We start from the raw sequence: 107,457 nt of genomic DNA, 5'->3' as shown, positions 1-107,457 counted from the left end.
ATGAAAGCAGAAAAAAAGGCTGAAAATAAAGGCTGGAACTTGCACCTGGTATCAGGTGACCCCTGATACAAGATTTAACTTACTAATTAAGATCTGCAGCAAACCCAGCACATTAATGTTGGGATGTTTAACAATAAGGCAACAATGTGCTGAGAAATTTTTTTGAGTGCACAGAAGTCATCAATCATCAATTCCACTATATAATCCACAGAACTTTTTATCATCTGAGATATTTGCACAGCATAAATACAATAAATGCACCTCTAAACAAAATTGATTACATGTACATATAGAAAAGTTTAAAAGTTACAGGGGATCAAAGTTGGTATGGTTTTTTTTTCTATCCCATGGGGTTTCAGCCTGTCCTACAGTGCTTGCAAAGAGCACATAAGATTTTCTTGCCCCCTCCTTCTACCCAAATCTTCCCATTGCAAGTCCCAAAATACATGACACTCTATAGTCCTAAACCCTTTAGCTCTAAAAGATGAATTCCACAGAATTTCTCTAATGCTCCTCTGGACTGACTTTATCCCTACTGCTACTTCACCACAGATTGCTTTAGCTTTCTTTTAAAAATCATATCGCATGCAAATGACAACAAGTTTTCTGTTCCTCTCTCGGTGCTCCCAAAAACTTTTTGGAGCTCTAGTTTAAAGAGATCACCTGTGTGGGCCTTGGAGTCAAAAAGGGCTGGCAGTAGGTACTAAACTTTCTCTCTTGACACAGAAAATAACCCTCTGCTGGGGCTATAATTCATTGACACTAAGAGGCTTTATGGCACGAAGTTTAACCAGTTCTTCCCACACAGCTATTCTCACCCACTGCACTCATTAATCAGAAAGCCTTTTAAATGTTATCTAGTAGCAAGAATTAAGCAGTTGTGTTTTGCACATCACGTTCCTTAGCTTGCTCTTTCATTTCCCCTTTTTCAACATTATCACATTATGTTCACCCTTCTTATTTGCTTTTCCTCTTCACAAAGCTCTTTAAACAGCTGCAAAGGGGGAGGGACCACTATGCTCACGAAAATTGCACTTTGCAGAACGCTTCTGTCAGGTCCTACTGTCTGTCTCTTTCCAGGCATTTCATACCTGCAAGATTCAGGTTTGCTTCTACATCTCTTGCCTGTGCATCTCTGCCAACAGAGCCTATTGCCAGCTGTCTAAGCTGAAGAACAGTAATCCACTTCTTACTGCCATGAGGAAAATGTACAGCCTCGTTCTCTTTGTGGTGGGCTCCTTTTGTCTGAACGGTAAGTGACCTTTTCTTTCTCCTACAGTTTCAGAACCGTCAGAGCTTTTGGGGGTAACAGGCAGGGCAGTGGAATGAGCTCATAGACAATTCGTAACCATCACCTCAGGAGGTTGCTGACTTTAAGAGGATGTATAAAATTGATTATTTTAGCGCTGTTTTGGGCTTGTTTGGTATCAGCACATGCACTACGACAAATATGGACAGACAGGTTGGATATAAAATTACATAACTGTAGGACATGACAATGATAATGACTAAATAATATCCCTTTAGATGCTCCCAGGATCATCTGTGATAGGAAAAGCAGCATATTGTACTGAAGGTGAAAAAATGAACCATGACATGATCCATAAATATGACAGATCTCATCCTTCTACCATTATTTTCTCAAGTTCCTATATTTTGCAAAGTTCATACTTCCTAATTTTTAAAATTAGAATGGAAACAGTTTAAATTAAGTTGTCATATGTAAATATATGCTACAAAAAATATAATAGTTATGCCTTTTATACATTTCCCTCAGTCTGTCAGGATTTCTTTGATATGTTTTAGCCAACAAAACAGCCTGACAGCAGCATGAAATAGTGCATTTAGCATGGGAGCTTCTTCCCATGGAGAGGCTCCTCTGAAGTGCTCCGAGAGAAACTGGCTGAAACTCAGATCCTCAGAAAAGATCCTCAGATCACACCCTTCCCAGTTTTGTCTATTCATTCCACACTTGCTTTGTTTCTTCCATGTCTGAAAGGCAACTTCTGAAAACATCTGCTTTGTGACAAAAGGAGAGTGAGGGCCCACTTTAGATTTTTAAACTATACATTTCTAAACCCTTGAGTATTTTCTTTTTTATTTGCATTAATTGCAGTGTAAAAATTACAAACCTTTAAAATACAGTAAATTCACTGCTACTTCTATTGGAACAAAAAATATTTCAAGTCAGCATGTGTTCTTCTAAGAGATTATGAAAATCTTTTTGCTTGAGAATATGTTGAGAAGTAGCAACATCATGAAGTTCTTTCAGAGAAGATAATGGGACTGCTTCATTGCTGCTTCTTACTTGTTCTTTACTAATTACAGATGGGAACTTGGTATGTCACTTATGTGTGAGAGATTAAAGGATTAAAATGGTAACACATGCTACAGTGCTACTTCTAAACAAATATTATTTCAACATTTATTATGAGAACTGAGCTCAGAGAAACACTAGAAATGTGTCTTATGTTACATTTTGAAATGTAGACAGTAACAACAGTGAACTTGCCTATATCTCTCAGCATTGCTCCTTATTCTTTTCTGTGGAAATCACTCCAATGAATTTCTAATTATGCTGGAATCAAACAGGATGTCTAGTTATTTCATTTTATGTATTTAAATTAGACTATGTAAAAAGGAAAGTCTCCACAGCAGTGGTTTAGTTTCTTTTGCTGTGAAATTGGAAGCTTCTTGGTGCAATTTTTTTAATGCTCATAGTCCCACAGAGCAAACAAACTTTCTGAGGAATGTGTACTGCATGGTATGTGGTGATTGCTCTCCCTGAAACAGAGCAGATGTGTAGCGGGTTCAGTGAAGCTAAAATCATTTCCACAGCTAAGGATTCACCCCAATGGGCTTTATTTATTAGTGCTTTCAGTACACAAAGATGCTCCACTCCCAAATTAGGACTGCTTGATCATTGTTGTTAAAATAATTTCTCTAAAAGCATCAGTCTACCATCTGCACCATCTCTGGTGATTACTGCTATTTGGAAAAAAAAGAAATAAAACCAGTTTGTGGGGAAAACTGCACTTCCATTTCTTCCAACCCTGAGAGGAAAAAGAGATGTTTCAAAGGCCTGGCTACTGACACGCAATGCACATAAAGATGAAACTGGATGCCTGGTAATTTTGTTCTCATTAATTGCCATCTGGTTTATATGTAGATTGTTAATGGAAAGTAGACTGTAAAAATTAGACAAGAAACGCTCATTTTTCGCCAGTATTTACAGAGATTGGTTTTAACAAGTTTTAAGGCAGTGCAGGGCTGACATCTAGTGGTGTATGATACAGGTGACAGCAGATCCTTTATTTCTGATTACTAAGTTACAAAGGCTGGAATTTTATAAAGGATTATCCCTAGAGAAGGAATGCCTTCACTAAGAGCAGATAATTTCTCAAAGGGATTCATTGTTGAATAAATATCTTTTATAACTAAAGCCATGGTTTGTCATTAATTCACACAAAGTTTATTAACAGTCAGTACTTGGAAATCTGAGCTGTTCTCATCAGACATGCAGACCCCACACCATGTTTGGATTTGCAGACCAGATGACTATGATTGCTAAAAGCAGGTTTCAGAGTAAAAACTAATTACAAATCCAGAATTAGCTTTCTGCAAATATTCTACAGTTCCTACTCCTTACTCCCCATTTAGCAAATACTCTCTGTGCTGGAATATCCAGACAAAGGCAGCAATGCAGTGAAAACACAGTTAACAATTCAAACAAGAACTCACATCTTTGCTAACAGTATTCAGTGACCACTGAATGAAACAAACCAACTGACAATTTATATTTGAATTACAGCCTTATGTTTACATCACATACATATGCAACAGTGGGAATGTCTAATAAAAAAAATCTACTATAAATAAACCCAACATAAAACTCCACCAAAGAACGCAATAAAAAAACTTTAACAAGGATTCTCTCTTGAACTACCACAGGATTTCTAACCTATCCTTGTAACCACAAGATTCATTCCTAGAACATGGCCCTCTTTTCTTCACAGTATCAAATTTAGCTTTTCCTTGATTGCTACACACAAGAAAACCACCCCAGAATCTGAAACTTAGCAAGATTCAGCATAGCTCTAGCTTGATAAGCTTTTGATTAGGCACCTTGCACTGAGAACAAATATCATATTAAAATATCACGTGGTATAGGGCTTTTATAATGACTTGCAGGAAGGTACAAAGCAAGTATAAATCAAAAAACAAACTGACCCAACACAGATACATTCATCCAAATTTGTTTTCCCAAATGCCTTGGAAAGTACTTGAAAAACCTATTCTGAAGAACCATGTTAGAGTTAAGTATAAATGAAGAATTTGGGCTACCAGGCCACAGTCCATGCTGGTCTTACAAGAATTAAATCAAGCCTGGTGTTTACCTCAGCCTTTCCACAAAGCTTGAGTAAAAGTTGTGCTTAGATGTGAAATCTCTGTTTGATAACCTTTCCTTTTACCTCACTCCACTCTCTCACTGGATCAGAAACAAGAAGGTCTTAGGGTATTTAGGTTCTGAATCCAGGTTGGATTCAGAAGAATTTGAAGTTTAAAGAGAGACTTGTTCAGCCTCTCAACTTGCAGCCCAGTTCACAAGGAAATGTGGCACCTTCTAGACATGCACACCAACTTTGGCTGCTTATTTGATCCCGACCTTTTGGTGTCTGCCTTTCTCCAGATTTCATGGATATGCAACAACATAAAAAAACCCCAAAACAAATTAATGTACCACAAATTCAAAATACTTGCATAGCCAGTGATTTTTGCTGTGTGAAATTGCTTTGGGAAATAATGAAGCATGTATGCTGTAAGGACACTACCCTCATTTCTGCAATGTCTAGAGGTGAATTAGGTGAGCTGAATTAGGTGACCTTTTCTATGGAAGAGGTATTCTATCCATTGTATTGGAACCTGTGTGCACTAACACAGTAATTTCATCAGCATCACAACCCAGACCTGCCCAACACAGAGCACAGGGTGTCTGGCTCAGTTCTGTCAGCAGGATGTCACCAGGACCTTGCTTATCAGTATGGTCAGGTGGTCAACAGTGGTTTGAAAGTCCACTGGGGTGACTTTAAAAAGCATACAAAGAACATGAGAACAGAATAAATGACCCTGGGGTTGTGCCAGAAGCTGCTCTGCTCCACAGGGAATGTTCAGGCTCGTTTCATAGTAACCTGTAGATACTGTATTTTGTAGTCACTGGACTCCAGCTTTGGCAAAGATTTACAGTATTTGTGCTGGTCCACAAATCAGGTTTTACTTCCACATAAAGTAAGTCTAACATACTGCCTAGGGTTTTCAAATTTTGAAACAGAAACGTCACTAGCTACTAGAGAGTCCCCAGTCATTAAAAAATCCTTTATGACTCCTAAAGCTTATTCCCTGGTATTCTTTACATAAAGCAGAGTCTTTAAATTTGTATGTGTATCTGCAACTCTGTCTCCTACAGCACTAAAGAGAGAAGTCACAGCTGGACCCCCCTCTTTGGATCACAGCATCATTCTTCCCCTGCTATCAAGAGGGTGGTTTGCTCCCAGTTTCTATTTCTGAGTGTAATCCCAAAAGTATCTACCAATTTGAGCTTCACATTTTATTACAAAAAACCCTGAAAGGGATCTGCTTTGATCTGTGCTCTGTGAAAGACAGTCAACTTCAGCAGAACAGATATCGGTGCAAGCACTGTATCCTCCTGTTCACACAAGTCTTTAGAAAATCAAAAGCTGTCATTATTTCCCAAAGATGATCTGATGCACAGATATTCTGTGAGCCCTACCTCATGTCACTTTAGTGTCCCTTCCATAATCCTGTTTTGTGATGCTTTACAGGAAGCATGGCAGCAGATGCTGAAGAAAAACTAATGAACCACCTGCTGAGTCCTGACAGGTACAATAAGTTAATTCGACCAGCTGTCAACTCCTCCCAGCTGGTATCCATAGAACTGCAGGTTTCCCTGGCACAGCTCATCAGTGTGGTAAGTTCAAATTAGGCTATGCCTTTACATTCAATACTACCTGCACAGCACTGTAATTAATAGTTATACTGGCATTGCTACATCTCTGCTCTTTTCTCATCTGTGTAACACTATTAATAGGCAGAGCCCATACACACAATTTCCTGGTTTTAGACCTCACAATGGAGCCACAATGGGGAAATCAGTCTGTGCCTAAGCTTTGAAGTCCCAGACCTTCATCCAATAGAATTCCATCTAGCTAAATTCAAAATCATTCCACTGATTTCAGTACAGCTACTGTAAGTTACCCCAGGTCAGGACCTATCCTGGACAGTGCACACCATCCACCATCAGGGGAATGCTAATCCATCTTCTACTCAAGTGCTCCAATGGCCTGAAAACAAGCTACAAAGCCACATCCAAATCACATGACATATCAGGCATATTAATAAAGAACACTGGAATGTTTTAAAGAAAAACACACATTAGTTCTGGCTGGAATAGCTTAACATGGTTAAAATAATCCTCATGAAAGCAACTCCTCATATTCAATAACAATTACTTCAGTGGGTCTAAAAGACACTTTCACCCACAAGGTTAGTATGTGTTTGACAGTTATTACAAGGTATAAACATATCTTTACTAAGAGAGGTTAGCATTAACTGCAGTGGGAATAAGAGGCAGTATATAAGTGGGAATAATTTCCTGAACTGGGCTTTCAACTCTGCTGCTCTCCCTGAGAGAGACAGAGAAGATACAGATGACTGCCTCCTGTCAGAATTTGTGTAAGGGCTTGTAACTGGGCTGCTGCAAACTTTTAGAGACATGAAGAATGCATATTCTGAAATTCAAGAAGAAAGACTCTGTTGGAATGCAAGGGGAACTGTACAAATAGCTGAGGTTTCATACATCCATGCAGACTGGATATAATATATATAGATAGTCATAGATGTAAATACATATACACTCAGGATTCAATGTCTTGAATACCACATGATTCTAGTTAAGTGCTCTCTCTCCTGGGGAGCTCCATCTGGACACAGACATGCCTCCTTACATCCTGCACTACCACCATAAGCACAGTGTCCCCTCAGACTGCAGATTCTGGGCATAAAAAGGGAGATGTCTTGTTCCAGAGGCCCTGGTGATCAACAACCTAAGCAAGGTGGATGAATGGGCAAAGACCAAGACCAGCACAGCTCAGTCCCTATCCCTCTATAGCCTCACTCTTTGAACAGAATAAAATTAGGCATCTTGTAGGCTCCAACAACCTCAAGCATCTTCAGGATCAGAGAACTAACTCATTTTCCTGCAGAAATCCTCCTGACAGATCTTCTGCAGAGAGGTTTCTCTTCTGGACTGCTGTCTAGAGACATGGTATACATGGCAAACCTTACACCAACCTCACACAACCTCATACAGGCCTCCCTGATGGCCAGCTGTCCCTTCTGTTTCAAATCAAGGGTGGAGAAGTGGGGTGGGATAGGAAACCAGCTTAGCAAGGTGGTGGTTATTGTTTCCAAATAACTGCACTCACTCCTGCCATAACTGTTTTTGTTAAAAGGCATTTGGAATTCTGCATTTATGGGGTTACTACTTATCAGTATGTGTACAAGACTGGCCATTGTACCTTAGAGAAATGTCTGTCTTGAAATGCACTAGACAAAATCATGCTTAAAAACCCACTGAATAAATCTTATTACTGCAATGAAGTGAAACATTTTAGAGGCCAGTTTTTGTCTCTGTTTTTTCCCTGCAGAATGAACGGGAGCAGATCATGACTACAAACGTGTGGCTGAACCAGGTAACAAACCCACAGAGAAATGGCTCTTGCAAAGCACAAATACAACTGCTCTCACTCCACCACATGACTGTTTTGTTAGTGCTGCTCTGGACACTCCCATCACTACTGTCCAATTCTTCTCTTAGGAGTGGATTGATTATCGGCTGGCTTGGAAGCCCTCTGACTTTGAAGGAATCAATAAGCTGAGAATACCTTCAAAGCACATCTGGCTGCCAGACATTGTGCTTTACAATAAGTAAGTAAAACTGGTGTGGTTTACACAGACAATGAACAAAATTTTAACCAAGGAACAAACACCAGAAAGGATGAAGCAGGTCTGGTAAAATTTTAAAACTGAATTTTATGTAGTAGCAAGTGTATCTGACTGGGCTACTGGGCTCAAAGATAATTTTCACCATCAGCGCTCTGATTAAAGAAATTCCAGCAGAGCTGGAAGATGTCTGCAGCATGAGCAGTTACAGCACAGGATCCAGGCCAAGGCTCACAACTGAGACAGAGTTCTATGAAAACAGACTGTATGGAAAGAATAAATTGTAGGTATAAGTGCAGTTGCAAGAAGACATCTGGAATCCTATCTATTAGACATCTTAGGGGCTGAGATACAGTTTTGTTTTCTTCTTCCCCCACTCCTCCTTCTACCACAGACCCCAGGACACACATCTGTTACAAAGTTCACACATATCATAACTCCAGGAGTTCATATTCATGTAGAAAACCCAAATTATATTCCATTTTTGTAAAGCATTGAAAAAATCCATTCTATTCTATTCCATGAATATATAATAAATCTGTCAATATTTGACCCTGTTGCTTTATAGTACTGAGAAAAATATCATACTTCAGTTCCTCTTTCAAACAAAGGAACTGACAACTTTGTTTTGTTTTGGTTTAAGTTCTAGCAAAACCTTGAAGTGGATAATAAACTTTGTTTTTAAATAATCAAAATTTATACTTCTATAATACTTTGAAAACCAACGAATTCATGAGCACACGATGATTTATGAACATATACAGATGGGAAACCCAGGAAGTTTATATATAACTGAGTTAAGTCCTTGGAATCCTACTACTGGAAACCAGATTTGATGAACACTTAAATCTAATGTATGAGTCACAAAATAATTCAGCCAGTGGATTAGGATGTACTCTCCTGCTCAAAGCTTGTTCTGGTAAATTGTGCCTCTGCCCTCTGCTTCTTTTTGCTACTGGCCAACTGATACCGTTTAATAGCTTGTAAAAATAGAAAGGAATAGTTTCAAAAGGTTTCTTAAATGCACAGGAACAAGCCTCACTGTATTGGATTTCTACATTAGTACAAAGCTTCAATTAAATTTTAGCTGAAGGACAGCCCCATGTAACTTCCTGCTGCTGGAGCACAGTTTCACAGGCATCAATCAGTTTGAGGTGCTCAGGAAAACACAAAGCTCCCCATGCCCACAGCTCTGTCTGGGGCCTGTGCAGAGGGCTCTGGGAGTGCAGCCCAGCCTCTTCCCACCACTGAGACAGGACAGTCAGCACCACAACTCACATAATCCCAGCCCAGGATTCTGCCCAGCACACGGCATGGCATGATGGCAAAGGTAACTCAGGGAGTACAGATATGTCAGAACTAAGGCACAATTCATTTTTCAAAAAATAGCCATCTCATTGGCAGTGAACTAATGACCCCTATTAGTGGCTGTAGCCACTCCCACATCTGGTTGTTTCACTGTCTGCATGAATTAGCTGCAAAGGTCTCAGCTCAGTGCCAGGCTCTCACTGCCTCACCCAGGTGAGCCCTTTCCAGAGTCAAACCTAACTGACTCAGACACATGTGCCAAGCCTTAGATATTTGTAGCATTTCCCTGCTTAGGAAAAAAAAAATCACCCTTAGCACTGAAATAACGTTTTTCCATGATGCCTTGTCAACAAACACTACCCCAGGATACTTAATGGCTTAAACAGCTCTACCTTGTTGGCCCACACTGTTGGGCAGGAGAAGATACTTCTGACTGATAATGATCTTCTCCCTAAGTTAAAGGGCCCATCAGAACATAGAAGACTCCCCTGGTGGAAATTCAGCAGTTGGAAGAGATACAAAGCCAAGATTATTTGTGGGCACTAAGAACGCTGTGGCTTGTCTGTTCTGGTTTTGTAATAAGTAAACATTAACTGGAGTGATGCAATAAATAAGCCATATAATTACATTTCCTCTGCCTACACTCTCCGTGCATTTCTAACTAATGCAGCTCATCCTTATTTCCTTGTCCAAGTCATTTAGGAGTGTTGCTCTGTGTTCTTGGCAGCAGCCACACTCCAAATTGAAGGTACCTCTGTTTCCACACAGGATGATCTCATTTTTGCTTAGCCTTCAGACATGTACGGAGCTTTAATTATTTGAGCAAACATTTACAAAACACATTGATTTCTTTGGATGAAACAGAGGTGTATATTTGGTATTGAATAATAATTTTATAAGTTTTTTTTTTCTGTAAGTAATGGACCAAAAATCAACTATCTGATTGGGAGAAATGCATACATTAATCTCCCTATCAAGTTATAGCTCCCTACAGCATAGATTTCAGAATAATAGTATTACTAAACTTTGATTCTCAGAACAACTGGGGCCAACAAGATCAAGAATGTCAGACCTTTTCTGGTTTGAACTGTTTTTCCTCCTAATATTTTACCACTTCCTCCCCTTTCTCTTTTCTCCCCTCATTAGTGCCGACGGCACGTACGAGGTCTCGCTGTACACAAATGCCATTGTACAGAACAATGGAAGCATTCGCTGGCTGCCACCAGCCATTTACAAGAGTGCCTGCAAGATTGAGGTGAAGCATTTCCCATTTGACCAACAGAACTGCACCCTCAAGTTCCGCTCCTGGACCTACGACCACACAGAAATTGATATGGTGCTTAAGACTTCCACGGCGAGCATGGATGACTTCACACCAAGCGGAGAGTGGGACATTGTAGCACTACCAGGAAGAAGGACTGTAAACCCTCTGGACCCCAATTATGTCGATGTGACATATGACTTCATTATTAAAAGGAAACCACTTTTTTATACCATCAATCTTATAATTCCCTGTGTGCTAATTACATCCTTAGCCATCCTAGTATTCTACTTGCCTTCAGACTGTGGTGAAAAAATGACTTTATGCATATCTGTGTTGCTTGCCCTGACTGTGTTCTTGCTGCTGATCTCCAAAATTGTCCCTCCAACATCTCTAGATGTTCCGCTGATTGGCAAGTATCTCATGTTTACAATGGTGCTGGTGACCTTCTCAATAGTGACCAGTGTCTGTGTGCTCAATGTCCACCACAGATCTCCAAGTACTCACACTATGCCCCCTTGGGTAAAGCTGGTTTTCCTCGAAAGGCTCCCGGCATACCTGTTCATGAAGCGCCCAGAAAATCATTCTCCACGGCAAAAGCCATGCAACTGCAAAAAGACAAAAGCAGACAATCCTTGTATGGAGCCATCTGACTTCTACAAGAACTCTACCTACTTTTTGAATACAGCTTCTGCCAAAAGATATGATATGAAACTCTCTGAGACACCCGACAATGTCAGCAGTCATCGGGATTTTAGGTTAAGAACAGGTGCGAAATTTTCTCCCGAAGTGCGAGAAGCAATTGATGGAGTCAGTTTTATAGCAGAGCACATGAAAAGCGATGACAACGACCAGAGTGTAAGTAAAAATGAGAAATCCCTGCCCTTCCAAAGTTCATCTTATGTCCTCCTCTGTACCATGCTATTCCTCAGAAAGCATATTTGAACTCTCTAGCTATTGTCAAGATTTTAGAGAGATTCTAGATATAGCTCATAAGAGGAAATAATTTATGCCACTAATGAAAAGCAATTTGATAACTGCAAATACTCTCCTTATAAATAACATGGCTATTTCTACAAAAAGAGTTTGCTGATTGCTCAGTAAGTCATGAAACACTCTTAAAAAAGCTTTGTTGTCACATTCAAGTGGTGACTGGCGCGGAAAAAAACCAATATTCAGTTCCAGGTTAGAAATAGACCATTTTTCACCATTGTGAATCAGTAAGGCTGTGATTCGATCCATGGCCAGGCCAAGCTAACCAGAAACAATATTCAATGTTCCTGCAGCTCATGCATTCATTTATCTAATTAATGCACAGAAGGAGAATTTAGCAAAATTAGTAGAAGCCCTTTGCAAACACCCTCTCTAGACTAAGATACCTGCCTGTGTATGGCAAACACCATGGGTAGGATTAAAAACCTCAACAGAGCTGACACTTCTTTCATTATTTATATACATACCAGACTCATTAGGTTAGGAGAAATTTATTTTTAAGCTGTGCTTTATTTAAGCTGTGCTGCTGCTCTATTCCCCTGCCCTACTCACAGGCCTGTAGCTAGCACAATAGAGTTGACAGAAACACTGAATAACACTTGGAAAATTCAGGTGGGTCACAGGTTTTATTTAGAAAAGCAACCACAGTTGGGAAAAATCATCCTCACACTTACCATTGCCCTCTCTCTAATCCAGACCACAGTGAGACTCCAGGTTCTCTATTCCTGTTGTGCTTCCCCTCCCTCAGCCAAACAAATTAAATAAAGTCTGGTTTCTGATCTTGCAGCCGTCCCTAAAGGAGCATGCTGCTGAGTAGTTCATGTTTTCTATTAACTGAAATTACTGTCAATATAAATAAAGAAGGTCAGCTATTAACATTAGACATGAGCTTGTAAACATTGAAACTGACTGAACAGAAGCTGACTTCATAGTGCAGGAAAAGGTTTTCTAATAGCTAAGAAATTCTTGCAAGGATGTATTGCACACTAAAGGATCTACAAAGCTTTCACTTGGTAGTAAGAACAATTTTCAAGAGCATTTTATATATTGAAAATCCACTTACTACTTTTCATAGGGGGTCCTCTGATATTACATACAATTTTTCTAGATTCATAACTTTATTCTCTGCTTCCTTGCCTCATCACAATGGTCTGATAACAACTGTTCATATACATTTATATGGTGTGATTGCAGAAGCATTCAATTCCTATTAGCAGCAGTGGGAATTAAAAGTGTGCACTGAAAGAAAAATATGTAATGGTCTAATATCAGACATGATTCAACTGACAAGGAGGATAAAGTCACTGATGTGAAGACATCCCCTGTGTAACCAGAATTAATGAGAGAGGAAAAATTATTCCAAATGAAGATTGATATATTTCCCTCAGTTGGTCACTTTAGTCTGAAGCAGAATCTAAGGCCATGACTTTCACAGACAACACATGCAGGGCAAAAAGGCATCTTAAAAAAAGCAACAGTATTAATATGCATTAAACCCCATGAATAAGATGACTGCTGATAAGAAAAGAACTCTGAAGCTAACCTTGTTTAACAGCAGTAAACACAATCTATTTTTGCCCACTCAGATTAATAGCATTTACAATCTGAAATTGAAGAAAAAAAAATTCTTAATTGGATTATAGTGTGGGTCCTTCAGGGCTGGCACCACACCAGGCAGACACACTCAGTATCTGATGCATCCATGAAAGCTAAGAAATATTTACTGTATTTTTCTCCACTGCTCAGATGTGTTGTAGGAGAAAAATCCCTTACCAAGCCCAAAGTGTTTATTCCCTGAACCTTGAGATCAGTTTCCTTTTATTTTGATAAACAAAAATTCAGCATTAGCGAGAGGAAGACCAAAAGAATATGACAAATTACTAATATTTTTAATTGGCTTTTTCTTCCAGGTCATTGAAGATTGGAAATATGTTGCCATGGTAGTGGACAGGCTGTTTCTCTGGATATTTGTCCTTGTTTGTGTCCTGGGGACTGTTGGATTATTTCTGCAACCACTTTTTCAAAACCACACTGCTGCCATAAACCCTTAGCTGTTATTTTAAATGTCAATACTTACACAGACATTTGGTCTCATTCTGCTCTCAGTTCCCCTTTGTTAACTCCACAAAGGTGCCAAGTGAGTTGCACTTACATCCCTTAGAGTAAGGAAAAAGAACATAGAACTTGATTTACTGGGATAGGAAAAAACCAAAACAAATAAAAAACTATTTTTTTTCAGTGAGTCCAGTACTTCTGGTGATATCTTGCCCTTTTTTCAATTATTTGAAGTCTGAACATTACAGTGAGGGATTTTTGCTGTACAAGATGTCATCCTGGCATCATCATCATCATATTATTATGTATTTTAAATACATTGCCTTAGGAGGGATATTTTCTTTCCTTAGAATACTGCAAGTTCCATATTACAAAGAAGGTACTGCTGTGAAATTTCTTCAGATGCATCCAAGTTATTTGTGTCTGATTTATTAAGAGCTTGCAAGTGGGTTTGATACTTACATCTCAACTGAGAAACAGAAACACTTCTGAGGTAGCCACTGAAAGGTTTCTCAGCTTGCCATCTCCGGTACCTGATGGATTAACAAAGGCCAAATTAATGTATGATAAACAAACATGTATATAATACTCTGTTTGGTGATGAAATAGAAATAAACCATAAAATTTTCCTTTATATAGATTTAGTCCTCAAATTGCCTGCAAGTTTAAACAGCTCATGTATCTGGGGCACAAGCACACTTTAATGAGTCTAAGGCTACGAGCACAGGAAAGCAATGGGAGAAGACAATGGTGAAAGGCAGCAAGAATGAGAGGACATGTGAGCACAGACAGACCTGTGTGCTCTTCTGGAGAGATTTTAATGTGGATTTAAGTACAACCCTCAATAAATCAACTAGGGAAGCACATAGAGTCTTAAAGTTTTTGGCAAAGGACAGATTGAGGCCCTGGACCCCCATCACAGGACAATCCCACCACAGTTTGTCCCAGGTAACCTACAAAAAGAAAAGTGGGCTCCTTGCACTTTTCAAGTGAAATCAATCTCAGTTTTTCCTTGGGGGGCTGTGGACATACAACAATTGCACCACCATTGGTAAGTACAACTAACACCTGGTAAACAAACTTGAAATCCACTATTACTTGTGGAGGTTCACCTGTCCCAGGGGAATTAGTTGACAGCTAAACCTGTGTTCTTCAACAAGCCACACCTGAAGACAGTTCCAGCCCTACTTGACTTCATCAAGACCAAGCTACATTTTCTACCTAGAATTGCCATTCCCAGGCAGCCTCAGATAAGTACAAAGATTTAGCTGTGTATTCACACCTTTGCAATTTCTCTGAGCAGCTGCAGGGCTGCATTCACTCCCTCCCAAGGTGGCTGAACCCCTCCTGCACCAGTGGCAACCCCCATCCCTGAGGCCTGGGAGGTTCCCTTGGAGCACTTCAGCAGGGCTGGGTGCCTGGCAGTCTGAGAAGATGGTGTCTTGGTTTGGAAAGCCAGGTGTGCTAAGGAAGGCAGGAGCCTCCCCTGAAATGGAAAATGTAAACCCCCTCCGAATTGCTATAAATTTAAATTAAGGGGCTCGTGGGCAAAATATATGGGAGCAGGAATAACAGTTCTTTACTAGGAAGAAAATAAAAAGATAAAATGAACAATGCAATAAACCAAAGCAACCCTGACAGAGTCAGAACACAACCTGACACCCTGTTGGTCAGGGTGTTGGTAGCAGTCCAATTGGAATTGTGGCTACAGCCCTCCTGCAGTGTCAGGGGTGGTTTGTTGGAGCAGGGATCCTGTAGAAGGGTGTAGTGGAAGAGGCTGCTGCTGTTCCTCTGGGAAATCCAGAGGAGAAAAGCTGTGCTGGTATTCCAGAATCTCCAGAGTATATCCAGGTAGCAATGCTTGGCTCCTCCCTCTGGACTTACACCTCCCAATGGGATACTGTAGTTCTTATCAGCCATGCAGTGTTTCACATGCAGTGAAGGGGAGGAGTGGGTGTGGAAGAGATAAGGAAAACTGCCCATTTAACAGAAGAGAACTGCCATACAGATGGTAAATAGAATACAATTTGTTTGGCAATCCAGGACAGATGGGGAGAAGGATCACAAGTGGGGTGGGTGAGGCTGTCTTCAGCCCCACGCTAGAAGGAGAAAGGGTTCACACTGTCACCCTCCCTTCCATTCCCCTTCCTCTAAGCACTGTGTCACTCACACAGACAGAGCAGGGAGGTGAGGGATAACTGTAGGACTGCCTGCCCCAGTGATGCAGGAACACCCTGGGATCACCAGATCCTCCTGGCACAGGGGGCAGCCCCCTGGCCATCTCCCCAAACATGAACTATTCTGGACACTCCCATCATGACCACTGGGTGGTGTAAAGTTTAAATGGGTCAAACGGCATTTCCCCACCTCCAATGTTTCCTTCTCTTTTTCAGACCTGGAGAGTAGAGCAGCTGCTCTGCAGGCAGCTGTAACAACAGCTGTGAGGTGAGATGGGGCATGGACAGCCCCAGGAGCGCAGGGCTGCCTTCCCCAGGCAAGGAGATGCTGCTGTATGTTAGGTTACATCCCAACCAAAGGTGCACACATGCCCCAGCTGCTGAACAGCTTTTTCTGCTTACAGAGAAAGCACCTGGGAAGCCAGAGAAGCTGCCAGCACTGTGCAGGCAGTGTAAAGGTGAAAGCCCTTTAAATATCAAACCAATGCTGAACAGGGACTCTGAAAGAGGCAATGCAGACTTAAACACTCCAAGAGCTGCTGCACACTCGCTCAGGGCAGGAGGGAGAGGGACTCACCCAGCCAAGCAGCCATGGATGCAGCAAAGCAGCTGCAACCCCCCCCCTGCAGAGCCCAGACCCCTTTCTGCTGTTTTCAGCACCAACAGCACTTTGGGCTCTGTCCCACTCTTAGCCCATTACTGTCCTACCCAGCTCCCTCTCATCCTCCCCCTCACTGCCTGAATGCATCTGAAATGAGGCCCCAGGTGCTCCCATCTCAGAACTGCCCTTATCTCTATGAGCAGTAAAGACTGATAATGCTTGGCTCTGTAACTGCAGCCTTCAGCTAAATTATCCTCAGCATGGACAAAAGTTTTAGAAAGGATTTGGCAGCTCAGTTAGCAGCTATCACAGAGTCCAGGCAGATGAAGTCCTCAGACTCGACAAACCCAGAAAAAGCTTTCAAGAGGCACATCACTGGCCCCAGGGAGATCCCTGCAGAACCAGAGCTCCTCAGCTCCTCATGCAGGAAATGGTGGGCTCTGGAGCTTTTCATACACTGTGGCCAGCTTACTCCTTTTTAACCATGAGTGAAACAATATACTCTTTCCTAGTTATGTTCTTGGGAACCACCTCTGTAGGTTTAGCATTTCCAGATCTAATTTAATCCATAGCAAACTTCAGAATGAAATATTTCACCCAAACTCCTAAAATTCTGAAAAAACTGACCTCCTAAAACTGCATTTTCCAATTGGCAAACCCTATTTTTGCCTAACTCTCGACAACACCACCTACATAATAGATAGAACTGCTCCCAGTTTAACTTGTCAAAGAATTACAGGGTTCTCTGCTTTTATTTTTTGGCAAGACTTTAAAACTAAAATACTAGAGAAAAGGAAATATCAAAAATGTCTTGCAGGCAAATATGAATATGATAATGTCCCAGTTCATTGAACAAAATAAACTTCAACATTTCCACTTTTTAGGGGTTTTAACAGAATGATTTTCTATTAAAAAAAAAAAAAGTGGACATTCAAAATGTATTTTACGCTAAAATTTTTCAATGGCACTGTGCAACCAGTCTTTACTTCCTGACAAGTGAGGAAAAATCTCTGTTTAGTTTCTCTCCATTCCCTACCATTACAAAATTCTTTAATCCTGAACCAATCTTGCCTTCCATCAGAACATGTAAAAATTCCAACGCCACCACTCACCACCTGCACTCAGATGAGTTTACTAGGGACTCTTTCTGCACCCCTGCAGCCACAGCAAACTGGGAACAACTGGGAGCATCAATACCCAAGACCAAAGGTGGGAAAATGTTCTTTTCTTCATCACCTGAACTGACTAAGATTTGATCTTAACAAATCTTAGCAAGACCCCCCTAATAGCAGCATGTTTGTTAAAGAACAAAGGCTCCATAGGTTATTGTTTCAGATCTTCCTGGTAGATCAGCTTCCCCCTACCCAGACAAATTCTTCTTCTGTGTAGTTCTGCAATGCAGTCACAGTGACATGTTCTCATCACATCTCCCTCCCCAGTCCTAAAAAAAATTCTACCACAGTTCTAGCTGATTTCACCAGGAGATACAGCATGGGATGTTAGAAACAAAATATCTGTGCCATAAAAACACCACTGAAAGTGTCAGTAACTAGGGAAATTAAGCTAAAATATCTGTATCTCTTGGCTCTTTGTATGCTCTCTATGCTCATCTGTATGCTATGGCTCTTTGCTTCCTCTGCAGATCAGTATTTCCAAATTATTCAGGTTAAACATCGACTTTTGGAGAACACCAATTATGGTCTGATCTTTGAAGCTTTCACTCATTTCTAGTTGGGATTAAAAGGAACAAACAAAATTCTCAGTTATAATGCTGCTTATAGCAAGGAGACAGAAATGTAAACCATTTAGCCTCAATGCCCTGGAAATGCAAAACCAAAAGTATCCACAAAGGGTTAAGCTAAAAGACCAAGCAGCTGAGTTCTCAGAAAAAAAAAAAGAAATAAAATCAAATGGACAGTAAAGCCTATTTCCTCCACACTAACAGAATTACAGAAATTATCATAAGAGCATGTGTCTGGGGACAAAGTGAATGATGCTCTGAGAGATAGGGCTAACAGGATAAACAAGCTCAGTGCCAAGAACTGAACCCAGTCTGGTTCCTCTTAACACAGCACCAAACAGGGTCATTGCTTATGCTTCCCTAAGGGCACACAGTGAAGCACCTATAGCTGCAGCTCTTGTCGCACAGGGCTTCCCAACGGTTCTAAAAATGGGGGTAGAATCCCATATTGTTGTCTCCCCCCTTTTGCCTTTCACACAGATGCATGCAACAGCCACTGCATGAGCCTTGCATCACCCAGACATTTCAGATAGGGAGGGCAGTGCAAAAGGTGACCTGTAAGTTAACAAGGAAGATGATGGGCACCTGGGAAATACCTCACTTTGCAAATCATGATTTTATGGAACTTCAAACAGCTCCTCCTTCTTTCTAGTGTCCTTTCCCATGAACAAATAAGGTCTTGTGGGATAAAGTTGGGATCCTGTGCTTGTATTTCTCTTTTCAAATTTCACCTTTCTAATCTACAAAATAGGAATGGTCCAAAGACAGTTATTCTCAAGGGTTTGGTCAAGTTTGACTTCCGTTCAGAGCCCCCAGATTCTTGCCAGATCCCAGCCGCTGTTTACCACTCTGGGCTCAGATCTCACCAATTGTACATGCCTTTAATTACTCTTGGGAATAGCACATCCTTTCCACATGGTCAGGCACCCAGCACATCCTCTTGCAAGATGAGACACAAGCAGGAAAAAAACGTCAACAGCCTAATTGGAAATCAGGTCCCATGATCTCAGTTCACTGCTAAATCAGGCATCCCTAATGCCAATATTCATTTCAGAACAATTCAATTACAAGATTTGTATTAATTAAACTTCCCCTAGCAGATTGGCATGATCTTCTGCTAGATAAAGATCCTGTATAGCAGCTGGCTGGAAAACTCTCCAGTGTTGTCAGATTATCAAGCTCATTTATGCACCATTTTAAGGACTCTCGCCCACTATCTGTGCCAGAAGACTGCTCTTTGCCTACAATAACATCTGTTTTTCCTGCACTTTATTTGCCATTCCCAAAGCTCTGACAGCCTGGGCAGCTTGAAAGGGGGCAGCACAGCAAAGCTAATGGGAGCTCAGTGCGCAGAGCTGTGCTCAGGGTCCTGCTGGCTGCTGCTCGCAGGCATTTCATGCATCGGGGGAGCCGAGCCCTCCCTGCTGCCTGTGCTCCTCCAGCCCTGGCAGTGCAGCTCATCCTCAACAGCCTCTGTCCACAGGCAGTCATTCACAACACCATGGAGAGCCTGAACACACTCCTTCTAACTGCTGCTGCTTGCTTTCTCTGGCAAGGTGAGTGATCCTTAATCTGTTATTCTTTGATGGTGAAGGGAGGGTTGGAAACGGGACCAGGAGATGGTCTTGGTGCAAATTATTTTTAAGAAGTGCAGAAGCGCTCTCCAACCTAAGGGGCAAATGTACAGAATTGTGGTACAGCTCTTTCTGTTACACAGCTTGTTGTTCAGTGTGGGGGGGGGGGGGGTGTTTAAGTTTATCCTTCCAAAGTAGCTAAGTAGTCGTCCTGATGAAAAATGCCAAACAGGACACATAAAGCCATTTTAACATGAAGGAAAAGCGCCTCACACATAAAGGTGTGGTTTCACATATTGCAGAGAAGACAAGAAAGTGACAACATTAAAGAGCTTTAAGTATGTGCTGCAAACAGCACATCTCTGCAGATATGGAAAGCACAAAATAGTTAAACAAAAAACCCCACATGAATGCACTGTTTCTTCTCTAGAAACAGCAGATGCTAGATTTAATTAGAGTGCTGGTACCATGTAAAAAGGCTGGCAATTTGGGATTGACTATAATAGTTGTTAAGACCTAAATTTAAAATTATTTACCTAAAAGATTGGGGGGTATTTATTCCAGGAGATCTCAATCTAAGAGATAGAAGATATCAAGAAGTAACATGGGCAAGACTGGCAGTTAAAAAGTGTTCATTTTTTAGTTAGCAAGTTGGCTTGAATGATTTCACTAATCTGAAAACAAAATTGTATTCCAAGTGAACAAGGGAAAGCACAAGGGGTTAAAATCAATCAAACAAAACCAAAAGCAAACAAAAGACCTTTTAGCTGAATAGTTTAACATGAAGGGAACCCTTGTCTTAGGGTGAGGTGAGGTCTCACAGATTCAAAAGTAACACCTGCTTTGTGTAGTCTGTCACCTGCAGATAATTCTGCCTCCCCTCTTTCTCTACTAAAAAACAACGTGTAGAAAATAAACGTGTCCTTGCAAATATTCATATTTCATATATATATATATCCATATTTCTGTTTCAAAGGAACTGTAGAATATGTTCAACAGACTTCAGTTTGTGCCTTTGTCAAATTTGCATAATGACATTAATGACAAAACACTTTTTCTAGTGTTTCAGTTGGAATTCATGAGCATGTGTTGTCCAGAAGAGAGTTTAAGAGATAGCCCTTTAAAAATAAAAGGCCACTGGCTTCTAATAGTGTCAGGATGGTTATTGCCTAGATTGATAGTAAAATTGCAGTGTAAACTACAGGTTCTCACACCTCATCCTGAAACAGGTCAAGCACCTTGTTGTTTAAGAATTTCAGTTTGCAGCTTTTTTGTTGGCCACAGGGTAGGATGAACTGAATTTATGAGTGGCAAAAGGACAATAGGAATCTATTATAAATAAAAACTACTTAGAATAATAAAGGGGTAAATAGCAGATTTCTTTGAGTGTGCTGAAAAGTCCTTGAATGTACCAGTTAATCAAATTTTAATCCTTTTAAAAATATATTTCAAGAAGCAGGCTGTTATCCTCACTGTACTCACGCAATCATGACTCAGACTAGAAAGCAAACTTCTCATTTCCTACTGCAATGCTCCTTACCCCTTACCAGAGGCCTGGTCTGTTGGGCTACACTTTCCTCACATCCCTGTGACTTTGCCAGGTCTGGGGGACTGGGACTATGAGGGGAAAGAGCTTTTGCATTCCCAATTCCTCAGTAATTCCCCGAAACTGTTTCTTTAACTCATTTGCAGACGTGTGTTAGAAAACCTGTGCCGTAGCATTACCTTTCACTGCTCTCCTCCTCGCAGTCCAAGCGAATGCTCCCATGGCACAGCGCTGCCCGCTCAGGAGGGGCTGGGGCTCTGCTGAGCACCCAGGGGTGCGGAGCAGCCAGGGCAGTACCGGGACAGCCCGGCCCCGCACAGTGCTGGCCCCGAGCTCACCCCGTGCCCTCCGCAGGCTGCGGCGGCTCCGAGGCCGAGCACCGGCTCTACGCGGCCCTGTTCGAGAGCTACAACCAGTTCGTGCGCCCCGTCAAGAACGTCTCGGACCCCGTCATCATCCAGTTCGAGGTGTCCATGTCGCAGCTGGTGAAGGTGGTGAGTACCGCCCCGCCGGGCATCGCGGCAGGGCCGGCGCTTCTCCCGACACTCCTCTCTTTTCCAGGACGAAGTCAACCAGATAATGGAAACCAACTTGTGGCTGAAGCACGTAAGTAGCGCTCAGTGACAGCCCAGAGGGCACCAGCTCACTGCCGCTCCGCCGCGGGAGTCTTCCCGGGGTCACAGGAGCCGCCCGTCCAGCGAGGCCTCCGTGTTTTCCGGCAGCACCGGGCCTGAGGGGTCGGCGCCAGGCTCGGCTCCCTCGGGGCACAGACGCATCCCGGGACAGCAGCCCTACACAGGAGGCTGGGAGAGCATCCTTAGGGAGGATCCCGGGACAGCAGCCTGGACAGGAGGCTGGGAGACCATCCTCAGGCAGGATCTCTGCACAGCAGCCCTGCACAGGAGGCTGGGAGAGTAACACTGGACAGGAGGCCGGGAGAGCATCCTTAGGCAGGATCTCTGCACAGCAGCCCTCACAGGAGGCCGGGAGAGCATCCTTAGGCAGGATCTCTGCACAGCAGCCCTCACAGGAGGCCGGGAGAGCATCCTTAGGCAGGATCCCCCCACAGCAGCACTCACAGGATGCCGGCAGAGCAGACCCGGCTGCCCCGCTCCGCGCCGCTGGCGCCGCCCGAGACCTTCCCCGGGGCACTGCTGCCCCCCAGCGGCCGCCGCCCCGCCCGGCAGGCGGGGACAGAACCGGAGCGGAGCAGCGGGGTCGGGGAGAGACGGAGAGGGAACGGACGGGAGGAGAGCAAGGCTGGTACACTTGCTGCAGTCGCTAAATACAAGATTTTTGCTCTAGAGATGCCAAATCGCTGCCTTGGCAGACAACAACGCAAAGGAAGCATCTCGGCTCGGAGGTCGCGCACAGCGCCACTTGGTGCTGGTTAGCTCCCGCAAAGTGACAACAAACGAAAAATGTGTACTTCATGTTAAAAAGGCTTTTTAAAAATGCAGTTACTCACTGTTGCAGTCAGCTTAGTAACCAACTTAGTTCCCACCTTTAGCTTGATACTCAAGTTGGTTATAATGGGATTTAATAAGCGCTAGTGACAAAGGCTGTTACCTGAGCCATACATGCTGGAGCTCTCTCTGACCCTCAACTGATGCTCACAACTTGTGCCACCGGCCTCCGGGAACTTGTTTTCACTGTCCCATAGATACCGGTTTTTTGAGATCAAAGTTATTATTACAATCCTACACTCTCTGAAAAGAAAGTATCTGATTCCTTCTTCCAGCTTGTTCCAGCTACTGGATAGGCATTCCTGGGACAGCCACATATATTTAATTCATATATGTATATAACATCTAGGTATCTAGGCCCCCCTACAATCTAAATATGAACAAACACCACACATATGGCGTTTGTTAAAGAAACATCTAAACACTGTAGTCCAAAATAAATCAACCCAAGAAGTGATATGACAGCACATGGTTCAGATCTAGTCCAATGAATTTCAGTTTCTTCACAAACCTAACATGGACTCATTTCTACCATAATTAGATCTGGAATGATTACAAGCTTCGGTGGAATCCAGCAGACTATGGAGGTGCTGAATTCATCCGAGTTCCATCTGGCCAGATCTGGAAGCCAGATATTGTTTTATATAACAAGTAAGGCTCTTGTGTATTTAACTTCTTAATTCAGGGAGAGAGGGGTGATGTTACCAGCTCTAAATCAGCAGCAAGTTCACAGAATGCACTGAAAAGCTGCTTTTCAACACACCTGTGTCCTGCATCCCCCCCATTGCTGTTCTCACCTTCATGCCAGCTCTAACCTGGAGCTGCAAGTGAGCAGGCCAAAGTGAACTTGGCTTTTTGCCTTCACAAGCCCCTGTGAGTCACAACTGTTAAAGTGAATGCAAATTCTAGCTTTTTAGCAGTCAAATTCACAATTTGACACCTTTGACAAATAAAAGCCACAGATGAAGTTTACTTTAGATGTCAATTTTTGAGACTGTAAAGAGCCAAACCATAACTAAATGGATCTGTAAGAATGCAATTCTCATGGAAATAGACTCAGCTACACAGATCCAAAACTCAGTTCTATGGATAAACAGTGATGCCACTCCTTTTCTAACTGGGGCCTTAAAACTTCAAATTACCCTTTAATTTTACTTTTTCATATACTCAACTGTATCATATAAGTTAGCAAAGTGGGACTTAAAATAACCTCTTACCCAATACACTCCTTATGCAAAGATACACCCCAACCCTAATCCCTCCTTCCATAGTTACTACCAGCACTGTCCATGGAAGAGGTGGAAATACCAGCAATATTCTTATCAGCCCTTGAGCTCTGATGTGCTTGATCAATCTAGAATAGAATAGAATGAAATAATTCAGTTGGAAGGGCCCTACAAGACTCATCTAGTCAGACTGTTATTTGCCATTTTGAATATTGATTGCACCAAGCCATGCTATTAATAAGGGAGAGTATTTGCTTTCAACTCCTCCTGGTGAGTTTATAGAGCTGTTTGTTTCAGTTTAACCACACGAATTTATGATGGTCACTGAGCCAGTCTTGCATGAGCAATTCAGCTCCAAGTAAACAAGTAACGGCTGACTTCCCCAAAAAAGATAAAAGAGTTCATGTGTATGATCTGAATGTATGAAACTACCTGGAGTAGATAATTCTAATTTTTGCTATTTTTACTTGCTTTACAGTGCAGTTGGGGATTTCCAGGTTGATGACAAGACAAAGGCCCTTTTAAGGTACACAGGTGATGTGACCTGGATACCTCCAGCTATATTTAAAAGTTCATGTAAAATAGATGTAACCTACTTCCCATTTGACTATCAGAACTGCACCATGAAGTTTGGTTCCTGGTCTTACGACAAAGCCAAAATTGACTTAGTTCTAATTGGCTCAACAATGAACCTCAAAGATTACTGGGAGAGTGGAGAATGGGCTATAATTAAAGCTCCTGGGTATAAACATGACATCAAGTACAACTGCTGCGAAGAGATATATCCAGACATCACATATTCTCTTTACATCAGGCGTTTACCTTTATTTTACACTATCAACATGATTATTCCCTGTCTGCTGATTTCTTTTCTGACTGTATTAGTTTTCTATTTGCCCTCAGACTGTGGTGAGAAGGTGACACTCTGCATATCAGTGCTTCTCTCTTTAACAGTGTTCCTTCTTGTTATCACAGAAACCATACCTTCTACTTCCCTGGTAATTCCCCTTATTGGGGAATACCTCCTTTTCACCATGATATTTGTAACTCTCTCGATTGTCATCACAGTATTTGTACTGAATGTGCACTACAGAACACCCAAGACACACACAATGCCCGTGTGGGTGAGAACCATTTTCTTGAACTTACTTCCCCGGATCATGTTCATGACAAGGCCCACCAGTGATGAAGAGAATAATCAGAAGCCAAAACCACTATTCACTTCTGAGTTTTCAAACTTAAATTGCATCAACGGCTCTGAAAGCAAATGCTGCAAAGATGGCTTTGCTTGTCAAGACATGGCCTGCAGCTGCTGTCAGTATCAGCACACCAAGTTCTCGGATTTCAGTGGCAATCTCACTAGAAGTTCAAGCTCTGAGTCTGTAGATCCTATGCTTTCATTTTCAGTTCTGTCACCAGAAATGAGAGATGCTATTGAAAGTGTGAAATACATTGCAGAAAATATGAAAATGCAGAATGAAGCAAAAGAGGTAAGAACATATTTTACTGTTACTCAAACTGCAGATACCTTTTGTCATTAGAGTGTTTGGTAAGAAAAAGATCTCAAACAGACAAAAAAGATAAAAGAAATCATTATTTTTTGCAAGTAAATTACACAAGCTGTATTACAAATATGTGCAATTTTGAACTTATATAATTGAGAAGCAGTTCTGCTGCACAGTGATCTCTTTATTGACAATATATATATTGAGTGAGGCACATTAAAGGGAACACACCAAAGCACCCATCCCATGAGAACTGAAGTTAGGATTTTTCAAGTTGTAATCTTAATAGTGGAATTTACTGACCCTATGGCCTTTAGAAAGTTACATTCTCCCTCCCACAGCTTACCATCAACAACAGAAATTTAGAGTGAATGTCCCTCACAGTGATGATGGTGCTCACTCTGTTGCTGCTGCAGAGTAAAGTGCTGTAGCTAAATGAGGAAACTGCTGCAAGACAGGGACTGGCATCTTTCATAAAGCTGCATCTTAATACAATAAAGGAGAAAAAAAAAAGAAAAGGTTTTTTTCTACCACATTCCTCAAACATACTATGAGCAGTAGCCACACCATCACAGTTTTTACAATCCCAAACTATACACTTCATTCTAACTTCACTGTGTTTACACTTAAATCAGAACTCTATTTAGGTTTAGATTTAGTTGGCACAGAAAATAAAGGGTTGCTTTGGGTTTTTAAGTTTGCCTTAACAAGTAAGTTCTAAGCTAAAAAGAACAAATTTCAAAACCAACAAATTCATTTCTTATCATTCTTGAAGAAAAACAAAACAAATTGAATTGTAATCTCAATAATAACTAAAAATTATCACCGATTACTATTAATATATAACAAATATAATACTTCATTGTCACTCTTGCTATAAAATATACTGCAAGAAAAGAAAATTAAAAAAATCAGAGTTTTTTTGAAATGTGGTTCCCTCTTTACATGAAAGGTACAGAGATGCATTTTACATCATGCATGAAAATGGTCAAATTTCAGTACAACATAACAAAGTACCAAATAATTATACACCAATTAATCTTTGGTTTTTACATACTACCTAAAGGCCAGTAGGAACAGTCTGTTTCAGGAACATTTTCTGGACAAACCTGTTCATCTAAGAAAGTAAAGCTTTACGCTTTCATTTTTGGAATAGAGAAGTTGTGTCTCCTCAAGTCCAGTGTCTTGGTGAAAACCTTTTGGATTTGAAGCAGAAGCTTTTGGCTTTGCTCCAAAGAGCATATTCAAATAAAGCTTCTTCAAGATTAATTCATTTGTCAGTGAAAATATATGTGTAAGTTGTGTATTCATAAGGATATCTACCTACAGAAAAAACTGTGCTTCTTTTATGAAATGGTATTACTGCTAATGCAACTTATTCACCTAATAAACATGCCAACTTGCTATTCTTTTTTTTCTTTTCAGATTCAGGACGATTGGAAATATGTTGCCATGGTAATTGATCGTATTTTTCTATGGGTTTTCATCCTGGTATGTATTCTAGGAACAGCAGGATTGTTTTTACAACCTCTGATGGCTGGAGATGAAATGTAAAAATTAACTAAAACATTGTGAAATCAAATAAAACTGCCAATCAACTCTGCATCCCTCTCCCAGCACCTCCTGTCTCTTCCATGTAGTAGAACAAGAATCTCTCTTGTCTTCAACTTCACTGACCAAGACAGCTTTGTTCAAAATGCAGAAAAAGGAATTTGGAACCTTTATGACAGCTAATCTAAAAGTAACACAAGCTATGTTTTACAGCTACTTCCTGCAATAACTGGAGAAGATGGAGGCAGTATGTGAAACTTTATAGGAGTGATTTAAGAAGGGGTTAATAAAGAAATGGAAAATTACATGAGTATTTGGAAAGTCACGATGAGTTTAATGCTTTGGGCTATTAGGTTTGTTTTGTAGTCTGGTCCCAAGCTTCCTCAGAGCATGCCAGGATCTTCTGGAAGGAGTTCCATGAATACCCTCACGAGGACAGAAGGGTGGGAAGCACAAGCACCAAACAGCTGGAGTGCAGGCATTGCCACCTGCTGTACAAACTGACCCACACAGCGCAAGAAAGGACTGAGGAGGGCTTTAGTACAAAAGGAGAACAAAAGGGTAAATAATAGATGGTGGTAATAAAGCAGCCATAAAGTAAACTCTGTGTATCCCTAGATTGCAATGTATGTGAAGGCTGTCAGGAAAAAAAACCTGCTCAAACCTGATGATGTTCAGAATTGTGTACAAGTAAAACACAATAAGACAGTCTGCAAGTGATGCAAAGGATCAAAAACTCAGACAGGATAGTTTAGATACAGAGGCATCCTGCTGTAGTGAAGTGTTTGATGCCAAGGTAAGGCAGGTAGACAAAAATAGTCCTGTAAAGTGTGCTAAAATTGTTGCTTAGGCATATATATCTTCTCTCTTTTTTTTTTGATCAGTAACTGCAGATTATTTAAGAGCATGAATAAAGAATGCAACAAAACACTGTCATCGGATGATATTTTGTAAAAATACAAACTGTTGTCTCTGTAGCAAACCAAAAGCTTTGTGGAAATACAGTGTATCAAGTGATGTAACATTTATGAAAATAAAGAGAATCAAACTGTTGAAAATTGTGCCTTTTTTCATTTATTGTGAGTGAGTGACAGATCTATATAAGGTAGTATTACCCACAGTTCAATACATTCAGCAATAAGTTACAGAAGTAAAAGTCCATGCTTCTGAGTACAGTAACATTCTTTTGTTTCAGACACACCTGATAAGCAGAAGACCCCAAGGATTCCAGTGTCAGCTGTGTTACCTGAATCTATCATGATCAGACTAGAAGTCCCTAAAAGAAATTCATGCATTTGTAAAGACTGTGAGCTACTATAATAAAGGGAGTGACTCCACTGGACAATGTGCTTGCTGCCCATCATGATGTAACTGGGCAGCCTGGAGACATCATTCAACAAGGGGAAAGAGATGAAATGGACAGTAAAAAAAATAAGAGACATATCTAATCTACAGTTGTACTCACTTTGCTTTCTCTACAGGTAAATTTCAATAATTCAAACCTATGGAAGACTTTAAAAAGAAATGTTGTATTTGAAGAGGAAACAAGCTATCTGAAGTATTTTTGCAACTTGCACACAGAGAAAGTCATTGATGCATTGTTTAACCTCAGTAATACTGAGAAATTAAAGCTCTTTTATTAATGAATTAAAACAGATAATCTTTGCAAATTCACCTTGAAAGTTATGATGGGAATAGAGGAAAAATGGATATCCAATATCAGATGTAATTGTGTAACTGAAGAAGAGTAATTCCCTAACTGCTATTATTAAAAAAAAAAAAAGAAAAAAAGGTCTGCCTGATGTCATTTCCCTACCTGTGAACCTTTAGATGCTACACAAAACCAAGAATGTCCTGCAGAGTAAAACATTTTGAAATAAATATTCAATTATAAATAAATTATGACATAAGTAATCACTATTATAATTAGTGCAGGGATTTTCTAAAGGAGATCTGGGAAGGAGTGTGGGAGAAATATGTATCCATTGTTCAAATTTATAATCACTATAAAAACTTAAAATTATCGAAGATACCACAGTTTACATTAAAATTTCTCACCTAAGCATGTTATTATTCATGTAGTAATTCAAGCAAATAAAAACTTCCTAAGATTTGCTCTACTCCTGTATTAGGCCTACAGGATGCAATTATATTATGAACAACACTGAAAAAACTTTAATGTAGGAAAACACCCAACTATTTTAGAGTCTTTTCCAGAAATAAAGCTATTAAGAAAGGAAGTGAGGTGGCATTGGAATCAGGGTAAAGAATGCATTTTAATGGAATAATTGAAAAATTGCAAGTTCATTTTCAATGATCTTAGGAAAAAAGAATTTCAGAAAACTCTAAGCTCTTGCTGCTTAGAGTTACATATGGTTTTTAAAGTGAAAGAACTAATCCAAGGCAGCTCTCAAGTTCAATTAAACAAATGTAAAAATCATTTATCATCTCCATTTGGTTCTACAGTATAGTAATTTATAACCCATTTCCTTCAGAAAGATGCTCCACAAATTCCTTCTGCCTGTGCTTAAAATCTTAATTCTGAGAAACATCCAGACACAGGAAATAATGAACATGTCTGCAAACTCACACACTGTATCAAATTCTTCATCAAGAGTAAAGAAATCTGAATGTTCCAGCCCCTTAGAATACTTATGCTCCTTGGGAACTCAGTTAACTGCCTAACATCAATATACACACATGCTTTAGGCATTTTAAGGCTTATTAAATGCTCATGTTGGTATCACAGAATTAACAAGCTTTAAAATTTAGCAACAAATTCCAGTGAAAATTTATAAAGGCCAAACATGGCCAAATTGCTGTTTTTAGTTGTATATTATATATACAGGAGGTTTACTTATATTTTTATTATTTTAAATTATTCTGGTGAAATTTCAGACTTCTGCAACACACTGAAGAGAACTGATGAAAATTCACCTTTGTGCACTAAATTGAAATAAGCAACTCTACTGTGTAAATGCAATTATTTAATATTCAGTATAATGATTTATATAGTAATTTAATAATTGGACTACAGTGATTATCATTAAAAAATTGAAATCCTTCTATATCACAGTAGGTGTCAATGTCTGCTTTTTTAATAAATCATACATGCCATGGCTAGAAAAGGTTCTTTTAATTGTGACCTGGCTTGGCAGTAACTCAGTAGACTGGCAATAAGCAGACTGACTTCTGTGTGTCCTGGGAATGCCATGCTTTAAATAAACCTAATTTTCTAGTTCTGGATTTATTTTTTTTTTTTTCACTCTACCAGAAACATGCCTAGAAAGAACATGCATGGAAACAGAGTTACTGCAAAACTTAGAGCCAGATCAGTAGGAGATAGCTCCAAAAATATTTTATGCATTTGTACTGCCTATATGGGTAGGGACTATTATACTTGCCCATTTATGAATAACAGGAATAAATAACACAAGTGATCCAATTATTGAAACCAGAAGAAAAGCCCACAAGAACATTCGATCAAGCACCTGAGCAATGTATTTCCAGTCTTCAACAACCTAAAACACAAGAGAGCACATAAATTGGTCAGTGTGTGCAAGAACAGGTAAAAACACAGCACCAAATCCTGCAATTCTTAATTATTTCAATATAGGCTTTTGCCAACCATGTCCCTGGGAAAACCCTCTGGAGCAATGTTTTATGATTATACTGGGAGTTAGAACTGAAGCAAGCTTCCCTCTGTGAAGATGGATAAGCTATGTAGATTTTGATGCAGAAATTGACCCTGAGAAGCACCAAACATCCTCATCTATAGAGATGAGACTGGCCTGCCATTTTCTAACATACTGCAGGATACATGGCACATGACATCATAACGTGGAATTCCCAAGCAGGAGTTGGAAGCAAAAGTTGTAACAAAACTCCCAACAACCAAAACCACCAACCCAAAACGAAAAACTAACCAGAAAACCAAAACCAAACCTCCCAAGCAGTAAATAAAAAAAAAAAAAATTAAATTGTTAGTACAGAGCAGCTGTTTTGTTACAGACAATTGCTGAAAGCTGCAAAGAATTATACACTGGGGAGAATACTCACAGGGGTTTCATGACTATTTTTTCTTTTTTGATAAAATTATTCATATCTATACACATATCTGCAAGTATTGCAGATATAATTGTGCAAGCAAATTAAAACCCTGCCAAACAATTGTGTTGGATTTGAACTGGAGCTATCCATGTTTCCCAAGCCTAATGCTTCCTAAGATGTAAGGCCATGATAGCACCAGCTGTCTAGTGTTTATTAAGAACTTTTACAATTAAAGCTTGCATTCTCTGGAGCCCAGTAATAATAAAACACTAAACCCCCAGTCAGCTGTATAATAATTTCCAAGGTTTATAGTAACAACATTACACTTGGAAAACAAAATACTTACTACTTGTCTCTCACAGTGAACCCTTAATTTACAGGAAATTATGTATTTAACAGCAAACTATTCTATTTCTGTTGTTCATACAATGCAGATGCTGCTTTAACAGTACAGCACATACATTTACTATAAATCTAGGCCACATCCCTTGTGACAATGTCTGAGTCAAGTCCTGAGAAGGCACAGCAGAGGAGGCACATTACTCCTAGTCTCCTATGGGAGAACACACTCTCAGCAACCAGAGCCTTCTGAAGACAGCAATTCCCAGACTGAAAGAACCCCAGCCTTTGCCATCAGGAACAGACAGTACACCACAGACTTCTACAAAGTTCTGTGTTAGACTGGAAATAGCATTTAAATCTCCGATGTACCGATGGTGCTAGCTTAAAGAGCATGTAAAGAAAACAGATTTCTAATGCTCTTACAGAAGTGTTGTAAACATCCATGAAGGATAATTCAGAGTGAAAATGCATTCTGACACTGAAAAAAAGCCTCTGACATCTTTTGATAAACTTAGGGACAAATAATAATGATAGAAGAGAACGCTTAGGAAGTCATTGAGTCCACGTTTCATCTGAGCACAAAATGGTCAACATATGGCTATAGCCTGTATTTAAATTAATATAAGTTAGAGCACTCAAACTGTTTTTATTTGAAATTGAAAGCTGCAAGATAAGTCTTGGCAGTATTTATTTGGAAAATATAAGGCAAATGCATTTTTCAAGACAGCCTTTTGGGTACAACATTAAAGTGGAAAAGAGCTCCTTCTGTAATCTCAGCAGTGCTGTAGGGAACAGTTACAGTACGTGCTTTTGTCACAGACAAGTGTCTCACAATGTGTAACTAATGATAAGAACTAACAGAAAACAGCAAAAGACTTTTGAAGACCCCAAGTACTGCACTGTATCAGCCAAACAGTCTCAGTATTGTACCGTATTTGCACTTTTTTTCCAATGGAAATAACTCCACAACTTTCAGCAAAGTACAAAAGCTGGAAATCTGTAGCACATCTTTAATATGCAGCTGCCCAGTAAAGCCCTTGGTTTTCTAGTTTGCACTTGTACAAAATGAGGGCAGCAGGAATGACACACCCACCTCACGGACCTCGTTCTCCTTCATCACGTGCCTCGTAATGTAACGGATGGAATCCAGAGCTGCTTCCAAGGTGTTCCTGGACGACTCTGAGCCATTCACATTGGCTGTTTCCTCCTTCTGAGCAAAGTACCTATCCACATGGCTCCTCATGCACAGCAGCTTGGGCAGCTTGTGCAGGAAGATCTTGCGAACCCAGGGCGCCATGGCGTTGTGCGTGGACGAGGAGCGGTGGTGGATGTTGATGGCAAAGACGGTGATCACAATGGACAGGGTCACAAATATCATCGTGAACACCAGATACTCTCCTATGAGAGGGATCACTTTAGAAGATGATGGAATAATTTCTTCAATAACAAGAAGAAAAACAGTCAAAGATACCAGTACTGAAGTGCAGAGTGAAATTTTTTCACCTTCATTTGAAGGAAGATAGAAGACAAGGACAGTTAGAAATGAAAGCCCGATACAAGGAATAATGAGAAACAAAGTGTAAAAAAGTGGCAAACGTCTAATTATAAATGAATATGTAACAAAAGGATACCAGCAGCATCCATCAGTCCTGTTTCCTTTGCTCCCTGTTGCAGTCACTATTTCCCATTCTCCGTTATCAAAAAAATCTCTTTTGTCAACATCATAATCTTCAAGAATTAGATCAACCTGTGAGCCATCATAGGTCCAGGAGCCAAATTTCATTGAGCAATTCTGAAGGTCAAAGGGGAAGAATGTTACATCAATAGTACAAGAACTTTTGTAGTTTGCTGGTGGAGTCCAAGCAATGGTGCCATCATATTTTACCACAGTTTTTGTAGATGTTCCCTCAAAACGTCCATCTGCACTGAAAGAAGAGATAAATTACAGCCAATTACAATGGGCTGTGGGGATGTATTTAAAGAAGAAATTATGTTTTGTTATTGTCATTTCAGCTGTCTGTCCCTTGATAGCCAAAATTTTGTATTGACTTCATAGTCAACTTTTCCCCCTCAAATCTGAAGCTAACATAGGTAAACAGCTTTGGAAGACTGAAGAATATTTTCAAGTCTTGAAAAGATCTGTGCAACTTTCTATGGTCCCAATCTTATGAAAAGATTGTAAAATCCTAATCTTTAACAGCATGACTCAGCTCTGGTGTTTCTATTAGTAAGACAGAGTAAGTACTTTTAAATTCAGCCAAACTATAATTATTGAAGAAAAAGAGTCATTAAACAGGTAAAATAATACTTGTGCCCAAACTTGAATTTACAATCACTGCTACAGCCTTTTTTCCTGACTCAACAAGTCTGGAAATGTAAAAGCACTCTATGTGCATCTGGGTTGTGCACAAAGGTTAATTCAAAAGTTCTTGTTTCTGAGATCTGTTAATTTTCAAAAGAAAAAAGTCAAAACCAATCCAACCCACCCCTTACAGTTAAATGTACCTGACTTTAATTCCATGCTGAATATGACCTACAACAGCATAAATTAGTTGCTTCCCTCCTATCACACTACACTATTCATACCCAGCACTGTGCAAGACATTTTTGTCCAATAAAGAAAAAAGTTCACACAACAAAATAGAAATAACTTTTTCAAAGGGACTAGAAATTCCATTCAGAAGTAAAGCAAAACATCTGAGCACTTAATATGGCAACAAAGTCTATTTGCATTCAGAGGCAAGTTCTTGCACTGGTTCTTTAGCCCGCTAAATGTACACATTGTGTCCATCCAATGAGCCTCCCAGAAGCAGCTTGGTCAGAGAAGTTATGAAGTAAATGCATTTTGTATGAAAAGATTCAAACCTTACTTGTCATACAGCACAATATCTGGAATCCAGATAGAATCTGATGGGACACGGATAGATGTGATTCCTGCATAGTCGTCAGGATTCCACCTCAACTTCACATCTATCCATTCCTGTGGATATGTGAGATGTAAAAATCATTATTATTGGGAAGTGGATTTCAGCAGGGTGATAGCAGATGAAAATAAATAACAGGGCAATTAACAACAATCAAAGTGAACTAAAATTTGCATCAAACAATGAAGTTGCTGAACAGGCATGTGGTTACCTCATTCAGTATTTGTTTTCTGTTATAAGAGCTGCTTGACAATGTTTCTGTACAGAACTTAAGATATGATGTTCCTTTTTCAGAGCATGCATTTATAAGTAAGAGCTATTAGAATGTAGTTTAATTGTATAAATTAAATTTGAAAAAAAGCTTGTTCTGGATGAATACCAATGACTGGAAGCTAATCAGAAGCAATTTAAACATTTTCATTATACAAAAAAAACCCCATCATGTTCCAACTCTTAAAACTGGTTCAACTTCAAGAAGACCTGTAGAAACTATTAAAGAGGACACAAAGAATCATCAGCTCACGTGGCCATCTAATATTTGCTGACTAATCTCAAAGTTTTCCTAAAAATAAAAACTTGGCCTAAAATTACAGTTACCAAAAAGAAAAAAAATGGGAAGCAAAGGGAAAAAACTCAAATAAACAAACAGAAAAGAATTAGCCCAAACAAAAAGAATTCCATAAGCTAGTAAGTATACCCAGCATCTGCAAAGATTCTTCTCAGTTAAATCAAGAATGATTTGTGAGCAGCATTAGCTGAGTAAATAGTGGCAATTAAGTTTAGTACTGGACTCTGACAATTACAAAGCTGGAGGCTTTTTCCTGCCCAAACCCAAATATTCTTAAGAGAAAAAAGTATTTCCTTCTAGCAAGCATATTTAATTTTGAAACTGGAATTTCACAGTAATGTATATCCAATAATTTCAAATATCCTACAGGAAAAAGACCTCAAAAATATTATACAGAATAATACACCAACCATACTTTTCTTGATAAAGCTTTTGTATAAAAACTTACATACTGAAGCAGCAATTCATGGTTGGTTATATATACCTTGGTATATTAAATGGTGATGCAATGCCATATCATATTACTTTTAATTTGGTGAATTTTTATTTACTTGTTATGGTTTTCTTAAGAGGTTTGTCACAATTAATCCTTTAAAGCATTTTCAGGAACATTCTATAAAGATACTATGTGAAATAAAATTTCTTGCAAGAACTAAGTTTTTTGAATATACAATTAACTAGAAAAGTTTCTCCTAAATGTTGATTTGCAGTTATGAAGCTTCAGAAATTTTCATCAATATTTACACGTACCTGTTTCAACCATACATTTGTTGTCATCAATTGATTTTTTTCATCCTGTAAAATAAAGCATATATCACAAAAAAGAATCTATCCATAGGAAATAGCTGCTTTAGTTCACAGAGGTCTGTAACTTAAAATACAAAACACACTGCTGAAAGCATTCTAATCACTAAGTATGTTTATATGAGAACATTATATATTCATCTATAGGGCATTTTTTATTACACAGATAATAATTTATGTTTAATCTATTGTGTTTAACAGGCTCAATTATTTCACATGAAATTATGTTCCTTTTAAAGTTAGTGGAAAAAAACCCAATTTATTTACTATACATACCACATCTACTAGCTGAGAGATTGCAAGGCCAAACTTGATTTTTATTGTGTCATTCAAGCGCTCCACTGGACGAACCCATCTTTGATAGTCCTCGAATAAATGCTTGAACAAGCGATCTTCACTTTTAGCAATAAAAGAAGGTTCAGATACAGCTATAATAAAAAAAAATATTAACATTGATTCAAATGAGCAGTGTACATCTGCATTCTTATGTCCAAACAGTTACAGCTTTTTTTATGCAGAGTTCAATTTCTCATCTCATCCCCTTCTCTCTAGAACCATGCTCACAGTCATGGAAGTAGAATTTTATGAAGTTATCTGGTTTTATTGGCATCCTCATACCATTACCACGCTTCTAAAATTGATGACTCAAGAACATTAAGATAATCTCAGCAGGCAAAAAGCTCTTATATAATTTACCCAATGCCATGCAGCTATGGAACTCCTCTAAAACAGAAAGCTGATCATGAGGGACTGAAGTTCTGCCAACCTACATCCACATTACACACCTGTGGTATCCTGCATAACTTCCAATCCAGTTTGAAACTTCAGTCTCTTTGATTAATGTATCTCTTCTAATGTTTGGGCACATTTACCATGTATAAATTTTGCTGCACTTGTAGAGCACTTTCCCTCACACTGTTTTGTATCTTAGATGCATATGCCAAACTATTCACCAGTTGACTCTCTACCCATTCTAATGTTACACTGACTGGGATGCACCTTTCCAGTTCTTTTTCACAGCTCTCAAGGGTTCATTCTGGGGAAGATGAACAGAGAGGGGGAAAAAAAAGGGAAGATCCGAGTCTAGCTGAATAACTTGAGTAAGAACAGCTTTCAAAGGTGTTATAAAAGACCTGAAGATGGCTGCTGCCTTGAGAAGCACAAACTACACACATCACCTTGCATGGAAGGGCCTCCAATCCTCAGGCACAAGTTAGAATGACCACCAGAAAACACTGACATGTTCTAGATAAAGATTTTTACTACTTACCAATGAAATTTAAAAGGGAACTACTGCCAAAAAAAGACCTAGCAACTGTTATAATCAGTTTAAGGGACAGCATAAACAAAAGAAAGGAGCTCACCACCATCTCTTTTAAATGCGGACTTAAAATATTATGCTATTCCATAAATCTATGGCACAACCTCTCTAGAAATCATGTGCTCACTAACAGCATCCATCTAAAAAAAGATGTATCAGAAGCAGAAAATCACCAGAGAATGACATAAACAGATTAAAACCAGAGACAGTCATCCGTACAAGGAGAGATTTAAAAGATTAACATTACTGTCTTTGGAGAGGAGGTGAATTTAGTCAACATAACAGAAGTAGATCAACTAGGAACGATACAAGCAGAAAAAACACTGGTAGTATCTAATCTTTCTCATTAAATAAGCTAAAGGAAACAAAGTATCAATTAAAGGCAGCATAAATAATGTGTGCTTGAAGTTCATTACCATCAACATTCAGTAAATCAGCAATTCATAGGTACTGAAGAGGACTAGGATGTTGGAATGGCCTGGGGTGACTGCACTGTATGCCAGGCAGTGTCACACCGGCACAGGGCAGCAGCTCTCGTTCCCACAACACTAGATAAAGCTCCCTCAGAGTTTGACCAACACTTCCATGACTTGGCATTGGTGGCAGAGGCCTGGCTGACACCACTTCAGCCATTAATTGAGCTGACCTAACCCAGTCCCACATGACTGCAGCCCAGACAAACTGAGATGGGCGGCCCAAGTTTTAAGTTCCCTTGTGTTCATTGAAGTGTGACTGATGTGCTGCAAAAGGCTCCATGTACAGATCCTTTGGTGAAAACAGCCAAAGCACTGCAGAGCTCAGCAAGGCAGGTCCCTGCCTTTGGCACTGCAGCTTGGGGCAGTCCAGTAGGAATATCATTATTTTACACACTAATCAGATTTCTCTGAAGTGCCATAGCAGCAGCAAAAGCAGAATGTAGCTTAAGAAAGAGGATCAGCACAGTGGGAGCAGCAGGACCCCGTTTTTGTCACAGACACATTTTATGAAAAATCGTTTCCTTAGGATTTTTCCTCCTGAGAAGCTGAGAGGCCTCAGGAACAAAATGTAAACAATAATTATCTGCTGCTGTGGAATGCAACAGATGCATCTGGGATTGGTTTCATGGGGTTGTTTCTAATTAACGGCCAATCACAGTGAGCTGGCTCAGACTCTGTCCCAGCCACAAGCTTTTGTTATCATTCCATTCTTTTTCTATTCTTAGCCAGCCTTCTGATGAAATCCTTTCTACTATTCTTTTAGTATAGTTGTAATATAATATATATATATAATTAATTAATAAATCAAGCCTTCTGAAACATGGAGTCAGATCCTCATCTCTTCCCTCTTCCTCAGACCCCTGTGAACATCACCACACTTTTTCCTACAACTCTTACCCCACACTAATGTGCTACTGAATGGTTCTTGCTGTGGGCCAAATCAACATTTGGGTTTTAAGACAGTTCACCCTTCTGTTTCAAAATACAAATCTTTCTGACTTGTGGGATGTGCAAAGAACTGATGGGCAACTTACACTATACCACTGAGATAGCTCAGGTGGATACAGAAAAACTCACAGGACATGAGAATTGCTGCCAAAAAGGATCCAGCAACAGAACATTGCACATGTACAAGTTATCTTGTAAATGTACAAGTGCCAAAAATATATTTAACTGGTTCAATATATCCTCATTGGCCAAGGATTTTTTCTTATTTGTAACTATAGACAGATTTGCCAAGCCCTACATTTTACAGACATCCAAAAGAATGCTTCCTGAAGACCCAACCTAATTTCTCTATTTCTATATCCCTATTTCCTGAATTATGAAAGGTTTTGTGTATATTTCAGCCTAATATTTCATAAATACTTGATTTTTATATTAGCATTAATTACATTTCCCTCCTCCAGTTACAACTCTCAACTGAATTTAAGACTGACTATGCAGCTGGATATTATCTCTCAATTAATTGACCTTGAAGCAATGCAGAGGCAAAGTTGCACTTTCACCATTTCTGTGTTCCTGTAAGACAAGCTCCTGTGCAACGACACAGCATCCTCAGGGTACATGTTGTTTCCAGATCAAGCTTCTCTTAAAACACAGCATCTCCTCTGCTCTGCTCAAAGGGGACATGTTCCTTTACTGCTTTTCTATACTTAGATTATTTTTCAAACATTTTGTACTCAGACCTATAGTATACTCACTCATCTATTACAATGACCATTATTTACTAACAATATAGTTCAATTATTTCTTTCTTTCTTTGTCTGATCACAGATGTATCCACACTTTTCAATATTTCTATTTTATTCTCTTTATTAACACGTTGGGGCAAACTGGTCTAGAAAAGACTTCTTGAACAAAGGAGAGCTCCATGAGGGGCTGGGAATGGTAAGAGTATATTAAGACTAGGCAAAAACAAAATAAGTAATCACCTCTACCTTGTACATTTTATTTAACATGGCAATTCAAACAATTTGTTACACAGACTGCATATGTCTTATATCTCTTTTCCATGGATCTATGATTTTAAGATTACAACAAGGGGCTGTGATTCTTAGTTACTCCTTGTATTAACATCAGTACAAAAATTGTGAAGAACTGGTGACAAGTGGAAAAATGTTAAGAGAGGAAAACAAGTAAAACAGTTTTAGTGGCTTAAGGCAGCAGAGTAGAAAAACAGAAAGAGGTTAAAACCTATGACTAGCAAGATTAGCAAACAAACAACTCAGAGTACAATCTCATCCTAAATCAGATGGCAAGAGATTACGGCAACACTCACCCCTGCCACCAGCTCAGTATTAAAAAATACTTAAAAGATCTGTAGCCCCTGAAGGGCAGTTCTGAGCTGGCCTGTATTTGTGTGGCTCCATTTCTATTGAGGCCAGGGAACCCCTGCAGGTTAAACCAAAGGCAGCTCTCTGCACTGGTCAGTGGCAACTCCCAATGACAACATTTTCTTTATTATTTGCACCTTAAATTCTTCTCACTGCCCCTCAGTGTAAGTCCATATTTAGCAACAAAAAAACCCAAAAAAAACCCACACCTAAATCATATATGAGATTGGATGGCCTAAATTTTAATTCTCCACAAAGGAGACAAATGTTTATGCACAAATTATTCAATTTTTTTAAACTCTGAAGTAGCTGGAGAACAAAGGCTAGGTAAAAATTCTAATGAAATGCTTGACCTTGAAAACATTGTATTTAAAAATTCAGTTCTACTATTTCCTCCATAGGTATTTAACAAACTTTTTTATCAAACTGCTTTGGAAGAACTATTTAGAAAATAGGGTGAAACATTACATGGGCCTCAGATGCACGAGTAGCATGATAAAACATGTACATGTCCATTTATCTTGATAACATTCCCAAGTCATAATTTCACATGGGCTGCTAATGGCTAACTTTTCTAATGTTGTAGATAAGAAACAAAAGATGGGTTTTACAAAAGAATAACACTCTTGTAATTTACTGTACCATTATGGGATTAAATTTCCTAGCATCTTAATATGATTTAGCAACATTATTCCTTTTATAAGAATTACCAGTGAAATACTTAGTGTTACAGGCTTGATCCCAGAGGTATTTTCATAAATCTTTGTTTTTAAATAGGGGAACACCACAGTCCATGCTTCTCCAAATAACAAGCTTTCTTTGAACTCTGTATTCCTCTGCACTTCCTTAGATAGAGAGTCTAAGAGCCAGATTGGCAGTGCAGGTGTAACACTGGTCCTTATACATTAAACAGTGCAGTTCAAAGCATTTTCTAATTTAAACAGTGTAACTCAAAGCATTTTCTAATTGACAGAATTGAGAGTTAATGATTTCAGGTTTTCTTTACATCACTATTGGGTGCAAAAGGAGGCCCATGGGGAAAGGGGAAGGATCACTTTCTAGAAGTGTAATGCTAACATGCATTTTCAGAAGTAATATATATTACTAATGCATATTTTTATTTATACACCATTACAGCAAAAAAACCCAACAAACACAACACTACTAAGGACAATAAACGCTGCAAAATATCCATACTTTGCAGTTTAACATTATATTCTTTAACTCTGGGCTATATAACACAAACTTATCCACAAATCTAACAACTAATAATTTCCTTAAAAATCTGGAAGGTGAAGGAATATACACAGTATCCCTGCCTTCAGTACTCTAGTATATTTACTGAGATGATCTCCCATCGTTACTTCATTAGGTGGAAAAGACAGGTGTAATGTATCAAATTGAAGTTTTATTTGATACTGATTCCTCTGACCCTTTGAAAAGGATCATGAGTCATACTTCCTGCATGGTCTTTAATTTTTTGGCCTACTTTTCCTTCTATGCATTAGCAATTGCCCAGAATCCAATCACAGTCAAGCGTTTAATTAACAGCAAGCATTCAGAAAGATCACAATCATCTCAACTAGGATGCCTGTAAGTCAAAGCAGCAATACTAACTTTATTCTATTTATTGAATAGAAGTCAGAAAAGCCAATGATTACATTCTGAACTTTCCAGAATTATCTTTTCCTCCCCTGTTTAAAAAATAAAGGCAAACCCTATCACCACACCTACAAGCATGGAAAAGGTGGCTTTAGAGTTACTGGGAAGATTTGTGCCTTCTCTTTTACCTAGCACATCAACCTCCAGCCAACCAGGAGCAAAATAAAACAACATATATTGAACATGAAAGTGTGAGGAATTTTGAACTGCAATACTGCTTAGTACTTACCAATATGCACAGAGGTACAAGAGCTGCTCACAGAAAGTAGGGAAGCTGTTTCTCACATTCAATTCAAATTTAAAATGTTAAAGGTACAACTTGATGGTTGTAAAGGAGAATGAAACTACTCCCTAACAGCTTAGCAACAAGGTATAACTATGGCACATATTTCTGAATACAAGTACAAGTTTGGTTAATAACTATAATAGACCATGTAGTTTGTAAACAAACCAAGAAATAGATATGAACTGACAGTCAGTCTTTAGATTAAGAGCTAATTGGACCACCAACCATTCCTTTCTGTGCTATGGATTCTAGGGCAAGTCCACACCAGGTGCCAAAGAGCTTCCTGACCTCCCTAGTGACACGGCTGGCACAGCAGTGACAGTGCCCTGCAGCAGTGACTGCAGCCTGTGCCTGCCCAGCCCACTGCCACCAGCCTGCTCCACTCAGCTCCACAGCCACAACTGGGATCCTCCTCCCTGCCCAACAGCAGGGCCACAGGAAAAGGGGCTGCACATCAGGGAAAATCCTGTCCCACTGAGGGCAGGACATTCCTGTAACACATCCAGCATTTTGTCATCTCTCTTTGTACCACTGTTAATCATTCCATCAATTCCACTGATTGCTGACACTGAGGATGGACTGTGAAGTCAGCCTCGAGGAATGCTGAAAGCAAGCAGCAAAAAGGGTGTGCAGAAGTGCAGATAGCACAAGGAGCACAAGGAAGAACAAGATGTAGAACCTGATAAGTAGAACCATTTATAAATTTAGAGGCTATGTGTCATGAAATTAAACACAAATCTGAAATGTACATTAAAAATTCCTTATGGAAATAAGAAACAGGCCAGGGCTTCTCACAGGCTGCCAGTGCAGCCCTGGGTGCTGCAGACTTTGGGCACCAGCCTTACCTTCTGCCTCAGGAGTGTTTTGCCCACTCAGCTCCATTCCAGTCTTGGATACACTGGAACACAGAATCCTACAGCTCACAGAAATCAGCTACATTGCTCAAAACCAGATGGGGAGATTTCAAAATCTATAATATCACACAAACCCTGGGTTTTACCATTCTAAAAAGTGGGAAACTATGCAAGTATTTCCTTCTACAGATCAACACAGGCACTTCTCCTCGAATCAATGCTCACATTTATCCCCTTAAGAACCTCTAAGGAAAGAGGTTCTTAAAATATTTTAAGGTTCTCAAAATATTTTAAGAGAAAAATCACAAGAAACCCATACAGGCAGAAAGGTTTGCAGCTTTCTGTTGGGTAGGGAGAAGGATTTGATCTGTTAAACTGAGTGGAAAATGCCTGGGTGCCTGAAGTGCCAGGGAAACACCATCACAGGTCTGCCTGCAGCACAGCAGGGCTAGGCTAGAGTTGTTGTTAACCTCAGCTCCATTTGGGCATTCCAGTCTCACCTGTTAACTAAAAATTCAGAGCAAGAACAAGACATACTTTGACTGTATTTTAAATTAGCAAGTATTTTCTCCTGACAATTTGGAGTTAGCCAAGACAAAATATTGGTTCACTATTAACTGAAGGAAACACCAAATTAATTTACAAGCACTCTTATAGCAAATTTAATTTTACTTTAGAAAAAACAAGTTATGAAAAGAAACTTTAGCCTCATTGTATAAAATCAGTTCTCAGTGAAGTCAAAACTGCTGGCTTGTGCCAAAAGGCAAAACCTGGCTTACCCTGACTGCAGGTAATTCCATGCAGTCATATAAATCATGTAATGTCACATAATGATTTTGTATCTTCTGTCATCATGAAGAACAGGAAAAACACTGCTTTTCCAAATTTTGGGACAAAGAATAGTCTTTTAAATCACATTCAGCAATAACAGACTGAGTATTTGTAGGCTGAATTAAAACCTAGATGTTGATACAATCAACTTTCAATAAACTATATTTACAATCACTTTTTCAATTTTCAGTTAGTATAAAAAAAGTTCAAATTTATCTTTCATTAATTTTCTGTCTGCCTTTTATTGTTGTAGTTATGTTTTCAAGACATTCTGCAAGACTCTTGGGAATGTACTTACAAATTATGTGAGTGCAACATTTTGAAACAACTGTTTCTAAATAAATCGGTGGAAGAGCGGTGATTTTGCTCCTTTAATCTCTGTATAATTCTATAAACACTCCAGCTTCACATGCTGTTTTACATCCTTCAACTCGGAAAGTTAAATCCTGATTGAATTATGAGACTGCCTCTTTTGAAGTCAAAGAAATGATGCACGACTAAACTAAAGACAGTTGTCTTATAAATTCTTCAGTTGTCTTATAAATTCTTAAGAGGGTTGTTTTCATGGGCAGACACATCCGTATGCGAAATTACAGTTATTAAAACATATTCTGCAAGTTTACCTCTGTACCAGATGCAGAGCATGCACCACAAACCTACAACTGCACCTCCCCTCACAAAGTGAGCAGATAAAAACCTGAAAGCTGCGGCAGCTGAGATCTTTAAAGCGTTATATCCATGCACATTTAGGAAGTGTATGTAATGAAATGTGAGGCATTCAGGACTGATAATGCCCCTGAAAAGCTTTAGTTTAGCAAAGACATTTCCTCCTCTCCTGTGAGGGGGCAGCCCTGGTGAGCCCGTCTGACAGCGCTCCCCGCAGGTCCCGCTCGTTCTCCCAAAGCCAGCGCAGCCCCGCGATCCTCCCTCAGCAGCCCCCACCGCACCCAGCACCAGCCTTACCTTAACCTCGGCCGGGAAAAAGTTGACGGCGCGGAGCGGAAAACGAATCTGGGGCGCGGAGAGCCCATCTCCGACAGCTTCCCCCCGCCCCGCACCATCCCGCCTCACTCCCTCCCCTCACGGAGCGCTCCCGCTGCCCGCGCTCCCACCCGGGCAGGGCAGCGGCGCCCGCAGACCCCCGGGCCACGGTACCGCCCGCTCCGTCCCCGGCGGCCCCACACACTCCAGGAGGGCTCGGAACCCCCCGCCGGCCGAGCCCACCCCTCCGCCACCTTCCTGGCTGCTCACCGGAGCGCTTTTCACCCTTCACTCCTCTTCCCAGCGGCCGACCCTCATCCCTGGGGCCGCCCCGAGCCGCCTTACCCGCGTGTGAGGCTCCGAGCTGGCCGAGCAGGGGCGCGCAGAGCCAGGTGAGGAGGAGCATGGCCGGAGGGCGGCCGCAGCACGGCCACGCTCCGCGCCCGGCCATGGCTTGGGCACAGCCCCGTTCGCTCCGAGCCCCGCGGCGGGAGCCGGGAGCCGCTGGGGCCGGGCGGCGCTGGCCCCGCCCCGCGGGGGCCGTGAGGAGGCGCGGGGGGCGGGAGCCTCGGACCGCGCGGGCCCGGCCCCACCGCCGGCCGCGCCCCGGCCTCGGGAGCCGCTCTCGGCCCCGGTGCGGCCGGAGGAGCTGCCGGCAGCACGGCGGGGAGGAGGCGGCAGCGGTGCGCGCTCAGGCTCGGTGCCCGTGCCCGTCCCGCCGCCCGGGAGCGGCTCCTGGCGGGGCCGAGCAGGTGCGCGGCGGGGCCGCTGCAGCACCAGCGCTCGGTAACCCCGGCACGGCCACCCGGGCAACGCCTGCTGCGCCTGCACTGTGCTGCTGGGAGGGTGCGAGTGTAAGTGACTTCTGCCGAGAAAAAAATCTTTTAATTTCCATTGCATTTGAAACACTCGGTAGGGGTTTTTTTCCTAAGTTTCTAAATCAGTACGATTTTTAGAAGTTTCTAATTTAGAATATTTTGGAACTTTTAATCTAAAATAGATAAACTAATGCAGGCTAAAAAGACATAGGATATTTCCACATGTTTAGGTATATTACAGATATATAACATATATAATAAATACTCTGTACAAAACACCACTTTTTTCTGTATCAGGTAAATAAATTCTGTTACAAAAGACAACTTCCAACACACACACGGTGAAATTTAATCAGTGATTTTTCCTAAATTGTCTTAATGGAAATGTATAGTGTACACATTGCCAAAAAAATAGAAGCAGCTGGCAATAACACATTTTTTACATCTAAGACAGTGTTTAGTAGTTCATAGAGAGAAAAGACGTGGAAAGAAAGGCTAAATGACTTTACTGTGTTAATCAGCTTGTACCTCAGGAAAATATCCCTTATTTAACTCAAATAATTTTAGCAACTTTATACCTTTCTAAAATGAGCACTACCCAAACAGCAATTTCATTAATAATGTTGTTGATTTTCAAAATTCTTTTATACCAGTTCTTTATTTCACAGAAAAAACACATCTGTCTGTGTAAACAGTGAATCTTTTCAATGACCAAAACAGAATACTGGAGCATTTCAATCCCTTTCTTAATTTTTAGCCTCGTGTTTTTGTGTATTATCTTTTCCTGCAGCCATATTTGGGTTGTGCATGTCTGTGCAAGACATAATGCAGGCTGCACAAGCACACACAAAAGGCTGCTTACACAGGAGTTTCTCCCAGCACACTTCTAGTGACAGGCTGTATTGATTTGAATGCTCTGCAGTAAATATGGTCATTTTATATATTAAGAATCCATTTGTATATGGCATATCTTCTACAGTCAAAGTATTCATATAAAGGATGCAGCATGCTCTTTTTTTGAAATGCTTAGTGTATATGCAGTTGTCAACTCGAGACTTTATAGTAAATGAAAAATATATTTTAGCCAAAAAACAGGGCACAAACACCCACTTTTTTTTTTTTTTTTTTTTTTTTGGTGACACTCCAGTTCTGCAGTTTTCTGAGTGCTTCAAGAATTACTGGGCAATATTTGTACTAAAATTGCAACTCTGTAGTTTTGATGGAAGCTGCTTCACTACCGCACTGCACCTGGTGTTCCTAACATGAGATTATCAGATGAAATTTGTATTTCTGAGCAGTGCAGCTGATGCATTTTAGAGCCATAATGTGTTGTTACCAATGTTGAACATAGCTGCCACTAGAACGTGCAGGACATAGGAAACTGGTTTTATTACATAACTGTGGATTTGTGTGCAGCTGGGTCCTAACTAGGCAAAACAGATGCTGTGGGATATAAAAGGATTAAACTGTCTGGGTTACATGCCTAACATTTTGCTAAATATTTTATGTAGCATCATCTGGCACATGTTAATTATGTTGTATTATTACTGTTTAGAAAACACTAGTTATAAATAAGTAGATGTTTTTTGCCTGCTGCTTTGAACTTAGAGCAGAATGTCAATAGTATCAGCAGCATGTTAAGTTTATTATTTACCATTAAATGAAAGCCTAAACAATTACATGAGTAATGCTGCCTTTCAAAGGACCCTTGTCAGCAGGAGGTGACATCTGAAGGTCCCTGCTAAAGTACACTCTGAGAATCTGCAATAAATTGGCTGATGGCAGCTTTTACTGTGCACTGAAGAGTAGTTTAACTGGAAAGCCAAATGCCAAATTAAACCCGGATAAAAATAGCCAGCTGTTCAATTCTATTTGTAAAATGAGAAATGTTCTAAAAACTTAGTGAAGCTGAATTTTCTCCAGATTAAAGCCAGTGAATGGTACTCTTAGATCCAGAGTGGGTAAACTTCAGTGGGTTTTCATATTGTAGTAGAAATAACTGCAATTGAAACTTGAAAATTAGGATCATTTTTACTGCAGAAGAACATAGCAGAAAACACTCTTTAAAGAAAATGAAAGATGCTTAAATAAGTCTTAGGATCTCCATCAGTCTAAAATGAAACAATTTCTCTCATGTATGAAGTATTTGAGTGCACCAGCTTCTTGGACTTATATGTCTTGTATACTGACTTGTGTTATCCATGGATCACAGTCCTGAGGCTTCTGAAACCACTGAACACCTTTCAATAATTATATTCACTTTCACAACACATTTTATTAAATCTTCACACACTTTATTTAAATTTTCCTAATTCTAAGGTTATGAAGAGAAAGAATAAATAATTACCTTGGAAATACATACGAAACCAGAAGCAGCTGTCAAATTTAACATCAGGAGTTTTTTGTTGTCTCTTAATTCAGGTGCTTTTGTAACTGACAAGTAAAATATTTGGATGAAGAGAGAAGCATACCTAAAGAAGGTCATATAAGAAGCAGTCTTGGAAGTTAATTTGACTTTATTTGAACAGAATACAGTCACCTAGAAAACAAGCTAACTATTTTTAAACACTGACAGATGCAAGAGACAGCACAGGTAATTATTGGAGAAGCAGTAGTTTCATTATCTCCTAAACTACTTAGAATAACAAACCACATTACAATTTCTTAGGACAATCTATTTGTGTATATTTGCATATTTGCCCTAACAAGTTCTATCATGCACTCAAGTGAGATATAAGCTAACCAGTTTTTTAAGTTTACAAACATCCTATTATGCAAACAATATTAAGTAAATACTTTTACCTAACTGGAAAAATCTGTCACCTTCCACAGCACTACATGAAGATCTTGTTTTAAAATAACATTAAATCCACAGCAATAGCTAAATATTTTAAATACTTATGTATTACACTGTAAACTCTATGTAAACACTACATACACCAAAAACAAACAAAAAAAAAACATACAAAGAACAGGAAGATCATCTTGATTAGCAAAGATACCTCAAATGTATCGCCAGAATCATTTTTCTGTTCTTACGACTTATCCCCAAACCACTCCCAGAGAAGGCACAGTTGGTGGTGATTTTTTTTAAATTTTTTTTTTTTTAACACACAAAGCCAGAATCAATACAACAGGCCAATGCAGTCAAGCACTGCTCTTATTTCTAGGAAGAACAGGAAAGAAACTTGCATTAGTGTCCAGATGGCTCAGGAAGATTCTAATAAAGAAAGATCTCCAGCATCTGCTTACTGCCCTAGGCTCAAATGCAGAAACTAATCCCAAATTAAATTTTGGTCAGGAGAACTTGGCTGTACATCTTGGACATGACTGCCAGCTAGAGTTACTTGCCTATTCCAAGGCAGTACAGAGGCTCAGCTCACAATCAGCTATTAATGGCACTCAGGAGAGATAATGGTTTTTTAAATGAAATTGGTAATTACTGTTCAAAGATTGTACTCAAGAAGTATTAGACAATACTTCTTCCACTTTGTGCAAACAAAACCTTTAAATAAATAGATCTTTTAAAACTTATTACAATGCTTCAATACATTTATTAAAGTCATTTCAACTTTTTATTATTACAGTATCTAAAAAGTTCTCCTTTACCAGGAAATGATGCCATGTTTGGCAAGAAAATGATATTGGTAATTCTTTCAACCAAAATATGCATATATGAGTTATCCCCATTTTTTTAGAAAAAATGCTTCTAAGAAAAATATTTTACTAAGTCTATATTCTAAGATACCTGATAATGCTTACACTATTACACTAAACAAACTGCCTTTTGTGAACTATATACATTGATGAACACAATCTCAGATGCACTAACACTTTCCCAGAAGACAGAAAGCATTGCTGGAATCTATCACATATTGTTGCAAGTAATCTTTGAGAAGTGAGAAAAAACTCCATTTTGGCATTGCTGCTTTTTGAGCATTTTCCAAGTACTTGTATAACCATCATCAGCGATCCAGAAATCTGCAAAAGATGCTGATATATTGCATTCATGGTATCAAAAAATAGAAAGACTGAGCACTGAATTTTTACATAAAATAGAGCTTGAGGTATTTATACAATCCTTTATAATGGAGATTAAATATTACCCATTGCATGTTGTCTGTAACTATTCAGGAACTGTTACATGAAATACCATTCCCATGTTGTTTTTTGGAAGACCTACTGTAGCACAAGGTGTAAATAAGTCAGTAGAACTTTCATAGCTATAAAATTTGTGTATTAACAAAGTGCTATCCAAGTTCAGTGCTAAAGACTGAAGCAGTTGGGCTGCACCAAGGCTTAGAGAATGAGCAAGCAGGTCCTGCAGAGAACCCACAGCCTCCCCCCTCTCTGAACAGAGGCTGCCAGAGTGAGGGCAGGACAACTACACAAGCTGCAGCACAGACATCTTGAGTCAGATTCCTTCCCTCTGTTCTCCACAGTGACTCTCACAGCAGTGAACTCAAAAATGGGTTTAGTCGGGAGGAAGGGTCATTTCTGGCCATGTTGACAAAGTACATTTTAGTGAAAAATGTCTGAGATGAATAAACCAACAAAACACTGTATGGATTCACTATTTCTTTAAATGGTCATACTAAATCCTGTATACATCAGTTATCCTTTGGGGTAAGAAAATCAAACCAACTTTACAAGATCAATACAATCCAGGGTGGGCACAAATGGGCTGGATCACTGCTGCTATGGTTTGAAATTCAGCAAGGCCTCACTTTTAAGCACTCAGGCTTTTCACTTTGCTTTTGATATCTGAATGGGTGCACAGCAATTTTCAGTAACTTTTATTTCCTTTGTTCACTCCAGATCAGTTTTTTTTTCAGAAGTAGAAGAGATTTTTGCTAATCTGACAATCATACTTTTTTGCATTCAGTAGAGGGTCAAGCTTGACAAAAATGACTGATTCCTAATTAATGCCCAATTAATTAGTGGTTAACTGGTTAGTTTTTTTGACTGGTGTGTCAGAGAAAGGAATAAATTCACTGGGGAAGTATCAGCAGCACTCAACTAAACATAAAACATCTTAATTTCCTTTCAGGATAAAATGTGAAGTAGTCAACATGGCCTAAAAATCATGCACTATTTTACTTACCTATTTGTACTTTGACAAGAGAAAGCATTTTCACATGGCCTTTGTAAAATGTCTTTCTAGTTTGTGTGAATATAACTAGTGTTGTATGATTAATTCCTTAGAAAACACATGCACTTGTGAAGGCTATGATAAACTGAACACATTTGCTACAGGGCATTTTTAAAACACTACTGCTTGCAAGACCATCAGTTTGACAGAGCCTGCTATAGAACAAAATAGGCCAAAACTAAAACTTGGCATGCCAGCACACTTTAATTCTGTATTTGTGAAATGACTTTTCAAACTTAGGAGCTCTTTTCACTACCTTTAAAGGAAAACCCACACATACACACAAAATTCTAACAATTCTAACACCATATTTGTTCTTTACCAACTAGCATACACCTTGTTTTAATGGTTTAAAGCGATTAAATTCCTCAAGATTGTGCATATCCAGGCATTACTGAGGAAATAAAGACACCCATCACTATTCTTCTTAACTTTTATTCCATAATAAAAAATAGAAGATGAAAGAAAGAGTGTTCAGGAATTAAAGCAATTATTGGTCGATGTAAGGAGCAGTAAACTAATTATCTAAATGATGACTAAGGACCTGGTTCATCAAAAGTACTTCTGGGTCCTCCATGGCATAGCTGTAAGGCTTCTACAGCACAAAAATCCAGATTATCTTTTGCTGAAGCAGGTCCTTTATTATCTAGAGAACACTTGATTTCATATTCTATTTATCCTTCTCTTTTTGTTCTTTCTCCTTCTTTTCACGTTCAGCTTTTGCTTCCTCCTCCTCATGTTGTTTTATCAATTGTTCCACCTCCTTTTGCTTCAGAACCCTTATTACTGTCTTTCCGTTCTCTCTTGTCAGTGTTGCAATTTCAACTGAAACACATGGAACAGACAGCAGCGTTTAGGCAGAGCAATCATCAGCAGGGCAAGGTTTGAGATGACAAGTGACAGAAGAGAGGGAGCCTGGCTGGAGGCAGCACCCCAGCTCCCTGCTGCAGCACAGCACAGCAGCAGGGCAGCTCCTCTCGGGGCTCTGCTCCCAGACATGCAGGCGTTCCAGTCCCCAAGCTGCAGCCTCGCCTCTGGAGCTGCCCAACAGGGCCCATCAGCCTGGACTGAGCTAGCTGAATGCCTCTTGGGCTAAGGCTGACAACTGCTGCATCTTCTGAAAACACTTTTTTGTGACAACTGACACCCCAGTGAGCCACATCTGGAATATGTGCACTCACCACTCCCTTTGTTTAAGCAGAAGGTGCCGTCCCGTGTGGAGAACGCTCACCTTTCTCAGCAGAGAGCTTGCTGACATCCATGGTCTTGTTTAGAACCTTAATGGCCAATGCCAGGGCAGTCTTTAAGGTCATTTCCCCTTCTTTGTAGTCTTGCTTCAGCATTGACACAGCTGCCTGTAAATTTCACAGAAATTAAAACTTTGGGCCATCAACCACACAGCTGGGGTGTGGGGTTTTGCCAGATAATAACACACGAGTTAACAGCAGCATTCCTACAAATACCTGTAAATCCCTCCTGCATTAATAATCAACAACTCAGCTTAATTAATACAGTACAATTTACACTTTTTAACTTGTCTTTTTGAGAAGAAAAAAACCAGAACTTACAGCACTATTATTCCCAATGCATGTGGCTTTCCACCCTCCATAATTTCCACTAGGATCACTTTGGTACAGCTGAAATCCATAATGCTTATCCCAGCCAATATAGAGCAATGAAACACCAAAAGGACGTTTTCCTGTTGAAAAGACGGCTATTAGCAACCTAAATTTAGTAACAAGATTGGTCACAAGTTACAATTATTTTCTTTGATTTCATTTTTCAATCTATTCCTGTGAACTAGGATTTAACACAGTTCTGCACTTCTGTTGCTTGAGATAAGCACGCCAGCATTTCCTTCTAAGTCATGGGGTGGAAGGCAGCAGAGGCTTATTCCATTTAATCTTAAAAGCAGTTCATTTGTGTCTTCACAAGTTGTAATTTACTATCTCAGAACTTTAAATCAAAATGTAGTATTTCAAGTATGTAGCTTAGCTGTTAAAACATTTAACTTAGCAATGTCAAAAGGCAGGTAGTTTAAAAGGTAATTCTCTCTCACTACATATATGTAAAACAATAAAACAACACAATCATCAGTTCCCATACTAAGGAACACTACTCACAGTATCATTTTCTAACATGTTGCTTGAGCCACTGATACCCCTACACACAGCCTTGTTTTTGATTCATTGTGCCATTATGCTGGATGGGCCCAAAATGTTGAAAGGTTGCCTAAACAATTCTTGGCTGGTCTTTTGATGGCATTCATTCAATGCAAGAGCACTCAAGGCATTCTATGCAATGAGCCAGCATCTCAGCCATCAACTTCCCAAGCCATAAAAAGTAGAAGCCTCAAAAGCAAAAAACAGTAACCATGACTACCCATTCTCCTCTTAAATTAGGATTTTTTTTCCTAAGTGTAACTTTTTCAGAGAATTCAGTAGAACTGTCCACAGACTTAGATCCTTCACATTATGTAAGAGAACTGTTCTTGAGACATTTAGTGACACAATGATTCATCACACTTCATTACCTCCAAACTGTGTGTAAGCCTGCTTGATATCACACAGTGCTGTTACTAGTTGTTCACAAGGAATGGGCTCTTGATACTGTAACAAATACCTAATATCAAAGAGGAAAAAAAAACAGTTTTCAAAACTTGTTTTGCTGATCATATCCTGCACAACATTTAAGAGGAAACAAGTTCCCAAGTTAAGAGTATCTGTGCTCTAGCTGTTCTATTTCAACCTATTTCTGATCTACTAAATGCATGTTCATTCTGATCTAATGCATAAAGAGAGCTGAATGTGGCAGCACAGGTGAGTAAAACCCCATTAGCTGTCAGCAGACCCACCTCTGTGCAATCAGTCTCAGCTCATTTGTTAGAACATTGGCATCTGAAGTTATTCCTGCCACGCTGCACGCCATATCCCTGCAAGAAAAGCATACAAATTAACTGAATTCCTGTCAATCTCCAACCAAGCAAACAACTCACATCTCCATACAGAGGTTCAAGCAGAGCACCTGCTGTTGGGCTTTTCTCATCAAAGCTACACAGCTGCCATACAAAATGGGCTCATCAGCTCCTGCCTTCAGGGTGCACCAAAAATATCAGTAACCATTTGCTAAGAGCAGAGGTGGACAGCCAAAGTCAGTAAATCAGTATGTTAGTTATACATACAGTTCTGAGAAGAGGGCCATGCCAAGGATGATCAAGTTCTGAGGGGTTTTACAAGAGCCATTAGGCACATCCATACAGGTGCCTCTCAGGAGGCCACCTGCCACAGCACACCTCAGAAGGAGGCACACAGATGTGACAGGCCTTCAGTGGGGGCTGCTGGCTGACATGTGCCATCTGGGTAAGTGAAACTTCATGGTCTTGGTAGGGCCCTAACAAAAATAAGCACTTCAATCCTTGATTGTGTTGTTGGATCTTAATTTAGTATCTCTTTAGCTCAATCTGATATGCTGCAAACCTTTTGCTACACAAAAAAGATTTGTGAAATTAGGAATTTTCCAAATGATGGAAGGGCTGTTCTAGGTGACTACTCCAGTGTGCTGTTACACTGCCTTGAAAATGCAGTAGTTCCTACCATTCCAGGTGCTTTCAAATCAACATGGAATGGGAGGCAGACAGGAAAGAAAACTATGTGTTCCTTTGCAGCTTTTGTCAAGGATGAAGCTCTACCTCCCTTGCAACAAAAAAGCATAATCCTTAAAACTCTTTGCTCTGACATCACAAATTTAACTTCCAAGATCTAGAATGAAAATAATAGACAGATGTTTTATCTCTGCTACAACTGTGGCAAAGAAGCCTAAGGGACATTTTACCCAGTTACCTCAGACTTTTCGATCCACCAAAGAAAAACAGATGTAGAAAAGGCGCTGAAATAGCATGGTAATTTTTGTGTGCACTCTTTATTCTGCCCTCCAATGGTATTTTGTAAAGCTGAGACTTCCCAGTTTCCTTAACTGCTACAGTACCATTACCATGTATGGTATAGTACCAACAAACAGGCTATTCCACCTAGAAAATTCTCCTGGAGATTAAAAAAACAACAAACCAGCAATACTTCTACTTTAGAAGGGGAACTACTAAAACGAACAATGACAGAATAGTCATACTTGTCTAAAACACCAAACAAAAAGATTATTAACACTTCAAATAAAGTAAGACCAGGTTATGTGCTAATCAGCACTTTGCTGTTAATTACATCACAGGACATTTAATCACCCTTTCAACTTACTCATTAAGTTTGTATATCTTCTCTGAGAAAAACACTTCATCGAGAAGCTTGTGGATGTTGCGCCGCTCTGCTGCCAGCAGGACTCCATCGTTTGCTAGAATCCCCAGGCAGGTCCCTGCATGGCCAATGGCCTCCATGGCATACTCAACCTGGTACAGGCGACCTGGGAAAGGATTGGAACTCCTGTCAGCAAAGTGACACTGAACAACTCCAACTGCACAAGGTGACTGACAGTTAGAAGAATCTGACAAGTGCTCATTGTCCCATCTACTTCTTCAGTCTCTTACCAGTCAATTATAAATTAACTGGCTGAAAGGAGAAAGGAATCAGAGAAGGAAAATAAGGTAATACTGGACATGGCCACTGGGGGAAAAAAAAGCCCTTTCTATAAAATAAAAACCCGCCTTTCTATAAAGAAAAAAATTAAAGAAGTCTGTGCTGCAGTAGAATAACCCAAGACAAATTTTCAATAAACAAAGAAAATATTTTATACTGGATTTCTTGGGTTCTTCCCATCTAAGAAGTAACAAAACATGGTTTGTACGTACTTGTTTCAGCATGTGCAAGAATAACAAGGAAAGGCGTGACTGCACCCGCAGGACATTATCCATTCTCAGGGGACAGTGACAAAATCTAACCATGCTCAAACGAGACACAAATGGTTATTTCAAAAACATGGCACGTGATACTACTCACTAATGGGACTCAGTCTCATTATTGCTTCAATCAGAATGAATTTGAAAGTGTCCACTTTGGACCCTTGCTGTCCATACAGAACTGGGTGTGGGCAAATATGATATCTGTAATTCATATTCAGAGAGAAGCATGCTACTAATAACCACCCTTTGTGCAAGTGTTTTCATAGTTTTGAGAAGACGGAACAATCAGAGTTGACTTGAAAGTGTCGGGTTAAAAAAATACCTTCCGGAGAAAATATGGTAGTTCTGGAGTCATATCTTCGAGACTGTAAAAGGAATAGCTCAGTAAGTATCCCCAGTCTCTTGTCACCAACGCCATAAAGCCCCCATATAACAGACCCAGCCATTCGGTGACCGCGGGCTGGTCACTGGTGCCCGCAGCCCGGCCCTGCAGTGTGACCGCCGCCCCCGCCCGGGCCGTGACTCGGCAGCACCCGCGGCTCAGCAAAGCTCCGGGGAAGGCGGCTCACTCACCATGGTGCCGGGGACGCGCCAGGGGCAGAGGGCAGCGCGCCGGCAGGAGAGCACAGGGCACGGGAACCGGCACCGGGCCTGCAAGAGAGCGCAGGGCACGTGAACCGGGAACCGGCACCGAACGCACCCGACACGGCCCCAGGGGGCGCTGCCGCCCGCGCCCGCACTGCACAGTCATCCTCAGCGCGGCACAAAGCGAGGGCCGCGCCGCCTCCCGCGCCGCGCAGAGACGCGTCCCGCGCCCCACCGCCCACCCGCCGCCCGTCCTCACTCACGGCGGGCCGGAGGCAGCCGCTGGGCCGGACGGGGGGCGGCGAGGCCCAGCCGGCGGGCAAGAACCGGGCGCTGCGGCCGCGCCCGAACCTTCACCGCTGCGTCGGAAATGGCCGCCGCGCCTGCGCGGTGCCGCCTGCCGGCCCGGGGCGGGGCCTGCGCCCTTTCCTACCGCCGGGGGCGGCGCTGACGCGCGCAGCCCGCAGTGTCACGTGCGCGTGCCCGGGCTCCGCCGAAGGGGGCGGGAAATGGCCCCGCCCGCCGTGCGAGGGCCGGTAACGGTCACACCGCGCCCCTGTCGCGAGGGTGGGAAAGAGCCCGGCTCCGCAAAATAAGTCACATACCCTCCCCACGCTGTGAGGGCGGTAATGGCCACAGCCCTGTGCCTGCCGTGGGAGCGGTGATGGTTTGCTCTCCCGGGGAAAGGAACCGGGGTTTTCTCTCCCAGAGTCCCGCCCTGCCCGCGGACATCCAGCTCAGACAAGCGCCGCCTTTATTGCTTTATTCAGTGCGGGGTCACCCCCGGTACCTCAGCAGCCGCGGACCTACGGGGCAGGTGCGTGGTGCGTGTACGCCTGGGCAGTCTCAAACCACTTCTTCTCCACAGCTTCCTGGCCCACCTCGAACATTGTCATTAAGTGTTTCCAGCCAGTTTTTGCCGTGATTGTGAGGTACTCCTTGTTCTCTGGGTACAGAAGAGCTGTGTGGGCAGCGATGACGAGGGACTGTGCAAACCTCCCACTCACCAGGAGAAAGAGGGCACCTCTCTCCTCAGCAGTGAGCGGCAGGATGCTCTCAAACCCTGCGAGAACGTGTCCCCCAACACTCAGAGGGTCTGGGCTCTCAATCATCATGTACATGATGGCTATTGCAACCTCAAACACGTAATATCCGTAACTCATGTCGCTGAAGTCCAGGATACCAGACACTCTGTACTGGGGATTCTCCAGGGAAGCAGAACAGGAGTCTACTAGAATGTTGTGGTCATTAAGGTCTCCATGATTGATACCTAAACACAGAAGAAATAGAAACAGTATTTAATAATTATTATAATACAGCTGAAACAGCTTTGGGAAGATGCATGTCAAACTAACACTGCTACAAAACCACACTAGTCCCCTGCAGCATCAAGTGCTGCCTGTCACACATTTACTGCTTCCCATGAAGCTCTCCTGCACTGCCAGATAACCAACAGCAGCAACTACAAAAACTGTCACATCATCATCAGTATCAATGTCATTTGAATTCCAAAATTTGGATTAAGTACTTATTTGGATCTTTATGAAAGGTAGCACTGTACTCCATATATATTTAGTAAGCTGATATAACAGCATGAAAATCATAAACTTAACTGGGAGGAAACTCATCAGAAAAATAAAGAACTGACCCTGACTGGACAGAACATTCCTCTTGGCTTACTCTGTGCTGTGTCCATGTCTAGGCTAGGGGAAAAAGATTTACTTTTTTTGCTGTTTTGGTTTTCCTTCTCTACAGAGCCAAACTCCTGCATGAAATTTCTGTGTCTCAGTTCAACATAATTACAAGGAGAATAAAATACTCACATGCTCGGAAACTGCTGAGCTTGGGTATTACTTTGCCTTTGAACTGCTTAATAACTTGCTCCACCACTGCACGGTATTTGTTCTGGCCCAAGGCATAAATGTACTGATCTAGAAGAGGAACATTTGCCAGATTCCAAATGAACCGACCTCGATGAAGACTTTTTACTGATGGATGCTGGAATTTCTTTGGATAAAGCACACAATAATACAGGCATAAGAAAAATGGCAGACTTTATGATTAAAGGGCTTGATTCAAAACCCCTATTAATTTTAACAGGTTTCTAATAAGACTCACTGAAAAGCACCATGAGTTGGACTGTTGTTTTTTATCAAGAATAACCTGAAGAATGATTAAAGCAAGCATCTTAATATCTACGTACATCTGGATGGTTTTTCCCCATGTTTTAGGTACAAAGGTTATCTAAAGTCATTTGTCACTTGAATAATGTAAAACTGCTGTTAACTGTCCTTAGGGTGACGTAAGAGCAGCAACTTTGAGCCCCTGCCAAGGCCAGAGTCCCACTCTGGCAGAGCTCAGCCTGCACAGCTGGTGCTGCAGAAAGTTGTGGGAGCAGCAGAGACACAAAACCTGCCAGCATGCTGGGAGCAGGCACACTCTGTGCTTTAACCTGGGACCTTGGGGGGACAAGCCTTGGGAACAGCTGGTGTGTGGAAAATCCTGAGCACAGCAGTTTATGGAGACACTGACCATGGCTTTATGCCCATGAAAATTTGCTTTTGTACATCCAGGCCTCACTGCTTTAAACATACAAGGTCCTTAACCCCATCTCCCTAGCAAATGGTCTGGAAAGTGATATTCAAAGAGGAAAAGCATCTCTCCCACTACACACCCCATGCTTATCTTGGACTCCTCAAATGCTTATTAAGGTGACCTCTGGGCCAGACTGCATCAGTGCATAGGGCAAATTAAAAAAAAAAAAAAAAAAACTTCCCACAAGAGTAGCTGGCTTCCTTTTAAGAAAAAAAACTACAGTAACTATGTTTGAAATTAAGGCTCTTAAAGATCACTAAATGACAGTCAAAAGTTGATGGTGTATGAACAAGTAAAGAACAGGATCAAGCCTAAACCACCTTGGTGGATGATAATCCATGTGTTAAGAGAATAAAGAGCCTTTTCTATCAGAATTTCTTTTCATTAACTACTTCCTCCTTAGCAAGAACAGTCACAGCACATTTTGAGACTAGCTTATTTAACCACATTTTAAGAGTGTGACCAGTGTGTCAGAAGGCAACAGTAAGTTATCTTTCACAATTGAAAATGCTCTTGTAATTTAAGAATGTGCTTAGTAAAACTGGCAATTCACATTTCATAACTGTCTGAAGCTGGCAGCCAGAACATGAGAAGGAAAGGTTAATGAAAGGTTAATAAGTAATGCAAGGTCTTTCATGTATCAAACTCAGTATTGGCTGATTGATCAGCTTTATTATCCTGTGTAACTACAGAGTAAAGAACTCAGTTTGCATTAAGACTGAGTGGAAGTGGTGCAAATGAGAAGTGTCACAGATCTCTGCTGGCATTGTAGGGAGGGTACCAATGTGAAACAGTCACCATGCTAATGAAGAGAAGAAAGTCAGCAAGTCAAAAAGAATTCAAAATAATAGATCAGCCAGCTAAGCACTACACAAAAATCCTTTAAAACAAGCTTGGTGTTCTGTTCTTCTAATTCGAACACCCTAGGGTTCATTCTCCTTTATTTGCCAGGTTTGAAACATTAACAGGTGAGCTCTGCATATATAAAAACAACTCCTTATCTCCCTATTTGTGGTACAAAAATGCACTGCAGGAGGATCACCAGTACTATGTCACTTGTCATGTACTTGGGGAAAGGCTTTAGCCAGCTTGGAGGCTGAGCCATGGGTCACTGACACCTGCAGTCACCAACTCGCATTTTGCAGGTCTGAAGGCAGGCAGCAAGCACGTGAGCAAATGCTGCAGAGACATGGATTGAGAGAAGTGTGAGGCTAAAGCATGAGAACTCACCTCTGAGAGCACTTTATCCACACTGGCAGCAAGCCTCCCAATCTCATACAGAATCTGAGCATTGGTAGTGATTTTTGCTACTGGTGTGCCTGGCAGGTAAGTCAGCAGTCTGACCATGTACTTCTTGCTCCCAAGTCCAGTATCTGACAAGGAGAGATGCAGTCAGTCACTCTGCTGTGTGCTGAGTAACAGTTAATGCAAGAGGCAAAAAAGGTGTACCCCAGTGTAGATGCTGTCAGATGTAGCTCATAAAAATGCAAAGATTTCATTTACCAGAATGTTGTGTAATAATGTGCAAACCTTAACACACTTAGAAAATCTATGCTGAGAAAAACTCAGCACCAAGCAGGGTTGCTCCAGTGCCTGCACACTCCCACATAAAGTTTTGCAGCAGAACAGGTCTCAGGAATCCCAAATGTTGCTCAGAAGTTACAGTGACAGTAAAAGCTAAATGCCAACACAATTTTTCTTCCAAGCACTATTTAAGCAATTTATTCTGGCTTCAGAGATGGGCTAGAACTGTATTTTACACCACTCTGAAGGCTAATAATTTCAAGCAGCATGTAGTTAATGAGGCATTTTTAACTTTTCCTGTGCATGGACACATGTCAGATAAATGTTTTCTCCAATTCCTTAAGCTGAAGTGTTTTCCTAGTTAATTATTATTCTCTCTGAGTTATTTTGCTTCTGGTATTTAACTTTGGACTGTTATGGCTAGAATCCAGGTCACCTGATGCATATCCCTGGTATTCAAACACAAGCCCAGAGTTCCCTTTAGCATACACATGGTGTGCCATATGGGAAGCTACAGTGAGCTAAGGGTGAGAGTGGGGCAGTACAGGTGCTCACAGTGGCTCACCTCCCGATTCCAGAGACATTATGTGACCATCTTTTGTCAGATAAGGAGTAGCTGAAGGGAAGCCTTGAGCACTGAGAAACATCATGGCCTGGGTCTGCACTTCAATGAGGTCAGGCTCCTGGCTGTCTTCTGAATTGGTGATTTTGAGGACATACTCATCAGCACCTTCATCTGAGACACGCACGTGGAAGTTCTGATCATCATAGCTGGGGAGTGAGCTGATCCAAGATACCTTCAATCCAAATACCCTGTCAACCAATTCAGCTGCCCCTCTCTCATCAAACGTGGGCTTGGTCAAGGTCTGGGGCTGACAGTCATTTCCAGAAGACATTGTGTCTCTAGGAAAAAAAGAAAAGCTAGATGATCTGATCTGTATTCTGACACCAGAAGCAGTAATTACTGCAACAAAATGCATTCAGCTACGGGGGAAGACTTTCCTTCATTTATTAAACAAGCAAAGAAAACCAACCCCCTGTGCCAGCTCAGGTTTCTTACATCATAGCTTATCAAATACTTAGGCTGCAACCCCTCCAAAGAAAGACTGCTAGAGATGCACTCACTCTGTTCAGAATAGCAGACATGAAGAGCTTATTAACCAAGCCTTTATTCTCATTTCTAGCAGCAGCCTAACCTGGTATTGTTGATAGGTAGGAATGACTCCCTCAGGAGCAGACTTGCTGAATCCCTGATCAGGGAGTCTTCAATTCGTGCCTGCAAAAGGCAAGAATTATTTTAGTAAATCATACCGTTAAAGCAGATTAAATCTTTCTGCTTGGTCACGGCCTCGCAAATTCCTGTGCTGAGACAGGCAGCACAAACCTCTGCAGACGCTCGCTCGTCTCTCGCCTGCCCAGCTGCAGGAATCTCAAGTCTCCCCAGACGAGCGCAACCCTTGGACTCGTTGGGAGCGGCGCCAACCTTTGCCCAGCCCGGGGAGGCCGAGGGGCTGCAGCAGCCGCCGTCAGCAGCGGGGGGCCCGGCCGGCCCCGCAGCGCCCCGTGCTCCGCGGAACGCGGGGCTGCGCCCGCTCCGGGCGGGCCCGGGGCTCCCGCGCTGCACGGGCCCGGCCGCGCCTCCCGGCGGCACCGGAGCGCCCCGCGGCGCAGGAGCGCTGCCCCAGGCCGTGGGCTTTGTTTGTCTCCGTGGCACGAGAGAGCAGGAAAGCTACGACTTCCTGTCACAAAGGCGAAACACTTAAAAAACCCTGTGTCCGCAGCGGGCAGGAGGGAAGACGTCCGCTTTATTTTTCTTTAAACCCTTTTATCATCACACCACATCAAAATCTCTGCCAAATGCTTAGACTGAAGACTACATATAAATATATATGACAAACTGGAGGCATCTTGCTCAGGATGTCCTTTAGACTGTCCCAGAGAAACTTTTTACTGGAACAATAGGTCTAGTCCTAGAAAATTTGACCCTTAATGAAAATAATGACAAACCTTAATATGGAAATATCTTCTGAAACTCCTAAAAAACAAAGGTAATCTGCTGTATTTGATGTCCTGCTATGACAGAATCAGGAACCTGAAGAAAAGGGAATTTAGGAAAGACATGCTGAAGAACACCCAACAAACCACCTCCCCCCAAAACCCAAACAACACCACCTAAAGCATCTTAAGTAAATCAGTTAAAAATCCTCTATCACAAAATTTCAGTATTGTTTTTAATACTAAGGACCCAAAATTGAAAACATTATCTTCATCAAATGCTTATTTTAATCAAATAGGGAATTTAGAAAACAGAAACTTATTTCTCCAATAAACAATTTTTTTCTCTCCAATTTCAGAACAAATGTTAATAAAAGTAATTGGCCAACCCTTCTCACTAGAAATCACAAAATTAAGGGTTTTTTTCCACAAAGAATAGAGCTCTGTAAAACATTTAGGGTTCCCTCTCCTGGTATCTGAGGCCCTGAAGCTTTAGCTCATTGGAGTAAAATCCATACAGTGGGAAAGCATTCTTGCTGTGTTTAACATAGCTGGTTACAGAAATGCATTCCTGAGCTCTGCAAACAAGATTACAATGCACTTTGCAGAGCTGTACTCCTAACTCTTGCTTCAGTTGCCAGACTAAACTGCAAAAGCAAAGGACCCATAAACTTCTGTGCTTCTCCTGCCCGCCTGGTACTCTGGGGGAGCTCACTGTGGTTGTAAGGCAAGGCAGGGTTTGAAGGTTGTACTTTGGCCTGTCTTATTTCTGAAAAAAGATAGACTTGAATAACTTAGCATCCATGAGTTGAACTCCAGTCTAATGCCTGTGCTGAAAGTGAGGGTTGAAGTAGGTTAGTGGTGGACATCCCCAAATCACTTGTGAGGATCTTATCAGAGTTGCAACCTTGGCCAACAGCTTGCTTTAATACAGAATTTCATCAAGATTCTAAATGAGACATTTTTCAGAAGGGAAAGGAAAAGTTGTCTTATACATCAAGAGATCTATTATCATTATAGTGCAAGGATTCCATATCACCAGAGTTTCATACCTCCTCAATGTCGCCCACAGGCAGCTCCTCTAAGCAGTGCCTGTTCCTGGGCCTTGCAGCAGCCATCTGACTGCAGAGCCCACCAATCCACTCTTTTATACCACTGCTCTTATTGGCTACAGGTGTGGCCTGTTAACATCAGGCCTGCTCCTAATCTTTGCTAATTAGTTCAGCTGCAACTCTTTAGGGGACAAGATTACATTCTATACCACCTTCATTTACCCATACTGTATCCCCCTACAAAAATTTATTTAAAAAGCATTTGATATAACATCCAGAGGGGTGTCCGGAGCACAGCTAAGCCAGAGAACATCCTCCTACAGCAGCTAAGCATGCTTTGTGCTTTGTGAGCCCACACTCACTCCTAACAAGTAAATGGAAGATGCATCATGATATAACACACAATATTATCCCTCTTTTATTCACCCTGCCCCTTCACATACAGTACCCTTTTAAGTGTATTTCTTACTATCTATTCAAAATAGACAGTAACATACAACAACTGTCATACAATTTTCTTTATTAAAAATAATTTACAACATTGGTAACATTGTATGCACAATTTTCATCAATTGAACTTAAGACATATCTATGCAATACTTACTGAACTTAAAACAGACTGTTCTGTTGGCTTTAAACAGCAGACAATGATTTGCAGTTGCTTAAATAGGATTAATATACATAGCTTCTTGTCCTTATACTTAGGTGTAAAATGTATAAATATCAACACTATCCCAAAGCTTTGTAGTTTGGGATGGGGAGGAAGAGGGAAGCAAGAAGAGAAAACATTTACAAAAATTTCAACAAGATTCTCCCCCCAAATCCAAATGGAGAGAGGTCTAGGTTAAATACATCTAACACACTGAGTCACTTCTCAAACAGGTACACGTCCTCCTACAGTTCAGGATACTAAAGAGAGGTCTAAGTGAAGGTTTGGTGTGTGAGCACAGCAATCCTGACTGTCCCAGGCCCTGCCAGAGGGCTCCTGCCTCTCCTGCCCACCTCTGGCCCTCAGGGTCCCAGCAGTGTGTCCAGAGTTAAATGCCCTCGTTGGCTGCTGGCCCCCTGAGCTGCACTCTGCCCAGGGGACAGGGAGCAGGGCTGCTCCCAGGGCTCACAGCAGATGGGGCATGGGCAGAGCTGTCCCACAGAGCCCCCCCACCCCACAGGGAACGGGCCCAAGGGTGGGAGCCAGCCTGCACACCTCTGAGAAGCCAGACTTGGGCTCGTGGAGAGCTGCACCTGCTGCAGCTACAACAGGAGCCTCCAGCTGGGCAGCCCCTGTGCCCAGGCACAGCTCAGAACCTCTGTCTCATGGATTACAAGACATTAGTGCAGTAGAATCAAAGCAGCTGCTAAGGTAATGAAGCCCCATTTCTCTAAAAGGAACTGACCTGCTTTACTGGTGACAACTTGCAGGTAAGTCACATGCCCTGAAATTGTACTTCACCTCATCAATCTGCCTTGACATGGCTTGGATTCCTGTCTCCTGAAACATGGAGAAAGGGCAGGGGGCTGTGTGTCCTTCAAGCATTAGTAAATAGGCATGGAGCTGCAGTTGTATTATCTGCATGAGGCACCATTATGTACCAGCACTAAATTTCCATTTTCTCCCCAGTAACATTTCCTTGAACTAAATCAAGAATATACCTTTGAGCTGGGATAAAATAGCATTACACACTGTTGTACAAGAAGTAGGATCTGCCCAGTCACTCTGGATAGAATCAATGGAAGTGTACCACAGAACAGGAACTCGTTCAGCATTCAGTTGAATAGAATATTCATTGATTTATCCCCCCTTAGGAGTGGTAGGAGTCACCGGAATGGTTCTCATCTTACCTAAAAGAAAATCACATCAAACTAGTGAAATATAAAAACAGATTAAACAGAACTTCAAACTTTAGTGAACTTTGTCTAACAAAACAGAAAAATAAGTATTAAATTTATGTCAATCAAGTCTGGCTTTTGAACTGTCAAAAATTTAATACACTGTACTGATATAATTATGCAAGAGGTTTGGGGTATTTTGGGTTGAGGTTTTTTTTTAAAGGAATGTCAAACATACTATTTAAAGATTTGAACAGTTCATCTGTTAGTTCACATATTCACTATTTCAGTATCTGGTTATAAATTAAAAGTACATGTAAATAAAGCTAATATAGTCCTCTTGAATGTTTTGATATTTAAGACAACATTTATCAACAACAAAAATCCTTAAAGCAAAATCTTGATAATTTATAGGCAAGTATTGCAGTTTTGTTCTCCAGCAGAAATTAAACTCTACACAAACTGTAAGTGGAGTTATGAAGCTTTTCAAGACAGGAGCGCAGGAAGAGCCTGCTGGAGCTGCATTCACACAGCTCAGACAGCACCAAAGCTCTGGGAAGTGGCAGCACAAGCCATGCTGCAGCTCCTCCAATATGGGCTGTGAACAGGGGCTGACAATTCCAGCCACAGCTACTGCAGTGCCATGAGAGCCAGGTTTGCTCAGTGCTGCAGGCTCCTCCTCAGGAGGGGATGCTCTGTCAGAGCTGGGAGCTGCCAGCACGGGAGAAAGCACCCAAAGGCAGCGTGCCCATCTGGCTCTTGGACATCTGACACGTGTCATGTATTAGACAGGTTGTATTTAAAGCAGAGGAATTTAAACAGCCCTAGCAAATGTTTTAAAAGGCTTTAAAGGTTAAAACATTACAAGTAGGTGCTTTCTCTGATAATATTGCAGAGAGCACAATAAAAACAGATGTCACAAATGACAAGTGCATTCCTTGAAGCAGATGTGACAAACTTCAGTTGAAGGGCATGAAGAAACAGCTTAACCTGCATGAATGAAACAACTGGGAGATTTGTTTTTAAATGCAGAAATGTTTCCCATATTTCTAAGCACACAGAATTTCACATATTTCATAGCTTGAGCAGTTTAAATCTGGATCCAGAGGAAATATAATCCCATAAAGGTAAGGAAGTCACCATCTGTGATACAGGATACCATGGGTCTCATGTGGACTGCTTTTTGTTCAGCCCACAACCTAAAGAAATTCAAAACTCGGTATCTTTTTTAAGCTCTGTTTGAGGAAAATAAAAAATCTGTTTGGCCTTTAAAATTCCATGCCATCTGCTACTCTTAAACCAACAAACAGCAGTACACAGATTTACAGGTGCAAAAAATGAGTGGAAACAACTGCAGAAAATCTTCTTACATAATAATCTTCAGCACAATCAGTTTCAATTTCACATAGTTTATTTACAAAATGGTCTGATAAAACATCCCCTCCATACTTACAGCTCTCTTGTCACAATACACATGTTGATTTTAGCAATGTTTAATAGCACCATTAGAATATTATTTAAAATCAGAAAGGATCTTGTTGCAGTTACAATGATTCACAATCTTTTACATCCATGGACGAAGTAACTTTGAGCACACTAGGACTGTTTGCAGTTCCACAGTACAGATTCCTGGGTTCACACAAGGCATTTGCTGAGTTACCAGTTATGTAGGGCACCCAGAGAGTCAGTAGCTACTATAAGAATCTTCGAGCCACAAAGTTCAGACTTCCACCATTCTTGTATAAAGTTATCTCCATATTGTTTTCAAACAAGGCAATCACGCTGAATACTTTTCCAGTGCTTGTCTTCAAAAGGAAAGCAAAAAAAAAAGAAACAAATTAACCTTTGCTTTCACTTCCCCTTGCTTATTTCTCAGTCAACATTCTAACCCCAAGTTGTGTTGAACACAAGCAAATTCAGCCCTCTGATGTGTCCCAAGCCTGCTGAGATGGAAGGCAGGCTTGTTGTGGTGCAGCTGGGAGCACGGCACAAATTGTGTTATGGGCTTGTTTACAGAGCATGGAGAGCTGAAGCCTCTCTCAAATCATCACACTTATGAGAGACAAACTCAATTCTACTCTAAGACCAAGCCCATGAGGGGCAAAATACCACTCAGAATGATCAAGAATATCAGGCTGCATACAAAGTTGTGTACAAAGAACACGTGTCTATCTACTTTGGGAAACTCCAACAGCCATGACAAACTTCAGGCAGGACTATAAGCTTACCTTCCAAGAGAATTTAGTTCTGTCTTTTCTCGCTGTGCTTTCTATCATCAGAATTAAAGTTTTTTTCTCTGCATCAGAACATTCAACAGAGAAATTTAAAACACTGCAAAGATACCTTAACATCCAACATCATTCTGGGCAACAAGTCTGGAGGGAACAATATAGAAAACTGCTCTCTGCCAGTGAGTCCCAGAGTACTTGGATTTTCCCCAGGACGAAACTGAAGTGGAGCGATGCCAATTCCAATCAGCTGACTCCTGTGAACCTTCTCGTAGCTCTCTGCTAGGACAGCTTTAACACCCTGCAAAAATACAAGCAGAGTGAAACACAGCAGGAACCTTCAAACACAGATATGTCCAACATCTCACAGTTCAAACTCAAGAGAGAGTGCTTTGCACAGAGTCCTTTAAGTACCTTGGTAACATCATTTAGTAGTTTCCCAGCTAGATGGAAGCAAACAAGCCAGAGCAGGCCCATGCAGTGTGAAATGGAGTTTGTTACAGTGACCATGCTGGGGTTAACAGGACATGAATCAGAGGCTGACTTGGAATATATTCTCAGTATTAGTGGAAATTAGCCTCCAACAATGAGATACTGAACATCCCTTTGAGGTCCAACAGAGGTAGGTCAGCATAGACAAATGCCTGATTTGTCTCAAAGTCTGGTATCCAAGACAGTAAATTACATAATGAGGAAATTCTGACCTATCCTGACTAGTGATTCTGTCCCATGAAGATTCTAACAAAGAAATCATACAATGTGTTTTTAGGTATTTCCAGAAAAAACAAAACCACCCTCAAACCCAAACAAACCAGCAGTACCAGTAGAAAAGGTCCTTTTGCAGCCCAGTCTCTTGAGCTACCCAGTCCATACTTCTTTCCTGCTAGAATGATGACAGGAATGCCTTCCTTCTGGTACAGCTCTGCTGCTTCAAACACATCTAGCTGTGGAATGATAAAATGACACATTTTGAGTGAGTGCTAAACCTGCACTCCCCATTCCAGAATAGCTGTGCTAACAAATATATTCCTACCGTTTGTCCTGATGGGAAGTGAATTGTTTTAGGAGCTGGTTTTCCTATGAACTTATTGAGAAGCTTGATATTTGCAAAGGTACCTCTTGTCATCACAGCATCATTACCTCTTCGAGCCCCATAAGAGTTGAATTCACGAGGTGTGAGTCTGAAATAAAAAGAAAATTGAAAGAAATTAAATTAACTGATTTAAAAGGATATTATGATTTTTTCTTATAATTATTGCAACATATCAAAGTCTTCAGTGGAAGATGTAAAGAACTGGACCTCCAACAAATGTAATTATCATAAATCATGATCAATGTGCAAATCACTGCTAGGTTATTCATGAGGAAAGCCACAATTTTTAATTATTTTCTACTATTTTTTATGAAGTGCTGCAAGCAGTGTGGTACTTACAGAAGAATTATTGGGAGACTGCTCTAGGAAACAACCCACTTTACTAATCCTCTTACCATTACCAGCATATTTTTTAACATTGATTAAGTATTTTGCTTTTCCACGTGCAGTCTCCCCTTGCTGCAGACAGGCCTTTCTAGAGAAGATGGCAATGCTGGTCAATTATTCAGCAGGGCTCACCCTTTGCTGGTCAGGTACTTGGCAGCAGCACTGCTCCTGGCAATGCTCCCAGCAGGGGAAATGTGATCCGTGGTGACAGAGTCCCCCAGGAACAGCAGCACGTGCGCGTTCTCAACCGCCCGTGGGGGAGCTGCTTCTTTGGCCTGGCAGGGTGGGAGGGAACAACAAAAGGAACATTAAACAGTTTCTTCCAGGAACTAGAGACATAAAACATATCTGCAGTATAGGAAGGCCCCTGGATGGACAGGCCCCACTCATTCCAGAGACACAAAAATTCAAAAGACTGAGAAATATGAGCAATAGTTAAATTTGTTAGTTCAACATTGAAGCTTTGCTGTAATAGCTATTCCTTTACTTAAATGCAATGCATATAATCTAGTGGATAGATCCACTCAACTTACAAGTTTATCAAAAAAGGAAGGACATCTAATATAAGTAGATTTTAAATCCCAGGGAAATAAAGTCGACTCTGGTGCTTCCAGTAAATTCCATCGTTTGTTTCCTTTCTACAAAAAAGAAAATTAATAAAGAAGAACAGAAGTTAGTTTATCGTATTTTTACAGTCAAAAACTAAAGACATACTGGTGATTTGATTAATTACTATTATTTAGTAAATAATTTTGTATTACATATTACAGGTTACATCACTGGGTATTACTTAGGACTTCCTTTTAAATACAAGTACCCATTTCAGTTAATTCCTCCATTACTATAACAAATAAATGGCAAACCAATCACATTCAACTGCAAGATATTACAGCTACAATGAAATGCAACATTTAAATTATGTAGAACAGACCACTCTTACCTCCATCTTCTCTTTCAATTCCTTAAACATGGATGATATCACACGCTCTTCCTCCACTGTGTGAAGTTCTTGTCTTGTGGGCCAAATATCTCGTAAGTAAATACTTTTGCCATTAAAGCCAGTGCCTGAGTAAGATTTTAAACACAATAAGCTATTAGACTTGAGATTTGTATTAGAATATAGATGTGTATATATTCAGGCCTGCAGAGATGGTACCAGATAGGCAAGGAATTTGATCAGTTAAGTGAATGCTTTGCTTTAGCCACGAGCAAACCAAATATGGCTTCAATTGTATTGGCTCTGGGTGCTGGAATCACGTGCAGAAATGTGTGCCCCTGTGCAGCAGCTGCAGAAGCAGAAGCTGTAGGAGAACACTCACCCAGGGGCTCCGTGTCGAAGTCGATGTGCACGGTGCCCGCGATGGCGTAGGCCACGACCAGCGGCGGGGACGCCAGGTAGTTGGCACGGACACAGTCACACAGGCGGCCCTCAAAGTTCTTGGTGCCAGACAACACCCCGCAGGCAACGAGATCTCCCTGAAAGGCAGACCCACACACACTGCTCCAGAGCTTGGAGTGCTTCAACAGCTTATGCTATTTCTATTGACTAAGTCAGATGTGCTTTTAGCACTGCACTTCAAATATTTACTCTAACACAACAACTGAAAGGCATTTTGCTCTCTCTCACTACCCTTCTCATTTTCTTTTTTGACCCTCTGATGTGCTCCTCTGTCACTTCATTCAACTCCTCTCCTGCCATTTATTTATTTTCCTTCTGCTTCAGAAGAGAAAAAGCTGTAGCTGTTTAGAAAGTGCTGGTTAAAATTATTCAAGCAAATAGGTCTCTAAAACCCTCCACTTATGATACAAAATCTACACAATGCATCTTCTGCAAGATTAGATCATATGAACTTATCTTGTAATTTATAACTGTATTTTAGAAATACCACTTATTACATTTATTTTACACAGCAATGAATTGGCATGGTCTCCCTCTAACAAGCAAATACACCAACACAATCATGTTAAGCCCAAACCAAAAATGAAGTGTACTTTGCATGGATTACTGTATTTCTTGATTGCTTAACTGGGTGAGAAATACATTTCTGTGTTCAACAAGCCAGCCAGAACTTTACCTGTTTTATTGCATTCCTGATGGCTTCTGGCAAAGGGGCCGTGTTCCCAACACAGGTGGAACACCCATAACCAACAACCTCAAACCTGCATGGGAAAAACCAATCAAGTCACACATGGTCATGGGGAATCTGTTAACATAACTGCTTTTCCTTTTATTAACAATCTCCAAAATTTTTTTTGTCCCTTGATAGTTAAGACTTTTTAGAAAATGAACAACAGGCACCACATGTCACTGATGCAAACCACAGCTGGGCACAGTTACAGAATATTGAACATATTCTGTCACTGTTACAGAGCAACCAAAACCATTAACTAAACAACCCCTGACAGCAGCAATGATAAGAGAAGACAAATACAGACCGTCCTGACAAATTTGCATCCAGCTTCCACTTTCAGAATACATCATCAAGTACATCCTGTCCTGTAAATCACTTAAAATGAAGTAATTTGTGACTGGAAAACCAGCTCTGATGTATTAGAGCTACATGTAATAAATTCTGAAGTGGGAATACAATGAAGCAGAATAATTTGAAGTCAGCAAGGATGCAAACCAGCAATCTATCAAGTTAGGAACTAGCCAGCCCCAAATGAACAGCAATCCTATTGATCAGCCCATACAACCCCTGTATGCAGCACCTGTCCAGACTCACCCAAGCTTGCTGAGGTATGGCAATACTCCACTGGAACTGAGGTAATGTGTGACCATGCCACTGCCAGGGGATAAACTTGTTCTGATGTAGGGCTTCACCTCAAGGCCAGCCTCAACAGCTTTTTTGGCCAGCAGTCCTACCAAACAAAAAGGAAAAAAGGACACAGATTATGATTTGTATATCCCTTCATAGGACATCTGTATGGTTCTATCTTAGTTAAATCAAGCATAAAACCCCCCAGAGGATTAGACAACTTTCAGTTTATTAAACTATTCAAGCAATCACTGGCCTGAATAAAGTTTCTTAATGCATAACAATGCCATTATTTTATTCCCATTCCTGGCAGGTAGACACCCATTTTACTTTCTCTAAGACAAATCTCTTTACCATGTTCTAGCTCACAGTGCCAATCCATTCAGCCTCCACACACAGGCCACACAGCCCTAAGAGGAAGCTCACCTTGGCCACAGAGGATCTTAAAAAGAGGAGAGCAAGGTCTGACAGATGAGCTGTTCCAGCAAAACCATCTGCAGCTGGCAAAGGTGTGGCAGATACCCCCAAGCAATGACAGAAGAACTGCTCAGCAATACAGAGTTCCTGTGCTGGCTGGGGATGACAGCTCATCATCCAGGCCAGGCCTGAAGCTAAAGCCCATCTCCTGCATCAGCTATGGCACTGTGCACTGACAGGAGCCCTAGAACTGGTTACTTGCTGTCATACTACCAAGTGTAAAGATTTTATAATTGCTCTCCTTAATACTGCTTTAGGGGACAAACTTAGTTTGTATTGTGGAAAAGCAACTTTCCCAACTAAACTACAAGCTAAGGCTACAAGTCTGCAGTTTCAAACCTGTAAGGAGAGCCTACAAAAGTGAAGGTGAGGGCTGTGAAGCATGGGAGCACCATTAAGATGCTGAGCTGTGTGGTCCCAACATACCTGCAGCAAGCATGACAGATGGATTGCAATTGTTTGTACAGCTGATGACTGCAGCAATGACAACGCAGCCGTGGGACAGCTTGTATTCATTTCCTTCATACTGAACAGGCACAATGTCATTCTGCTTCTCAGCTGCAATCTGAAACCCTTTAACACCAGACTGGATGACAAAAATTCATGTTAGCAGTTGTTACAGTACAGAAAGGATGACATTACAACAAGACCAAGTGAGCACTGGTTTTGAAATAATACTCAGCTGTGCCACTAGGAACTCTTACACGATTTTAAAAGCAGCACTCAGTTCATGTCCTTGTCTGTACACGGGTCTCAGCCTTCTTCCTTCACAACTGCTTTAACTCTGCAGCAGTTGTGAACAAAGGTCAGTCCATGTGTGGCTGTTGCACAGCTCACTTCCTTGTATATATGGAAGAACATCTCCTTAAGCATACATGTCTAATCTACACAATACTTGTTCCTGAATTAGAAGCATGTCCAAGATTTTAATTGCAAGAGGGTGGTAACTAAACCAGAGTAGGTCCATTAGCATTTTCCAGACTCACCTGAGTGCTCTTCAGCACTCAAACATCCTCCAGAGGTCCCTTTCAACCTCACCCTTTCTGTTCCACCATCAGCTATGATTCTCCCTCCAGCACAACTGAACCACAGTACCACAGATGAGACTGAACACAGGGTACCACAGGCCTCATTAGAAGCTGTTCCTAATACTGCTGTAAGTCTTGAACATTGATGATAAATGAAATGAAAATGAAGGTACATTCCTATACTAGCTGCACTCTTCAGATACCCATGGATATCCCTAACCAAAACCAGAACCTTCAGAGTAAAAACACTCACTCTGTGAAGACAAATTAAGCCGTAAGGAAAAATCATTTGCTAATATAAGAACTCAGAACACTCAGCTACAAATCTTGGCAGTCTTTCTGCATCTCCTTTAAGGAGTGATGAGTTTTCCTAGGATAAATTCTGTTTCAGAAATAAAGTAATATAAAACTGTTTAAAAAAACCCTGAAAAAGTGCAAATGTTTGCTAAGCTCACACTATGGACTACCTAAAGTTCCTTCTCCCTAGCAATCTAAACTGTGAAAGTAAGGACTTTGGGAAGCTCATGCTCCTGCCAAACACACCTATGATTTACTCTTGGGATGCCTGTCAAGCAAGACCAGAACACCCTGGATAAGCAGTTGTGTAGCAATAAGGAGGCTCAATAGATACACAAGGAATAGGTAACACAATATTTATTCATGTGAATGATAGGAAATACCTTTTAAAGCAAGTGTCAGCAATACAAACCTTTTCATTTAAGCAGGCTTGGAAGTCACTTTTCATGTTATTAACAGCCACTCTATCCTGGGATCTCTTGGGGCCACTGACATATGGAATTATAGAACTTAGACTAACTTGCACTACCTAAAGAAACCAAGAAACAAAAAGTGCAGGCATTACCAACCCCAGCCCAGCAGTGCATGGAATTTATTCCCAAGACACCCAGGAACTCTTGCTCCAAATTTGAATGCTCTCAGACATCTAGAACTCTGGGATTCCATTTCCAACACCACTCACTCAACAGGCCATTCCTCTTATTCTAAATGTTTTAACATTATCCAAAACTTTTCTACCATTCACCGTCCTTGGGATGACTGGAATTCAGTATCTGTACTGACATAATGTTACCGTGCTTCCCTTCTTATCCCACCCCCTCTATGTTTTACAAACTGCTTTCTCAAAACTCTGAGTTAATAAAAACAGCTTTGCTGAAAGCAATGAAAGTTACAGTGGGAGATAAGACTGTGAAATCATCAGTAGTTAGTTATGAGAATCAAACAACTCCTTTCAAGCATACCTGGGAATACTCAGGCTCTCTGGAAGAACTCTCATCATTTCGAAATAACTTCACAGCTTTAAGATATGCTTCTGTGACTTCAAGCTTGGCCTTATCAAAACCTAAGGAAGGTCATGTCAAACATGAGAGATGTCACATTAAAGACATAAATAAAATAAATCACACAACTCACAGACACACTGATTGTTTTAAGTGTAATATCCAAAGTACTTTTTTTTTCAAGTACACCACTTCCATATCCCAACTTCTATTCAGGAATGACACACTAATTAAAACATTTATAAATCATTACATTTTTTCCTAAATTATCTTATCTTCTTATGTCAAGGAATAAAATAAGCTATTCCAACTCTAGCAGTGGTAACTTACTAAATTGACAGTTGTGTCCCTGAAGTCCATAAGGCTTTTCTGTGTTAGGGTTTCCTTGTGTAATACAGACCCTGTGCTTAGCTGACAATAGGCAGTACTGCTGGCTACTCTTCCAAACCCATTCATCTGCTCTGCACTGATCAGACAAAAACATTTGCTACTGAAAGCATTTAACTCTTATTTGAAAGTGACAGGTCTCAGTCTCAGAAAGTCTCACTCATGAATGAGCTTTTTTTGGCATCTGTCACCCTGTGGTTTCCTGCTTGCAGTAGCTTGATAAGGAACTGACATCCTCCTTGCTTAGCTTGAGATGCCAGTGAAATCATGCACTTCAAAGGGAAACATACACCACTGGGAAAAATCAGAGACATGTTCAGATTTGTTCTGCAGTTTCACTTATTTCTAGTTTTGATTTTGTAGGGAATCTCCAGGTGGTTATGGGATTCATTTCAAATCAAGAAGAGTTATATTCCATACATATTTCAAAATAAGTGAAAACTTCCTTAGTATTTTATAGGCTTACATATGCTTCCAAAAATCAGGACTCTGGATGCTGAAAAGCAGTATCATGTTGGTAAATGAGGCATTAGACAAATGGGCCAGACTGGACACAAACCTCAAGCACAAGTCTAATTACATGTTAAATCCACATCAGAACTCTGCAGAAAAGCACCAGGTAAGAATTAAGGAGCTTTAAGCAAAAATTCAATAGTTCTTGCACTGGGCTTTTCTGCAGAGTAAAAAACATATATTACCACAACTGAAAACCACAATTACAACAAATCCTTGCTTTAGTTTAATATTTACCTGCATGCTTTAAGTGCTTCAATGTCACATTATCAACAGGGAAAAAACTCAGAATAGCACCATACTCAGGACACATATTTGCTATTGTGGTTCGGTCTGCTACGGACAGCTGGGAAACACCACTCCCAAAAAACTCAACAAATTTTCCAGCGACATCAGCTTGTCTAAGATGCTGTTGGAAAGAACACACAATACCTGGCATGTGAAGATGTACAGTGCAAGCTGTGTTTGTCATAATTCACAACTCATGAGCATTTGAAACAAAAAGTTGAAACCCTAATGCCTATGTTTGAAAAAAAAATATTATGAATTATGTTTAGTTAAAGAGGGTCTATAAGCAAACACTATAGAGGGGAAAGAAAAAAAAAGCCCACTTCAAAGGACTAGCAAATAAAAATGGTTATAGATTAATTGTGGCAGTGCAGAAAGGTACAAATAAAGGTATACTAAAAACACTCCCCTCATTTAATTCATTTCTCAAGCAACACTGGCAGCACTTGCATTAATCCCTCCTCTTTTGTTTGGAAAGGCACTGAACCCTTACCTTGGTGATGCTGAGAACGATGTCTATGGAAGTGGCAAAGGGGCTGACCGTGCCTGTGAGCTCACAGCCCACCACCTCCGGCAGGGGCAGCGTCAGCGGCATTCCCAGCATCACCGCTTCTGTCTCGATACCCCCGACGCCTGCAGGGACAGGGGGACACGCCTGTCACACCTTCACAGCCTCACTCCGTGTGCTCAGGTCCCAGAAAATAATAAACCCCTTCACACAAAGCCTAGAGACTCATGACAATAAACATATTGCTGCTTTTCTCTCCCAAATGAAGGGCAGGGCTCCATTTCCAACAAGGACACAGCAAGAAATTTACAAGTTCCATTAAACATTTGCACATCAAAAATATAATCAAGCAAAATATTGCTCAAGTTAAACATCACAGTCAACCAGAAAATATTTTATATCTAAAACTAATCTTCTGCGAGAAAAGTAACCTTCACAAAAATTTCAGCTGTACAAACAGCACCTGTTTGAATATCACCTGGTTTTTTGTTTCTCTTTAAATTACGAGGGATTAATTACAATTCTCAATGGAAAGAAATGTTATTCAAGATTACTTGTAGACAAAAAAGATTCAGAAGAATAATTAAAGACAGTTTGTTATGCTTGAGATACAAACACTAGTGGGAAGATATATTTTTTAGTGAAGCTTTAGTTGCCTTTCCAAGAGCAATGAAGTTGTGAGCATACTTACCCCAGCCCAAGATACCCAAGCCATTTACCATGGTTGTGTGCGAGTCTGTGCCAACCACGCTATCAGGGTGCAGGAAATCCTTCACATCAAAAACCACTCGGGACAAATATTCCAAGTTCACTTGATGTGCTGTTCCAGTCTCAGGTGGAATTATGGAAACATTCTCAAAAACTTTTGAACTCCACTGTAATTTTTCCAAAAGGAGAATAAAAGTTGCATTTTTTCAAAGCTATATTCAATTCTAAGAACATAACTAAAAAGACAAAATGAAGACACAATAAAAGAGTCCTTGCTATTTACCCAAATGGCTTTTGTCCCTTTGTCAAACAGAGATGTGTCATCTCCTTGGATACATTCTTAGTCATTAACAAAAGCTTTCACTGAATTCCTCTGGAGACTGAAATCAGTAATTCATGCCCCTTTCAAAAGCAAGGCTGCAGAAATCTCTTACCTTCCACTTCACACAACTGATTACAAGCCCACCTAAGACTGATATTCAGACAACAAAACCTAAGCACTTGTATCTATAGCAGAATTTATATTTATAGCACAACTGAGTTTAGGTTTGACACTCCAGGGTGAAACCGCTTGCAAACTCGGGATGGTACATGTAATAGAGTTGACACAGAAACTTCTATCAAGGTTCAGCCTGGCCATTTCCTTCTTTAATAATGTAAAAGCTAATTTGCAACTTTCAGAAAGAAACCTCTAGTCCACATCCATGAAAAGAGTTCTAGATCATTGAAGTGAATTCCAAAACCAAAACAGAGGATAAGGATCAAACAGGAATGTGGCAGAGCCCTGGCCAGCAGCACAGAAGCTGATGTTCAGCACAGGACTTCTGCTGCCCAGTTTGAGAGCAGCCATGGCTGAACACTGGTCTCCACTCAACACTTCCAACTTCAGCAACTTTTGTTAACACAGTTATGGATAAATGACCCTTTCAGCCAGAAACTCATTGTGACCTAAGGCACTGAGCTCATGAAAGGCATTAAAAACACCAGTGCTTCATAAATCCCCACTGACAAGAACCAAATCAGAGTAAACTTTTTCAAGTTAGAAAGCCAATTTTCTTTTCTTGTTTAATTTCAGATTTGAAAACCTGACATTTCCAAATTATTACATTTAATTTATCATCTAAAACCTGAATACATACAAATGACTCTTAAAAAAGCCCAAACCACAAAGCCTGCAGGTACACAGACATACCTTAAAAAATTGAAGCCTCTCTCTATTTCTGCCAAATTCCATCTCTTGATTTTTTAATACTGTCTCAGGCCTAGAAAGAAAACAAGTTTAGAAGTACTGTTATAATTTGTTTCAAATTACAGAAGAACAAGTTGTAGTTTTAGTTTGTTTGATGAAAGACTTATTTAAGCTTGCAGGGCTCTTCGAAGAGGTTTATTAGAACAAAGACAGTTGCTTCCCTGCAGCAAGCTTTCTGTAAACAATGAGATATCGCTGATTTCATATGTGCTGTGTCTGAGAACCTGTTTATTCTAGGTATGGTTCATCTGAAGTGTGTGATCTCAAAAGTACTTGGAGAGATCTATTCCAAGCATGTACTACAGTACACAGAAGTTTTGCTCCCTAGCAGTTAACTCACAGGCTGCACATCTAAAAACCCCATACATTAAAGAACCAAGATGTTCACTAGCTCAATTGTAACTGTCCTCCATTTTTGTATTTCCCTCCAAGCCACAAGTTTTTATTCACGAGTACTCATCAGTACAGCCTCATAAAATGAACTATCTTTTCTTTGTATGTGTTATTTATTAAGATACTGATACTTGTTGTAAAAGAGTAATCCTTAACTTAAGAGGAATAACCTCTGCTTTGAGCAGCTGAACAAGGAAGGGAACACACTTGCTTTGTACCAGGAAGGAAGCCCTCAATTCCTAGAAGTGTATTTCACTTGGAATTCATGACCCTTCCCTTTCTTTTCTGCAGCAGGTCAGCAACTCTCCTGCTTCACCAAGCCCCAAGGGACAGTCAGTGTTCACCTGCAGCTTCATAAATCCCACAGCTGGTGTGCTGTCAAACACCAATGCTGCTGGAAACATCACTGCTCCTGCACTCCTGCACCTGTGCTGAGCAGGAACATCTCCTCATTCATAACAATACCACAGCATTCACACAATATCACTGTGGCATACAGATCTGATCAGCTCTTTTAATTGTCCACCTGTCCAGCACAGGCAGATAGGGATCTCAACAGCCCAGCAGACAAAGAGGCAGCAGCTGAATCAGGAGGACAATTACACCTAATTGGCACAGGTGGAACAGTGCACAACGACCTGTTAGTAACACAGAAATCTGGGAGAGGCACAGACATGAGGCTCCCCTGGGCTACCACACAGGCAGGATATTTACTGAATTTCAAATCACTGACAGATTGACAGTGAGATCCTGTACAGGCTGGGGATGATGCCCAGGCTAGTTCTTAGTCCTCTAAGAGCAAGAGACTTGTGAAAAGTTATTACAAAAATCTATGAATTACTTTTAGAGACTAATTAACACTTCATTGAGTTACTCAATCAGGCTTGCTTTGCAACGGACTGAGAATTACTCCTATGCTTAGTTGTTGTTGTAAAGAAATGAGAGAAGCAGCAATATCCAATTTAAAAGTCACAGCCACGAGTCAATGGGTGGCCATCTGCAGAGTGTAAAAAGCAAAATTTATAGATTAATTTTTATATGCTACACCTTGTTCTAGATACTGAAACAACTTATCCATGGCATGGGTGAAAACTACAGAAGGACGCTTATTAAATTAAAATCCCATTTCCCTGCGCTGTCACAGGCAGCGTTCCACAACACAAAGGTACAAGGCAATTCAGCAAAAGAGCTTCCTTACTCAGGCACAGGCTGCAGGTGGAAGGGGCAGAGGATGGGCGTGTTCTCGATCTGCGCAGGGAAGGGCCCCGGGCTGCGGCCGGCCTCGCACGGGCCCCGGCAGCCGCTGTGGCCCCGGCACGGGGGCGCCTTCCGCAGCGGCGGCTTCAGCGGGGACAGCCGGGCCAGCGGCTTCTGCTCGCCCCCGCCGGGGTTGGGAGCGTTCTGGATTGCACTGCAACAGCAAACATGGCACACGCTGAGACACTGCCAAGCTGTGCTTTGTGCACACACCCCGCACCCCCCCACTCGTGCTTTTTGCAACCCCTTCAACAGATTATAAAATAGCATCTGAAAAAAGAGAATGCGTTTATTACAACCTTGCTGCAAAGTAAACTGTCGTTGGATACACTTAGTTAAGTAATGTAGTGTGGTGTGGTAAGAAGCGAACAGAACTGGATTGTCTGAAAGATTAACACCAAACAACTCCTTCCCTTTGTTTGCAACAGACCAGAAATCTTTTAAAACAGAGCTGTAAAGGCTGAACTCTGAGTTTTACACTTGGAAGTTGTGGGAGGGCCTCATCCAAATGGTAGACCCTCATCCAAATGATAGACTGAATTTATTTCCTTTTTTTTAAGATGGTGCTGTACATGTTTTATTAAAACCACAGAGGAATGATTGCAGGCAAAGCTTTCTCAAGGAATAAACATAACCTGATCATAATTAGGTTTCTTTTACAAATTCTTGAAGGCACAGATAAATTGTATACACTATTCAAGCCAGTCAGAAGTAAGAGAGAAAGGCCAGGGTTTTTTAAAAAATAAAATCCACATAGCACACTAACTACTATTTGTACAACATTGGATCTCTGCAGGAGAGCAAAGAAAGCTTATTGTGAAAAACGAATGACTTTCATCTCTCTAATTATTAAATCACAAAATTGCAATTAAAGCCACTGCTTTCTTCTGCCTCAGTAGCACAGCCAGATCCCCAGTTATCCCAAGGGCAGGGTATTGCCTGGCCTGAGCAGATACCTTGTCTAAATCCCACGGCAGCCTGCCAGGCTGTAACCCACAGATGGGAGCTCTACAAAAGCAGCACAAACCACCCTGCAGCCAAGGGCTCCTTATCACAGCCAGCAGCTGCTGAGCCCCCACAGCTCTCCAAAGGGACGCTCCAGAGGCTGCATTTATCATTACAAAGCAGCACACAGAGACCTCTTGCCAGCACTTGGTCTGCCTGATAATTTTAGGCTGGCCTAATTGCAAAGGAATCAGCTGTCCCTCTGGACATAGGAATGGACAGAGCATAGAACTGACACAACACATATGCAGCACAACACATCAGCTGCAGTTTCTTGCCCTTCTGACACTCAGCAAACTGAAACCCTGTGAGTATTTGGAAGGTTGACAGAAATGACTCACACATCCATATCCTTCGACCACAGGCTTTTTCTCCATGAACTTTTAAAATTTCCAAAGAACCTGAACAGTTTATGCAATTCTGCATGGGTTTTGGAAGGTTCCACAACTGAGAGGCAGAGGAGAAGGTGAAGGGAGGCTGCATTATTTAGTATTTACTTCAGCAAACACTAAACAAAAGCTCCAAGCTTTTTCTCTTGTGCAGTATTTATGTTTCTAGCAAAGGCAGCCCCAGGCTGTATTCATCACATCACTGCCTGTCAGACAAAGAAAACCATGCTGGTAGCTTTCCAGTCCCCTTACTTTTCCAGACTTCTCCAAGTATACTTCTCTCTCTGAAAATATCCACAGCCTCATTTATCTAGTGTTAAAGCAAAGCCCATAAAAACCCAGACCAGCCACAAGCCATGGGCTGCAATGACAGTCTTTCTAAATGCCCAGGAGAATTGCAGGCCCCTTCGCTGGAGCTGTGACAAGGCAGCCACGTTTGGAAACAAAGTTCTGTTTAACTTGAACAATGAAATCAGAGCAAAGCAAAACAACAAACGCCCTCTGCCTCATTCTCTTGATACATACTATTTTCTGGAAACCATGCCAGATCCTGTTATTTCAGCAAAATCTTGCCCAGAATTTGGATTATCAGTCAGCTTCACCCTTAAGGCCTCACAAACATTCTTTCTCTCTCCCAAGAGTGCTTATCCATTTTTATCCAGCCCATTTTCATATATCACCACATCTTGTTTTAGGGATCCACATATGGCAAATGATTTGATGGGATAGTAACAACACCTGAACGAATCCACACTTCAGTGCCAGACAGAAATGTAAGGCTTGTAAAAACAAAAAAAAAAGTAAATTACCATTTGCTGAAATCAATCTGCAGAGAATGGTCAACAGTGAGATCAGTTGGGCAGGCAGGATTGACCTTCACTGGATCTCCTCCAGCATTTCTCACAGCTTCTCTCATGGCAGCAAAATCCACCATTGCTGGGATTCCACTGATGGACAGAAAAACAAAATAGTAAAACATCATGAGACATTAACTCACTGAGAGGCAAAAATTTCTTTTTCATTTTATCCAAGTCTAAAAGTAGCTATATCCTATTTCAGAAAATATACCTGTTATTCTCTCAAGTTTAAAGGACTTGAACCAGTTTTGAAGCCACTGGAGTTGGTACACCCTCTCAAGGAGCAACAGCATGTCTGAAGGCAATGTACCAAAGAAGAACACGGGACCATCTCAAAGATAACCACACTTGTCTTGTGCCTTGCGTTGCTTCTCAGGTGTGATGGTACTTCAGTACAGAAGTGATCTTTAGGTACTCCTTACCTTTACAACAGAACCTTGCTATGCAATCAAAGCTCGTGCTATACATTTAACACCTCAGCCTGTATCATTTGTCTGACAGAGCTATTTCTGAAGCTTGCAGTGTTTCACAATATTCATACTGCTGTACAAAACAGAGGCAATGTTTATAGAACACAGTAGCACGTAAATCTTATTGGCTTTGCCTGCTAAGCAAATGTTACCTCATTTTTATTATCATCATAATTCCTTTCTTAATTATCTCAACAAATATACAGAGTCAGCAAGACAGCTTAAATTGAATATTTGCAAATTGCTGAAGGACTGCCCTTTTAGCTATGCCATAGTCAAATCACTAAGAAAGTTAACATCCAAAGAGCTGCTTTTTCTACATAAGTATTATTCATGGATTCGACTGGATTAGTCATTGTGGACTAAGCAATATCTAATCTTCAATTATCTCAAGGAAGAACTGTCAGTGACAGTGTGAACTGTCAACCATGTGGCTACAGCCAAAACATCACCACTTCCATTTGTATTCTGGCTCTTATCCTGTAAGGTGCTCCTTGCAGGCCAGCACCTTCAGCCTTGCCAACCTGCCCCGAAGCCAGAGTACCCTAGGGAACAACTCCTACCCTCACATCATGTAGAATTATCATGAGAAATCCACTGCACAGCAGAGGCAGTGCACACGTTTCTACCCAGGTATCAAGAGGGGAAGTGTGATTTATTCTCACGCCAAAGAATTCAACACAAACTCAGTGAGGTTGCACAGGTTCTTCTGGGGGTTTTGCACACACCCACACACTCACGTGAAGTCTTGAAGAACAACTCTGGCAGGACAGAAGGGCACTTCAACATGGTTCTGTTTTGTTTTCCAGTCCAAGATGTTCATAGCATCCGTTTCCTTCACCAAGAAGCCATCGCAGTTGCGCACACTGGACTCAAACAACACGCGGATGGAGTAAGGCAGGGTATCTGCGTGAGGCAAGGGACAGACACCATCAGCACAGTACTTGCAGCTTACACAGATTTAAAATTACAATCTCACTTTTCTGAGGAATTCCACTTTTCTAGGGTTTGGAAGGATGAGAGGTTCAGCAGCCTGTTTTCCAGTTGCCTTTGGGTTTGATCTTCCCTACACAATACGGAACAGAGAGTTGCAAAATGTACAGATTGATGTGTTGTGCTATGGGATTCTAATGGGAGATGGCAGAGGCTTGTGCACACTGCTCAGACAGTGACAATAAGGGATGTGAGCCTGGCAGGGGAGAGATGCCAGGAATACAGACCTGGGATTATTGATGAGAGCAGGACAAAAGCAACAACTCCTGGAATACTGGAAACCATTTTAACTGCAAATTTTGCCATTCCATAACTCAGGATACCAAGCCAAAGCAACCAACACCAGAATATTATTTTCAATAAACAGTGATACAAAGACCAGAAACTATTCTGCCACGCACCCCAATTAAAATTAACACACTCCCTAAAATATAAAGAACATTTCATTAAATACAGCTTGAATCAATTTGCTACTGATATGAATCAAGGTACAGACAAGCAGCAGTTTCCTTCACAGAAAAAAAGGGGAAATGGAAATGAGAATTAAATAAGAGAGAAGAGAAAAATCTCCCCAACTGCAAACAAAATAAAATAACCACTTAAGAAAAAAAAAAATCAAGATTGATTGACATTTCTCCCTCAATTCCCACTATTTTCAGCATAATTCAAGCAGGCAGCTAGCTTCATAAGAACAGTGAGAAATCCTAAAAAAAGTTATCTGGAGGAAGGTGAAACAATTAAGTTCAAGCTTTATTAAAAAAAAAAATTGGTGGTCTCAACCTAAGCCAGTGGTTTGTTCACAAACTACTAATATAGAACTTGCTGATTCTGTTCTCACTGTCTTTCTGACATAATATCCACTGTTGTCTAATTAGACAAGTCACTATTTTAATATTTGAATAAACTTAATAAACTATTTTAAGATTTGAATAATCTGAATAAACTATTTGAGTATAAAGATGTCATCCAGAAGGTCTCATGAACCTTGATGCCACCACTCCCTTGATTTAAAAGCCAGATTCCCAGAGAAGAACTTGTTTGCTTTCTTGTGGGTTACAAATCTCACTGCCCCAGGGGCTGCTTGGCACCAGCTCTAGAGAAGCAGCTGCTTCTCTCCATGAGGCACCAGCAGCTCCCATCTGCACTTTGGGGCTTCCAGGGAACAGCACAGCTCCAGCAATGGGACCACAGGGCCCCCTGGGACTGCCTGAGCCTCAGGGGCTGTGGGCAGAGCTGGGCAGAGCTGGGCTGGGCAGAGCTGGGCTGGACAGGGCAGGCACCTCCCGGGCACTGCAGCCCAGGGAGGCCGGGCTCAGCAATGCCCCAGGCTGCAGGAAGGGGCACTGGGCTGGGTACAAGGGAAAAGCAGCTCACAGGTTCAGCACAGCAGCATGGCAGGCAGTGCAATCTCTGTCCTCCCACACCACCACAGCTTCACCATGGAAGTTTCCCCACATGAGCTCCAGCCCCAGCAAGAGCCTGGTCTGAATCTCCACATGTCTGTCTGCCCTAAATCCTTCTGAACTCTTCTCATTTCCCCAGTCAAACACCAGGAAACTGATAACTAAACCAATGAACATTTACATTAGTAATCTGATTAATATCAGCTGGCAATTAATATCAAATTACAGCCAGACAGGTAAAACTCAAACTGTTCTAGCAACAAATGCAGAGAGCAATTCCAGATGCTCAATTTGCTACCAGTGCTGTCCCAGACTGTGCCTAGATGTCATTTAGCATTTTGCTACCTTGAAGTTGACATGAAGCTTCCAGCTTCTGCACAGAAGTTTCTATTGCAAGACAAAGACCCTCTTAGTGCAGCCTGTTTAGACTCCTGAGAATATGTTCAGGAAATCACTGCTGCTGCAAGCTTTGTGGCACATTTCAGCAGAAAGTTGGATATTGTTGTTTTATTTCCACTCCTGTCATGAGGCTTTTCACAAAACTGCTGTAGAACTGCCTGATCTTGTTGCTAGCAGGGCACTGCTCCTCCCTGGACCAACCCACCAGCAGAAGCACTGTTTCCTCCTTGTGTGCTTATCTGAAAAACTGACTTTGTTACTACAAGCAGGGGAAATTTGCAAGAGCACACAGCTGTTGCACAGTTTCAGCAGACACTGTGCCCCTCTCTCTCTTCTCTTTAAACAACATGAAGTTAATAATTGTGGTCACATATGGGTTTAAAGTGAAATATCCGCTAATTTTTTTTTTTATTCAAGAAGCATACTACAAATTCTGTGAATACAGAAGAATTCAGACCTTGCAAAACTGAAAAAAATAGCCCAAATCTTTTACTAAGGAAGGCATAACTAAGCAAGGCTACTTGGTAGCCCATGTAAGTATTCCAGTTGAACATGAAGACAAAGGGAGAGAACAACGCCAGCATGCTTTGATTACCTGCAAGGCTGAAGGCTGTTCCAGCTGGCACCAGCAAAGCTCCCTCCCCTGCGTGCACTCCCCTCCCACCACACGTGCAAGTTGTGAAAGGCACTTGGACAGGGAGCCCCAAGGAAGGTCCCCTGGCACAGACAGCCACCGCATACTAATGACAGGCTGAGATTAAGCAACAGCGTGAGCACCACAAACCCTCAGCCTGCAGCAGGAACCATGTTCTGGCAAACAGTCACCCACGGTGTGAGGCTGCTGGGGAGGGGGAGCTACAACACCATGAAGCTGCACAGAAATACAGGAAAAGCTGTATTTATTTCTGAAGCGTTAAATAGTTCTTTGTCACTTCATTTTTTTTTCCAAAACTGAGTAATTCTTCTGATTTGAAACACTGTTGAAAACTACAGAAACACCTGTACTTTCTCCCTTAGTAAAAAAAGCTTACAAGTTTTACCCCTGCAAACTCCATAAAGCATTAAGGAATTGGGATATAACCAGCCTCCCAACACATCCATTACGAATTCCCAACTGCATCTCCCGGCACCGCAGGTGCAGCGGCTGCTGGCACCGCCCCGATCACCCCCACAGAGCATCGTACCATACTTGGCGCCTCCGAGCTTCGACACATTGTAAAACTTTTTCTCTGGGTGGCTTTCCAAAGCTTCAATGGCGGGCTGGTAAGGGCTTCCTGCGGGACGAAACAAACAAAGTTACAGCCACAAAACAACGGGGTGTTTCAGCACTGACTGAGGACTCACAAAGAGATTTTACTTCTGATTCCGCCAGAAATAACGTTCCTCTAGACTGTAATTAGATGCAACACGGAAAGGTTTCTAAATGGATTGGGACATCTCGTGATGTAGATGTGTGACTAAGGTGAACTTTAAAAGCATCGCTAATAGTAAATACATGCAGGGCAATGCAGGTCGCCAGCACAGCCCGAACACACCTGACCTTTGTTGTCTCAGTCTGCCATCTACACACAGGATAAGACAGCAGCGCAGATAAGAGACACGGCTTTAAATACAGCAGGAAGCACAAAGCATTGACTGCCGAGCCAACACCAAGGGAACAAGACACCAAAATAAAGCTCGTAGCAACCATTGGGCGCTCGGAATAAATAACCCCCGGCAGGGAGCGGACAGCGGGGCGGGGACGGGGCCGCTCTCCCCGGAGGGACTCCCGCGGCCCGGGACAGCGCCGTTCGGCGGCGAACAGGGCTCGGCGGTGTCCGGGCCGCGGTGTCCCGGCGGGCGGGGCGGCCCCGTCCCCCGTCCCCGCAGTGACCGACCTGTCCTGGGAGGGTCCATCGCCGGCGACCATGTCAGCGTGAGGGAGCGGGCCGGGGAGCGCCGGCGGGCCCGCAGCTCTCGCGAGACTGCACCGCGCCCCGCCCCCGCGCGGCTCTCGCGAGACTGCACCCCGCGCCCCGCCCCCCGCGCCGCGCTCGCGAGACTGCGAGGACGCTGCCCGGGAGGAAAGGGCACGAGATCGCGCGAGGCTTGGCGGAGAGGGCGGAAGTAGCCAGGAGCGGGCAGCCTCTGCTCTCGCGATAGCAATGACGAGCGCGCGGGCGGAGCTGCCGGTCAGGACGCGCCGGGGGCGGGACCACGATGGGGCGTGGCCACTCTGAGGGCGAGGTCGGGCTGGGGGCGGGGCTATGGTGGGCCGGTGCTGTAAGGGGCGGGGTCATTCTGGGGGCGGGGCTATGCTGGGGGCGGGGCCGCAGGCCCGCGCTGTGGCGCCGCCTGGTGGCGCGGCTTGGTCCCGGGCCCGGGCGGCACCCCCGGGGCCGGGCCTGACCCCTCCCCGGGCCTGACCCCTCCCCGGGCGCGGTCCCCCAGCTCAGGGGCTCCACAGCTCCGCGCAGCGTGAGAGGCTGAGGGGTGCAATGGGCCCTAAAGATCACACGCTCCCATTTTAAGCTCCATCCGACCTGACGTTGAACGCTTTCAGGGATGAGGCATACACTGGACAGACAGCCTGTTCCAGTGCCTCACCACCCTCACAGTGAAGAATGTCCTCCTAATCTCATCTAAATTTCCCCCTTTCAATTTGTACCCATTCCCCCTTGTCCCATCACTATAGCTCCTGCCCACCTTCCCTGTAGGGCCCTTTCAGGTACTGGAACGCGTTGCGAGCTCCCACACAACCTTCTCTTTCCCGGGCCGCGGCTTTCGCAGCCCCCGTGGCGCCTCCGCAGCTGCTCCAGCAGCTCGGGCGCTGCCCACAGCAGGCACTGAGGGCAGGGCAGGCAGCGGGCACTAAGGGCAGGGTAGCCGGGGATATGGGCAGCGGGCACTAAGGGCAGCGGGCACTAAGGGCAAGGCAGCCGGGGGTATGGGCAGCGGGCACTAAGGGCTGCGGGCACTAAGGGCAGGGCAGCCGGGGCTGTGGGCAGCGCCCAGCAGAGCCCTGCAGGCCCAGCAGCAGCGCCCGAAACACGGCACGGCTCATGGGGCTCCTGCCTCGCACTGCACCGAAGGCAAAGGGTTGTCCCTAAGGAAATAAACTCGTGCCAGCGCAGCTGTCCCAGGGCACGCCGTTACAAGTCTCCATGAGCTGGAGGACAGGAACATTACCACAGCCCACCCTGAGGGCAGAAAGGCGTGTGCTCAGGCTTCTACAGCTGAGCCTGACCTGGCTCTTGCTTTTAGTCTCTGATGCTGGATTCCTTCACAAGGATTTTTCCTTTGAGTATCCTTCTTCTTTCTTTTCTCTTAAATAAAAGGGTTTTTTCTTTGCTGGATGGTGGAATTTTATTTTTGCCTTCATCTTTAGCGCAGCGGCAATAGTACATGAGGCCACACTCCCAGTGGTGAATGAGTCAAGCAATAGTCATTTCTCCAGGCTGTAAGACATAGATAATACCTGGGGTTTAGACACTAATGCAGCCAGAACTCATCACCAGGCTCAGGCAGAAAAGAAGATTACTAAAAAGATGTCCCCATCTCAGCCTCTAATCAATCCATTTTCCTTTATGCCTGTGTCTCTTTTGACCTAAACTGCCATTGCCTTCCTGAATAGTGGCAGAGGGACTTGACACACTGATTGCAATAGTTATGCTCAAAACTGCATGAGCAACCCTAATTCTGGCCACTTTTTCCCTGTTCCAGGTTGAGATGATGCCTGACCTATCTCTGACAGACTGCAGGAACATGGGATGGGTGGGAAGGTGGTGGAGAAGAGAGGCTCCCCAAATTCTGCTGTGTAAAGCACGTTCAGGGTGCCCAAAGCTGAATGTCTTTGAAGAGATCACTCGTGTGACATCTCAAGGGTAGTTTACCCTTGCTGGATCAGTGCAGCCCTTTCCCATGACAGAACCCAGCCCAGACCCCAGCACACGAGGCTGCCTCTCATGCTGGCCACACGAGAGCTCCATGGGAACCAGGCAGGAGTGGCTGGGGCTGGTGCTGGCAGCTGTGGTGACAAGCAAATGAAGTGTTGGCAGACAAATGCTGGAGCTCTGTCTCTTGACAAATTCCAATAAGAAGCATCTCCAGGGATGTGCTGCACCATCACTCACTGGTCGTTTTCCTTTGCCAAAGACGCCCCAGTCTTGCAGGGCTCAGTCCTCAGGATGCCAGTGAATAAACAGCTGGTGGTTATCTCCCTTTGCTGGCTGAAGGCTGTGTCAGGTACATCCAGGGAAAGGAATTTTAGGGAGCATGGAGTATTTCTTGCTCACATGTAAAATCCTTTAACCCCAAATATTTAGAGGTTTGTGCCCTTCCTACATACCAGACAGATTCTTGGAAAGCAAATTGCATATATATTTGGTTTTAACACAATGTTTGGCTTTCAATTTATACTGAACATTTTCTTTCTTTTTGCTTATTACCACCTGGGCTACTGCACTGTTCTGCTTACTATTTTTTATGTGATTCTTCTAGAATTAAGTCCCTTAAGGAAATATGTAACTGCCTAGGAAGAAAGATGGTTTTGCAGTTTCCAGAATGTATTTTCCATTTCCCAGCTGGCATCCAACATCCTGAAATAAGTCAAATTCAAGGGAGAGCTTATCCAGAAGAAAGCAGGGATGGGTATTGCTGGTTTGTAATTAGAGCTGACAGAAGCAGGCTAAGCAGAGTCTTAGTGAAGAAGAGAATGTGAGTAGAGGGAATTATGTTGTGCTACTTGTGTGAAAGGCAGTCACTCCATAGAGAGAATTTCAATACTGCTGTTCACCATATTTCAGGCTTCAAACAGAGAAAGCAGTTTTGCTGTGGAAAAAGCTGAGCCAAATATTGCTCTCAGGTCTGTGTTCCACAGCAAGCCAGAGAGAACCCAGTGCAGTGCAAGACACTTTTCTAGTTGTGCCCTTCTTTCATCTTCCTCCGTTTTCCCCATAAAGACAGATAAAAGGCAATAGCAGTGACAACCAGACAGCATCCACAGCATCCATTCCTCTGCAGGAGAAGCAGGTTGATTCAGGAGTTTGAAGAACAGCCCTTTGAATAAAATCACTTCTAATCCTGGCTTCCATATGACTGCTGTACTTGAAGCTCAGCTGCACTAAATCTTACACTGTTCTTGTGAGGCAGTGAGAGATCTTCAGAAGGAAGGAGTAAAACTGTTCATAACTACCCATCGATGGAAAAAATAACACAGCAGCCTGGTTTTATTCCAACTGAATGAATGCATGAGGTTTAAAAGAAAATTTGGGAAACCTCTTTAGAAAATTTACTTAAGAAATTTAGGTCAGTCCAATCAATTGAGTCTAAAATCCACAGGTGAAGGTACAGAGCGGGTAAGACACACAGCAATATATGCATAGTCAAAGTTGGGGCAGCTGATTAAAAGATCACAAAGATATTTTGACTTTGTCATACTTCAGTAACAAACTGAAAGAAAGGGTTTGTAAAATTCAGATTGCACAATTTGTAAGAAGAAAATCAAGTGGTCACATTCTCCTGTGTCTTGTGCCACAGCAGCAAAGCCACAGGAATTAGGCTGTAAACTGAGAACATGGCAGACTGGATACTTCAGTAAGAACATGACTGAATGTTTAGTTTTGACACCACATGGTCTGAGATGCAATCTTTGTTTCTGTAAATTATTTTTTTTTAATACAGTATCCTCAGTGCTACCATGTTATCTTCAAGTATATGAATGTAAGCTTTGCTTTTTTGTCCCTTATGTCAAAGTAAGTAGATTCATGACTGCCAGAGGAAAAAGCATTTCTTCTTGACACAAGGGTATGGCAACAGGTCTGTGCTGTCTGAGCCCATGTCATGAAAGACACTAAAAGTCAGGATCCTTACTCATGCTAAGGTTCCACTAAGAAATAACACTACCTAGATTTCTCATACCTGGACTATTTGTTATCTCACACTGGTGTTTACTAATTGATTCACTGCTGGCAATTCAAGTTGCTGTCATAATTTTTCAGCTAAAATGCAGACACAAATTAAAGATACAGTCTTTTCTTACTAGAGCTGCCATTTAAACAGAAGTACTCAACTCTAACACCCCTCTAAAAGTCCCTCCCTAGCATTCAGCAGACTCTTAGTAAATCAGATGATGATGCTGTCTCATGAGTATCTAGAGATAGCACATGAACTGTTCTAAGGTTGGGTGTATGAACAGGTTCAAGTATCATGGAAGCTGCTTTTCAAAATTTATTACTTGAGCTCAGTACATTTTATTCTCCAGGTGTTCAAGGAAGGTGTTCAAGATGATTTTCACATGTGAGAGAATGCTTGTATACAGGATCCTGCAGAAACTGTGTTTGGGAGAATAGCCTTGCTGTGAAGAGTTCATTAGGACCAAAAGTGAAATTCAGTAAACGTGCTTACTTCCAATTACATCATGGAATAGAGGAATAATTTGGTGAACCTTTGCTAATCTGAAACCAGGCACCTATTTTCAGGTTGCAGCACTGTTGGGCCTCCTGTGTCATTAGGGAGCTTGAAAATTTGCCTTTTCTAGTTACTCAACAGAGTCTAAGTGAGTGCAAAGTCTTTTCCCAGAGATGTCAGGAAGAAGAAGGACTCTTTTGTGCTGATGGCAGATCAATTCAACTCTGAGTTGAGAGCCTGAGGTCTTCATTTCAGGAAGTGCAACAAGCAACTGGGGAGCCTCAAGCTACACTGCCCAGCTCTTGGAGCAGTCTGTGCAGTATCAGGCTTAACAGCCCTAGAGATCACATCTGGTTTGGTTCAGGCTGTGGTTGTTACTGACATGCTTGTTTTAAATGGATGGCATCTGTTGCCTTCTTTCCTCACCGCTGCTGGAAAGGGAGATGGGAGGCACAGTTCAGCTTTCTTACTTCAGGATTTTTTGCAAGCTCAGGCACTGCTGGCCTCTGGGAACAATTGTTCTCCTTCTCAGGAAGGTAGTGGTCACCTGCCATGTGCTCAGACACGCCCTGGGGAGCTAAATTGCTTTCTTTCCTCACTCACTGCAGGAGAAAGCTCCATTAGGCAAGTACCACTAGGGTCTTTTCTCACACCTGCAGGGAAGAAGGTGATGTGGGGGAGAGGTTTGGAGTAGAGGTGGAATGCTGGGCACCACTGTTGGGTGTATCCCAGCTGCAGAGGCCATGAGCTCCATCCCCTCATGGAGGGATGGCAGCAGGGAGCACGCTGCATACATCCACAAGAAAGAAATTTGAGGGATTTAGTGACAGCTGGCAAGAACAATCATTAAATAACACCCTTCAGCACCAGGCACTGCAATTCCCTAGTGCACAAGGGAAGTATGGATGGTGTTAAAACTCCTTTTAACTCCTGATTGCTAATAACTTCTTCTAATATGATGACAGCTCATCCACACCTGACAGTCCTCAGTCATCCATGGAAACCTCCACAGCAGGACAAGCCACTTCCTGTGGTTGTTTTCTGGAGCCCTGGGATGTGGCTTGCAGCAAGTTGTGCTTTGAGCTCAGTCATTGTGACCCAAAGGATAGAGAGGTGTTGGAGGTGTACTCAGGACTTCTTAATATAGTGAAGTGTTTGAGGCTTTCAGCAAGATAATCCCCAACTCCTGAAGCTAATGACCACTCAAAAACATGGCCCTCCTTCCTACAAACTGCCAACAGTATGAGCCAGGAATTGTATCCTCTGTCTGAGAAAATGGTCCTCAAGTCAGCACTGGGTAAGAGTCCCACAGACCTATGAGGCATACTGGGAGAGAAATCTGCTGTGGGAGCAGACAACCCCAACCTTTCTGCCTAAATACTGTCAAACACACTTCTTCTGGAGGTGGGAAGCCCACAGCTGTACAAGGAGAGATTTTCAACTTACACCCTAAAATAGGCAGGGTGCCTGAGCAAACTAATCTCCCCCACCCCTGGACCCTGGCTGAGAGAGGTGAGTTTCATGCCACTCACCATGGCAGTTCTCTCCACAAAAAGGGGCTGTGCTTCCTTCCTGGGTGCAGGCAGGGAGGCAGGTGGAGTCTCTCTTCTGTCATCTCTTTGACTATTAGAATTAGATCTTCCCTTCACAGCTATTGTAGTGTGTGGATCGCGTGGCTCCTGCAGATGGCATCTGCATCCTAGGGATGGAGTGAAATCTAGGCTGGAGCACGGCAGTGCATTAGAGAGATACCAAAGGAGCTTAGACAACACTGAACCCTACTTTTGTCACTCTGTTGTTCAGCATCCCACTGGGATCACCCATCTGCAGTTCTTTAGCAGAAGAGGAGCTGCTCCAGTTCTGCTGGCCTGGCTTCTTCTGCACAGACACTCTGAACTATTTTCTTTTAGATTTACACTCTCTTCCAAGTGCAGTTAGAGTCTTCCAGCCCCTCTTCATCGCTACTTTGCTGCCAGAGGTTTCTGCACCCCTTTATCCACAGCAGAGGCAGAAACACCTGTTATTGCTGGTTTTACTCTCCTCATTGTCTGAAAGTTTCACCTCCACATGGCATGTCCAAGGAAATAGCTGTCCTTTCTCTGCTGAGCAGCTCCCTGGCACACAGGGGGTTTGCTGGCTCCAGCAGAGTCCACCTGTCTATCAGTGCAGGCAGAGCCAAGGAGAGCATCCAGTCCTGGTGCCCAAGCCCAGTGTAGAGGGGAGAGCAGAGCAGGAGTAACCTGGCATCTCTCACACTCACAGCCCCCTTGTTCTTGTGAGCAATTCCATTTCCTTATTAGTAACCCCCACCATCCCACTGATCAATGTTGTTGCTGGGAAGTGCAGGGCATATAGGGATGGAGACTGTGGGGTCTAAAGCAAACACACAGGGAAGGAGGAGGAAGAGGAGGGGGAGGAGGGAGTAGAAGAGCAGGCATTTGAGCTAAGCTAAGCAGGATGATGCAGCTTCCAGAAGGAGGGACAGCAACAGCAGGAAGTGGCGTTTACTGGAAGCATTTTTAAAGTCAGTTGGGGAACAGCTGTGCTGATTTTAATCCAACTGGGCTGAAGTGGCTCCAGAAGAGCCAAAAAGCCCTTTGATACCCACCACCCAGGCAATAAAATGTTAATCACAGTTGAAAGTCTTTGTTCTCTTAGCAGTATTTTTCTGTTTAGCAGAAATGTACTGCTGCCTCCAGTCCCAGATCCCACTGCAATATGGACTGTGCACATGGAACAGAGACTGCTCCTGCTGCAATGGCCTCAGCATCTGATTCCTGGCAGGGAGCTCAGAGTACCAGTGACCATCAGGAGCCCTTCTGCCTCCACAGCACTGCCCTGTGTGTCAGACACCACTTGGTACAGGCAGGTTTTCTAAAGATGGGTGATACTGTGGCTCTGGGGGTTCTTGCAAATGTTTGAAAGTCTAAGAGAGCTAACAGGGCAAATTTAAAAAGGTGCAGGCTGAGGTTTGAAGGTCAGGTGTGAAATAGATTCTCAAAAGTACATGATTAAAATGATGAATCAGTAGAGGAGAGGCCTTGAAGGGCCTAATTTCTAACTATCCGAGTGAAGTTGGCAGTCGGTCTCCCTCTGGGAGGTCACAGGCTCCTGTGATATATGTACGTTCTCCTTGGATAACAGATTAAACCTTATTAATACAAGCTGCCAGCTGCTCTTCAGCACTGATCTCTAAGTACAGCTATCCCAATGGTGCGTGTCCCTTACACCTACAGCCTTGTTATACCAGACCTTAGTGACAGCTTGGTATGTTTTGTACATAGAGCAGGCCTGCCCTGCAGCTCAGGGTTCACCAGGGCTCAGTTCCTGCCTTATCATCCAGGAATGCTGTGAGGGGTTCCACAGAAATGAACCAGGCTTCCTACTTCCCCAGATGGTTCACCCCATCCTTGAATTTTCTCGGTTCCCTTTTTGGCTCAAAATGTGTTTTTTGTTTTTTTTTCTATTTAGTTTAATTTAAATTATGTACCAAATTTTCTTAAAACTCAGAGGAAGTAACACAAAAAGACACTCCAGCCTTGCTGTGTTATCAGATAGCATTAAGTGTGAACTGATAAGGTGACCTGTATTCTGTTTTAGAAGTGCATATAGTTTAGATTTCTTTCTCTCAGATATTTTCATCACTTTCAGGGATTAGGAGAATCTCAAGGCTGCCAAAAAGCTCTTATCAAAAGCAGGCATTTTCTACATCATCTGACTGAAGCTCATGGCATCATCTAAACAGGAAGAGGAACTTGGAACAAACTTTTCTGTGTCTGTTGTAATACTGTTGAGTGCCAAAATTACTGGGATGTTTTCTGTAATTGGCTGCTTTTTCAGTAGAAATACTACCCTAAGCCTACTGAGTTTTCATAGTTAATCTTCCTTGCTGATAGAAGTTTGGGGCCTGATTGATGTTTCTTGACAAAAAGAAGTGTGTTTCTGAAAACATTCTTACTGTTTTCCACTTAATGCTCTTTGCTGAAATATCTAATTTTGCAGAGGGCACTAGAGATGCTACTCCTTCTATCTGCAAATAAAGGCAAGTCATAAAGTATTTCTGATATTCATTATGACTGTTCATGCTGTCATGATCTCAGTGATGATTTCCTGCTTCAGACTCTTTTGTATACATCTCTTGGAGATTTTAAGAAACCCTTCATCCTTGCAGTTTTTGTCTATTTCTGGTTCTTACTGTATTAATAGGCTCCTTTATACTCTTACCTTTGTTGCCATCAGAATATAAAGCTGAGGTGAATTCTAGGCAGAGCCTGTTTCCATTATTATCTTTTTTTGAAGGAATCATTTGTCTTCATTATCTGCAGCTGTATCCTGAAGGATTTTAAAAAGGTACATATGATATTTTCCACTTATGGGAGCTTGGGGTTTATGCAGGGCTTTTCCCCCTCCTCCTGCCTGTTAAAAAAAGAAGTTTTGGCTCCACTGCTGGCGTGACAGTATAGAAAGTGTCTCACAGACAGACTGTCTCTCAAAGAAGCAAGAATCCTAAAACCCAGCAGATTCACGTCTAAACCTCATTCTTTTCCTACTGCATTATGAATCAGTGTACCCTGCTGCAGTTTCTTTCCCTCTGCAGTTTTCAGCATACTCCACCTTTTTAATTTCCTCTGTAGCTCTACCTACAGCTGGCAAACTAATCAGTTTGCCTGAGCAGTGCACCTCAAAATATTTGTTTATGTGGAGTGAGTCTAGCTGCATTTTCTGTTTCCCATCATCTGCTGATCATCTTGATCTCTTTCAATGTTTGATTCAGGTACTGAGCTCAAAGAACAATTATTTTATTCAGAGCAAGGAAGTGAGGCACTAGAAAAAACTTAATATGAGCTAGCTGTGAAAATGAGTGTTTGGCACACTTAGCATGAAGAGAAGCAGAGACTTTTAGCAATAGCACAAGTAAGAGAGTTATGAAGTCACTGTGTGGACTTACAGAAATGCACAATTCAATTTCTTCCCACTATAGGGTCTACATTGCTACAAACCTCTGTTGCCACAGAATATTTAATGTTGCAAACATCTGGCTTAGACTTAGACAGCTGTTGAACATAGGCAATTTCAGCTTCACTCCTTTTGCTTTCAGTCAATCCCTCCCACAGCCTTTGTTGCTGTGACCTACATTTTGAGCAAATGCTTTCTGATGGCATTTCAAAAGAAACTAATCTTGCACTCAGACTGAATCATGGCTGGATTGATCTGTGCTCCATATTCTGTGCATATGTAAGTTTATTTCTGCCTCCATCCCAGAGCAGCAAATCCTTAATGATCTGTGCTTGCACACAGGCTCACCTGCAAGCCACAACTGCCTGGAAGGAACTTCCAGGGCTTTTCTTTCTCCAAAAGCTAAGCTGCTGCTGGCTACAAGGACTAAAGATTTATTAACGGTATAAAATCTTTTTTCAAAATTCTAAATGTGCAAAGGAAGATAAAAGCTTTAATTAATAACTTTAAAAACATGCCATAAGACTAATAATGATGCTCCAGTAATTACTACATACCCTGGTTATACTGTGCTAACTAAATTCCCTATCCAGTTGTACTGTCAATAATACACCATGTGGAGAGCAGGATACCAGTGTCAGTGTTTTCCCTGAAGTGAAGCATCCTCACAGCCTCCAGAGCTCTGGGATCAACAATGAGACAGAGTGAAAGAAAAGTACAAGAAAGGCAGCTACTCAGAGAGCTCTTTTACGTTAAAGAATGTACTCTTAGATTTCTGGGTGACAATGATGGCATTGAAATGGCCCTTTGAGAACAATGGATCAATATTAGTCTCCTAAATGTATCATATACCTACACCCTAAGAGGCAACTTTTTCTTTGTTTATTTATTTCTCCAAATTACGGTGCCCATTCCTTTCCTGTTAAAGGTGCTGAAGCATCTACTGCTGCAGTTCATGAACTTTTCCTTATTGTTTTTACACAGACAGTGCAATTGTCCTGTTCAGGCATTATTAAAGCCTTGCTATTACAAGGGGACAGTCTGATTCTGATTCTGATTCTGGCACTGTCACATTTACACAAGCACTCACTCCATAAGAGGGACTGCTGCAGAGAAAGTGCTACACTTATGGACTTGAACCACGCACCACCACACCCTCAGCTGTGGAAGGATGGGAGTTTGCATCCCTCTGAAGCATCCTCTCATAGACTGAGCAACATAATACAATAACACCAACCTCTTTCCAGTCCTCTCCCAGGACATCACTGGGATTATCCCTGCACTCACAATGAAATGCTTCACGCTGCCACCAAAGCTGCAACATGGATGCAAAGGGAAATGAAATCAGCTGTAGTAATTTCTGGCACTGAGGCCCAGGGCTGATGGGGTTCCTTGCAGGGACATATGGTCATTAACCCTCACAGAATAAGGGGTTTAGATCCTTTCAGTCAGGACAATGGGCTATATGCTAGGAAATGCTAACTTTGTGCAGCAGAGATTTACTCACACCTTTTGGGACCTCAAAAGCTGGTAGCTATTGATTGAGGCAGGGGTGATGAAGCACAGTCACAGCTGCCTTCATCTTTCATGTGGGGTCCATGGAGACCACTCGTAGTAGCAGGCAGAGTTCCCTATTGATTCAAGTGGCTTGGCAATTAAAAAACTTGTTTTCATCCTTTCAGTCATTTACCTTTCACCAGATGAAGCCAAGAGGCTCAGCCAACCTCAGCCAATGGCTGCCCAACTAAGGTGGATGCACCCAGCTGTAACTGCAGATAAAGCTGAGCACAGCTTCATTTCATGCAAGTGAGAGTTGCCTGAGACACACACACACCCCAACAGATGGGACAATGTTTCCCAGACACAGACTGAGGCCAAAAACCTGGTGAAGTGAAAATGGTGTGGCTCTGGAGAGGCCTTGCTCAGGGGAGAGCTGAGAGGGGAGGCACTGAAGCAAGGCTGTGTGATTTTTCTGTGCTGCTTAAATCCCCCTCCTTTCCCTCCAGCTCTCCACTGAAATTCAAGAGATGACAACCTCTGTGTGGGTCATTTGAACCCCATGGGGAAGAGGAGTGTGACTTTCTATCCCCAGGACTATTGTCCCAGAGTGTTTACAAAGGCTGAAGCTTAGGAGGGCCTCAAACCATCCTTGTTCAGCATACAGCACAGTGGAGTTGGGGGCAGTGGAGGGGCTCTGCCCTCCTGTGCACTCAGTAATACCAATGGTAACAACTATGGCAAAGGCACGGCCTCAGCCCAGTCCATTTGAGGGCCTAAAGCACACATGGACTTTCCATTAGGGAAGTGGATGTGTTTTTTCATAAATCACTTTGCTGCCTAAATAAAATAAAAGGCCATTTCATTTTCTTAGCCACAGTTTCATAAAACAATAGACAAGAATGCCCAGTTTATCATGCACATGGAAGACAAGAGAGCAGAATAATGCATTCAAGCTACAAAGATTTCCAGAAACAATAGAGGACTTTGCCATGTGTTGTGGAGAAAACATCTCTGGTGAAGGCTCATGCAGGTTGAATGCCTTCTGGCTCTTCTTGCAACACTATGCATGAGAAGACAGTAGTTGTACCAATATAGGAAAAATTGTGCCCTAAAAGTCACATATAAGACAAAGCACTGTTGCTATTTTTAGAGTTAGAAATGCAGCTGGCACTCTCCAAATGGACTTTGAAAGAAATCCTTTATGCCTACACCCATGGTTTCCCTGAGCAGCCTTGCACTGAGATCTCCCAGTGCTGAAGTGTGTGTATGCTGGGCAGCTTTGAGCAAGGAACCATCTTCCTTTCAGGTGAGCAGCACTGAACACAACTTGCAGGACTGAAACCTCAGCTAGGTGGAGTGAAAAAGCTGTGTGAGACTTCCTTAAATGTAAGGACACCCTTGCATCTATTTTGAAAGAATAAAAGTGTATTCCACACAAACACCTTCTGTTCATGGCTGCAATTCCTGACCATTCACCTTCCTCTCATCTCCTCCATTCCTGAGCCTTATTCCTCCACTCAGGCAAAAAGGCATATCTTGACACTGTTCAGGCAGGGGCAGAGGAGGAGCAAGAGCTGCTTCCTTCACCAAAAGCAAGTTTTGGGCTGCTGAATGGCACTGGCTCTGTGTATTGCATCCCTGTTGCTCCATGAGCCCTTCTCACATTTTGTTGCCATGGATAACCCTCCAAAGCCAGCTAGCTCCTTCCATCTTCTGTTAAACTCTGGGCAGTGCAGAAACTCAGTGGGTTCCACTGGGAACATCTGTCCAAACTTCATTTGAGAAGTTGAGAGAAAACTTTGAGAGAAAACTTCATTTTAAAAAGCACCTTTACATATATGTGGGTAACTATGGTAATAAAATTCTTGCAAAGCAACAATGCGACTTCATAGGAATAAGTTTAAAATTGCTGCTCAGAGTGCAGTGTAACAGGGTGATTATGTGCCTCCAGGACTGCTGAGTGAGGGGGAGATTCCCACTATTCCCAGCTGCTGAGCACCGTGGTGTTTGTAGGTTCTTATCTTTTCCTTGATCTCCTGTTTAGGACCAGCTATGAGAACTGTTCTCTTCACCAGCTGGCTGTTATGGGGCTGCCATTAGAGGCTGGTGCTGTGCCCAGGACAAAGAGTGGTGGCCCCCTGCCATCCCCAGGGGCTGCCCCTGCCTCCAGCCACCCAGCTGTGACGCTGCTGCCTGCCACAGGAACGCTGGCGCTGCGGCTCTCTTGAATCGGCTCCAGAAACTTAACAGTTAACTCCTGTCTTGTTTATAGAGAAATGTATTTTAAATTCTTATCCCAACATCTTCTTCTTCAACATACCAACTTTCTCTCCTCAATTTCCCTCTGCATTTACTTTGTGTTATTAAATGATGAAATCCAGCTAATGGGCACCCTAATTATTGCAGCATCCAAATGACAGGCTTCAGGCAAAATGATAATTACTTATTCAAAAGTATTCATAAAATTAACATATTCTGAATAAATTCAGGCTTAATTTAACAGGCCACTGCACTTATTACAAGCATTTAGCACATCCAATTGTTTAAACTTAGTAGAAAGCAACTTACTCTTTCAAAAAATATCCGGGTCAGAAGTAGATGTAGCCATAATTTGCCCTAACAAAAGCAAATGTCAAACAGTTTAGGGAGCTATACAACAATTTGTTCAAATGCTTGTAAGTTAAAGAGCCTACAAAGAAGCTCTTCCCAGGCTTTTAATTATGGCAAAGTATTCAAACCCTTTCTTAAATTTTGTTTCTCAGCCAAAATCAAGAAGGAAAGAAGTTATAAAAAAAGTTATAAATTCCCTTTCTCTCCTGCTCCTCCTCCCTATCTTGGAACAGACACAGGGCTTTATGCTGAGATCCTTCTAAGGTTCCAAGTATTATATTTGAGATTTATTAGACTTTGATATACAGTGCAGAGTGTTCCCCACTGACATACTAACACACTAAGTGCTAGCTCTGGTGAGAGGGGAAAGAGCTATTTGTGTTCACATGGAAAATCTTGTGTGCCACAGTGTCAACCCCCACGGCAAAATCAAAAAGCTTTGGGAGAATGATGGAATGATTCATTTCATAGCACCATTCACCCTACCTGCAGGAGTGTCCAGTGTTCCTTCTGTCACTAAAACTGTGTCACCTGTACATGTCTCATTGTATTTCAGCCTGGTTTCTCAAGACTGGGAGGAGGTCTTTCAGTCATGCCATCTCTCTGTCTTTCAGTCAGGGAGAAGTGAGTAACTTTTGAACAAAATGGGTCACTTTCCAATGAACTGAAAGAAAAGCAAGCAAGCACTAAGTTCATCGTTAGCTAGGGCTACTAGAGCTGTGTGAAAATCAGGTCCTGTGGCATGATGGCTATTTCACACAGACAAACACACACTACACGTCTCTTGCCTCCTCCTTCCCTCTCTTGAAAACACAGTTTTGTGCCCATACCACCTGGGACCCTGACTATGAGATCAGGAGAAACATTGCAAGGTGTCCCCCCTCCCAGGTCCTGGAGTATATTCTTAGGTTCCAGCAGGATGAAACATTGGCAGCAAACCAGTGGATTAACTAATTCTCCTGTTACTTAAACAATGGCAAGGAAGAAAGCTCTATCCCTGAAAAAGATCCTTTTACAACACTCTGACCATTCCCATAGCTGCCCTGTGACCTGTATTGAAGATTTCTTTTGTTGCTGCAACAAAATCAACAACAGCAACATTGCTGTGTAGCCTGTACTGGAAATGTATAACCTGTAATGGAAAACATGACAGATCCTTGCTGTTTCTTCTTCCTGTTCATCAGATAGTATTGATATCCAGTTCATTAAAAGAATTATGGAGTAAATCACACTTGAAAGAACAGGATACCAGTCAGGTCCAGATGCTTTCAATTTACTTCACTAAAATACTTCTGATTAAAACACATTACTAGTGACGTGTCTTAAAAGGAACTTGGACTTCAAGCTCTGTAATAACTGCAATATGTTTCCAGTCTCAGAACTTGCCACATGCCTAAGCTCAGTGTTAAAAACTCCTGCAAAAAGAGTTATTAGGTGCTTCCTTCAGAGACAGGCTTTCTCACTGCAGTCATTGCTGATGTCCTGGCACACCCTACAGAGGATCATGCAAATTAATATAATTATTTAGATGTTCCAGACTCACTACGCATCATTATGGCATAGTGTCAGGTCTACACAAAGTTCCACATATGGAACAATTTAAAAATCTCCCAGCTACAGCAAGAGAAATGGAAAGCAATAGCTTCAGCAATCATCAGCATCTTAAAAGCAGCAGAATCTCAGCACTGACATGGACTATATATTAGTGCTCAAAAGATCTTTCTGAGTAACTTTGATATGCAGGCCCCCAGAAGTCTCAGGGAAGAGTCTTAGGCACTGAATTCTGGAGGAGAGAGGACCTTTACACTGCCCCACTACAGCTGTTCCTATCTGCAGTTCTGTAAAAACACTACAGCTCCAATTGCACCTTTATCTCCCACCACCAGCAGCTACTTAGACACGACAGCTTCAGCACCTTGAAAACTTTCTGTGAACTCATCAGACTTATGATGAAATCAGTCCTCCAGCTCCACATGAACATCCTGTGAAGATTAACATTTAGATAATTATCTGCAGGGCTTTTAAGAAATCTGTAGTTCAGACAGTCACCTAGGCTGTCACATCCTTTCTGCTTGAGCAACTGAACTGCCTCTCCTCATGAGCCACTGGTTTTTGCAGGAGAGAGCAGTATCTGGCAGAAGACTGTGGTATTGTCTGCTGCAGAAACCATTTCAAGCCTCACCATCTCCTTTTCGGGTTGCAGTGTGTGACCATACAGCAAATTCTAATGGCAAATCTTACTCAAGCTTGTAAAAGAGTTTAACTGCCTTGTTCCTCTTTGTTCTGAGACCATGGCCAAAGAACTGTGTGCTTGCCACAAATCACGTCAGCAGAGCATCAGATTGTCCCACTTCTGACATGGCAGTGCTCAGACAGCATGTATTTTAAAAATATTCAAAGACTCTGGATTCTGTAGCCATGTGGGATTTGGGGCTTCCTGTTAGCAGAAATGTTCCCTTTGCACTCAAGTGTGCAAGAAATGATCACTTGAGCTAAAGCAGCACTAGGTATTCAGAGCATACAGCACGCAGTGGGACAGCTCTGATCCACACAAAAAGAGCTGGTGAGACAGATATCTGTGAACTGAACTATTCAATGCAGTGTCACATTCCTGCTGAGAATTTTTTCTGTATTTTGAGTCTCCCACTGTGGATTATTTTGATTCCAGCTTCACTGTCTGATCTGTTTACTGGTTAGAATGTTTATTTTTCCTGAAGAAAAACAATAAATGTTTTATGAAAGCAGCTTAAGAATAAAGTACAGAAAATCAAAGGAAAATCCTAAAATGAACTCTTCTTGCCTTAGGGCAGAGAACGTGGCCACTGGATCCTAGTGCTCCACTCATGTGGGCTAGAATTGTTGTTGTGAGATGTTCCCCATGTTGCTGCAGATACCCCTGGAACCCTTTCTTTGTCTCCCTGTAGCAGCTGCTTATCAGCATGGCCTGGGCAGTGCTCAGTGCCAAGCCTGCAGGGACAGGGGCTGGCAGTCACTTGCCCAGTCACAGCCACCCCAGTTGTGATGTCCTCAGGCTTTGTCCCTGGTCTCCTGCTGTCCTTCCAAAGAAAGGTACAGCTCCCCTGAAGAGCCTGCTTTGTGCAGATGTCTTGGATACAGAGGATATCTAAAACAGCTGTGGAAAGTTACCTTTAGGCATAATACTGAATACTTACTTGTACTGTATCCATTCAAGGACTGTTCAGACAATGGCAAGACAAAGCCTTTAAACTTCAAGGAGGAAGACTTTTCACCTTCTTAGCTGGCTGTATTCTGCTGCCTTTGTGTGGAGAAATGCTCTCAAACATAAACAGCAGTACGTAATACACTCACGAGGAAAGTTCCCTCCTGCATTCATTTCTACAGTCAGAAGTCCTTTGGCCATCAGCATCATCCTGCAGAGCTCAGGAGTTTGGCTGGTAGGGCACAGGGATGTGCAAGACAGCAGATGGGGGTTGGTGCTTATGCATCCAGTGGTCAATCAGCAGCCATCCAGATGGAGGTGGGCCATGTTTGTCACCAGTCAGTGCTTAGAACCACAGAGGGTTTCCAGCCCAAGTGACAAAAGTGTTGCTTGGAACACAGAAGCGTGAGGAGAAGATTCTTCTTGCCCACTGATACATGTAACTGTGAGCCAGGCTCTGTCCCTGCTTGAGCAACTGAACTGAGCCACAGACAGTGTCACTTTGACTTGAATTGGGAAGGCAATATCTGTGAAATCCCTGGGGCCTTTTTCAGACATCCATATGCTATCAACTAATCAACAAACCACTTATGTAACCCTCAGGTGCTCCATTGTCCTTTGGTTTTTTAGGCACCTTTGCTTATAGAAGTCCCTCCCTCCTGTGTGCAGAGAGCAGCTGCCTGAAGCTTTCAGGACCCCATTCTGCTAAGGAACCATTTAACACTCAGACATCACGAAACTTAATTTTTGTGGATGCAACACAATACAGTAACTCTACTCTGCTTCCATCACCTCATCTAGGGGTGTGTGTGTGCATGTGAATTCATTACTTTTTACACAAAAATTGGATAACACTGTTGGCTGCCATGGCATTATTCAACATCCATGTTCCCAAAGGAGCTTAATCTCAGCAATGAAAAAAAAAAAAGCAGGAGACAACTCCAAGGCTTTTGGCCAATAAATTCACTCCAAATCCTTTACTGCCTAGATTTGAAGGCTTTTAAATCCAAGAGGACTCACAAAATGCAATTTGGCCTTTGCACTTTCAACAATGAGCCATAAAACTAACACCCTGGACCAGTTCTAGTCTCTGTTCATAGGAATTTACCCATGCACTAGTAAGTTTATTATAATTTCACAAAAGTCAAGTGGTAAAGCTTCCACACTGAAATTATTAAAGAAAGGAACTTCTGTCATGCCAGACTGCAAATGAAGCTTAGGAGAACAGCTTCAAGCCTGTGAGAAGAAAGTTCCCAGTTATTCAGGGTTGCTCACGTCTCCAAAGCCTGTTTTTAATCATAACTCCTACAAGCTCGTTACATAGCTCATGCTTTACTACTTGGATAGTAGTTGCCAACTGGATGGAAACCTGATTTGGGATTTTCCAGTTTTTGGGAAACTTTGGGAAAGTTTTCTGAAGAACATTTGCTTGAGCAGCACAACAGCTTAGCTTGAGCCTTCCTAGAAGAGAAACACAGAAATCGCTACTTCCATTAAATGCACTCACTGGCTTTAGACAGTTTGAGGCCCATGCCAACGCCTTGCTAACCCTCACAAACTGGGCATTAGGACTGTTTTAGACACAGGTGGAAAAGGTGATTGCTAAGAGTGGCATTTTTTCTTGGAATGGCAAAACAGCCCTGCTACTCACTGGCTTTGTCTCTACTACTTGCCCCTTCAGCTTGTACCATCCTCTACATCCACCACACAATTTCTTGGTGGTGGAGGCAAAGCCTTTGTGGTGTTGGTGGGCTCCTGGTGCTCTGGGATATGACTTGTGCCAATATATCCTGCAACACACTGTTATTGACTGCTCAGCCTTGATGTGGCAAGACAGTTCTTGTCTGCATCCCTGAGCAGCTTTGAGCGAGCTGAAAGCCTGGCACTTTTTTGTGGAGACCTTTTGGCACAGCTGATTGCACAAGCAGATCCAGATACTCCTGAAGTGGAACTTGTTTATAACAAAACACCCAACTAGTTTAATTTGAATCTTAAAAGATGATAGAAAATAAAGATAGATCTCTGTCTTCCTCTCTCTTGGTTTTGTTCTTACAGGGGCGTAGCATAAGAACGAAAACAAGAGGGAGGAAGACAGGGATCTATCTTTCTTTTCTATCTTCTTCCAAACTCAATGAACTAATTTCAGCCCCTGCCTCAGTGTTGGCCAGCATGCACTCTATTTAATTGATACCAATAGAACCAAGGTCCCAGAAACAGGATTTGGCTTAAGGTTAGAGTGTGGAAGAAAAGAACCCTCCTTTCAGATTGCTCCCTTCAGCTGCAATGTGGTATCTTGAGTGCTGATGGCAGAGAAAGCGAGCATGACCTGTCAGAGCAGAGGAGACAGAAAACACTGCATGTTTCTCTCCTGTTGTGCTTCTATAGGCCACATTGCAATAAACACAACAGCTGGCTGATTTCTACATGGCAGTTCAGCAATCCTATCAAAGGGGATTTCTCTGCATAGCTATGTGAGGGATGAAGAGAGAGAGTAATTTTTCATGAATGCTCAAGATGAGTAAGTTTTGGTCCTATGTTCCTGTTGTGAGTAGTGAGCAGAATCCAGTGAACAGGACATATATTCTGCTAACATTGAACCTCTTAAAAATCTTATATTCCTGTGCGACATGGAGCAGAAAAATTACTCTTGTAAAGATAAAAGCTGGTCAGATAATATTGGATATTGCAGTGAAATAAGTGCTCCTAGTCTCAATCTCCAGACATTTCCAAGGCTGAAGAAATGAAGATTATCTGGTTCATTAGTGGAATGTCTGCTCAGTTTGAATCTAATACTTGATAGTGCTGTGGCCAGAACTCTGAGCCAGAATAAATACATTAAATGTGGGGGGTTTTTAATTCTTGAACTATGGCCCTGGTTTGTGAAACACTTAGTTGCTCAAAGAATTAAAGGTTGAATCCCCAGAAGTGAGAGTTGTAACATGGAGGGGGAGTGAAGCCATTGGAAATTCTCTTTGTCACAGGAGAGAAGGTAGGAGAAAAGCAGCATTCCTCAGCTTTAATTTTATATGGCCAAAACAAGTAAAGTCTGTCAGATTCTTCTGGCTCTCTGATCAGGCCTGAGGTGCTTGGATGTGATGGCAATGAGTATTAGCCATGATCACGGTGTTATTTGTCCTGTAGCAGGAAAGGGGAGAGATCTCACCTTGTCTTGTCTGGTTCAGCTTAACCCCAGTCCCAGCAGTCACAGCATACATGAATTGTTCCTCAACAGGGAGGAAGAGAGGACAAGAGAGAGAGAGGAGGAAGAAGGAGAGAGGACAGAAAGAAGGAAAGAAGCAGAGCTCTGAGTTCAAGAGAGCAGCCTGCAGCTCTTTGAAAGGCTTTGCCATCCACTTTCTCTCCATCCCTTGGTGTTGCCCTAGGAGGTGTTCAGGACCTGCCACCAGCAGGGGAACTCCACACTGACTTCAGCAGAGGGTAAAAAGTGCTTCAGTCCTAACCAAAGCACTGCTGGGTTTTCAATTAAAAACACCCCCAACCAGCTGTGAGTTATGCCCAATACATTTAATAACCGAGGAAACCATAGCAAGTGACAACTACAAAATACAAAGCAGACATGAAAATTGATGGCATAAAAGTGGAGAGGAATAGTGTCTGAAATGAAAACTGAAAGCAAAATACACTTAACAGAGGATCTGGGTTCAGATCTAGCACACACGGTCACATACAACACTGCCTTAGTAACAGCACACACAGATACTCCTTGTACTGGGGGTTTTCACAGTTCTCCACTTCATCCCAGATGACAAGTAAATTGATGCTTTTATTCTCTTACATAAATTCTTGTGCACACAACATCATCAGCACCAAAGGTCTGGAAAAGAAATAAAAATCAATCAAAAGAGATTGAACCAGCAAATA

At 41.9% G+C, this 107,457-nt stretch overlaps 7 protein-coding genes across 8 annotated transcripts in view; 2 read left to right on the top strand and 5 right to left on the bottom strand.

Annotated features, from left to right (window-relative positions):
* Positions 1–1,084: 1,084 nt before the first annotated feature.
* On the top strand, positions 1,085–13,987 carry CHRNB4 (cholinergic receptor nicotinic beta 4 subunit). Its single transcript, XM_054272649.1, has 6 exons — positions 1,085–1,252; positions 5,841–5,986; positions 7,725–7,769; positions 7,895–8,004; positions 10,474–11,446; positions 13,492–13,987. The coding sequence occupies exons 1-6, from the start codon at positions 1,198–1,200 to the stop codon at positions 13,630–13,632; spliced, it is 1,470 nt and encodes a 489-aa protein (XP_054128624.1). The 5' UTR covers positions 1,085–1,197; the 3' UTR covers positions 13,633–13,987.
* A 5,332-nt stretch (positions 13,988–19,319) lies between these two features.
* CHRNA3 (cholinergic receptor nicotinic alpha 3 subunit) lies at positions 19,320–29,046 on the top strand. Its single transcript, XM_054272825.1, has 6 exons — positions 19,320–19,711; positions 21,630–21,769; positions 21,837–21,881; positions 23,283–23,392; positions 24,446–25,457; positions 26,898–29,046. The coding sequence occupies exons 1-6, from the start codon at positions 19,552–19,554 to the stop codon at positions 27,024–27,026; spliced, it is 1,596 nt and encodes a 531-aa protein (XP_054128800.1). The 5' UTR covers positions 19,320–19,551; the 3' UTR covers positions 27,027–29,046.
* A 667-nt stretch (positions 29,047–29,713) lies between these two features.
* CHRNA5 (cholinergic receptor nicotinic alpha 5 subunit) lies at positions 29,714–44,939 on the bottom strand. 2 transcript variants are annotated; one of them, XM_054272565.1, is made up of 6 exons: positions 44,804–44,939; positions 35,988–36,139; positions 35,658–35,702; positions 34,286–34,395; positions 32,509–33,340; positions 29,714–30,544 (listed from the first exon to the last, which is right to left on the bottom strand). In XM_054272565.1, the coding sequence occupies exons 1-6, from the start codon at positions 44,907–44,909 to the stop codon at positions 30,383–30,385; spliced, it is 1,407 nt and encodes a 468-aa protein (XP_054128540.1). In that variant the 5' UTR covers positions 44,910–44,939; the 3' UTR covers positions 29,714–30,382. The 2 variants fall into 2 exon arrangements, with proteins under 2 accessions (XP_054128540.1, XP_054128541.1); XM_054272566.1 differs by having other exon boundaries at positions 32,518–33,340.
* Positions 44,940–50,115: 5,176 nt separating this feature from the next.
* On the bottom strand, positions 50,116–56,184 carry PSMA4 (proteasome 20S subunit alpha 4). Its single transcript, XM_054272546.1, has 9 exons — positions 56,123–56,184; positions 55,848–55,925; positions 55,597–55,639; positions 54,676–54,838; positions 53,283–53,360; positions 52,962–53,050; positions 51,997–52,127; positions 51,660–51,783; positions 50,116–51,253 (listed from the first exon to the last, which is right to left on the bottom strand). Exons 2-9 carry the CDS (start codon positions 55,848–55,850, stop codon positions 51,099–51,101), a joined length of 786 nt encoding a protein of 261 aa, XP_054128521.1. The 5' UTR covers positions 55,851–55,925; positions 56,123–56,184; the 3' UTR covers positions 50,116–51,098.
* A 481-nt stretch (positions 56,185–56,665) lies between these two features.
* HYKK (hydroxylysine kinase) lies at positions 56,666–61,478 on the bottom strand. The gene is made up of 6 exons (XM_054272547.1): positions 61,370–61,478; positions 61,175–61,259; positions 60,544–60,881; positions 59,685–59,827; positions 57,683–57,866; positions 56,666–57,129 (listed from the first exon to the last, which is right to left on the bottom strand). The coding sequence occupies exons 3-6, from the start codon at positions 60,872–60,874 to the stop codon at positions 56,666–56,668; spliced, it is 1,122 nt and encodes a 373-aa protein (XP_054128522.1). The 5' UTR covers positions 60,875–60,881; positions 61,175–61,259; positions 61,370–61,478.
* Positions 61,479–66,245: 4,767 nt separating this feature from the next.
* On the bottom strand, positions 66,246–86,895 carry IREB2 (iron responsive element binding protein 2). Its single transcript, XM_054272540.1, has 22 exons — positions 86,819–86,895; positions 86,126–86,215; positions 82,887–83,052; positions 81,629–81,766; positions 79,367–79,579; positions 77,719–77,788; positions 76,510–76,693; positions 75,804–75,943; positions 75,260–75,431; positions 74,084–74,184; positions 73,534–73,650; positions 72,223–72,382; positions 71,287–71,422; positions 70,636–70,720; positions 69,880–70,036; positions 69,501–69,625; positions 69,094–69,198; positions 68,693–68,835; positions 68,114–68,261; positions 67,902–68,024; positions 67,196–67,381; positions 66,246–66,657 (listed from the first exon to the last, which is right to left on the bottom strand). The coding sequence occupies exons 1-22, from the start codon at positions 86,835–86,837 to the stop codon at positions 66,547–66,549; spliced, it is 2,889 nt and encodes a 962-aa protein (XP_054128515.1). The 5' UTR covers positions 86,838–86,895; the 3' UTR covers positions 66,246–66,546.
* Positions 86,896–107,100: 20,205 nt separating this feature from the next.
* The window catches only part of CRABP1 (cellular retinoic acid binding protein 1), a 13,230-nt gene continuing 12,873 nt past the window's right edge, over positions 107,101–107,457 (bottom strand). Inside the window, exon 4 of the mRNA XM_054272549.1 lies at positions 107,101–107,410. Within this exon, the coding sequence (XP_054128524.1) occupies positions 107,360–107,410 (51 nt within the window). The 3' untranslated portion in view covers positions 107,101–107,359. The remainder of the gene's footprint in view (positions 107,411–107,457) is intronic.

This window comes from Melozone crissalis, unplaced genomic scaffold, assembly GCF_028551555.1.
Source record: "Melozone crissalis strain CALT ecotype California unplaced genomic scaffold, PUWL_Pcris_2 ptg000014l_1, whole genome shotgun sequence".
In the NCBI taxonomy this organism is placed as follows: domain Eukaryota; kingdom Metazoa; phylum Chordata; class Aves; order Passeriformes; family Passerellidae; genus Melozone; species Melozone crissalis.
The sequence above is the reverse complement of the archived record's forward strand: the minus strand, read 5'-3'. Positions and strand labels throughout refer to the sequence as shown.

What these genes read in the sequence shown, in the direction of transcription:
- CHRNA3 (XM_054272825.1), top strand. Translation starts at nt 19,552, where the DNA reads ATGCATCGGGGGAGCCGAGCCCTCCCTGCTGCCTGTGCTCCTCCAGCC. An exon ending in CCAACTTGTGGCTGAAGCAC is followed by an intron (nt 21,882 to 23,282) that starts GTAAGTAGCGCT and finishes TACCATAATTAG; the next exon opens with ATCTGGAATGATTACAAGCT. An exon ending in GATATTGTTTTATATAACAA is followed by an intron (nt 23,393 to 24,445) that starts GTAAGGCTCTTG and finishes CTTGCTTTACAG; the next exon opens with TGCAGTTGGGGATTTCCAGG.
- HYKK (XM_054272547.1), bottom strand. Translation starts at nt 60,874, where the DNA reads ATGTCTTCTGGAAATGACTGTCAGCCCCAGACCTTGACCAAGCCCACG. An exon ending in AATGTCTCTGGAATCGGGAG is followed by an intron (nt 59,828 to 60,543) that starts GTGAGCCACTGT and finishes TCTCCTTGTCAG; the next exon opens with ATACTGGACTTGGGAGCAAG. An exon ending in GCTCAGCAGTTTCCGAGCAT is followed by an intron (nt 57,130 to 57,682) that starts GTGAGTATTTTA and finishes TTCTGTGTTTAG; the next exon opens with GTATCAATCATGGAGACCTT.
- CHRNB4 (XM_054272649.1), top strand. Translation starts at nt 1,198, where the DNA reads ATGAGGAAAATGTACAGCCTCGTTCTCTTTGTGGTGGGCTCCTTTTGT. An exon ending in CAAACGTGTGGCTGAACCAG is followed by an intron (nt 7,770 to 7,894) that starts GTAACAAACCCA and finishes TTCTTCTCTTAG; the next exon opens with GAGTGGATTGATTATCGGCT. An exon ending in GCGATGACAACGACCAGAGT is followed by an intron (nt 11,447 to 13,491) that starts GTAAGTAAAAAT and finishes TTTTTCTTCCAG; the next exon opens with GTCATTGAAGATTGGAAATA.
- PSMA4 (XM_054272546.1), bottom strand. An exon ending in CTGAGACTGATTGCACAGAG is followed by an intron (nt 53,051 to 53,282) that starts GTGGGTCTGCTG and finishes CTTTGATATTAG; the next exon opens with GTATTTGTTACAGTATCAAG. An exon ending in GCATTGGGAATAATAGTGCT is followed by an intron (nt 51,784 to 51,996) that starts GTAAGTTCTGGT and finishes TGAAATTTACAG; the next exon opens with GCAGCTGTGTCAATGCTGAA.
- IREB2 (XM_054272540.1), bottom strand. An exon ending in GAAGCACTTAAAGCATGCAG is followed by an intron (nt 74,185 to 75,259) that starts GTAAATATTAAA and finishes GACCTTCCTTAG; the next exon opens with GTTTTGATAAGGCCAAGCTT. An exon ending in AAGTACCTGACCAGCAAAGG is followed by an intron (nt 68,262 to 68,692) that starts GTGAGCCCTGCT and finishes TTTTTATTTCAG; the next exon opens with ACTCACACCTCGTGAATTCA.
- CHRNA5 (XM_054272565.1), bottom strand. Translation starts at nt 44,909, where the DNA reads ATGGCCGGGCGCGGAGCGTGGCCGTGCTGCGGCCGCCCTCCGGCCATG. An exon ending in GCTCGGAGCCTCACACGCGG is followed by an intron (nt 36,140 to 44,803) that starts GTAAGGCGGCTC and finishes TTTTTATTATAG; the next exon opens with CTGTATCTGAACCTTCTTTT. An exon ending in CAAATGTATGGTTGAAACAG is followed by an intron (nt 34,396 to 35,657) that starts GTACGTGTAAAT and finishes ACATATCCACAG; the next exon opens with GAATGGATAGATGTGAAGTT.